The 116,334-nt window shown below is 35.1% G+C and overlaps 1 protein-coding gene, 2 long non-coding RNA genes and 2 pseudogenes across 54 annotated transcripts; 2 read left to right on the top strand and 3 right to left on the bottom strand.

The window, feature by feature from the left end:
- Nucleotides 1-7,817: 7,817 nt before the first annotated feature.
- Nucleotides 7,818-43,272, top strand: LOC105420057 (putative leucine-rich repeat receptor-like protein kinase At2g19210; annotated as a pseudogene). Its single transcript, XR_016055759.1, has 15 exons — nucleotides 7,818-8,030; nucleotides 9,608-9,646; nucleotides 18,975-19,092; nucleotides 22,389-22,947; nucleotides 23,435-23,928; nucleotides 24,494-24,623; nucleotides 26,178-26,249; nucleotides 36,591-36,662; nucleotides 36,749-36,829; nucleotides 36,922-37,109; nucleotides 41,355-41,581; nucleotides 41,665-41,790; nucleotides 41,974-42,039; nucleotides 42,118-42,307; nucleotides 42,564-43,272. The product of XR_016055759.1 is annotated as a putative leucine-rich repeat receptor-like protein kinase At2g19210 (transcript).
- LOC148781905 (uncharacterized) lies at nucleotides 22,488-23,270 on the bottom strand. Its single transcript, XR_016055771.1, has 2 exons — nucleotides 23,083-23,270; nucleotides 22,488-22,915 (listed from the first exon to the last, which is right to left on the bottom strand). It is a non-coding gene; the product is annotated as an uncharacterized LOC148781905 (long non-coding RNA).
- Nucleotides 43,273-53,305: 10,033 nt separating the features above from the next.
- LOC18443514 (LRR receptor-like serine/threonine-protein kinase IOS1) lies at nucleotides 53,306-90,086 on the top strand. Of its 50 annotated transcripts, none has more exons than XM_088867149.1 (16): nucleotides 53,436-53,629; nucleotides 55,207-55,245; nucleotides 61,846-61,914; nucleotides 64,577-64,694; nucleotides 67,991-68,549; nucleotides 69,065-69,558; nucleotides 70,971-71,100; nucleotides 72,608-72,679; nucleotides 82,974-83,045; nucleotides 83,132-83,212; nucleotides 83,305-83,492; nucleotides 88,183-88,397; nucleotides 88,481-88,607; nucleotides 88,788-88,853; nucleotides 88,933-89,122; nucleotides 89,378-90,086. In XM_088867149.1, exons 4-16 carry the CDS (start codon nucleotides 64,607-64,609, stop codon nucleotides 89,811-89,813), a joined length of 2,718 nt encoding a protein of 905 aa, XP_088723275.1. In that variant the 5' UTR covers nucleotides 53,436-53,629; nucleotides 55,207-55,245; nucleotides 61,846-61,914; nucleotides 64,577-64,606; the 3' UTR covers nucleotides 89,814-90,086. The 50 variants fall into 50 exon arrangements, 47 of the variants coding, with proteins under 47 accessions (XP_088723263.1, XP_088723262.1, XP_088723261.1 ...); XM_088867145.1 differs by having other exon boundaries at nucleotides 88,171-88,397; XM_088867142.1 differs by having other exon boundaries at nucleotides 88,156-88,397.
- On the bottom strand, nucleotides 68,090-97,953 carry LOC110008037 (uncharacterized). The gene is made up of 4 exons (XR_016055770.1): nucleotides 97,655-97,953; nucleotides 97,133-97,171; nucleotides 68,685-68,938; nucleotides 68,090-68,517 (listed from the first exon to the last, which is right to left on the bottom strand). It is a non-coding gene; the product is annotated as an uncharacterized LOC110008037 (long non-coding RNA).
- A 3,999-nt stretch (nucleotides 97,954-101,952) lies between these two features.
- On the bottom strand, nucleotides 101,953-114,857 carry LOC18443512 (putative leucine-rich repeat receptor-like protein kinase At2g19210; annotated as a pseudogene). Its single transcript, XR_016055742.1, has 13 exons — nucleotides 114,599-114,857; nucleotides 112,922-113,471; nucleotides 110,105-110,595; nucleotides 108,050-108,179; nucleotides 107,625-107,696; nucleotides 105,758-105,829; nucleotides 105,591-105,671; nucleotides 105,311-105,495; nucleotides 104,023-104,229; nucleotides 103,803-103,929; nucleotides 103,164-103,229; nucleotides 102,898-103,087; nucleotides 101,953-102,610 (listed from the first exon to the last, which is right to left on the bottom strand). The product of XR_016055742.1 is annotated as a putative leucine-rich repeat receptor-like protein kinase At2g19210 (transcript).
- Between the last annotated feature and the right edge of the window lie 1,477 nt (nucleotides 114,858-116,334).

The following is a 116,334-nucleotide window of genomic DNA, read 5'->3' as shown; positions in this document are numbered from 1 at the left end:
TTTTTTCGTATGCGGGCTTGATCGGATAGAAACCGGATCCTGACTTTTTAGCTTATTTATCAATGCTTTTTAAAAAAAGAAAATTGATGAGCAATTGAAGTTCTCCTCATTCTTCAGGTTGAATAAACTAAAAGTTTACGAACATATTGCCAAATAAATAAATAAAAATAGAGCAAAATCTTTGGTTGAAAATAATGGATCTGGTCGAACCATTTTCTTTTTTCTTCTCTCATGTTTATCGAGAAGCAAACTCGCTAGCTGACTCTTTGGTTAAGGGAGGTGTTTCGTTGCCTTCACTTTAGATCTCCTCTGATGTAATCTCTTTTACTTAGTCATCAATAAAAGTTTTGAACATTTGTCAAAAAAAAATAAAAGAGCAAAATCTATCATATTTCTCTCTTTCACAATGATTAGAATATGTACTCTTCTATCTAACTTCTAAAAGAAAAAAATAAAACACATACTCTTCTTAGTGAGAAAGAAAATACTCAAATCCAATTTTACAGCATGTATAAACAAGTTCTAAATCCAATTATGTCCATTCCGAGTGCCAACAAGTCTTATGAAATTTAGAACTTTAATAAGGAGTTTTAAATTTTATTTTCTTAGTAAATTTTCATAGTCGTGCATATTCCTAAATATTTTGTAATTTTATATGATATATAATTATTAATTATTTACATTTAATTATTTTAAAAATGTATCACCCCATATTTTGTTTGGGAACACTATATAACTGGTACCACGCACATATGAAGCAAACTACCATTCTCAATCATCCTATCTAAGTGGACAGCTTGAAAGCTTTAGTGAAAATATCAAACACAATATTATTATTATTATTTGTGTAAGTTATTTTGACATGAAATTTACTACATACCTACTCCTTAAAAGGGGCAACTAAAAGAATAATTTATAATAAAGTAAAATGACCTAAATGTCCTTGAAAGAAAAGGAGCATTTTGGCCTATTTGTTTATCAAAACGATTCCTATATTATGGGAAGGAGCCCAATATGCTTTTATAAGTAGATGCCGCCTCGTGTATCTAACACTTCATATCCCAACTAACTCATTTCAACAAAGGTTTCAAAAATTAAATTAGTTCGGGGACTTGGATCACCCATCTAGATTTTCGAAGGTTTCAAAAATTAGATCGGCGACCTGGATCATCCATCTAGATTTTCGATTTGATTTAATGGAACGGCAATTTGAAAAAATTAAAGCAAAAATAAAAAAATTAAGTCGGGCCAGTTATGTCATGTTATCTAATAAAACCGGCTAAATCTATAAGAGAACCGGCCAAAACTGGTTGGTTCAACAAATCTAATACCAAATTCCTCGTAACTGAGGCAAACAGTTATTCTTTTGCTAAGAGTTCTTCTTTGAATGATGATAGCAATAAAATGTGGTATGGCACTTTACTTATTTATAACAGGCAGAAAGCTGAATGGACAAAATCTACCCCAAATAAAAAACAAAATTACAAAACATGGCATAGGTCTCAAATCCCTTGCACTTTTGCAACTCAATGAGTGTATACTGGACTATCCAATGCATATAGACACGCACATTAGACAGGTGAGAGAGGGAGGGAAGGGGTGTGGGGGGAATTTGCAAGCTCACAAGAAATTAAGAAATGTGGCGTTTTAGCTGTGGGATTGTATTAATATAAGACTATTTACTTTTAATACAAAAAAGTCAAATTAACCGCTACCATCGAAGAAAAACAATAATTTGGGGTCTCAATAAATGCTTTTTAGACTTTGAGCCAGGTGAAGTACATAACTTCCTAATTTCCCATCTAATAGTCTAGAGCAGTGTTTTAAAAATGCCGAGTCCGGTTCGACTCGGAAATCGCAAAAAGGGGATTGTATCGGCTAAAAAATCGGAAATCGTCAGGTTCTAGAGAGAACCGTGCGAAATCGGCGAGTCCGTGAAGAACAGGGGTTGCACAGTGTTCTTCACGGGATTCTTTGAAATTTTTCATTTTTTGATCATTTTTCTTGTTTTTTTGGCATGTGATCTAATTTGCAGGCTGTAAACAGCTTTTTCAAAGATTAAATGGTTGAAAAATTTGGTGTTTTTGGATCACGAAACTTGCTTTTTTAGGGTTTCCGCCTTTTCTGAAAGTTTCATGCCAAATAGGGCATGAATCTTTCAAAATTTGTAGGCATTTTGATCGTAAAGCTGTGAATCAAAACTTTTTGTTACTAATTTGTGATAATCGTTGAGAAAAACAGAGTTTTTTGGAGATTGAAGGCTTCGGTTCACAAAATCAGGTAAGAAGTTTGGGTTTTTTTTTTTTTCTGCCATTTGATTTATTTCACGGCATATTTTGAACATAATGAGTTCAATAATTAGGGTTTTTAATCTTTTTTGTGTCTAGTATGATTTAAAATTTTCAATTTTACGTAATCTGGTTAATTACAGCATAAAATTTGAGATGAACACTGAGATGTCTGCGGAACCAAAATTCCGCTGTTTTTTTTTTTTTTTTTTCCGCCTTTTGATTTTGTTTTCATGATATATAAGAAATAATGTGTTAAAAATTTAGGGTTTTGATTCCTTATATTGTTGTTTATCAGAAAACATACTCAATTGGATGTAATTTATTCACTTAGAGGTGGATTTTTGAGTTAAAATCGCTTATGTAAAATGGCTCTGTGAAGAACGGAATTTTTTTTTTTTTTTTTTTTTTTTTTTATCCGTGATCGAATGTTTTGTAATACTTGATCGAGTTTTTTAAGTATATGGAACCTACATTTTAAGACTTTTAGACTTTGGGTGTTTTTCGTGTTCCTTGCTGGACCGCGTAAGTTGACCGATGTCTCTTTGCATTCCATGCATAAGGCCCATCTCTACCTACATTTTAAGACTTTTAGACTTTGGGTGTTTTTCGTGTTCCTTGCTGGACCGCGTAAGTTGACCGATGTCTCTTTGCATTCCATGCATAAGGCCCACCTCTCTCTCTCTCTCTCTCTCTCTCTCTCTCTCTCTCTCTGCATTCCATGCATAAGGCCCATCACAAGGTGGATGTCAATTTTTTTTGGTGTGATTGCTACTAGGTTGAGGAGGTTACCTCTTTGGATTCTTGAGTTTTAAAACTACAGGATAAAGATTTATCCGGGAGAGTAAAATAGACGAAATTGACCCACAATAGTATATAATCTTGGCACTTTTTAGATAGGACCCGGTTTCTATGCGGCCAAGCCCGCATATGTAGAAATGTGGACATCTTTATAAATTTATTTTGGAGATGGATTTTAAGACTTAATTTTTAAGGACATGTAATCTCTAAAATAGAGATCATGAATTAAAAAAAAAATTAATTGTGACCATCTTGTACCAAAACTAAACAGTCTCTTTATATACTTTCCCAAAAGTTTACATGAGACATCAACCTATGCTATAAAAAAGGATGTGGTTTATATAAGGTCTGAAATATAAATTAATCAAAATAAGGTGCACCTCTAAATCTTGCTAAAAGATGCAGTTCGGGTGCAATAAGTACATACAATGGCCTAAAAATCTATTAAAATATCCAATTATAGAATTTATAGCACCAAGAAAGGTTAAATAGAAAAATCTATAAATGCTCAAAATTTTTGAAAATAGACAATCTAGATAATATGTTACGTGCTGCACTATTTTTATGACTTCTTGTAGCCAAGATGATCAATTGTGAGGTTTTTCAACATCCAATCAACATTTTTGGGTGGATTCTTGAGGTGCACCTTAATTTTATTGTATGAGGCTAGCATCTTATATAAACTTTTTCTTACTATAAAGGCATATAGTACAAAGACATCATATACTATGACACTATTTGTCTTTGTTACAGCGAGGTCGCAATTATTATTAGTCATTATATATCAAATTGGAATTGGAGTTGTCAAGGAGTTCAAGATTTTATTTATATTTGAACTTTGAGTCTAGTCAGTGATACTCTTACAACCATCAAATTTAAAAATATGATAGACATGAAGGATTGTGACATTCTTGTACTAAAAATAAAGTCTCTTTGTATATTTTTTCTATCATAAAAGCAAGTTGCACCTCAAAAACCACCTAAATATGTTGTTTTGACAATAGTAAATCATATAATTGTTCACATACTCTTGAAGATATACGTGTGGATATATAAAAGAAAGAATATCAAGTAAGATAATGGAGCACCGCAATTGTGCTAAACATAATTTGCAAAATCTTTAGGTGTGAGACTTATCTAGTCATTTAGTTGAGCTCTAATCCTTTTTGCCACCCATTGGGTTTGTGCCATTGGCTGATAAGCCTATCCATTAGTTCTTCACAAGTGTGCCTATTCATCGATTTTCTCACCCTAAAGTTTTCGTGGATCTGACCATTGAGCATTGCACATGCCAGCTACAGCTTTCTCCATCACATAATGCAATAACCCGTTTTTTATCATTTTTTAAATACTTCATAACAAAATTTTGATATATAACATAGTCAACTAAGTAATCACATAGTTTTTTGATAGTATCGAAATCTTGTCCCACAAGTAAGTCTACTTGCGAGTGTATTGATTTGTGTGGGCTCTCTAAGGGTGTCGTTATCATCATGTTGGATCTTTAGCTCATGCTCGGATACTGACTCGTACTCTACAAACTTCATTATTAGTAATGGGGATACTCGCTAGTTCATTTGGGCAGCTCTGAGAAGATATATCAAGCAGTCAATATGTATCGAAGCACATGTAATTCAATATATGGGAAACATATGTACATAGTTGAAATAGTACTGGGCATTAAATATAAGTCCATATTTTTCAGAATCGCATTCAATATAAGTCCATATTTTTCAGAATCTTACGCCTTGGTTGTAGTGGTTCAATATGAATTAAGCCAAAAGCAATAAAATCCATCATTAAAGACCTTTTTTCTGCTAAACATATTCTTTGTTGATGGAGCAGCACCTAGCTCAATCTATTGATGCGGTTCTATTAGTGGATTCACGACGCATAAGTAAATATTAAAAGCCACTTGTGGGCTCGTTTGGATCCTAGGTAAACAAAATCATACTTTGGATAATAACATGGTTATGTAAATCCTGATTATGCCAAAACCTAGTTATTGATAAATGACCATTTTGATAGCTTGTAGATATTACCCCGGTTATACAAAATCTCCCATTTGGGTCATCTATTTGCGTAACTTGGGTTTACACTATTTAGGACATATTTGGTAAGCATGATATATTTTCTTGCAAAATATTTTTATGTGAAAATTACGTTACACATATTCAGTATGCAACAATACAAATAAAAACATTTCCCATTATAAAAATTTTATCAAAATTTTATAGAGAGAAACTATGCCAAATTTTAAAGAAAAAAACTACTTAAAATTTTTTAGAGAGATAAACTCAATATTTTAAGAGAGAAAATTGTCTTAAACTTTAACTTTTGATATAGTTCCTCTTTAAATATTTTGAGATAATTTCTCTCTCCAAAAATTTGAGATTTTATATGGTTAAAAAATTTTCTATCTAAAAATTTTGAGATAGTTTCTATCCCAAAATATAAATAAACAAAACTGCGGGCCGGTGAATGGACCTGGGCGTAATATTCGATAAATCGATGTACACGGTGAGGCTTGATACAAGGGTTCTAATCCAAGTCAATAACAGGAGTCAAGTCAAAAGTGAATTTCGTGACGACTCAAGTGAATAATAGGATCAAAATCACGCCAGCTGTTCATATATTGCCCATCTAAGTCAATAATATGGTCAAAGTCAAGCTTCTTTCTTTTTCTTTTTTTTATTTTTATTTATTTTTATTATGTACGTCAACAATATTGGCATCTTGCATGTTTTGTTTTTCATTCCTAGGAAGGCTATTTTATTAAAATAGAGGGAATATAGAGGAAATTTTTTATAAGGTGCCCACCCTCATATTATCTAAGGCCCTATTAATTTTTATGGGAAGAAATAGTCCTAGTATTGGAAGCTTTATGATGATTTATAAATTTATGTTCAATCTTAATTACAAAATTTAAACTTTTGAAAGTGCAAATTAAGTAGGCCTATAAATACTTGGTAATCTTGAAAGTGTACATATAATTTCTTACAAGATGCACTATTTTTAAGATTTACTTTTTTTTTTTTCCTTGTATTGAATCATCTAGATATCAAATGATGGATCATAAGCTTTTACAACTTCATAGCACTCTTTTCTACTAGATTTTTCAGGCGCACCTTACTTCTATAGTAAAAAGTTGCAGCCTTATGTAAACTTTTTTTTTTTTGATAAAAAAAAAAATTTGTATAAGGTGTCAACCTTATACTACTAAAATAAATTGCCGTTTGAGCCAATTTAGACCCGACTAATTCCCACCTAAGAGGGGCAACAATGACAAGATCCTATAGGCAAGAAAGAGAGAGAGAGAGAGAGCAATGTCATTATTGCGATTTTCTTTCTTAAGGTGGGCAGTTCTTGCTCTATAAGACTCGTGGCAATGACTCCAAGTCATGATGCGTACCTCTCCGGAGGATCCAAGATTTGTATCCAAAATTTGGATTTGGATCCAAAACTTATATCTAAATAATAATTCAGATTGGATCTGGGTACAGGTCAATCCAATCTAGTCCGATTTTTAAAAGGATACAGTTTCTATACTGCCAGCCCGCATAATATAGAAATACGGGCTTGGTAATAATTATATTTTTTAAATATAATGCGATTCTAATTTTTAGACAATATATAATCTTTAGCAAGGAGATCATGAATATGAAGAGAAAAAAAAAATCAAAACTAAAAATGATAATTATATTAAGAAATTATTTGGACCGTTAGTTGTACTTATTTTTAGATGGACCACCTATTTGCATCTATCTTTAAAATGGATGATTTATACCTCTTGAACGTATATTGTAGAAATGCGGTCCGGCCCGCATGAAACAATTTTCTTTTTTAAAATATATATATATCTATATATAAGTATATATTTTTTAATTTATATATAATATATATAAATTTTTTAAACTTTTAGAAGACCTGATCTAGATCTCATGTATAGTTTTCTTATTTGAATCATATCCAAATTCCATGTATGATTTTTGGATTTGGATCTAGATCCACATATTTTAGATCCAAGTGGATCAGGATCCAAATTCGGATCCCATGTATATTTTCAAATCCAAATCCCGATTCATAAAATTCTCACCCCTACCTATATGATTTTTTTTTTTTTTTTGACAAGAGTATAATTATTTTATTAATGAAAACGAAAAAATACATATACAATGTGGAAAGAGAAAAAAAGAAACGAATAAAAGGAAGAGAATCAGATAAATAAGTTCATTGAAATCAGAATCTCATCCATCTCTATTCGTCTGTTTGCAAGACCATCAACCATCGAATTTGCCTCTCGGTACGCATGCTGGAAAGTTACCGTGAGTTGGTTGGACATGTCTGCAGTGTCAATCAATTTGCATCTTAAACATCAAGGTGATCTAGACTCTCTCTTATACCAATTGATTATATTCAAAGAATCACCCTCAATAATACATGAGACATTCCTAAAATGTTAAAGTATTCTACGCATACTTTGGAGAGCCATACTTTGGAGAGCCGCTTCAATCTCTGCCGAGTTTGCCAAATCTCTTCCACATGGTCCCCATGCGAGTGTCTAAACACCCCTCCAAAACCAGCTTGTCGAAGTGAACTTCTATCAAAATTTAATTTAATAGGCTCATACGGAGGTGAAAGCTACCCGAACACTCTCTCTCTCCACAAATATGCATTAAAGTCTCTCTCTATGCAAAGACCCTAGACGACATATAAGCTAGCTGTGGCCACCCATCCTTTATCTCTCTGTCCCAATCACTTCTCTCTCTCTCTTCATTGATTCTTGTGGAAAAATGGGTTTTGTTTGAAGAATGAAATACTTTGGTTCGGGAAGAACTAACTTCATGGAATGGCTAACAGTTGATGACCATATGTGTTAATGGTTTTGAATATATATTCTTCAATGGCCAATTTGTGAATCAGAGCTCTAAGAAACTCCTGGTATTTCACTAGAGACCTTTTTCTCTCAACATTAAATTTATTGTATTGTTGATGTTTTTGTAGTCGATCTCAAATAATTGTATAAAGCTGGGATGATGATCATGTATGTTATATAGATTATTCTATTTCATTTTTCTCGCTTATTTGTACATAAATATTGATTTTCATCCCCATCCATCCCTCTTTGTGTGTATATGTAAAGTGTAGCTTTTTTTATTTTTTGATTAAGTTTTTTCTATATTGACTGCCTAACCCCCTTCCCCATTTCCTTCACTTCTTTCTTTTTCTTTTCTCTTTGTCGGTGCTTAAAAAACAAGGGATTTGGTTCGGGACTCGCCCGAGTTACCTAGAATCCATAGATTTGGGACTTTACTGTCAAGTGGCTGGTTCATTGTCATGTGAACCGGCCAGTTTTAATGTTGGATTCAGCTGACCACAAATCTTGAAGAACTTGCTGAGTCCGACGGTTTCCTTCTCATATGCCGAAAAAAACAGTCTATTATCTTTCATTTTCGGAGCTCATTTGAAGGTATTTAAGCCCCAGTTTGTGTCCTAGGTGATTATGCTGGCTCTTCAAGATTCATAAGCCTATTTGAGACTGTCCAACTGAATTTTCAATCGAAACCTTCTCGGCATTCTTCAGATCTCTATGTTTTAAAGCCTGACCAGAAAATTCTAGGGCTTTCCATTTTTTTTTAGTTTTGGGGTCGATCTTAATGATTATTTGCCTTTCACAGGGTTGGAGTTCTGCATATTTTGACTTTTTGTTGCTCCTATTTGATTTTTTTCAATCTAAATATTCAATTTCAACTTTTTTTATATCAAAATAATCCAGTTAAGCATCAATTTCGGTCTTATCTTTAGCTAGATCAAGTTGTTGTCTGCTAATTAATACCTATATCATTCTTCTTTTCTTCCATCATGACTTCTTTTGCCTTTTTCCTCTCCTTTTTTTTTATAACTTTTTAATGCCCTTTAAGCAAGACTCGTTGAGAAGAGTCGGGTTTGCATCGCCTCATTGTTGAGTCCAATGATTTAAAAATCGGCGAGTCGAAACGGACTCGCCCGGTTCAACTAGAGAATCGGCATAGCCAGTGTTTTAAAAAATGCCGAGTCGAAACGGACTCACTCAGTTCGACTTGGGAATCGACACAGTCCATGCCGGTTCTGGTATTTTACACGGAATCGCCCGATTTCATAGAGAACCGGGCGATTCTGTATAGTGAATCGCCAATTCATCATACCGAATCGGCGAGTCTCGTGAAGAACACGGGCTGTACAGTGTTCTTCACGGGTTTCTTCAAATTTTGCCTTATTTTTATCATTTTTCTTCTTTTTTTGCCATGTGATCGAATATTCAGGCATTATGCAGCTTTTTTCAGGTTTTTCATGCATTAAATGGTGGAAAAATTTCAAATATTTGGATCATAAAAGTTGCGGGTCTTAGGGTTTCTGCTTTTCATTTTGTTTCATGTCAAATAGGCCATGAATCTGATAAAAGTTTGAGGCATATTGATTGTAAATGTGTTCACTAGAAATTTCTGTTATGAATTTGTGATTATCTTTGAGAAAAACAGATTAATTTGGAGATTGAAGCCATGGGTTCACGAAACCAGGTAAGAACTCTGCGTTTTTTTTTTTTTTCCGCCATTTGATCAATTTCAATCCATATTTTGAAAATAATCAGTTAAATTTATAGGGTTTTAAATCTTTATCGTGTCTTTTACCATTTACCATATTCAATTTTATTTAATTTACTCAATTACAGCCTGAGGTTTAGAAGAACACAATGATGTCTGTGAAAAAAAAAATTATGTTGTTTTTTCTTTTTTTTCCGCCTTTCGATCTATTGTTCACGATAGATTTCTAGGGTTTTGAATCGTTATAGTCTTGTTTATAACCAAATGTATTCAATTTGATCTGATTTATTCAATTTGAGCTTCATTTTTTAGATTCAATCACTGTTGTCTGTAAAGAACTGAGTTTTTCTTTTTTTTTGCTCAATTTAATCGATTTGATTTGATTTATTGATGATAATATATTCATAATTTAGGGTTTTGATTCCTTATAGTGTTGTTTATCAAAATATGTACTCAATTGGATGTAATTTATTCGTTTGGAGGTGGATTTTTGAGTTGAAATGGCCAATGTAATGTGGCTCTGTGAAAAACAGATTTTTTTTTTTTTGTAATCCATGATAGAATTTTTTGAAAATTTGTGATTTTCTGAAAAGATGTGAAAATTGTGACAAGGTTTTGATTATCATGAGGTATTAAACCATAATTTTAATTTTTATTGTTTGAGTTTGCTGTACCTTTTTTTTTTTTTTTTTTTATCTATGATCGAATTTTTTGAAAAATGATGATTTTCCTAAAAGATGTGAAAATCGTGACAAGGTTTTGATTATCATGAGGTATTAAACCATATTTTTAATTTTTATTGTTAAAGTTTTTGTTGAAAAAATTGTATGTTGATAGATTATTTATGCAAAAAAATGCATGTTGCTATATTTTTAATGCAAAACTGTATTTTTTTAATTTGTTGTTAATGCATTTTTGAGTTGGAATGAATGATGCTAGGTGGCTCTGTGAAGAATTGTTTTTTTTTTTAAGTACATGATCGATTTTTTTTGAAAAATCGTGATTTTCCGAAAAGATGTGAAAATGGTGACCAGGTTTTGATGATCATGAGGTATTAAACCATATTTTTAATTTTTATTGTTAAAATTTTTGTTGAAAAAATTTCATGTTGATAGAATATTTATGCAAAAACATACATGTTATTATATTTCTAATGCAAAACTGTATTATATTTTTAATGTAGTTTTGCATTAAAAATGTATTTTCAATTTTTAAAATTTTGAACGCAAAAAACACATGTTGTTAAATTGTACTATCGTGAAGAATTAAAGTGAATATCATTGTAAAAAAATCGTGGCATGTATGACAATTATATTATCTTGTCAAACGAATTCAATCAATAGTATCAGCGTGACCAAGAAGAAAAACGACGTCGTTTGTTATTTTATTTTTAGATTGTATGTTACTAATTGTATGCTTTATTGTAGTCCATGTATGTTGATATACTTATTCCATGATAATTCTATGTTTATCCTTTTGTGTGATGTAAATTAAATGGTAAATAGTAGTTCATGCAGGGAAAGAACATATCAATATTTGCATATTCATGCAAAGAAATGAAAATTCTTAATGGAGTGCCCTCATTTCTTATTGAATTCTTAAAAAACAATATTTGTAATGAATTTTAATAATTTTTTCGGATTTTTTTGAAGCTTTAATCTGACTGATTCCCGATTCGGATCGTCAATTCGTCGATCCAGATCAGTTTTTGAGGTGCCCGATCGGGGTCACCGATCAGCCTTTTTAAACCATTGGGCACAGCCGGTGCCGATTCCAGCACAAAACCGGGAACTGCCCGGTTCTAGGGGAGAACCATCGGTTCCCACCCGGTTTTGTCTGATTCCCTCCCGGTTCTAACAGTTCCCTCCCCATTCTAGCCGGATCCCTCTCGGTTCTAGCCTCAAAAGAGCCTTCATACGTGTGTACGCGTCACGCGTGCGACACACACTACTCCCACACGTGTGTACGTGTGACCATCCCAGTTCTAGCCTCAAAAGAGCTTTCACACGTATGTACACGTCACACGTATGTACGCGTCACACGTGCCATACGTGCGACACGCACATGCACGCGTGCACGTGTTCTATCCGGTTTCCTCCCAGTTCTAGCAGTTCCCTCCCCATTCTAGCCGGTTCCTTCCCGATTCTAGCCTCAAAAGGGCCTTCACACGTGTGTACGCGTCACGCGCACGCACCAGTCCCATACGTGTGTACGTGTGACACGTGCCACACACACCACTCCCACACATGTGTAGTGACACGTGCCACACAACTCTCAAATGTGCCACACAACTCCCACACGTGCCACATGCACATGCACGCGTGCACCGATTCTAGCCTCAAAAACACCTTTACAAGTGTCATACGTGTGACACGTACACGCACGCGTGCACGTGTGCATCGCGATTCTAGCCTCAAAAACACCTTCACACGTGTGTACGCTTCACCCGTGTGGCACACACCACTCCCACATGTGCCACATGTGCGACACGCATATGCACGCGTGCATGTGCACATATGCCCTAGTGTTTTCACACTTGTGTTTAATAGGCAATTTTAAATACATATACTAAGGAGGTATGATGGTTATCATTAATGTTATTTGTTTTGACATCTCAAGTTCGAATCCTCCCTTGAGCCATATAATAGTTTATCCCTTCTTGAGCAAATTTTTGTTCCCCCTTGGGCATATAATAAATTAAAGTGTTATTTCTAAAATTTGTACGTATTTTATTAATTTTTACATTGATAACCAAATCTTTTATTTTATTTATTAATTTTTACATTATAAATCATGTAATGTATTATTTTTCTTACAGTTGTCAATAATATATTTTAAATTAGATAATATTATAAAATATTTTTAATTTGTTATTATTTATCTAATAAAATAATTATAAAATATAAATTAATAATTATAATTTCAGTATATAATACTATAATTAGTTAAGTTATAATAATTTTGGATTATAGTTAGTTAGGCTGTAATAATTTGGTTTTTTTTAGCATATTAGGGTTTTTTGCCAAAACGAGATTTTAATAGTCATTCTTTCATTGATTTAGTCTACTCTTTATTATAGTCCATGTATAATTATATATTTTATCCATGATAATTCTATGATTTTTCTTTTATGTGATGCAAATTTAATACTTAAGTTTATACAGGGAAAGAGCATCTCAATATTCACAAATTGATGAAAAAAATGAAAGTTAATAATGTAGTACCCTCATTTCTTATTGGATTCCTAAAAAACAATATTTATAATAAATTTTAATAAATTTTTCGGATTTTTTTGAAGCTTTAATCCGACCCATTCAGCCGATTCCCAATCCGGATCGCCAATTCATCGATTCGGATTGGTTTTTGAGATGGCTGATCCGGGTCATCGATCCGCTTTTTAAATCATTGGTTGAGTCTAAAATATGTCCAGCTTCAACACAGTGCTCTCTTTTATGGTCTTGCTAAAATGGCTTTGAACTTGCGTTAGGGGATGCACTTCTATTAAACATCCATTACAATATGGATGTTAGAAAATGTTAGCCCAACCATAATTTAAAATTATTGGTGTTATAATTGTATAAAAATATATTTTTTTTTCTCAGATTCTTGCTTCTTGAGATTTTCCACTTTCACTAAAATTTTGAAGAGAGATTATTGCCAAAAAAAAAAGAGAAAAAAGAAAAAATTTTGAAGAGAGATTATTGCCAAAAAAAAAAAGAGAAAAAAGAAAAATTTGAAGACAAGATCCATCTCTAAAATAGACTTTTTTTAGGGGTAGCAACGGGACGGATCCCGACCCAAAAATTAGAATACATATGAAGTTAACTATATTTAAATAAATTTTATATATTGAGACCCAAAAAATATTATCAGGCCCAGACCTGAATAGTGCTCAGGTCGAAGATTTAGACCCGGACCCGACCTACCAAGTCCAATTTATGAACCCATACCCAGACCTGGATCAGGTCTACCCCATGGGTCCCAGGTCGGGTCCGTGTCCATTGCGACCCCTGGATTCTTTTAAAGAAGATGTATTTAAATAGATGGGTAGGCCGACACATATAAATCTTGTCCATTAAATAGAGGAGTTCTTTAGAGTATAAGGTCCCTTTTCTATTGAAAATCTGATTATGCATAAACGTGTTGGGGGTTGATGCTTCAACTTACCGTCCCACCCTTAATTCCCACTTTAGAATTTCTAATTCTTACTTTAGGAAAAGAGCCCGGGCTTAATTGGTTAGCGCCTGACGATTTCTAATGCTACGTCCTAAGCTCAATTCCTATGAAGAGGAAGGACTCTCTCCCCACTTACTCACCCAAAAAAAATTAGGACACGGGCTAGGGTCGTAGTGATAGCTTCCCCATACCTAATCACCACATTGTGGTTTCCATTCCTACCACTAACAGTAACCCACTTACACTTTCAAAAATCTAACTTCTAATCTATTTAAAAAAACAGGTAAGGGCTTATCTTACCCACTGAATTACCCCAAAAATAAAAAAAAGTGGGCACAAGTTTGTCACGTTGTCTAGAATATTACAATAACATGCTCAAGTTCTCTTAAAGGATGAAATTTCTTTGAGGCCTAGGCTTTATGAAACAAAATAAATCCTCATGCTAAAATCTCGTTTGAAAAACACTTTTGGCAATAGAAATCTCCATGATGGCTCTAAAAATGATTTTTAACGCCAAAATAAAATTTGAAACTAAAAAAAAATGATATAGATCTTGTTGATCATTAAACACTTATTTTTTGAATGAAATAGATAGTCTAAGATTATTTGTTACAAGATACACTATTTTTAGAGCTTCACTTTTTATTTTTATTTTTACAAACATAATGTTCAAGCTAAGATTATCGAAGTAAAAAAAATTTGATGCTTGAATTGCAATTTTTGACCTATCTTACCCACTGAATTACCCAAAAAATAAAAAACAGTGGGCACAGGTTTGTCATCTAGTCTAGAATATTACAATAACATGCTCAAGTTCTCATAAAGGATGAAGTTTCTATGAGGCCTAGACTTTATGAAACAAAATAAATCCTCATGCTAAAATCTCGTTTGAAAAACACTTTCGTTAATAGAAATCTCCATGGTGGCTCTAAAATTGATTTTCTACACCAAAATAAAATTTAAAACTAAAAAAAATGATATAGATCTTGTTGACATTAGACACCTATTTTTTGAGTGAAATAGATAGTCTAAGATTATTTGTTACAAGAGTTACAAGATACACTACTTTTAGAGCTTGAATTTTACTTTTATTTTCACGAACATAATGTTCAAACTGAGATGATTGCTGTAAAAAAAATTTGATGCTTGAATTGCAATTTTTGATGCTTTATGTGGTGAGGCTTTACTTATTTTGATAGGGCTGCAGCCCTATCAAACCATTTTCCATTCATAAAACATATGTATGGTCAATACCATAGTTAGCAAGTCAGGGAATAACAATATATCGACGAACCAAAACATCGGTAACAATCAGTTTTATTTTAGAAAGTCCGAGGACAAAATCAAGTCAAAAGTACTTGTAGAATTGTGAATATTTCGAATTTGGCTTAAAAAAATGGAGTGAAATAATCGGATATGAAAAGATGGCATTACATAGAATAATGATTTGCAGTTCTTTTATAGATACATTAAGTCATTGAACAATAATTTTATGGCCTTACCTAGTGTTGTTAGCATAATACTTGACAATTTATTATCTAAACTTTCAATAAATCCAACAACAATAATTATTCTATTGTTGTAATACAAAACACATCTTATATTTATTAGAAGCATAAAATGAAACAGGAATAATATTAAATATATAGAACTACATTAGTAAATAACAAGAATTGTAAACCATGGTATAGATTATTGTTTGAAAAATAAAAAAAACAAAATAGACCCTCAGTAAAGGATTGCAGTTAACTAAAACTAAAAACAAAGACCCTAATATGTAAAATAGTGGTCCATCCAAAATACTGTATTGTATACACCAAAGAAATGAAAAGACAAAAAATAAAAATATAAAATCATTTTACTATGCATAAAGAAAGCAACAAAATGCTTAAGCAACTTCAAATCTCATGCTGAATTTTCATCCGCCTAAATCTTTAGTATCATCGAATTTCTATCTTGCTCCTTATAAGGATACTCTAGGCTTAAAGAATTATTTTTTTTTGTTCGTTGGTAAACTTTTCTTCTAACTCTACATATTATTTTGATATATATGATTGTTTTGATCAGTGTTTAAATGATCAGCCTATTTTTGCAAAATCGGCCAACTGACTCGGGATCGGTCACTGGCCGATCCCAATCTGGCCCAATTCCAACGGTCATGTATGCAAGAAATTTTTTCAGTGCACTAATCGGCCGACTAAGACTAATCGGTATGAATCGGCACTAATCGGCGATTTGTTCTAAAAATCGACCGATAAGTGTGCTGCCACAATGCAGAGTCTACAAAGCTGTCCTTATTATATTTTTTATATATTTCTCCTGTTTTTTTTCCCCTATCCTTCTATTTCTCTACTTAAAATTTTATATATTATTACAATTTTTTCATGTGCTAACTGCAGGGTTTGCTGCTTTGGGCAAATCGACTCATACGCACCAAAGTTAGTTAGGCACGACAAGGGGCCAAGCCCGTAAGTCCCTCAATTCGGGAGGATATAAAATTTATTCACTGTTCATCTGATTTGATCTTCAATCTAATACCGACATCACCAACCCCCCTAGAGGCACATAGATATACATATAGACACTGATTTGAGAGAGAGAGAGAGAGAGAGAGAGAGATATGGAAATTTATTAAAATTGTCACAAAGAGTCGAACAATTTTCGAATTCACCTATATTTTTAAAGGAAAATGTTTACATAAGGTTGCAACCTTAAAATTTAGAATTAAATATGCACCTCAAAAATCCGCCAAAAAATGTTGTTTTTATGTTGAAAAACCCTCTAATTGATCATCTCGACATCGAGAAGTATTAATATGAAAAAAAAAAACGAGATTTTACGTTCCAGAATGGTGCATCTTGCAGCACACTTCTAGATTGTCTATTTTCAAGATTTTCATGTGCTTATATATCTACTTACATTTTTGGAGTTTAAAATTTTATAATTAGAAATGAAATTAGATTTTCAGATAATCCTGAGAATATTTTACACCAAAATTACAAGTTATGATAAAATTTGGAGGTGCGTCTTGATTGGATTGTTTAAGGTTGCAACCTTATACAGACCACACCCATTTTTTATTAAATTCCAAAATACCAAAAAAAAAAAAAATGTACTTCAGATGAAATATTATCCTATTTTATAATATTATATCATATTATATTTTATATTTTATATTTATTTTATTAATATAATTTATATATTTATTTTAGTAATGTAATTTATTTTATTAATGTAATTTATATTATATAATATATATTGATTACATATTATATATAATATGCAATATTAATATATTTTAATTATATATTGATCACTGAAACAGTATTGCTTCAGGTTCCTAATCATGTTCTCCGAAACCCAATTATGCCTATAATATTTATTTTTTTCCTTTTTTTATGTGATATAAAATAACAATACATGTAAATTTTAAATATTTTTTACAATTTTTTGGGATTTTTTACCAAAATTGTATTTTTCAAAAAATTTGGGGCACTAATTAGCCGATCTAGTCGGAATCGGTCGGACTAATCGGATCGGGCAAAGACCAACTAATCCACCCAATCTGTTGTTTTGAGTACTAGTTCTGATATCTTATTTTTTGGAAAATATATTGCTTGCATTTATTCGTACACTTTTTTAAACGAAACTTATTAATAAAAATTTTCAATTTTTTTTTTTTTAAATTAAGTTTTTTAATTTAGTCCCATTGTTAATACACTTATCTTTCAACTAAAATTTAATAATATTAAGTTAATGGAGAAATAAAGTTATAAGGGAGAAGTTTGTAAAAAGATAAAATACGGATTTATATCAGTCCCATTAAAAAACTGTAAGTTTTAAAAAATCTTTCGAAAAACTAGGAATTCTTAACAAATTTAAAAAACTCGGACATTTTTTGAAAAAATGGTGTTTTAAATGGAGTATCAATACACGCCTAAAGTCACATAATTAACCAAAGGAGCTCAGTGCTTCGTTTTTACCATGGAGATTACCTAGATAAGTTGATCTTTACGAGGAAATTTATTAAGGCACACAAAAAATTTTAACATCTCAAGTGTTTTTTTATACAATTTCAAAATGAGCTTTGTTGTTTTTATAGAATTTCCAATTCTTGTCAAAAGATACGTAATCACAAGTTAGAACATTTGAAATTTTAGGTTTGTTTTGGTAAATATTTAAAATATTAAATAGTTGATGGTTTAGGTATAGTTTGGTAAATTTTGATACGAAATTTCTAAGGAAATGTTTACAATTAAACCGTTTATCTATTATACAAGAAAGTTACAATCATCGTTGACCATTATATTTCAAATCAAGTAGTTGAGGATTTATTACTGTTTGGGCACAAAGTCAATAATAAAATATATATCGAATATTGTGATGCACTTTCATCTATTGGCTAAAAATGATTGTGTGCTCCTTGTATCACATTTGGTTCATGAACAATTTCAAACAAAGATAAAAAGAAGACCAGTTTTAACTCTTAAAATATTGGATTTGATGAACATTCAATGGATCTTTTTGGAGGGTAAATTGAATTGGAGCATTCTTTGAGCTCCAAAATAATTTTTTCGTTTAATTTTTTCTTTAAATTGATCTTAGATAGTAACATGGGACCTAGCGGGAATTGGAATTTAGAACGTCACATTTTGGCACAAACCACCTCTGCCTCAAGCCCATTCCAGACCAATTACATCTTTTTCCCTTAATTTTAAAATGATAAATATCAATTAATTATTTTTTAAAGCTGAATATTATCAGGGATTGTCTATAAAAAGACCATTTATCTGTTGTATATAGAGGTCACAATCATTCTTATCACTTAAATTTCAAAGTGGGTAGTTGCAAGAGTGTCATTAAATAAACATAAAGTTCCAAAAAAATTTCTCAGACTTTGTGACTCACCTTAAGCTATCCAAGTTGATATTTAATAAGTATGACTGATGGTGACCTTTATATATAAAAGATAAAATGTGTCTTTGTAAGCAATTCTATTTTAATATCTAGTGATGACTAGCAAAAATGACTAAATACCATTTATGCCTGAAAGCCACGTCCATATTTTGTAAGATATCATTATTTATGTGCAATCCATTCTTGGCTCATTATATATTGGTAAAACTAGGTTCTTGAAAAGGACGATACCTTTAGAAAAATGGTGGTGAGCAGGGGAGCAACTTTATCTTTACAAATCATGGGAGTACTATGTTTTATAGTCACAGTTCATGGGCAAGGCCAAGGAGGTATGTATGTATTCAAACTACACAGCTATTTGTATATGGGGAAGTTCGTTTTAGGGAAAATATCTCTATACTTTGTATTTTTAAGTTTTATATCTTAATAAATTCAAGGTTTCGAAACATATCTTGGGTCACAGAAATTCTAAGTTTTATATCTTCTATCCCCTTGCGCTAACTTTTATCCCTTTTAAACCTTTTTTCTTTACCTCAAACAAATATAAAAAGACATCATTTCTAAACTCTATCTTTTCTCTCTTTTCACATGATTTTCTCCTAAATCTCTCTCTATGACTTTCCCCAAACCCCTTCTCTCTCTCTATTTCCCCATTTTCTCTTTCTCTCCCTCGTGTCTCTCACTATCTCTCTCCCCCATGTTTCTCCAAATCCCTCTCTCGCTCTCCTTGTGCCCCCACCCCATCTCTCTCTCTTCGTGTTTCCCAACCTCTCTCTCTCTATCCATTACTCAATACCTTGGTGATAGGCTTAACTTATGACAAACCTTTTGAGGACATTGCTGCAACCTTAAACAATGTGCGTTAATAATTGGTAGAGAGAAGGGTCGGGACAATCACATAAAGAGAGGTTGGTTGGGGAAACACAAGGAGAGAGAGGGGTTGGGAAAGAGAGAGAGAGAGAGATAGAGGTTGGTTGGCAAACACATGGAGAGAAAAGGGTTGGGAAACACGGGGGGAGAGAGAGAGAGAGAGAGAGGTTATTTGGGAAACATGGAGAGAGAGCGAGGTTGGTTGGAAAACACAGGGAGAGATAGAGAGGGGTTAGGAAACACACAGAGAGAGAGAGAGAAAGGTTATTTGGGAAACATGGAGAGAGAGAGAGAGAGGTTGGTTGGGAAACACAGGGAGAGATAGAGAGGGGTTAGAAAACAGAGAGAGAGATAGAGATTGGTTGGGAAACACATGGACAAAAAAGGGTTGGGAAACCCGGAGAGAGAGAGAGAGAGAGAGAGAGAGGTTATTTGGAAAACATGGAGAGAGAGAGGTTGGTTGTGAAACACAGAGAGAGATAAAGAGGGGTTGGTGTGAGATAGAGGGATTTGGGGAAACACAGGATAGAAAGAGCAAGAGACCTGGAGAGAGAAAGTGGGAGAAAATGGAGAGAGAGAGAGAGAGAAGGGATTTGGGAGAATCTCAAGGAAGAGAGAGAAAGAGAGAAATTTGAAGAGAATATATCACCTAAAGAAATGAAGGGTTTAAAATAAGTATATCTTTTTTATATTTGTTAGGGCTAAAAAAATAGTTAAAAGTGGATAAAGTTAGTCAGGGGTTAGGAGATATATTTTGAATCTTTTGGTCTATTGAGATATGAAAACCAAAAATAGGGAATACAGGGATATTTTTCGTTTTTTTTTTATTTGGTGTACAGCTCAATGAAACTAATTTTGTATGTAACATAATCACAAATTTATAATTTCATTGGCACAAGCTAGTGCAAAGTTTTAAAATGGGCAAGCCGATTCGGAATTGTCCGAGCAGATTCGGTGTTGCCCTAGTCAGCTCGGAGCCAAAGGATTAGCATTAGCTCTAAAAGCAAGTGCATTCCACAAATATGTATCTATGAAATTTGTTGAGAGAGAGAAAAGAACATAAATATAAAAAAACAGTACAAGAAAACAGCGATTTGAGAGAGAGAGAGGACTGTGGAGGACACTAACATATAGAATTAAGGAACACACTGACCACTCTCTCAAACAAACATGGTCAGGAGGATTTTACTATCTCTCTCTTTCTTTTTTTGGGTAATTCAATGGGGAAAACAGACCCTACCAATTTTTTTTCAGATAGATTAGGGGGTTGGTTTTTAAAAGGTATTATTAGTATGTGGTATCAGTAGACCCGTTTTCTTAAAATAGATTAAAGAGTTGACTTTTTGAAGGTATCAATAGGCGGCATCAGCAGGATTGAAAACCACAACATTGTAACTAGGTATGAGGGTGCTAGCACCACAACCCAACCCCTTTCATTAGGATTTTACTGACTCTTACAACATATTTGCTCATCCCTGAGTTCCCTGAGTTCAATCTAAAAAGAATTATTTAGAAATAAAAAAAATGCTTCAAATAAGTTCGTGCTCTAACAAGAACTCCGGATGGTCTATTTGTTGAAAATTAAGATTTTAATTATCAATCACAAGGTTAACAAATAAACATCAGAAAATGCCCCATAACATAACATTTTGGAGAGTGATACCTCAAAAAGGTTTCTTTGCTTTTCAGTGCAAACTCTTATCGTATTTCCCATTAGATTTGTGAATTACCAATACGAGACTTAGCAAATAGAAGTAAGAAGAAGAATGGGGAGTAAATTTATTGGAAAATTACATAAATCCCCTTGCCTTGAATTTTCTGCACATGTACCCCTCGATATTTTTATATTCACACTATAAACATTGTTTACTTTTTTTTTGTTTTGCATTGACATCCAGTTGAAATTTTTGGGACATTTTGTATAAAAAAAGTGCTCCCAAGTAAAAAATAAATAAATATTTTAAGGCCCGTTCGACCTTGGGGAAATTTCTTGGGGCTGAGTTTAGGCCAGCCCTCCAAGGATTGAACCGGCCTTAAATTTTATTTTTATCTTTTGGTTAAGAAGGGTATCAATGCCCAAAAAAAAAAAAAAAGAAGTTTATAGAGTTAATAAAAAAGTATTAGGTGACCTATGTGTACATAATTCGATAAGGGGCTTTTCCTTTATGAGTAAGCTTTCTATAATTCCTTACTATATCAAACTTATATATTTCTCTTTATCCAACCGTCCATTTAGAATGGACGGCTGAGATGGCACCAATGACGATATATTTTTTTGACCGCCACGGATTCAATAGGAACAATGCATATAAGATTTAGTAGGAACATGTAAAAAATCTATGAACTATTAACTAATTATTAATTCAAAGTGAAGCACCCTTACGGCATGGCTATTGAACATGGTTCTAATATATTAATATAAATTTATATAATCACACCACTCACACCCTCAACTACTTTTTACTTTTTGCCTTAACTACTATTATTTTTCTAAAACACTTGTTTTAAAAACATTATTCTTTTTTATTGTTTTAAAAAAAAAAAGATTATTCATTGAGGAGTGACATTCTAAACAAAGAAATACCAAATTTCAAAAACAAAAAGGGGTCAAAAAATGGGACATGCCATTAGACAGTCGTATGCGTTTCTAGAAGTGTCGACATGCATGTCCGTGACCACCAATTGTCGGCATATAGTGAGACCACCAGACACGTGTCCGTTTTTTTATAGCATGAGGGGGAATCTTCTTTTGCAGGGTTCATAAGCATAGATTGTGGGAGCTTAGAAGATGATTATGAAGATGACCTTACTGGCATCCACTATACTAACGATACAAAATACGTTGAAGCCGGAATGCGTAAAAATGTGGATCCCAATTTCAACAACACATCTCTTCCAAGGCAGTTTCAGACGGTACGGTCGTTCCCAGAAGGAAAAAGGAACTGTTACAATATATTCCCTGTTTCTAAAGACACTTTGTATTTAATCAGAGCCTGGTTCATGTATGGAAACTATGACCATATAAATACAAATCCACAGTTCTATCTTTACTTGGGTATCAACCCCTGGGCCACAATAAGAGTGAATGACCCTACGCAACAACTTAGTGTAGAGATTTTGAGCACAGCGAGGACGGAATCCATAGCAGTATGCCTAGTGAATATTGGCTCCGGCACGCCTTTCATATCTGCTCTCGAGCTTCGGCCACTGGAAACCAGTATGTACTCATCATATTCCTTTGATAGTGGTTCCACTTACTTGACTACTTTCTATCGGTGGGACCTGGGGGTGCCCAATGAAACGGCAACAATCAGGTAATGAATTATGCTAAAAAAATTAGACAAGAAAAAAGCCATAAGGTACATGCAACAGATTACACAATCACGAAACATACAATCTTGTTTCGCGATTGTATAATTTACTTGAAGCATAATGATAGTATGTCATACCATCCTTTCTCATTGAAAGGAGGAGATGAATTGTAATTTTGCTGAAGCTGACAATGGCAGACTTGAGCGGAAGAAGGATTCATTTCTATTGCGTAGGGTACTCAGTTTATATGTGGCATAACATACTTTCCCTTCAGTTGCAAGTGTTTCATTCAAAATGAAGAGAACCATTTTTTCCATCCAAGATTCTGGCACAATCTAGGTTTGAATTCCATGATCATCTACCTGAAATATAAATTAAATATTAAAAATAAAAAGATAAGAAAAAAAATAAAAAATGGAGAAGAAGAAAAGATACTCATTTTATCGATCAAATGCCCCCAGCTTTAACAAAGATAAACTACACATGCAGGTATGAGAAGGACCTGTACGACCGCTGCTGGCAGACCCTGCATCTAAAAGATCAGTTTCCTATTTATAGTTCTAATTCTGTGTCTCCCAATAACTTCCAACCGCCATCCTCAGTAATGCAAACTGCTGTTCGTCCCTCTGATCTGAATGCGAGCATATATTTCCGTTGGACAGCAGAACAGTTGTACAATGGGGCCTTTTACTTCGCCTTCCATTTCTCAGAGTTAGAAGTACTAAATAAGACAGAGTTGAGAGAATTCAACATATTCATCGATGATGGATATTGGAGCAAGGACGACCCATGGAATGCCAAACCTGTGAATCCAGGGTACTTGACAACGATAAGCATTTACACAACCCGTATTCATACAGTGAGGAATGGCCTTAGCGTATCCATCAACAAGACAAGAAGATCCACCCATCCTCCAATTCTCAATGCGTTCGAGCTGTATAGTGTCTTTTCACTCTCCCTGCTGGCAACTTACCAACAAGATGGTACTCTCTCTGTCTCACACATATCATCCCCGTCGTAGTACCCATTAGTGCTTTGAAACCATTGACTCAGGCTCATGCTGACCAAAGTCAGCTGGATCCTGACGAAAAGAAACCATGGTGAGTTTGAGTCCTGGTCCGGTATTTTTTCACCAAGAGTTTTGACCCCACCTCCAACTATGATGAGTCAGTAGGCGACACCAATTACCAATGTTCGATTGCACTAACCGGCCATGGGCCTGGTCCGGAACCGGTCCAGTAGCCAGCCCCAACAAGGCAGGTCCCACTTTCTTTGCACCATGCAACCTGTTCATTTACATGAAAGCATACAAAGGGATGCCTTAGCTAACTTTGAGGAAGTCCCTTTTTCGGCCTTGTTTTCATGAAAAGGACCTGTTATATCTGCATCCCTTAAATTTAAAAGGAAAAAAAAAATGGTTGCTCCAAACTGGCCCTTGCAATATACTGCATCTTCAAATCATGGTGTATACTCTAGGGCCACATGATTTTTGCATGTTTTTCTTATTGAGAAAAAAATTAGTTGATAAATTTTTTTGTCACCATGTAGTTGATGCTCTAATGGATATCAAGAAAGAATATGCATTGAAGGGTTGGTTAGGAGACCCCTGCCTTCCTAAAGGATACAGTTGGGATGTGTTAATTTGCAGCAATGCACCATTTCCAAGAATCATTTCTTTGTAAGTGTACATTCTTTGACCTCAGTGATACAGGAAAAAATTATTCTTATTTTTTATTTTTGTTCAATTTCAAAGGTGGATATTTTAATTTTAGTTTTAAAATTTATTTGTAGGGATTTTAAATCTTTCGGGGATTCTCATATTTCTTTTATATTTTTATATAATATTCGTTGGTTACTAGTCATGGGGTACTATTCATAGGATCCTATTCACCGGTTACTATTCACAAGGATAAAATTGTTATTACAAACTATGTGTTTAAATTATGATTTTTTTGGATCATTTTAATTATTGTATGGACATTTTAAGCTATTTTAATTACTGTATAGACATTTAATGTCTTTGAACATTAGATTATAATATATAAGAGGGGATTATTCTACGGGATTTACAGAAATTGAAAGAGAAATAAAAATTTGGACATCCGGAACCCTAGCTTGGCGTGAGGAGAAAAGCCACGTTTCTCCTGTGTTTGGCATGAAAATCTTGTTTTTGATGTTCTTCAAATTTCCTTACATCACTCAGTATTTAGTATAAGTAATCTCTCTCTCTCTATATTTAGTATAAGTAACCTCTCTCTCTCTCTCTCTCTCTCTCTCTCTCTCTCTCTCTCTCTCTCTCTCTCTCTCTCTCTCCGTGTGTGTGTGCGCATATTAAGTGCCTACAACTCTAAAAATTAGGCCAAGGGATAAACAACTAATTAGGGGGAATTTTTTGTTTTGATCATACTACTGCTCCCTTGAGAGCATAGTTTACTTCTACTCTCTAGATCCGATGACCTATTTGGGAGGAGTTTTTCAATCTGAAATTTTGGTAACTTCCTTAGAATCACTACATGATTATTTTCAAAAAAAAAAAAAAAAAAAAATTGATTTTTCTATCACTTACTTAGATGTCACCCTCTAAAAGTAAGCCAGTTTCTATTCAATCTTGAAACATTACTCTTTTCTTGTGCTTAGAGGGTGCAATTAGGATTTTTTTTTCAGTTTAGATTAATCTATGTTTTAAAGAGGTTATATCCCCAAACATTAGGGTCCTAAAATTAATCCTAGGTGGGGTTTTACATGACGGAATAAATGGAAGTCTACTCCCGAGGGAGTAGAACATTTTTTGGATTTTTTTTTTCACCAAAAAGTTTCAAATCATCTTTATTTAGATGTAAGATCTATCCAAAAAAAAAAGAAAAAAACTTGGAAGAGATTAACAAAATTGACAATCCAGTGAAAAGAAAGGAACATGCCATAAGAGTGGCTCATTGGTCGATCTGAATGGGTAGATGGTCACATCGATCATATGGTTAGCATGATTCCTGTATTACTCTGTCCCCTCCATGTGCTTATATGTGTGGGCATGCTCTCTAGATTTGAATATGAAATTTGACTCAATTCTGTCTATAAAGTAAGGTCCATATCATCTGAGTTTGTAAATTTATATTTTTTAGTATAAATAGATAAGTTTCCATGGATTCTAATCCAAAATCCCAAATTTGGATATAGGCCCCTCAAACAAAGCCAAAACACCAACCAGGGTCTTAACCATTTAATCATTTTGCAGGAACCTTCAAGGCTATGAATTGATGGGGGAAATATTAAGAGCTCTAGGAAACCTCCAAGAAATCCAAATACTGTGAGTAGCACTCTGACATAATAAAATCTCCTGAATCAAATAAGTAAATTGTTTGAATTCATCTTTATGATCAAAGAACTGAATTGTTTCAAGCCATCTCCTTACAAAAGGAACTACAAAATTTATTTTAAGGAAGCACTACAATTGACTCCTATTAAAATTCATCATTATTAAAACTTTCTATTGCTCACTAAATTATATATAGTATGTTTTATAATTAACTAAATTTAGACATTTCAAGCTATCATCATACTACACAATAGCATGCCTTTATTCCCCGTCACTTGGGGCTTTCTAGAGGGGCAATAACCAATTTGCCCCTCTTTCGATTAGAAAAGGCCAAATGGGAAATGATTGCCATTTTTCAGGCGAGGTGAGGTCCGTCTTTTCAAAGGCGAGTGTCCTACAGATTTGCTGAGAAAGGGGAGTTTCATGGGTGGCTCCTCCAAATCTCTCTCTTCCTCTCTTTCTCTCTCTCTTTCTCTCACACACATATATATATATATAAACGTGCATTCTAGGGAGAGAGAGGGGCATCCAACACATAGAGGCAGGGCCGGTAGAGAAAAAGAAGTGTCTCCTATGGAGAAAAGCAGTGTGCTAGTACCTCCTACTTAGAGATATTCGGGGCAGTAACCCTTTATGAGAGAGTAAGCTTCTCATTCTTATCGCATCTCTAACAACTTGTGCTCAATAGCTTAGCAATAGGAAGGAGATGGTGATTTTGATCAAGGTGGAGGTTGTTGGAGGCAGTGATAGACAAAACCACCGCTTCCAAGAACTACCTTATTGAAAGGGATTTGGTTTGATTATTTTTAATAAGCTAGATCCCATCACATTGGGAACCTAGAGATGGCGTGTATCCTCTCTAGTTTCAACGTGCATCCCTTCAGATTGTTTCCATACAAATAAGAGATGAGAGAAGAAATGTGTGCTCTAGTTGAGATCACCAAGTGGGAAAGGGGGGTTTCCAATAGAGAGGTAGGGGTTACTTGCATAAAGGTGGGGCATTCAAAAAAGAGACAAGCGCAGCTTCAGATGGATAGAAACAATGTGATGGTGACTCTAGTTGCGAGACATACTGCTTTCTTGTAGAGAAGAATTTCCCAATGAGGTTTTGGACCGTATCTCCTTTTAAAAAAAGTTAATTTCTCATTGCCCATGCCTCGATGTCTAGTACTCAAAGGTAGCTGTTTAGCAGTACGAAAGAGATGAGTAATCGGTGGTGTGGCTGCTTGGGAGAGTTGTTTAAAATGGATGTTGGACAGGGAAGGAGTAGAAAGTTACTTTTATGCCCCAAGATTAGTGATGTAACTCTCACAATCTTATTTTTCATGCCTTCAGACGCAGTCGCTATGAGCTGAACTAAGTGTCTTGTGTCTTCTTAAGGTTTTTGGGCTTTCTACTTTATTTTTCTGACACTAATTATGATTGGTATTCACTATTTTTGTTCCTAGCTAGTCAAGTATAAATTCATGATCAAATCTCAATATTTGAGGTTCCTAAAGAAGTAGCAATGTGAAACTCAAGGCAATGAAAATAACTTTGAATTCCACTTACAAGTGCCACAATACACTGTTTTAAATGACAATTAAAACCCTAAATGCAACCTAGGACCTTTGCTTTTTTGCCAAATTGAATAGACACAATCTAGGAATGAATACCAAATTTCCATTAACAAATTTGGTACAAATAATGTTCCTGAGAATTCAAGAAAATATGCAAATATGAATGAAAAATAAAAGCTAACCGCTGGGAAGACTTGATCGAATATGCCTAGGGTCACCCCCATAGAATTTAGTACACCACACACCCAATTTTCTTACTGATGGCGCACTCTAATCCTATCGGTCTTGCTGAATTTAGTGAGCTAGGAATCTTCCTTGGGTAATAACTCTCAAACTAGGTTTTAGAGAGCATAAAATACATTTAGGGTTTAATGGCACCCCTTTTAAAACAATTAAGGCATATGCCACAAGACACCACCCTTTTCTAGGACTGGACATGCGTACCGCCCCCTTGTTCTTATGGGTGGCTTGCCACCTAGAGACAGAGCAGAGAGAGAGCAAGAGAGATGAGATGAAAGAGGAGAGTGGGATCTGGGGGAGAGAGAAATCAAGAGAGATAGAGGCTTGGGAATTGTGTAGAGAATGAAGGGGATCCCCTCCTTACATAGGCCTCAACCCCCCCCCCCCCCCCCCCCCCTTCGGTATTACTTCTCCAATTATGACTCGTCAGAACCACTAGGATTTTAGGAAATCTGTGATGCGAGAGAGAATTAAGTTTGACTCATGCATCTCATAAATCAGCTATCATGATTTAAGGAGGAATATTACGAACCTTATCCCTAAGAATTAAATTTGACTCATCCATCACATAAATCAACTATCATTATTTAGGGAGGAATATTAATAACCTTATCCCTTGAATATGTGACCCATATCCACTTCTAGTCAGTCTAGATAAGAACAATCCATAACCTTCTAGAACCTCCTTTTATCTCTTTTCAAATTGTACGAAGTCTAACAATAAAATATTTTGGTCAAACAAGTTATCAAAAACCACCTCCCACAAAATAAGGACACAATAACCTTTCAGAAGTTATTTCATTTAACTACCCAATATTTTTAAACAAAAAATAATATGAAAAAAATACAGAGGGGGGCGTGCCACCTCATGTGTGAGGTGTGGCACCATGCCCCACCCATGGGTTGTTGTACACATGTGGGGCTAGATCCAAGGGCCCCCCATGTTCCCCTCCACATAATTAAAATTTTAGAAACACCCTTTTCAGTATTTAACTGCTGGAATTAATTTCAAAACTTGCGAAAAACTTCTAAAGTTCACGAACATATTTTTAACATTGAAAATAAAATACCTAGAACTGGGTTGGTACTAGTGGGTCAAGATAAGTGACTATCAGGGCATTCCACTTGACCCAAGAACTATGATCCAAGACTGCCTTCTCAAACCAACCCAACGAGACCCATGACCCACAGTCTCATATAGGGGTTCATGATTGGCTCATCAAAGCTGCCCAACAAACAGTAGAACCATAGTTCAGAAATATGGATTACATGTTCCCCCCTTAAGAGCAAATCAAGCATATATTACTATAGTGCAAAAAGGACTCTTCATGAACATGTATATGTATCCCCTTTTTAGGGTTGCTTCGAGGTAGAGTGGCTGACATGTGTACATATCGTGCGGAAGTTTATTGAGGATTTAGCCCTCGCTCTCACAAACCTACATCTACACAATGGAGACCACACAGCTCTCCTGGCCTACAATCCATCCTTGGGTATCTCTCCAACCTCAACAAGGGATGTCCCTCTGTAAACCCTTTTCGGTAGTGCCCCATGCACAAAGGGCTAGGGTTTTAGATATGACCATGGGCATACACCACCAAACCCTTGGTCACTCAACCAATACACACTCTCACAAAAGTGTACAATCCACTTTTTACAAGCTTTCGCAGTCTAAAGGCCACAAAACCCCAACATCTCCGACTTAGCCTTTAAACGCTATGCAATCACTCCCTCTGAATCTCTTTCAAGCCCATCCCATGTACATGCTTGGCAAATACATTTGCCACCAATCCTTTTGTCAAACGATCTTTAACGAAGCCTCTGTCAGGGGATAAACAACCTCGATCTCTCCTGCTAGGATCTCGTAGTGAATGTCGTAGTAGTCTGCCTTAATATGCCTTGATTTCTTAAGAAATTATGGATCTTTGGCCACACAAACCGCCGCCTGGTTGTCACTGATGATTCTTACACATGGGCGCTTTATTAGATCAAATCTAAGGTGATTCTTACAAATGGGCGCTTTATTAGATCACTTCTTCAACCAAACTGCTTCTTTTTCTACTATACAACAAGCTACATACTTTGATTCCATAGTCAAGAGTGCAACAACATCTTGTTTCTTAGATTACTAGCAAACAGCTCCATTGGCATGTATGAAGATACACCCCAGATGTGGACTTCATCTCATCTAGATCGCCCTGATAGTCTTTGTCTGAATATATGAAGAATCATTCCCTTTGAATTTCACAGAACCTTTTAAATTACCTTCTAGTGGTCCATGCCCAAAATACTCTGGAACCTGCTAATCACACTCATTACAACTGATAAGTCTGGTCTTGTCCCTAAGATAGCTTACATTAATGACCCAACTACACTTCTGTACAGAATTCTTTGCATGTCCTCTTTTTCTTATGAACTTATGGGACACAAGTATAGATTTAACTTGGTCTTGCCATCAATGGGGGGTTAATATGGGCCGACAATTATTCATTTCAAATATTTCCAGTATTTTCTGATAGTGGTCTCTTGAGATAACTAAATGTTCTCTCTCTCCTATTTCTAGGGATCTTGATTCCCAAAATATATGATGCCTCTCGAATATCTTTCATATCGAAATCTTATGAGAATAAAGGTTTTGTTTCCAATACGATACTCATCGAATTACTGGCAAATAACATGCCATCCACATACAAGTAGATAAATACAACATCACTTCTACTGACCTTGACATAATTCTCCTGGTTAGGCACAAAGCCAACTTTCAATAAGGTCTTTTAAAAATTAACATATCAATTCCTTGATGCTTCTTTAAGGCCGTAAAGGGATTTCTCAAGTTTACATATTAGGCTTTCTTTTCCCTTTTCTATTAAGCCCTCTAGTTGTTTCATGTAAATTTCTTTTTCTAGCTCCCCATTTTGAAATGCAGCCTTAACATCCATTTGGTGGAGTTCGAAGTCGCAATGGACTGCTAAAGGATCCTACTGGAGGGGAACTTAGCTACAGGGGAGAAGGTCTCATCATAATTTATTCCTTCTTTCAAGGTAAACCCCTTAGCTACTGATCTACCTTAGTATTTTTCTAATTTCCCTTCCGAATTCAATTCCTTTTAATAGATCCACTTAATTCAATTCCTTTTAATAGATCCACGTACATCCGATGGATTTTCTATCAAGAGGTAAGTTCACTACTAAAACATGATTTTGTTTGATTGAGTTTAATTCCATCACTTCTTCCCACTGTGCCTTTTCATGATAGTTTATGGCTTCTTGATAAGAACAAGGTTCATGTAGGGATTCTTTTTCAATCCTTTCCTAATATTGTCCTAGCTAGGTGGAGAATTCAGGTTTTCTCCTAATTTCACTACTTCTCTTAGGACGAGGTTGTTCAAGATCCTAGGACTGACTCGTGCCATTTACTATCACTTAAAAATCAGCTTGTTTACAAGTGTCATAACTCTCAAGGAACTCTTCAAGGAAATGGCCATCCTTACTTTCTAGGACAGCCCCTGTGTCATGATTGTAAAACTAGTACCCCTTACAATGTGATAGGTAAAACTAGTATCCTATGAAGATGGACTTAACAATTTTGAGTTCTAATTTTGTCCTATTTTGATGGGGTATTATGACATGGGCAAAGCATCCACACACTCTCAAGTGGTCAAGGGACGGAGCAAAACCAATGAAAATCTCATGAGGAGTTAGTGGGAAAGCCTTTGTGGGAATCCGGTTAAGAATGTAACCCGCGGTCAAAACTATTCTCCCGATATATCTAGGGACAGAGTAGCATGTTCCATCATGCTCCTCACCATTTCCACCAAGGTCCTATTCTATCTCTCGACTACCCCATTTTCCTAAGTAGAGTAAATCATAGTATATTAGTATATAACACTACGCTCAAAACAAAATTCTTTAAATAATTACAAGGAACACTATCCACCCTTATCGTATCTAAGCACTTTAATTTTCTAGCTTGTTTGGGTCTTTACCCTGCCTTTGTATTCTTTGAGACAGTCAAGGGCTTCTGACTTTTCCCATAACATGAACACATGGCCTAAACGGGAGTGGTCATCAATGAAAGTAATAAAGTACATCTTTTTACCATGGACAACTTCAAAATTCCAGTAGCTCTCTAAGCTTTCAAAATGATTTCTTTACATCTTTCCTTTAGCAGAAAATTCACAAACTCTAATTAAGTCTCCATTTAGATTTTTTAATAATCTTTATTTCTTTAATATCTCCATTCCCTTATGATTTATGTGCCCCAATCTCATATCCCATAATATGCATCGTCATCATTATAACACAAGACATAAGAAATGGAATTCTTTATTGGAATTGAAAAGAAACCGTCTACCAGAAGACCATTCATAACCATTTCATCCCCAAATTTCAACTCTGCCTTATTGCCAGTAAAAATGTTCGAGTATCCAACTGTACCCAATCTCACGACCAAAACCAAACCTTTCCTCATACCAAGAGTATAAAGTGTTTGCTTTAGGACCATGCTCTTTCAAGTTTTCAATTTAAAGACAATCTCCAATACCCAAAATCTCAGTTTTCTGGTTCCCACCCATAAAGATATGCTCATCCCCTTGAGCAACAGGCTTAAAAGTTTCTGAAGTGGACCTGAGTCAAAACACCATGACCCTTCTTCCTTAGGGTCACTAGCAAAGTCTCATGGACTACACAAGCATGCTCCCTATCGCCCTTGGGATTTGCATATTTGGTTGCTTTGCAGTATTTCGCTATGTGCTCCAATTTTTTGCATTATAGCACTGGCTATTCTTTAAGTCCCTCTTTTTCTTAGGCACGTTATCCCCCTTTTGATTCTCATTATTCTTATTCTTATTCTTGCCCTTGCCCTTCTTTTTCTTGAACGAACTAGAGTTGGGTTTTAGATTTACCAAAAGTACACGGATTCATTCACAGCAAGAGTATCACTAGTCATCCTCGTTTATTCTTTAGCTTTGAGCTTGGTGATTTTATCATCCAGCTTTAGTGTGCTTTCTTGTGCAGTAGGTGTGGCAATGGGCCGAGTGGCCCCAAGGCAAGGTTCTGCCGATCCTGGCCCTTATTTTTAATCTTTCTTCTTTAATTTTATTTAATTTTACTTGTCTAGGCCAGGCCCGGCCATGATAGGGCCATGGCTAGACCTAGGCCAGCTCTCAGGGGAGCAAGTTAGGGCTAGGGCCAACCCTATTGTGCAGTGAGGGCTGAAATAAAGGCTTCACATGAGCTTGGCATAGAATTCAGCAAGCGGCACACTTGCATAATTTCATCTGGCTTTATATGTGCAACCTCAAGTTCACGTACTAGAATCTAAGCTGCTGGATGTGTTTGGCTAATTTTCCTCCATTCATTTTTAGATCCGGATACTGCTTCATAGCAAGTGTCTTTCTTGTGCGGAAAGGAGTTATAATCAGCCTCGAGTTTCTCAGGAACTTCTTTTACAGCCTGCAAGAGCTCGAGGGCATGCAAATCATTCATGGCCATGAGGTGAGATCCTTTGCGAGGGTGTTTTTGGCCTCCAATGAGCATAAGAATCCAGTATAGATTGTCTTTCATAAACATTCCCTCTTGGTATAGGTGGGGGGTTTTTAGTAAGCATTTGGCTAAGTCCCTCCTCGAAGAGGACATAGCCAATTTTTCTCTACCCACTAACATAGTTCCTCCTTTCAAATATTTTAGACATAGTAAGATTAGCCATAAAATTTTTGCCTGCCATATTTCTTGACTTAAAAATAAAAGAAAAACTTCCAAACTATGCTAAATATGAAATCTCTGATACCAATAAAAGAAGTGGCTATGTGGAATTCAAGGCAATGAAAATAAATCTGAATTTCACTTACAAGTGTAATAATACATTGCTATAAACGAAAATTAAAACGCTAAATACAACTTAGGACCTTTTCTCCTACTGACAAATTGAATAGACACAAGCTAGAAATGAATACGAAGCTTTCGCTAACAAATTAAATACAAATAATATTCCTAAAAATTGAACATAATATGCAAATATGACTGAAAAACAAAAGCTAATAACTGGGAAGATATACTCAAATGTTCCTAGGGTCAATCCCATATGACTCAGTACACCTCACTCCTGGTTTTCTGACTGATGACGTACTCTAATCGTATTGGTCTTGCTGAATTTTCTGAATTCAGAAGCTTCTTTAAGCAATATCTCTCAAACAAGGGTTATGGAGAGCATAAAACACAATTAAGGTTTATTGGAACAACTTTTAGAACAATTATGGCATGACATAAGGCACCTCCCTTTTTTAGAATTGGGCGTGGCCCTCTCTTTTCAAAACCCTAACTAGCGTTCGGCGTGCCACCCCACACTTTTTTGACAGGTGGTGTGCCGCCTAACGAGAGAGAGAGAGAGAGAGAGAGAGAGAGAGAGAAAGAGAGATGAGAAGAGTGAGAGTGGGGTGTGACGGAGAGAAATCAAGAGAGAAAGAGAGGCTTGGAAATTGTGTATAGAATGAAGGGGGTCCCCCTCCTTATAGAGGCCTCAATCTCGTTTTAGGTAATGCCTATCTAATTATGACTCATCATGACCAATAGGATTTTAGAAAATCTATGAGATGAGAGATGATTAAATCCAACTCATCCATCCCATTAGAAGAATTGGCAATGTAGAATTTCAGGCTCTAAATTCAAATAAAAAAAATCATTTTTTTATTAATTGATGGAAATTCTGCTTACAGGTGTCACAAATGGTATAGAATAGATCTTTCTATGGTCTGGGATCTTAATAACGTACTGCCAAAATGAAATTTATTTAAACTGAATACAAACTTAGCAATTCTATGAAATAAATAAAACAAGAACAACGGTAAAAAAATATTAAATAAATATGGGAAGACTAATTGACATTTGCCAAGGGTTGGCCCCCTTAAGGCATAGCACATCCCACATCCAATCACCTGACCAATGATGCACTTTGATCCTGAAACCTATTGAATCCACTAATATGAAATGAGAAGCACTTCAAGGACTCCCTTTCTTAAACTTATATGGCAAGAGAGTCAAGGTTATAATTAGGGTTTCACAAAAAACCCCGTTTTTAACCTTGCGACATATGCCATGATTAGCACCTCACCTAAAACTAAAGCTAAGGGCAAGTGTGCCCCCTCTTGTTCTCTCTTCTTTATGCTGGTGTACCTCCCTAGGCAATTAGGGAGCATGGCGTGCCCCTTTTAAGAGAGAGAGAGAGAGAGAGAGAGAGAGATAGAGAGAGCATGAGAGACAGAGAATGACATGGAGAGGAAAGAGAGAGGGGAGAGATTTGATGCGTTGAATGACAGGGAGATCCCCCTTATTTATCCTCTAGGGCTTAGGGAGTTCCAGTGAGATTAGGAGTTCAACATTATCTAGGATTTTTAGGAGATATGTGAGGTGAAAGAAGATTTAATCCAGGCCATTCATCTCCAAGATCAGCCATCATGATCGCGAGTGAATCTTTAAGAACTTTATCTCTTGAGATTTGACCTATACCCACTTCTAAATAATCTAGGTTTTGTCTCATCGTAATCTTTATCTTCTAGAAACATTCTATAGAATCTAGAGTAATTAGATTATTCTAGATTTCCTATTATCACATATGGATAATTAAAAAATAAAATAATGATCAAAATCTAGATTCCCTTAAATCTTTCACAAAAATTATTTCGAAATATTTTCAACTAACTAAATCTTTTTATAGAATATTATACCACAAATAAATCCCATCTAAACAGGAAATATTTGGGAATCCCACCAAGAGGGGCGTGTGGCCCACGTGGGCTCCACATGAAACCTAGTGGGCCGCACACGTGAGGGGCCCCGTGGTCCAACCACATAAAACTATGAGTACTTAGTGAACAAATTGTTGATCATATGTGTGGACGCCCAAGTTTGAAGTTTGTGTTTTTTTGTAGGGAAGTTAACTAACCTTAAATAACAAGTGAGTTACATCAATACCGTGAGGTCCATAGAGTATGGACCTCAGTAAAAATGTGGTCCCTGAGAGGAGGACCACAAAGAAACCTGCCCTACGAAAATAAGAAGAAGGATTAGTAGGAGAGGGAAGTGAGTAGGGCTTATGGAAATTCCCAATTACAATGGCGGACTAAAAAGGATTGCATGGTAGGGGCTTATAATTTTGCCCATTTACACACTACTTCCATTTAGTTGTGTTGCCGAGCTGCTTCTTTAGCGAGTGCGTCTGCCATTGCTTCTTTAGCTGCTCAAGTTTGAAGTTCGTTAAAAGCATTGTAAACATATTTTTAATTATTTGGTTGGCGATCAGTCTTAGTTGCATTCTACCTGGAGGGATATTCTTGTCCTTTCTAGACTCGAATGTAGGGTGATTTACCCTTCGTATTTTATTAAGGAGAATCAATTATTCTTTCAGTTCTTTCATTTCAGACACTTAAAAGTAAATTTACAACATAACTACACTAGAATAAGTACAACATACAAAGAAATTAAATTCCTTTACCTAGATATTTAGATTTTTTATTTATTCATGGTTTCTGCTTGTTCAGGAATTTAGCAAACAATAGCCTTAACGGTGCAATACCTGAATTTTTAGCTGATCTACCTAACCTGGTATCACTGTAAGTACGAATACCATATCTCTAGCTAGATTATCAAATGTAACAACAAATAAGAGTTTTTTAAGCCCATCGAGTTCTATTTGCAGCGATTTAAGGGACAACAACTTAAGTGGGCCAGTTCCAAGGGCTTTACTAGATAAGAATAACAGCGGGTCCCTTTTTTTGAGGTTAGCTATGAATCCAACAAATTTTTCCTTTCCCTCATCAAGATGTTTATGGTATTAGCCAACTGATTGATTTGCAAACTTTATATATGTAGTATAGAAGGCAATCCAAGGCTATGTTTATCCAATTCATGTGTTCAGAGTGGAGATAGCAAATTGAGCGTACACAAAAGACATCAAAAGGTTTCTTTGGTTGTAATAATAGCATCATCTCTTGGAGGAGTATTGGTCATAGTTTCTTTATTGGTTATGGTGCTGCTATTGAAGAGAAGGAAACTTCGAGGTAAGCTCATATTTATTGACCCACTTAGTTCTGACCATCTAATTTGAACTTATGGATTTGCAAAGAAGGCATTGACAGACTACTAGTACTAGGACTGCCCTTTCTTACCTATTCTCTTAATGTGACCTCCTTTATTCCTAGGGAGTCACTGCAGATGCTTTTTCTCTCTTATGACCTAAGTTTCTCAAAAGCAGCCTATGTTTTCCAAGAAATGAAAAAATCACTTGTGATTGAATTTGTTCTAACAAATGGCTTTTATCTTGGATATTGTTTATGGTGTCGCATTATGTTTCCTTATCAAACTCTGTACTGTTTGATGAATTCGAACCATTCTCACTTTTTCTTTGTTTATAGTTTTTCTGAGATAACTTAAATTCTTACCTACATACCTATTATATTTCAAACACACCATAGGGATAGTCCACAACTTCCATTTGTATGTTAAACAAGAACCCATTGCCTTCACAGAGGCATACCAAACACCATCCCAAATGACTAAAAAGCTGGAAGATTTTTGACAAAAAGCAATCTTACCTGAAGCTAGTCAAATATTTCCTCAAGCTTTTGGCCGATCAATCTTGTTAGATTCAGAGATGGTTTGCAAAAGTTTCATTAATTAAAATAAAGGATTAATCTTCCACGTGAACACACACACACAAAAAGGTTGAAAATAAGAATCAGCTCAGGACTTGACCTAGTCGCAAGATAATTCGACTCATGGTCAGTCAACTTGACCGATTTTCTTTGTTTAACAATATATAATGGAAGATTCAATTGAGTCTCATGATAAAGCACGAGACTTGTTGAGTTGCGGATTCGAGTTGACTTGGCAAAACCGACTCAACAAGTTTTAAGGACTACACATACACAGAGAACTGACAGGGGTACACAAACTACATAATTACCTTTGAATAAATAGCATAAAAATAAATACACCTGAATAATAATGTTCATGACTATTTCTTCTGTTTTGATGACTTACAGCAGTAGGACAAGTATTTGTACCCTTACTAACACCGATTCTTCTGGATTCTTCTACTTCTTTGCAAACCATTAACTACATCAACTTAGACTCGATCTCCTTAATAATGGAATTGCTACTTTATCATGAGATTTAATAGATTTTCTGAACTTTCTAGAGATGGTGGGACGTGCCTACCTTAGAAAGAACAGCACCTTGTTGTATGACCATTTTGGCTCGAGTGACAAGGGTTGAAATTAATCTAAAAGCCTGGTCTACTACATGTTAAGGGAACAGGATATGTTTCTAGAATGGAAGCACCAACATTTGTGTTGTATTTCCTCATAATGCATTGTAGCCTAATGTGAGGTACATAAATAAAACAACATCCGGTTTTCAACTTTACATGGAAAGAATTGACCTTAAAATTGAGGAAAGGAAAAGATGACTTGCATGGTGCCATGTAAAAGAGGCACAAGGAAAATATATAGAGTCTAACAGGTATAATAATGAAACCATAATCAGATTATAGTCGCAACCAACACTTCAATGCTATGGTCAGCATCATAAGTTTGGTACTATGGTCCGCATCATGATCCACACAGTTGCATATTTCGGAACCAAAATTTGGATGCACCAGTGACCACTTGCCAGGGTTTTATTCAGTCCTTTTACTAAAGTGGAATCATTTCCCATATCCCCTAGTTTCCAGAGGATTTGTACATAATGCATACAGTTAATCCATTCAGTGCCTCTGAAATGTGTGACGAATCATCTAAAAGAGCACCTCAACTTATAGCTTTGAAATGTACAAAATGTCTTCATTATGTCAAGAAAGGCCAGTTAAAGAAATTGACAAATTGCAGTTGGAACCACAATATCAAATGTCCATTGGTGTCAAATGCATTAGCTCACATGGTTCTATTTTCATCCCAAAATTTCAGGTCGAATATTGCAGCCTCAAAACCAAGCTAACACTAGTTTTCCTATGTAATCAACTCCATGAAAGTTCAAGCTGATTAATCAAAATTACTTTTTTTCAATCCTAGGTCGTCCACAAAATAGGTACATTACACCCATCGAACTTACAACAAAGTGCATTTGCAATTCCTGATTCCTTTTTTAAGTGCTTGGAATTTTAATTAATATAAATGAAATACTCATTAACAGAAGGCAGAATCGGCATATACAGGGTTGCCTCCTGGTTTAGTGGCTAGAGTGTGATTTGTCAAAGGCTTCGCCAAGAAAATAGAGCACGTCAATACATCAAGTAGCTAGGACCTAATCAATTGGATGTTAACAATATTTAGCTGATCGGCTCAAGCCAAATTCTCTACATTATTAGTTCTTTTCGGGAAATAAATTAATACAATACCTATTTGCAAAATAACAGAGGTACCTTTACTATATTTTTCCTTTCTATCTTCTTCGCTCCCCATATTAAAGGAAAATATCAAGCTTGTGGGACTCCAACTAGACATCAAGTTCAAACTTAAAACCTAGACCCCACATGTTAAGCAGAGGCATTCCACCATTAAGGAACTTGCCCTAGAAATCCAATGAGGCACAGTGTTCAAGTTAGGAATATGGGGCGCTTTTGCATAATAGGCGTTTGAAAATAGTATAAGAGACCATTTTTTACATATCAATTAGCTATGTGGTATCATCATTTGAGCCTTATCCCAACTATTTGGGGTCGGCTACACGAATCTTGTTCTGTCATTCTACTCTATCAAGGGTCACACTCTCAAGAATACCATAAGTCGCAATATCTTTTCTCACTACTTCCATTCATGCCTTTTTAGGCCTTCCCATTGCCCTTCTAGAGCCTTCTAGTTGAACCAACTTGCACCATCTAATAGGTTCTGTATTAAGCTTACATATCACATGCCTAACCCACCTAAACATACTTTCCCTCATCTTATAGCCTATTGAAGCCACACGTAAATTCCCTCAAATGTATTCATACCGAATTTCTATCCTTTCTTGCCATGCCACTCATCAATCTCAACATCTTCATCTCAACTACACTCATCTTGTAGGTATGTTGTTTCTAGACTGCCCAACATTTCGTCCCATAGAGCATAGCTGGTCTTACCATTGTCCGGTAAAACCTCCACTTCAATTTCACTGGCATACAACGATCATATAAAAACTTCGGATGCACCTCTCCACTACACCCACCTAACTTTAATGCTACGCGCGACATCTTCCTCGATTTCTCCATTCTCCTAGATTATTGACCTCAGATATGGAAAATCTCTTTTCGCTATTTCTTGGCCATTAATCATAACTACTTCGTCATTTTTACTCCTATTATTACTCAACTTGCACTCCTTGCATTCTTAGATTGGCTAACTTTAAAATCTTTAGATTCTAGAGCTTCCCTCAGAAGTTCTAACTTTGCTTTGATGTCGCCTCTAGTCTCATCAATCAAAACTATGCCATTCGTGAGCAGCATACACCATAGTACCTCATTTTGTATACGTCTAGTAACTTATATAACCAAGACAAAAGAGATATGAGTTCATTGCTGATCCCTGATGTAGGCCTATTAGTACTGAGAACTTACTTCTCTATCCACTAGTCCTCACACAAGTTAGTGCCCCATCGTACAAACCTCTCACCATGTCAATATACCCTCTGGAAGCTCCTTTCTTGTCCAGCACCCACCAAATTAAGTTTCCAGGTACCCTATTGTAAACTTTCTCTAAATCAATTAGCTATGTGGCATTATAATTTTGAGAAACTAGGTTTTCAAGAGAGAGGTTTAGGCTAACTTTGCTCAACTTGCCATATACAATGTAAATAGCTCCAGCAAATGAGCTAATGTCGTAATGTTTGAGTCTTTTAGAGGCTCTTACATATAGGTTTGGATCCTTGACACAAGCGTACTTACCTATCAGAATAAGAGCATTAAATTAGTCTTTCTGAATGGTTCATTCATGAGGAATGAAAGGAGTGGCATCATGTTCTTTCTAATATGGAAACATCAAAAGGGCATACCTTATTTCCGAAATGACAAATACTTTGGTCTTTTCATAAAACAAAGCATATTCTTTTAGCAAAATGAAGCTTTTGAAAATAACTGACTGCAAATTTGAGAAAGACTTTAGGTCAAATGCATATCATAATCTTTTCAAAATATCAAATAGAATTTTCAGCTTGACAAGGAGTTTTAAAATGAAGTATCTCACGAAACTGTGAGAACTTATCTATATAGCCCTGTCTCAATATGTAGACTGTTCTCAAAACTACATCTTCCTTAGTACTCATCTTATCAGAAGCAGCAACAGTGGGCAAGGGAAAGCTACGATCTTCATCTACAATGAGCGGTTCCCAAGCGTTCACATACTCAGAGATCGTAAGTATAACAAATAACTTCCAGAATGCCATCGGTAGAGGAGGATATGGGACTGTTTTTCATGGATGCCTCAAAGATGGTCGTCAAGTCGCTGTAAAAATACGGTCTGACAGTTCGCGCCAAGGACTCAAGGAGTTCATGGCAGAGGTTAGTATAGAAGAGATGATTGTCTTCAAATGTTTGGATGTTTGTGAAATCTGAAAATTGAGAAACCTTAAATTGTTTCGCAGATTGAATTGTTGATGAGAGTTCACCATAATACCTAACCACCTTCTTAGGATTTTGTGAGGATGGCAACAACATGATTCTCATCTATGAATACATGAGCAACGGAAATCTGCAAGAGACTCTGTCAAGTATGGTTCCTGAACTTTCATAAAGTTTCAATATCAATTAAGATGTTGAAAAATCAACGATGAATTCCAAGCAAAGCCAATTAATGGATGTTTGAAAAATAATGTTTCAGTAAAAAATGGGTGAACAATATTGAGGGGAAATAAAATTTCCGGCAATATAAAATGTTTTTCTGTTCTTTACAGATGGGAATAGCTCAAGAATCATGAACTGGGAGCAACGTCTTAAAATAGCTCTGGGTGCTGCACAAGGTTATGCATAGAAAGGTTGCAAGTTTTTTTAACAATCTATTTTAGTTCCATGAATTTATCACCGGATTTCTATCATAGGATTGGAGTATCTGCATTGCGGATGCAAACCGCCAATAATTCATAGAGATGTGAAGACATCCAACATCCTCTTAAGTGAAAGAATGGAAGCCAAATTGGCAGACTTTGGGCTATCAAAGGCTTGGCCAAACGAGGTAGATACTCACATATCAACTGCAGTTGTTGGAACACCAGGATATGTAGACCCAGAGTATGTCACTGAACACTCATAAACTTCAAATTTCTAAACGTTGCTGATCCATTAATTTACAGCAGCCCTTTTTTTCTTTTTCCTCTCTTTATATTTTGTCCCTTGTGATGTTGAGTTTCTCCATTCTCTCTCATTGTGTAATGTTTTTCTCAAGCCCATTCTCTTACCAACCCACTGAAGACAACTACCTTTCATAACTTTCCCTGCCATTTATTTTCTTTTCTTTTGTGATTGAAAATATCCACTCATCTGATAGGTACTACATTACCAACAAGCTAAATGAGAAGAGTGATGTTTATAGCTTTGGGATAGTTCTTCTAGAGATTTTATCAGGGCAACCATCAATAATCATAGATGGGCAAACTCGGGAAAGAATCCATATTGTACAATGGATAACTCCCAATCTAGTGAAGGGGGACATCCAAAGTGTTGTTGACCCAAGGATGCAGGGGGGATATGATATGAATTCTGTATGGAAAGTTGCAGAGATAGCCATGGCATGCACCCCACAAATTGGTATAAAGAGACCTACAATGAGTGAGGTTGTGAACGAATTGAAGGGATCCCGGGATCTAGAGTTTGCCCGATTAGGCAAGACAAATTCAAGAAGACAATCAAGGTCACAGCCAATGAATTCAAGTGATGCAATTGAATTTGAGGATGACTCACTGTTCTACCCTTCACCAAGGTAGGGACCAAACCAACAGAGATGTGAACCTTACAAACCATTTTTCAAGTTTTACTTGTTCTTACATGTTACTGCATCGCTATACGTTTATGTATGTATGTCTGCCATGAGCTATTTTGAAGTTTTCATAGCCTTCCAATTTTAGCACAACCCCATTTACTCAGGTTCTATCACCATGATTCTATAAAGTTTTTACATGTAATAATATGCAGAAAGATTATGATTATCGTGCGGACCAAGTTCTATATTTGTTGTTAATAATTATTGCTCGTCTAAATTCGTTTCCTCACAATTATCATTACGTCTCTTCCATCGAATAAACACTTTGTGAATGGTTTTTAACCAACTCTTTGGCTAGATGTCGCATGAGTTAGCTAATTAAAAAAATAACTTAGTGACAATAAGATAGGTGACAACCTGTTTAGCTATTCATGTGTAGCAATCTATGCGTAAATTTGAGGTGTGAGTATAATTTATCTTTGGTTTAAGGTAGTCATAATTAATTTTGACTATTGGACGTAAAATTGGATGGCTACATTTATTCCATTAACCCAATTCAAACTTAAAAAAAAAAAAATTCGAATTTTGGGATAGTTACAAGTAATTGTAGCCTCCATGTATTAAAAGTAAGGGTGCAGTTTCGGATGCATCCATAGCTGTAGAAGTAAGGTGCACCTTCAAATTTTATCATGGTATATAATTTTGATGTAAAATATTTTTAAGATTATCTCAAAATCTATTTTTATATCTAATTACAAAATTTTAAATTTAAAAAATGGTTAAAATCAAGTCCATCTATAAACATATGAAAATCTTGAAAATGGACGGTGTAGATAATATGTTGTAAAATACACTATTTTTGAGACTTAAAATCTTTTTATTTTTCATGGTCATTCATCTCAATGTCAAGATGATCAATCAAAGGGCTTTTCAACATTAAAACTACAGTTTTCGATGGATTTTTGAGGTGCATCCGTAGTTCTACATTATAAGGTTGCATCCTTATATAAACTTTTTCCTATACAATCTCTAATTTAAATAAAACAAATGGAACCAAAAAAGAAGAGGTCAAATAAAATAGAGTGCCATGAAATTATTCATTGGAAAAGACATGATATGTTCGGATTCGAATTTAAAAAACAGGGCTAAATAAACATCTGTCTTTGCGTGGTTTTATATTATGTAGGGAAGGATGATCAATTGTTTTTATTTTCAATATAGAATGGAGAATTTCAGTTCACAATGTTAGTGATCAACTAATAAACAAAGATTATTACCTTGTTATTTTCGTTTCTGTTCAAAAGAAGAAATATTCAATCACAAAATTGACATAAATAACATAATAACGGTAACTTTAAAACTTTTTATGAAAGTCATGCTCCGAAACTCGGGCAAGTCCATTTGGAGCCGACTACTGAGGTAAAACTCGGGTTAATCAAAAACAAAAATTTATAAAATTATATCAAAAGGTAGAATCAAATATAAGTATTTAATATGTAAGTTGGGTGTTTTTGTCGATGATTTGTGAGTTTTTCTCGTCATATGCCCCATTTTTGTATTTTTCTCTTTTTTTTTTGGATTCTTTTAACATGTCTCCAATTGTAAATCAATCTTTGTAATATATATTTTTCACATTTGGAATTTTATTTTTTTTTGTTCATTTTTATTTATTTTTATTTTTTTTATTTTAATGATTCTTTTTTTTAGGGCTTTTTGGCCATATATACTACCTGCATGAGTCAATTAGGACACACCCAAGTAACCACCCTCGGGCCAAAACATTGATGGAAGTTTTTATTAAAAAACAAAAATTACGTAATATAATGATCTTTTGGCGGGATTGTATACAATGCTACCATTTACTTTTGGTACAGGGAGGTCTCAATTACTTACAACCATCGCATGTGAAATCTGCTAGCTTGGGTGTGTCACAAAGTTCGAGAAAAATTCTTTTGAACTTTGAGTTTGGTCAATGAAATAAATATAGCCACTGAATTTCACATCCAAAGGTCAAGAATAATTGTGACCACCTTATACAAAGGGTAAATAGTATCATTATATGGGTTTCCTATTTTGGCTTATTCAGAAAACCTTTGTCTTTAAAGGAGAATTTTGATAACCTAATTGGAGTGTTTTGTGGTGAGACAAACTGTGTCGCCACAATAACTTGATTATTTTTTTCTTTAAACACATCAATTTGATTTGTTTGCCCTTTAAAGTATGAAAGTGATCTGATCTGGATTTGAACATAGTTCATAAAGTGAGTTTAAACCCTCTAAGAAAGTCTACCACGTCGTCCATGCATTTAATTGTTATGTAATTACTTTTTGGAAAATTATTTCATGCTGTCTGTACATATGTGGTCCAAAAAGTTTAAAGCATCCATCTTAAAGATAGATGCAAGTCGGTGTTCCATCTTAAAAATAATGAAAATTAACGGTCCAAATGTTTTCTGGCTAGAACTATTATTTTTAATTATAAAAAATTATTTATTTTTTTATATTCATGATCTCCATGTTAGAGATTATTTGTTCTTAAAAATGAAGTCCTAAAATTCACCTCAAAAATAGATTTATTAAAAGGCTCACATTTTTTCGTATGCGGGCTTGATCGGATAGAAACCGGATCCTGACTTTTTAGCTTATTTATCAATGCTTTTTAAAAAAAGAAAATTGATGAGCAATTGAAGTTCTCCTCATTCTTCAGGTTGAATAAACTAAAAGTTTACGAACATATTGCCAAATAAATAAATAAAAATAGAGCAAAATCTTTGGTTGAAAATAATGGATCTGGTCGAACCATTTTCTTTTTTCTTCTCTCATGTTTATCGAGAAGCAAACTCGCTAGCTGACTCTTTGGTTAAGGGAGGTGTTTCGTTGCCTTCACTTTAGATCTCCTCTGATGTAATCTCTTTTACTTAGTCATCAATAAAAGTTTTGAACATTTGTCAAAAAAAAATAAAAAGAGCAAAATCTATCATATTTCTCTCTTTCACAATGATTAGAATATGTACTCTTCTATCTAACTTCTAAAAGAAAAAAATAAAACACATACTCTTCTTAGTGAGAAAGAAAATACTCAAATCCAATTTTACAGCATGTATAAACAAGTTCTAAATCCAATTATGTCCATTCCGAGTGCCAACAAGTCTTATGAAATTTAGAACTTTAATAAGGAGTTTTAAATTTTATTTTCTTAGTAAATTTTCATAGTCGTGCATATTCCTAAATATTTTGTAATTTTATATGATATATAATTATTAATTATTTACATTTAATTATTTTAAAAATGTATCACCCCATATTTTGTTTGGGAACACTATATAACTGGTACCACGCACATATGAAGCAAACTACCATTCTCAATCATCCTATCTAAGTGGACAGCTTGAAAGCTTTAGTGAAAATATCAAACACAATATTATTATTATTATTTGTGTAAGTTATTTTGACATGAAATTTACTACATACCTACTCCTTAAAAGGGGCAACTAAAAGAATAATTTATAATAAAGTAAAATGACCTAAATGTCCTTGAAAGAAAAGGAGCATTTTGGCCTATTTGTTTATCAAAACGATTCCTATATTATGGGAAGGAGCCCAATATGCTTTTATAAGTAGATGCCGCCTCGTGTATCTAACACTTCATATCCCAACTAACTCATTTCAACAAAGGTTTCAAAAATTAAATTAGTTCGGGGACTTGGATCACCCATCTAGATTTTCGAAGGTTTCAAAAATTAGATCGGCGACCTGGATCATCCATCTAGATTTTCGATTTGATTTAATGGAACGGCAATTTGAAAAAATTAAAGCAAAAATAAAAAAATTAAGTCGGGCCAGTTATGTCATGTTATCTAATAAAACCGGCTAAATCTATAAGAGAACCGGCCAAAACTGGTTGGTTCAACAAATCTAATACCAAATTCCTCGTAACTGAGGCAAACAGTTATTCTTTTGCTAAGAGTTCTTCTTTGAATGATGATAGCAATAAAATGTGGTATGGCACTTTACTTATTTATAACAGGCAGAAAGCTGAATGGACAAAATCTACCCCAAATAAAAAACAAAATTACAAAACATGGCATAGGTCTCAAATCCCTTGCACTTTTGCAACTCAATGAGTGTATACTGGACTATCCAATGCATATAGACACGCACATTAGACAGGTGAGAGAGGGAGGGAAGGGGTGTGGGGGGAATTTGCAAGCTCACAAGAAATTAAGAAATGTGGCGTTTTAGCTGTGGGATTGTATTAATATAAGACTATTTACTTTTAATACAAAAAAGTCAAATTAACCGCTACCATCGAAGAAAAACAATAATTTGGGGTCTCAATAAATGCTTTTTAGACTTTGAGCCAGGTGAAGTACATAACTTCCTAATTTCCCATCTAATAGTCTAGAGCAGTGTTTTAAAAAATGCCGAGTCCGGTTCGACTCGGAAATCGCAAAAAGGGGATTGTATCGGCTAAAAAATCGGAAATCGTCAGGTTCTAGAGAGAACCGTGCGAAATCGGCGAGTCCGTGAAGAACAGGGGTTGCACAGTGTTCTTCACGGGATTCTTTGAAATTTTTCATTTTTTGATCATTTTTCTTGTTTTTTTGGCATGTGATCTAATTTGCAGGCTGTAAACAGCTTTTTCAAAGATTAAATGGTTGAAAAATTTGGTGTTTTTGGATCACGAAACTTGCTTTTTTAGGGTTTCCGCCTTTTCTGAAAGTTTCATGCCAAATAGGGCATGAATCTTTCAAAATTTGTAGGCATTTTGATCGTAAAGCTGTGAATCAAAACTTTTTGTTACTAATTTGTGATAATCGTTGAGAAAAACAGAGTTTTTTGGAGATTGAAGGCTTCGGTTCACAAAATCAGGTAAGAAGTTTGGGTTTTTTTTTTTTCTGCCATTTGATTTATTTCACGGCATATTTTGAACATAATGAGTTCAATAATTAGGGTTTTTAATCTTTTTTGTGTCTAGTATGATTTAAAATTTTCAATTTTACGTAATCTGGTTAATTACAGCATAAAATTTGAGATGAACACTGAGATGTCTGCGGAACCAAAATTCCGCTGTTTTTTTTTTTTTTTTTTCCGCCTTTTGATTTTGTTTTCATGATATATAAGAAATAATGTGTTAAAAATTTAGGGTTTTGATTCCTTATATTGTTGTTTATCAGAAAACATACTCAATTGGATGTAATTTATTCACTTAGAGGTGGATTTTTGAGTTAAAATCGCTTATGTAAAATGGCTCTGTGAAGAACGGAATTTTTTTTTTTTTTTTTTTTTTTTTATCCGTGATCGAATGTTTTGTAATACTTGATCGAGTTTTTTAAGTATATGGAACCTACATTTTAAGACTTTTAGACTTTGGGTGTTTTTCGTGTTCCTTGCTGGACCGCGTAAGTTGACCGATGTCTCTTTGCATTCCATGCATAAGGCCCATCTCTACCTACATTTTAAGACTTTTAGACTTTGGGTGTTTTTCGTGTTCCTTGCTGGACCGCGTAAGTTGACCGATGTCTCTTTGCATTCCATGCATAAGGCCCACCTCTCTCTCTCTCTCTCTCTCTCTCTCTCTCTCTCTCTCTCTCTCTCTCTCTCTCTGCATTCCATGCATAAGGCCCATCACAAGGTGGATGTCAATTTTTTTTGGTGTGATTGCTACTAGGTTGAGGAGGTTACCTCTTTGGATTCTTGAGTTTTAAAACTACAGGATAAAGATTTATCCGGGAGAGTAAAATAGACGAAATTGACCCACAATAGTATATAATCTTGGCACTTTTTAGATAGGACCCGGTTTCTATGCGGCCAAGCCCGCATATGTAGAAATGTGGACATCTTTATAAATTTATTTTGGAGATGGATTTTAAGACTTAATTTTTAAGGACATGTAATCTCTAAAATAGAGATCATGAATTAAAAAAAAAATTAATTGTGACCATCTTGTACCAAAACTAAACAGTCTCTTTATATACTTTCCCAAAAGTTTACATGAGACATCAACCTATGCTATAAAAAAGGATGTGGTTTATATAAGGTCTGAAATATAAATTAATCAAAATAAGGTGCACCTCTAAATCTTGCTAAAAGATGCAGTTCGGGTGCAATAAGTACATACAATGGCCTAAAAATCTATTAAAATATCCAATTATAGAATTTATAGCACCAAGAAAGGTTAAATAGAAAAATCTATAAATGCTCAAAATTTTTGAAAATAGACAATCTAGATAATATGTTACGTGCTGCACTATTTTTATGACTTCTTGTAGCCAAGATGATCAATTGTGAGGTTTTTCAACATCCAATCAACATTTTTGGGTGGATTCTTGAGGTGCACCTTAATTTTATTGTATGAGGCTAGCATCTTATATAAACTTTTTCTTACTATAAAGGCATATAGTACAAAGACATCATATACTATGACACTATTTGTCTTTGTTACAGCGAGGTCGCAATTATTATTAGTCATTATATATCAAATTGGAATTGGAGTTGTCAAGGAGTTCAAGATTTTATTTATATTTGAACTTTGAGTCTAGTCAGTGATACTCTTACAACCATCAAATTTAAAAATATGATAGACATGAAGGATTGTGACATTCTTGTACTAAAAATAAAGTCTCTTTGTATATTTTTTCTATCATAAAAGCAAGTTGCACCTCAAAAACCACCTAAATATGTTGTTTTGACAATAGTAAATCATATAATTGTTCACATACTCTTGAAGATATACGTGTGGATATATAAAAGAAAGAATATCAAGTAAGATAATGGAGCACCGCAATTGTGCTAAACATAATTTGCAAAATCTTTAGGTGTGAGACTTATCTAGTCATTTAGTTGAGCTCTAATCCTTTTTGCCACCCATTGGGTTTGTGCCATTGGCTGATAAGCCTATCCATTAGTTCTTCACAAGTGTGCCTATTCATCGATTTTCTCACCCTAAAGTTTTCGTGGATCTGACCATTGAGCATTGCACATGCCAGCTACAGCTTTCTCCATCACATAATGCAATAACCCGTTTTTTATCATTTTTTAAATACTTCATAACAAAATTTTGATATATAACATAGTCAACTAAGTAATCACATAGTTTTTTGATAGTATCGAAATCTTGTCCCACAAGTAAGTCTACTTGCGAGTGTATTGATTTGTGTGGGCTCTCTAAGGGTGTCGTTATCATCATGTTGGATCTTTAGCTCATGCTCGGATACTGACTCGTACTCTACAAACTTCATTATTAGTAATGGGGATACTCGCTAGTTCATTTGGGCAGCTCTGAGAAGATATATCAAGCAGTCAATATGTATCGAAGCACATGTAATTCAATATATGGGAAACATATGTACATAGTTGAAATAGTACTGGGCATTAAATATAAGTCCATATTTTTCAGAATCGCATTCAATATAAGTCCATATTTTTCAGAATCTTACGCCTTGGTTGTAGTGGTTCAATATGAATTAAGCCAAAAGCAATAAAATCCATCATTAAAGACCTTTTTTCTGCTAAACATATTCTTTGTTGATGGAGCAGCACCTAGCTCAATCTATTGATGCGGTTCTATTAGTGGATTCACGACGCATAAGTAAATATTAAAAGCCACTTGTGGGCTCGTTTGGATCCTAGGTAAACAAAATCATACTTTGGATAATAACATGGTTATGTAAATCCTGATTATGCCAAAACCTAGTTATTGATAAATGACCATTTTGATAGCTTGTAGATATTACCCCGGTTATACAAAATCTCCCATTTGGGTCATCTATTTGCGTAACTTGGGTTTACACTATTTAGGACATATTTGGTAAGCATGATATATTTTCTTGCAAAATATTTTTATGTGAAAATTACGTTACACATATTCAGTATGCAACAATACAAATAAAAACATTTCCCATTATAAAAATTTTATCAAAATTTTATAGAGAGAAACTATGCCAAATTTTAAAGAAAAAAACTACTTAAAATTTTTTAGAGAGATAAACTCAATATTTTAAGAGAGAAAATTGTCTTAAACTTTAACTTTTGATATAGTTCCTCTTTAAATATTTTGAGATAATTTCTCTCTCCAAAAATTTGAGATTTTATATGGTTAAAAAATTTTCTATCTAAAAATTTTGAGATAGTTTCTATCCCAAAATATAAATAAACAAAACTGCGGGCCGGTGAATGGACCTGGGCGTAATATTCGATAAATCGATGTACACGGTGAGGCTTGATACAAGGGTTCTAATCCAAGTCAATAACAGGAGTCAAGTCAAAAGTGAATTTCGTGACGACTCAAGTGAATAATAGGATCAAAATCACGCCAGCTGTTCATATATTGCCCATCTAAGTCAATAATATGGTCAAAGTCAAGCTTCTTTCTTTTTCTTTTTTTTATTTTTATTTATTTTTATTATGTACGTCAACAATATTGGCATCTTGCATGTTTTGTTTTTCATTCCTAGGAAGGCTATTTTATTAAAATAGAGGGAATATAGAGGAAATTTTTTATAAGGTGCCCACCCTCATATTATCTAAGGCCCTATTAATTTTTATGGGAAGAAATAGTCCTAGTATTGGAAGCTTTATGATGATTTATAAATTTATGTTCAATCTTAATTACAAAATTTAAACTTTTGAAAGTGCAAATTAAGTAGGCCTATAAATACTTGGTAATCTTGAAAGTGTACATATAATTTCTTACAAGATGCACTATTTTTAAGATTTACTTTTTTTTTTTTCCTTGTATTGAATCATCTAGATATCAAATGATGGATCATAAGCTTTTACAACTTCATAGCACTCTTTTCTACTAGATTTTTCAGGCGCACCTTACTTCTATAGTAAAAAGTTGCAGCCTTATGTAAACTTTTTTTTTTTTGATAAAAAAAAAAATTTGTATAAGGTGTCAACCTTATACTACTAAAATAAATTGCCGTTTGAGCCAATTTAGACCCGACTAATTCCCACCTAAGAGGGGCAACAATGACAAGATCCTATAGGCAAGAAAGAGAGAGAGAGAGAGAGCAATGTCATTATTGCGATTTTCTTTCTTAAGGTGGGCAGTTCTTGCTCTATAAGACTCGTGGCAATGACTCCAAGTCATGATGCGTACCTCTCCGGAGGATCCAAGATTTGTATCCAAAATTTGGATTTGGATCCAAAACTTATATCTAAATAATAATTCAGATTGGATCTGGGTACAGGTCAATCCAATCTAGTCCGATTTTTAAAAGGATACAGTTTCTATACTGCCAGCCCGCATAATATAGAAATACGGGCTTGGTAATAATTATATTTTTTAAATATAATGTGATTCTAATTTTTAGACAATATATAATCTTTAGCAAGGAGATCATGAATATGAAGAGAAAAAAAAAATCAAAACTAAAAATGATAATTATATTAAGAAATTATTTGGACCGTTAGTTGTACTTATTTTTAGATGGACCACCTATTTGCATCTATCTTTAAAATGGATGATTTATACCTCTTGAACGTATATTGTAGAAATGCGGTCCGGCCCGCATGAAACAATTTTCTTTTTTAAAATATATATATATCTATATATAAGTATATATTTTTTAATTTATATATAATATATATAAATTTTTTAAACTTTTAGAAGACCTGATCTAGATCTCATGTATAGTTTTCTTATTTGAATCATATCCAAATTCCATGTATGATTTTTGGATTTGGATCTAGATCCACATATTTTAGATCCAAGTGGATCAGGATCCAAATTCGGATCCCATGTATATTTTCAAATCCAAATCCCGATTCATAAAATTCTCACCCCTACCTATATGATTTTTTTTTTTTTTTTGACAAGAGTATAATTATTTTATTAATGAAAACGAAAAAATACATATACAATGTGGAAAGAGAAAAAAAGAAACGAATAAAAGGAAGAGAATCAGATAAATAAGTTCATTGAAATCAGAATCTCATCCATCTCTATTCGTCTGTTTGCAAGACCATCAACCATCGAATTTGCCTCTCGGTACGCATGCTGGAAAGTTACCGTGAGTTGGTTGGACATGTCTGCAGTGTCAATCAATTTGCATCTTAAACATCAAGGTGATCTAGACTCTCTCTTATACCAATTGATTATATTCAAAGAATCACCCTCAATAATACATGAGACATTCCTAAAATGTTAAAGTATTCTACGCATACTTTGGAGAGCCATACTTTGGAGAGCCGCTTCAATCTCTGCCGAGTTTGCCAAATCTCTTCCACATGGTCCCCATGCGAGTGTCTAAACACCCCTCCAAAACCAGCTTGTCGAAGTGAACTTCTATCAAAATTTAATTTAATAGGCTCATACGGAGGTGAAAGCTACCCGAACACTCTCTCTCTCCACAAATATGCATTAAAGTCTCTCTCTATGCAAAGACCCTAGACGACATATAAGCTAGCTGTGGCCACCCATCCTTTATCTCTCTGTCCCAATCACTTCTCTCTCTCTCTTCATTGATTCTTGTGGAAAAATGGGTTTTGTTTGAAGAATGAAATACTTTGGTTCGGGAAGAACTAACTTCATGGAATGGCTAAGAGTTGATGACCATATGTGTTAATGGTTTTGAATATATATTCTTCAATGGCCAATTTGTGAATCAGAGCTCTAAGAAACTCCTGGTATTTCACTAGAGACCTTTTTCTCTCAACATTAAATTTATTGTATTGTTGATGTTTTTGTAGTCGATCTCAAATAATTGTATAAAGCTGGGATGATGATCATGTATGTTATATAGATTATTCTATTTCATTTTTCTCGCTTATTTGTACATAAATATTGATTTTCATCCCCATCCATCCCTCTTTGTGTGTATATGTAAAGTGTAGCTTTTTTTATTTTTTGATTAAGTTTTTTCTATATTGACTGCCTAACCCCCTTCCCCATTTCCTTCACTTCTTTCTTTTTCTTTTCTCTTTGTCGGTGCTTAAAAAACAAGGGATTTGGTTCGGGACTCGCCCGAGTTACCTAGAATCCATAGATTTGGGACTTTACTGTCAAGTGGCTGGTTCATTGTCATGTGAACCGGCCAGTTTTAATGTTGGATTCAGCTGACCACAAATCTTGAAGAACTTGCTGAGTCCGACGGTTTCCTTCTCATATGCCGAAAAAAACAGTCTATTATCTTTCATTTTCGGAGCTCATTTGAAGGTATTTAAGCCCCAGTTTGTGTCCTAGGTGATTATGCTGGCTCTTCAAGATTCATAAGCCTATTTGAGACTGTCCAACTGAATTTTCAATCGAAACCTTCTCGGCATTCTTCAGATCTCTATGTTTTAAAGCCTGACCAGAAAATTCTAGGGCTTTCCATTTTTTTTTAGTTTTGGGGTCGATCTTAATGATTATTTGCCTTTCACAGGGTTGGAGTTCTGCATATTTTGACTTTTTGTTGCTCCTATTTGATTTTTTTCAATCTAAATATTCAATTTCAACTTTTTTTATATCAAAATAATCCAGTTAAGCATCAATTTCGGTCTTATCTTTAGCTAGATCAAGTTGTTGTCTGCTAATTAATACCTATATCATTCTTCTTTTCTTCCATCATGACTTCTTTTGCCTTTTTCCTCTCCTTTTTTTTTATAACTTTTTAATGCCCTTTAAGCAAGACTCGTTGAGAAGAGTCGGGTTTGCATCGCCTCATTGTTGAGTCCAATGATTTAAAAATCGGCGAGTCGAAACGGACTCGCCCGGTTCAACTAGAGAATCGGCATAGCCAGTGTTTTAAAAAATGCCGAGTCGAAACGGACTCACTCAGTTCGACTTGGGAATCGACACAGTCCATGCCGGTTCTGGTATTTTACACGGAATCGCCCGATTTCATAGAGAACCGGGCGATTCTGTATAGTGAATCGCCAATTCATCATACCGAATCGGCGAGTCTCGTGAAGAACACGGGCTGTACAGTGTTCTTCACGGGTTTCTTCAAATTTTGCCTTATTTTTATCATTTTTCTTCTTTTTTTGCCATGTGATCGAATATTCAGGCATTATGCAGCTTTTTTCAGGTTTTTCATGCATTAAATGGTGGAAAAATTTCAAATATTTGGATCATAAAAGTTGCGGGTCTTAGGGTTTCTGCTTTTCATTTTGTTTCATGTCAAATAGGCCATGAATCTGATAAAAGTTTGAGGCATATTGATTGTAAATGTGTTCACTAGAAATTTCTGTTATGAATTTGTGATTATCTTTGAGAAAAACAGATTAATTTGGAGATTGAAGCCATGGGTTCACGAAACCAGGTAAGAACTCTGCGTTTTTTTTTTTTTTTCCGCCATTTGATCAATTTCAATCCATATTTTGAAAATAATCAGTTAAATTTATAGGGTTTTAAATCTTTATCGTGTCTTTTACCATTTACCATATTCAATTTTATTTAATTTACTCAATTACAGCCTGAGGTTTAGAAGAACACAATGATGTCTGTGAAAAAAAAAATTATGTTGTTTTTTCTTTTTTTTCCGCCTTTCGATCTATTGTTCACGATAGATTTCTAGGGTTTTGAATCGTTATAGTCTTGTTTATAACCAAATGTATTCAATTTGATCTGATTTATTCAATTTGAGCTTCATTTTTTAGATTCAATCACTGTTGTCTGTAAAGAACTGAGTTTTTCTTTTTTTTTGCTCAATTTAATCGATTTGATTTGATTTATTGATGATAATATATTCATAATTTAGGGTTTTGATTCCTTATAGTGTTGTTTATCAAAATATGTACTCAATTGGATGTAATTTATTCGTTTGGAGGTGGATTTTTGAGTTGAAATGGCCAATGTAATGTGGCTCTGTGAAAAACAGATTTTTTTTTTTTTGTAATCCATGATAGAATTTTTTGAAAATTTGTGATTTTCTGAAAAGATGTGAAAATTGTGACAAGGTTTTGATTATCATGAGGTATTAAACCATAATTTTAATTTTTATTGTTTGAGTTTGCTGTACCTTTTTTTTTTTTTTTTTTTATCTATGATCGAATTTTTTGAAAAATGATGATTTTCCTAAAAGATGTGAAAATCGTGACAAGGTTTTGATTATCATGAGGTATTAAACCATATTTTTAATTTTTATTGTTAAAGTTTTTGTTGAAAAAATTGTATGTTGATAGATTATTTATGCAAAAAAATGCATGTTGCTATATTTTTAATGCAAAACTGTATTTTTTTAATTTGTTGTTAATGCATTTTTGAGTTGGAATGAATGATGCTAGGTGGCTCTGTGAAGAATTGTTTTTTTTTTTAAGTACATGATCGATTTTTTTTGAAAAATCGTGATTTTCCGAAAAGATGTGAAAATGGTGACCAGGTTTTGATGATCATGAGGTATTAAACCATATTTTTAATTTTTATTGTTAAAATTTTTGTTGAAAAAATTTCATGTTGATAGAATATTTATGCAAAAACATACATGTTATTATATTTCTAATGCAAAACTGTATTATATTTTTAATGTAGTTTTGCATTAAAAATGTATTTTCAATTTTTAAAATTTTGAACGCAAAAAACACATGTTGTTAAATTGTACTATCGTGAAGAATTAAAGTGAATATCATTGTAAAAAAATCGTGGCATGTATGACAATTATATTATCTTGTCAAACGAATTCAATCAATAGTATCAGCGTGACCAAGAAGAAAAACGACGTCGTTTGTTATTTTATTTTTAGATTGTATGTTACTAATTGTATGCTTTATTGTAGTCCATGTATGTTGATATACTTATTCCATGATAATTCTATGTTTATCCTTTTGTGTGATGTAAATTAAATGGTAAATAGTAGTTCATGCAGGGAAAGAACATATCAATATTTGCATATTCATGCAAAGAAATGAAAATTCTTAATGGAGTGCCCTCATTTCTTATTGAATTCTTAAAAAACAATATTTGTAATGAATTTTAATAATTTTTTCGGATTTTTTTGAAGCTTTAATCTGACTGATTCCCGATTCGGATCGTCAATTCGTCGATCCAGATCAGTTTTTGAGGTGCCCGATCGGGGTCACCGATCAGCCTTTTTAAACCATTGGGCACAGCCGGTGCCGATTCCAGCACAAAACCGGGAACTGCCCGGTTCTAGGGGAGAACCATCGGTTCCCACCCGGTTTTGTCTGATTCCCTCCCGGTTCTAACAGTTCCCTCCCCATTCTAGCCGGATCCCTCTCGGTTCTAGCCTCAAAAGAGCCTTCATACGTGTGTACGCGTCACGCGTGCGACACACACTACTCCCACACGTGTGTACGTGTGACCATCCCAGTTCTAGCCTCAAAAGAGCTTTCACACGTATGTACACGTCACACGTATGTACGCGTCACACGTGCCATACGTGCGACACGCACATGCACGCGTGCACGTGTTCTATCCGGTTTCCTCCCAGTTCTAGCAGTTCCCTCCCCATTCTAGCCGGTTCCTTCCCGATTCTAGCCTCAAAAGGGCCTTCACACGTGTGTACGCGTCACGCGCACGCACCAGTCCCATACGTGTGTACGTGTGACACGTGCCACACACACCACTCCCACACATGTGTAGTGACACGTGCCACACAACTCTCAAATGTGCCACACAACTCCCACACGTGCCACATGCACATGCACGCGTGCACCGATTCTAGCCTCAAAAACACCTTTACAAGTGTCATACGTGTGACACGTACACGCACGCGTGCACGTGTGCATCGCGATTCTAGCCTCAAAAACACCTTCACACGTGTGTACGCTTCACCCGTGTGGCACACACCACTCCCACATGTGCCACATGTGCGACACGCATATGCACGCGTGCATGTGCACATATGCCCTAGTGTTTTCACACTTGTGTTTAATAGGCAATTTTAAATACATATACTAAGGAGGTATGATGGTTATCATTAATGTTATTTGTTTTGACATCTCAAGTTCGAATCCTCCCTTGAGCCATATAATAGTTTATCCCTTCTTGAGCAAATTTTTGTTCCCCCTTGGGCATATAATAAATTAAAGTGTTATTTCTAAAATTTGTACGTATTTTATTAATTTTTACATTGATAACCAAATCTTTTATTTTATTTATTAATTTTTACATTATAAATCATGTAATGTATTATTTTTCTTACAGTTGTCAATAATATATTTTAAATTAGATAATATTATAAAATATTTTTAATTTGTTATTATTTATCTAATAAAATAATTATAAAATATAAATTAATAATTATAATTTCAGTATATAATACTATAATTAGTTAAGTTATAATAATTTTGGATTATAGTTAGTTAGGCTGTAATAATTTGGTTTTTTTTAGCATATTAGGGTTTTTTGCCAAAACGAGATTTTAATAGTCATTCTTTCATTGATTTAGTCTACTCTTTATTATAGTCCATGTATAATTATATATTTTATCCATGATAATTCTATGATTTTTCTTTTATGTGATGCAAATTTAATACTTAAGTTTATACAGGGAAAGAGCATCTCAATATTCACAAATTGATGAAAAAAATGAAAGTTAATAATGTAGTACCCTCATTTCTTATTGGATTCCTAAAAAACAATATTTATAATAAATTTTAATAAATTTTTCGGATTTTTTTGAAGCTTTAATCCGACCCATTCAGCCGATTCCCAATCCGGATCGCCAATTCATCGATTCGGATTGGTTTTTGAGATGGCTGATCCGGGTCATCGATCCGCTTTTTAAATCATTGGTTGAGTCTAAAATATGTCCAGCTTCAACACAGTGCTCTCTTTTATGGTCTTGCTAAAATGGCTTTGAACTTGCGTTAGGGGATGCACTTCTATTAAACATCCATTACAATATGGATGTTAGAAAATGTTAGCCCAACCATAATTTAAAATTATTGGTGTTATAATTGTATAAAAATATATTTTTTTTTCTCAGATTCTTGCTTCTTGAGATTTTCCACTTTCACTAAAATTTTGAAGAGAGATTATTGCCAAAAAAAAAAGAGAAAAAAGAAAAAATTTTGAAGAGAGATTATTGCCAAAAAAAAAAAGAGAAAAAAGAAAAATTTGAAGACAAGATCCATCTCTAAAATAGACTTTTTTTAGGGGTAGCAACGGGACGGATCCCGACCCAAAAATTAGAATACATATGAAGTTAACTATATTTAAATAAATTTTATATATTGAGACCCAAAAAATATTATCAGGCCCAGACCTGAATAGTGCTCAGGTCGAAGATTTAGACCCGGACCCGACCTACCAAGTCCAATTTATGAACCCATACCCAGACCTGGATCAGGTCTACCCCATGGGTCCCAGGTCGGGTCCGTGTCCATTGCGACCCCTGGATTCTTTTAAAGAAGATGTATTTAAATAGATGGGTAGGCCGACACATATAAATCTTGTCCATTAAATAGAGGAGTTCTTTAGAGTATAAGGTCCCTTTTCTATTGAAAATCTGATTATGCATAAACGTGTTGGGGGTTGATGCTTCAACTTACCGTCCCACCCTTAATTCCCACTTTAGAATTTCTAATTCTTACTTTAGGAAAAGAGCCCGGGCTTAATTGGTTAGCGCCTGACGATTTCTAATGCTACGTCCTAAGCTCAATTCCTATGAAGAGGAAGGACTCTCTCCCCACTTACTCACCCAAAAAAAATTAGGACACGGGCTAGGGTCGTAGTGATAGCTTCCCCATACCTAATCACCACATTGTGGTTTCCATTCCTACCACTAACAGTAACCCACTTACACTTTCAAAAATCTAACTTCTAATCTATTTAAAAAAACAGGTAAGGGCTTATCTTACCCACTGAATTACCCCAAAAATAAAAAAAAGTGGGCACAAGTTTGTCACGTTGTCTAGAATATTACAATAACATGCTCAAGTTCTCTTAAAGGATGAAATTTCTTTGAGGCCTAGGCTTTATGAAACAAAATAAATCCTCATGCTAAAATCTCGTTTGAAAAACACTTTTGGCAATAGAAATCTCCATGATGGCTCTAAAAATGATTTTTAACGCCAAAATAAAATTTGAAACTAAAAAAAAATGATATAGATCTTGTTGATCATTAAACACTTATTTTTTGAATGAAATAGATAGTCTAAGATTATTTGTTACAAGATACACTATTTTTAGAGCTTCACTTTTTATTTTTATTTTTACAAACATAATGTTCAAGCTAAGATTATCGAAGTAAAAAAAATTTGATGCTTGAATTGCAATTTTTGACCTATCTTACCCACTGAATTACCCAAAAAATAAAAAACAGTGGGCACAGGTTTGTCATCTAGTCTAGAATATTACAATAACATGCTCAAGTTCTCATAAAGGATGAAGTTTCTATGAGGCCTAGACTTTATGAAACAAAATAAATCCTCATGCTAAAATCTCGTTTGAAAAACACTTTCGTTAATAGAAATCTCCATGGTGGCTCTAAAATTGATTTTCTACACCAAAATAAAATTTAAAACTAAAAAAAATGATATAGATCTTGTTGACATTAGACACCTATTTTTTGAGTGAAATAGATAGTCTAAGATTATTTGTTACAAGAGTTACAAGATACACTACTTTTAGAGCTTGAATTTTACTTTTATTTTCACGAACATAATGTTCAAACTGAGATGATTGCTGTAAAAAAAATTTGATGCTTGAATTGCAATTTTTGATGCTTTATGTGGTGAGGCTTTACTTATTTTGATAGGGCTGCAGCCCTATCAAACCATTTTCCATTCATAAAACATATGTATGGTCAATACCATAGTTAGCAAGTCAGGGAATAACAATATATCGACGAACCAAAACATCGGTAACAATCAGTTTTATTTTAGAAAGTCCGAGGACAAAATCAAGTCAAAAGTACTTATAGAATTGTGAATATTTCGAATTTGGCTTAAAAAAATGGAGTGAAATAATCGGATATGAAAAGATGGCATTACATAGAATAATGATTTGCAGTTCTTTTATAGATACATTAAGTCATTGAACAATAATTTTATGGCCTTACCTAGTGTTGTTAGCATAATACTTGACAATTTATTATCTAAACTTTCAATAAATCCAACAACAATAATTATTCTATTGTTGTAATACAAAACACATCTTATATTTATTAGAAGCATAAAATGAAACAGGAATAATATTAAATATATAGAACTACATTAGTAAATAACAAGAATTGTAAACCATGGTATAGATTATTGTTTGAAAAATAAAAAAAACAAAATAGACCCTCAGTAAAGGATTGCAGTTAACTAAAACTAAAAACAAAGACCCTAATATGTAAAATAGTGGTCCATCCAAAATACTGTATTGTATACACCAAAGAAATGAAAAGACAAAAAATAAAAATATAAAATCATTTTACTATGCATAAAGAAAGCAACAAAATGCTTAAGCAACTTCAAATCTCATGCTGAATTTTCATCCGCCTAAATCTTTAGTATCATCGAATTTCTATCTTGCTCCTTATAAGGATACTCTAGGCTTAAAGAATTATTTTTTTTTGTTCGTTGGTAAACTTTTCTTCTAACTCTACATATTATTTTGATATATATGATTGTTTTGATCAGTGTTTAAATGATCAGCCTATTTTTGCAAAATCGGCCAACTGACTCGGGATCGGTCACTGGCCGATCCCAATCTGGCCCAATTCCAACGGTCATGTATGCAAGAAATTTTTTCAGTGCACTAATCGGCCGACTAAGACTAATCGGTATGAATCGGCACTAATCGGCGATTTGTTCTAAAAATCGACCGATAAGTGTGCTGCCACAATGCAGAGTCTACAAAGCTGTCCTTATTATATTTTTTATATATTTCTCCTGTTTTTTTTCCCCTATCCTTCTATTTCTCTACTTAAAATTTTATATATTATTACAATTTTTTCATGTGCTAACTGCAGGGTTTGCTGCTTTGGGCAAATCGACTCATACGCACCAAAGTTAGTTAGGCACGACAAGGGGCCAAGCCCGTAAGTCCCTCAATTCGGGAGGATATAAAATTTATTCACTGTTCATCTGATTTGATCTTCAATCTAATACCGACATCACCAACCCCCCTAGAGGCACATAGATATACATATAGACACTGATTTGAGAGAGAGAGAGAGAGAGAGAGAGAGAGATATGGAAATTTATTAAAATTGTCACAAAGAGTCGAACAATTTTCGAATTCACCTATATTTTTAAAGGAAAATGTTTACATAAGGTTGCAACCTTAAAATTTAGAATTAAATATGCACCTCAAAAATCCGCCAAAAAATGTTGTTTTTATGTTGAAAAACCCTCTAATTGATCATCTCGACATCGAGAAGTATTAATATGAAAAAAAAAAACGAGATTTTACGTTCCAGAATGGTGCATCTTGCAGCACACTTCTAGATTGTCTATTTTCAAGATTTTCATGTGCTTATATATCTACTTACATTTTTGGAGTTTAAAATTTTATAATTAGAAATGAAATTAGATTTTCAGATAATCCTGAGAATATTTTACACCAAAATTACAAGTTATGATAAAATTTGGAGGTGCGTCTTGATTGGATTGTTTAAGGTTGCAACCTTATACAGACCACACCCATTTTTTATTAAATTCCAAAATACCAAAAAAAAAAAAAATGTACTTCAGATGAAATATTATCCTATTTTATAATATTATATCATATTATATTTTATATTTTATATTTATTTTATTAATATAATTTATATATTTATTTTAGTAATGTAATTTATTTTATTAATGTAATTTATATTATATAATATATATTGATTACATATTATATATAATATGCAATATTAATATATTTTAATTATATATTGATCACTGAAACAGTATTGCTTCAGGTTCCTAATCATGTTCTCCGAAACCCAATTATGCCTATAATATTTATTTTTTTCCTTTTTTTATGTGATATAAAATAACAATACATGTAAATTTTAAATATTTTTTACAATTTTTTGGGATTTTTTACCAAAATTGTATTTTTCAAAAAATTTGGGGCACTAATTAGCCGATCTAGTCGGAATCGGTCGGACTAATCGGATCGGGCAAAGACCAACTAATCCACCCAATCTGTTGTTTTGAGTACTAGTTCTGATATCTTATTTTTTGGAAAATATATTGCTTGCATTTATTCGTACACTTTTTTAAACGAAACTTATTAATAAAAATTTTCAATTTTTTTTTTTTTAAATTAAGTTTTTTAATTTAGTCCCATTGTTAATACACTTATCTTTCAACTAAAATTTAATAATATTAAGTTAATGGAGAAATAAAGTTATAAGGGAGAAGTTTGTAAAAAGATAAAATACGGATTTATATCAGTCCCATTAAAAAACTGTAAGTTTTAAAAAATCTTTCGAAAAACTAGGAATTCTTAACAAATTTAAAAAACTCGGACATTTTTTGAAAAAATGGTGTTTTAAATGGAGTATCAATACACGCCTAAAGTCACATAATTAACCAAAGGAGCTCAGTGCTTCGTTTTTACCATGGAGATTACCTAGATAAGTTGATCTTTACGAGGAAATTTATTAAGGCACACAAAAAATTTTAACATCTCAAGTGTTTTTTTATACAATTTCAAAATGAGCTTTGTTGTTTTTATAGAATTTCCAATTCTTGTCAAAAGATACGTAATCACAAGTTAGAACATTTGAAATTTTAGGTTTGTTTTGGTAAATATTTAAAATATTAAATAGTTGATGGTTTAGGTATAGTTTGGTAAATTTTGATACGAAATTTCTAAGGAAATGTTTACAATTAAACCGTTTATCTATTATACAAGAAAGTTACAATCATCGTTGACCATTATATTTCAAATCAAGTAGTTGAGGATTTATTACTGTTTGGGCACAAAGTCAATAATAAAATATATATCGAATATTGTGATGCACTTTCATCTATTGGCTAAAAATGATTGTGTGCTCCTTGTATCACATTTGGTTCATGAACAATTTCAAACAAAGATAAAAAGAAGACCAGTTTTAACTCTTAAAATATTGGATTTGATGAACATTCAATGGATCTTTTTGGAGGGTAAATTGAATTGGAGCATTCTTTGAGCTCCAAAATAATTTTTTCGTTTAATTTTTTCTTTAAATTGATCTTAGATAGTAACATGGGACCTAGCGGGAATTGGAATTTAGAACGTCACATTTTGGCACAAACCACCTCTGCCTCAAGCCCATTCCAGACCAATTACATCTTTTTCCCTTAATTTTAAAATGATAAATATCAATTAATTATTTTTTAAAGCTGAATATTATCAGGGATTGTCTATAAAAAGACCATTTATCTGTTGTATATAGAGGTCACAATCATTCTTATCACTTAAATTTCAAAGTGGGTAGTTGCAAGAGTGTCATTAAATAAACATAAAGTTCCAAAAAAATTTCTCAGACTTTGTGACTCACCTTAAGCTATCCAAGTTGATATTTAATAAGTATGACTGATGGTGACCTTTATATATAAAAGATAAAATGTGTCTTTGTAAGCAATTCTATTTTAATATCTAGTGATGACTAGCAAAAATGACTAAATACCATTTATGCCTGAAAGCCACGTCCATATTTTGTAAGATATCATTATTTATGTGCAATCCATTCTTGGCTCATTATATATTGGTAAAACTAGGTTCTTGAAAAGGACGATACCTTTAGAAAAATGGTGGTGAGCAGGGGAGCAACTTTATCTTTACAAATCATGGGAGTACTATGTTTTATAGTCACAGTTCATGGGCAAGGCCAAGGAGGTATGTATGTATTCAAACTACACAGCTATTTGTATATGGGGAAGTTCGTTTTAGGGAAAATATCTCTATACTTTGTATTTTTAAGTTTTATATCTTAATAAATTCAAGGTTTCGAAACATATCTTGGGTCACAGAAATTCTAAGTTTTATATCTTCTATCCCCTTGCGCTAACTTTTATCCCTTTTAAACCTTTTTTCTTTACCTCAAACAAATATAAAAAGACATCATTTCTAAACTCTATCTTTTCTCTCTTTTCACATGATTTTCTCCTAAATCTCTCTCTATGACTTTCCCCAAACCCCTTCTCTCTCTCTATTTCCCCATTTTCTCTTTCTCTCCCTCGTGTCTCTCACTATCTCTCTCCCCCATGTTTCTCCAAATCCCTCTCTCGCTCTCCTTGTGCCCCCACCCCATCTCTCTCTCTTCGTGTTTCCCAACCTCTCTCTCTCTATCCATTACTCAATACCTTGGTGATAGGCTTAACTTATGACAAACCTTTTGAGGACATTGCTGCAACCTTAAACAATGTGCGTTAATAATTGGTAGAGAGAAGGGTCGGGACAATCACATAAAGAGAGGTTGGTTGGGGAAACACAAGGAGAGAGAGGGGTTGGGAAAGAGAGAGAGAGAGAGATAGAGGTTGGTTGGCAAACACATGGAGAGAAAAGGGTTGGGAAACACGGGGGGAGAGAGAGAGAGAGAGAGAGGTTATTTGGGAAACATGGAGAGAGAGCGAGGTTGGTTGGAAAACACAGGGAGAGATAGAGAGGGGTTAGGAAACACACAGAGAGAGAGAGAGAAAGGTTATTTGGGAAACATGGAGAGAGAGAGAGAGAGGTTGGTTGGGAAACACAGGGAGAGATAGAGAGGGGTTAGAAAACAGAGAGAGAGATAGAGATTGGTTGGGAAACACATGGACAAAAAAGGGTTGGGAAACCCGGAGAGAGAGAGAGAGAGAGAGAGAGAGGTTATTTGGAAAACATGGAGAGAGAGAGGTTGGTTGTGAAACACAGAGAGAGATAAAGAGGGGTTGGTGTGAGATAGAGGGATTTGGGGAAACACAGGATAGAAAGAGCAAGAGACCTGGAGAGAGAAAGTGGGAGAAAATGGAGAGAGAGAGAGAGAGAAGGGATTTGGGAGAATCTCAAGGAAGAGAGAGAAAGAGAGAAATTTGAAGAGAATATATCACCTAAAGAAATGAAGGGTTTAAAATAAGTATATCTTTTTTATATTTGTTAGGGCTAAAAAAATAGTTAAAAGTGGATAAAGTTAGTCAGGGGTTAGGAGATATATTTTGAATCTTTTGGTCTATTGAGATATGAAAACCAAAAATAGGGAATACAGGGATATTTTTCGTTTTTTTTTTATTTGGTGTACAGCTCAATGAAACTAATTTTGTATGTAACATAATCACAAATTTATAATTTCATTGGCACAAGCTAGTGCAAAGTTTTAAAATGGGCAAGCCGATTCGGAATTGTCCGAGCAGATTCGGTGTTGCCCTAGTCAGCTCGGAGCCAAAGGATTAGCATTAGCTCTAAAAGCAAGTGCATTCCACAAATATGTATCTATGAAATTTGTTGAGAGAGAGAAAAGAACATAAATATAAAAAAACAGTACAAGAAAACAGCGATTTGAGAGAGAGAGAGGACTGTGGAGGACACTAACATATAGAATTAAGGAACACACTGACCACTCTCTCAAACAAACATGGTCAGGAGGATTTTACTATCTCTCTCTTTCTTTTTTTGGGTAATTCAATGGGGAAAACAGACCCTACCAATTTTTTTTCAGATAGATTAGGGGGTTGGTTTTTAAAAGGTATTATTAGTATGTGGTATCAGTAGACCCGTTTTCTTAAAATAGATTAAAGAGTTGACTTTTTGAAGGTATCAATAGGCGGCATCAGCAGGATTGAAAACCACAACATTGTAACTAGGTATGAGGGTGCTAGCACCACAACCCAACCCCTTTCATTAGGATTTTACTGACTCTTACAACATATTTGCTCATCCCTGAGTTCCCTGAGTTCAATCTAAAAAGAATTATTTAGAAATAAAAAAAATGCTTCAAATAAGTTCGTGCTCTAACAAGAACTCCGGATGGTCTATTTGTTGAAAATTAAGATTTTAATTATCAATCACAAGGTTAACAAATAAACATCAGAAAATGCCCCATAACATAACATTTTGGAGAGTGATACCTCAAAAAGGTTTCTTTGCTTTTCAGTGCAAACTCTTATCGTATTTCCCATTAGATTTGTGAATTACCAATACGAGACTTAGCAAATAGAAGTAAGAAGAAGAATGGGGAGTAAATTTATTGGAAAATTACATAAATCCCCTTGCCTTGAATTTTCTGCACATGTACCCCTCGATATTTTTATATTCACACTATAAACATTGTTTACTTTTTTTTTGTTTTGCATTGACATCCAGTTGAAATTTTTGGGACATTTTGTATAAAAAAAGTGCTCCCAAGTAAAAAATAAATAAATATTTTAAGGCCCGTTCGACCTTGGGGAAATTTCTTGGGGCTGAGTTTAGGCCAGCCCTCCAAGGATTGAACCGGCCTTAAATTTTATTTTTATCTTTTGGTTAAGAAGGGTATCAATGCCCAAAAAAAAAAAAAAAGAAGTTTATAGAGTTAATAAAAAAGTATTAGGTGACCTATGTGTACATAATTCGATAAGGGGCTTTTCCTTTATGAGTAAGCTTTCTATAATTCCTTACTATATCAAACTTATATATTTCTCTTTATCCAACCGTCCATTTAGAATGGACGGCTGAGATGGCACCAATGACGATATATTTTTTTGACCGCCACGGATTCAATAGGAACAATGCATATAAGATTTAGTAGGAACATGTAAAAAATCTATGAACTATTAACTAATTATTAATTCAAAGTGAAGCACCCTTACGGCATGGCTATTGAACATGGTTCTAATATATTAATATAAATTTATATAATCACACCACTCACACCCTCAACTACTTTTTACTTTTTGCCTTAACTACTATTATTTTTCTAAAACACTTGTTTTAAAAACATTATTCTTTTTTATTGTTTTAAAAAAAAAAAGATTATTCATTGAGGAGTGACATTCTAAACAAAGAAATACCAAATTTCAAAAACAAAAAGGGGTCAAAAAATGGGACATGCCATTAGACAGTCGTATGCGTTTCTAGAAGTGTCGACATGCATGTCCGTGACCACCAATTGTCGGCATATAGTGAGACCACCAGACACGTGTCCGTTTTTTTATAGCATGAGGGGGAATCTTCTTTTGCAGGGTTCATAAGCATAGATTGTGGGAGCTTAGAAGATGATTATGAAGATGACCTTACTGGCATCCACTATACTAACGATACAAAATACGTTGAAGCCGGAATGCGTAAAAATGTGGATCCCAATTTCAACAACACATCTCTTCCAAGGCAGTTTCAGACGGTACGGTCGTTCCCAGAAGGAAAAAGGAACTGTTACAATATATTCCCTGTTTCTAAAGACACTTTGTATTTAATCAGAGCCTGGTTCATGTATGGAAACTATGACCATATAAATACAAATCCACAGTTCTATCTTTACTTGGGTATCAACCCCTGGGCCACAATAAGAGTGAATGACCCTACGCAACAACTTAGTGTAGAGATTTTGAGCACAGCGAGGACGGAATCCATAGCAGTATGCCTAGTGAATATTGGCTCCGGCACGCCTTTCATATCTGCTCTCGAGCTTCGGCCACTGGAAACCAGTATGTACTCATCATATTCCTTTGATAGTGGTTCCACTTACTTGACTACTTTCTATCGGTGGGACCTGGGGGTGCCCAATGAAACGGCAACAATCAGGTAATGAATTATGCTAAAAAAATTAGACAAGAAAAAAGCCATAAGGTACATGCAACAGATTACACAATCACGAAACATACAATCTTGTTTCGCGATTGTATAATTTACTTGAAGCATAATGATAGTATGTCATACCATCCTTTCTCATTGAAAGGAGGAGATGAATTGTAATTTTGCTGAAGCTGACAATGGCAGACTTGAGCGGAAGAAGGATTCATTTCTATTGCGTAGGGTACTCAGTATATATGTGGCATAGCATACTTTCCCTTCAGTTGCAAGTGTTTCATTCAAAATGAAGAGAACCATTTTTTCCATCCAAGATTGGGGAACTGGCTTGATTAATTGCAGTGTTAAACCACAATCTAGGTTTGACTTCCATGCTCATCTGCCTGAAAAAGAAATTAAATATTAAAAATAAAAAGATAAGAAAAAAAAAAAAAATGGAGAAGAAGAAAAGATACTCATTTTATCGATCAAATGCCCCCAGCTTTAACAAAGATAAACTACACATGCAGGTATGAGAAGGACCCGTACGACCGCTGCTGGCGGACCCCGCATCTAAAGGATCAGTTTCCTATTTATAGTTCTAACTCTGTGTCTCCCAATTCCTTCCAACCGCCATCCTCAGTAATGCAAACTGCTGTTCGTCCCTCTGATCTGAATGCGAGCATATCTTTCGGTTGGACAGAAGAACAGTTGTACAATTGGAACTTTTACTTCGCCTTCCATTTCTCAGAGTTAGAAGTACTAAATACGACAGAGTTGAGAGAATTCAACATATTCATCGATGATGGACATAGGAGCAAAGACGACCCATGGAATGCCAAACCTGTGAATCCAGGGTACTTGACAACGATAAGCATTTACACAACCGGTATTTATACATCGAGGAATGGCCTTAGCGTATCCATCAACAAGACGAGAAGATCCACCCATCCTCCAATTCTCAATGCGTTTGAGATGTATAGTGTCTCTGCACTCTCCCTGCTGGCAACTTACCAACAAGATGGTACTCTCTCTGTCTCACACATACCATCCCCGTCATAGTTCCCATTAGTGCTTTGAAACTAGTGACTCAGGCGCAGGCTGACCAAGTCAGCTGGATCCTGAAGAAAAGAAACCATGGTGAGTTTGAGTCCTGGTCCGGTATTTTTTCACCAAGAGTTTTGACCCCACCTCCAACTATGATGAGTCAGTAGGCGACACCAATTACCAATTTTCGATTGCACTAACCGGCCATGGGCCTGGTCCGGAACCGGTCCAGTAGCCAGCCCCAACAAGGCAAGTCCCAACCGGGCTAAAAAGGGTTGAAAAAAATCTAAAAAAAATCTCAAAAGATCCCAAAATCTATGAAAAGTATGTTTAAATTATAATTAAACGAAATACATCCAAATGAGATTAAAAAAGTTAGTAAAACAATAGATTTTGAAAAATCAATTCGCGGCCTGGGGCATTTTAGAAATAATCCAAAAAAGATGGAAAAATGTATAAATAAATATTCACGCCCAAAATACTTCCCAATCTTTTTTGAAACAATAGAAAACATTAACAAATCTATTACAAACAAATTTCTTATTTTTTTGAATTTTTTATAATGTTTTTGAATTTAATTTAAAATAAGGGTGGTTAAGCCAGTTGACCACCAAAACCGGCCACGGCCAGTGGCCAGGTCTGGGCTGACAGGACCGGTTTGCAAAATAGTGCCAATTACTTAAAAAGGGGTCATTTCTCTTTCCTGATCTATATTTTTAAGCATTGTTTTGTCTGCTCTCGCTATTCAGCATAAACCCCGTTTCTCGTCCCTGCTTAAAAGGGAAAGTAAATATCTCCTCTACGTTGGAAAATGTCCTTTTGTCCCTCATTCATGAACAATCCCCCCTTTTATCACTCATTCACCAGTAACTCCATTTCTCTAATCTACAATTGTCATACATGACCCTTAATAGTGCTCGGTCCTAAACTTAAATCCACTTGAACGATGATATTCATGATAATGAGGAGGAATGTTCAGGTGCGGCTAGCCACCGTTGCTTCAGTTGAAGCACCTTGCCCATCATTGGATCAATCGGCAGGATGGTGTCGACTTAGTCTGCTGTTTGGAGCCATTGATAAATGGCTACGCACATTGGCAGGTCCCACTTTCTTTGCACCATGCAACCTGTTCATTTACATAAAAGCATACAAACGGATGCCTTAGCTAACTTTGAGGAAGTCCCTTTTTCGGCCTTGTTTTCATGAAAAGGACCTGTTATATCTGCATCCCTTAAATTTAAAAGGAAAAAAAAAATGGTTGCTCCAAACTGGCCCTTGCAATATACTGCATCTTCAAATCATGGTGTATACTCTAGGGCCACATGATTTTTGCATGTTTTTCTTATTGAGAAAAAAATTAGTTGATTAAATTTTTTTGACACCATGTAGTTGATGCTCTAATGGACATCAAGAAAGAATATGCATTGAAGGGTTGGTTAGGAGACCCCTGCCTTCCTAAAGGATACAGTTGGGATGTGTTAATTTGCAGCAATGCACCATTTCCAAGAATCATTTCCTTGTAAGTGTACATTCCTTGACCTCAATGATACAGGAAAAAATTATTCTTATTTTTTATTTTGTTCAATTTCAAAAGTGGATATTTTAATTTTAATTTTAGAGTTTATTTTTAGTGTTTTTAAATCTTTCGGAGACTCTCAGATTTTTTTTATATTTTTATATAATATTCATTGGTTACTAATCATGGGGTACTATTCATAGGTTCCTATTCACTGGTTACTATTCACAAGGATAAAATTGTTATTACAAACTATGTGTTTAAATTATGATTTTTTTGGATCATTTTAATTATTGTATGGACATTTTAGGCCATTTTAATTATTGTATGGATATTTAATATCTTTGAGCACTATATTATAATATATAAGAGGGGGTTATTCTACGGGATTTTCAGAAATTGAAAGAGAAATAAAAATTTGGACATTCGGAACCCTAGCTTGGCGTGAGGAGAAAAGCCCCGTTTCTCCTGTGTTTGGCATGATAATCTTGTTTGATGTTCTTCAAATTACCTTACATCACTCAGTATTTAGTATAAGTAATCTCTCTCTCTCTCTCTCTCTCTCTCTCTCTGTACGCATGCGTGTGCGCATATTAAGTGCCTACAACTCTAGAAATTAGGCCAAGGGATAAACAACTAATTAGGGGGAATTTTTTGTTTTGATCATACTACTGCTCCCTTTGGAAGCATAGTTTACTTCAACTCTCTCGATCCGATGACCTATTTGCGAGGAGTTTTCAATCAACAATTTTGGTAACTTCTTTGGAATCACTACATGATTATTCTAAAAAAAAAAAAAAAAAATGACTTTTCTAACTCTTAGATCTCACCCTCTAAAAGTAAGCCAGTTTCTATTCAATAAAAGTAAGCCAGTTTCTATTCAATCTTGAGACATTACTTTTTTCCTGTGCTTAGAGGGTGCAATTAGGAATTTTGTTTCAGTTTAGATTAATCTATGTTTTAAAGAGGTTATATCCCCAAACATTAGGGTCCTAAAATTAATCCTAGGTGGGGTTTTACATGACGGAATAAATGGAAGTCTACTCCTTAAAGAGTAGAACATGTTTTGGATTTTTTTTCACCAAAAAGTTTCAAATCATCTTTATTTAGATGTAAGATCTATCCAAAAAAAAAAAGGAAAAAAACTTGGAAGAGATTAACAAAATTGACAATCCAGTGAAAAGAAAGGAACATGCCATAAGAGTGGCTCATTGGTAGATCTGAATGGGTAGATGGTCACATCGATCATATGGTTAGCATGATTCCTGTATTACTCTGTCCCCTCCATGTGCTTATATGTGTGGGCATGCTCTCTAGATTTGAATATGAAATTTGACTCAATTCTGTCTATAAAGTAAGGTCCATATCATCTGAGTTTGTAAATTTATATTTTTTATTATAAATAGATAAGTTTCCATGGATTCTAATCCAAAATCCCAAATTTGGATATAGGCCCCTCAAACAAAGCCAAAACACCAACCAGGGTCTTAACCATTTAATCATTTTGCAGGAACCTTCAAGGCTATGAATTGATGGGGGAAATATTAAGAGCTCTAGGAAACCTCCAAGAAATCCAAATATTGTGAGTAGCACTCTGACATAATAAAATCTCCTGAATCAAAGAAGTAAATTGTTTGAATTCATCTTTATGATCAAAGAACATAATTGCTTCAAACCACCTCCTTACTAAAGGAACTATAAAATTCATTTTAAGAAAGCACTACAATTGACTCCTATTAAAATTCATCATTATTAAAACTTTCTATTGCTCACTAAATTATATATAGTATGTTTTATAATTAACTAAATTTAGACATTTCAAGCTATCATCATTCTACACAATAGCATCACCCCATGCCCTTATTCCCCATCACTTGGGGCTTTCTAAAGGGGCAATAACCAATTTGCCCCGCTTTCTATTAGAAAAGGCCAAATGGGAAATGAATGCCACTTTTCAGGCGAGGTGAGGTCCCTCTTGTCAAAGGCAAGCGTCCTAGAGATTTACTGAGAAAGGGGAGTTTCATGGGTGGCTCCTCCAAATCTCTCTCTTCCTCTCTCTCTCTCTCTCTCTCTCTCTCTCTCTCTCATATATAGACAAACGTGCATTCTAGGGAGAGAGAGGGGCATCCAACACATAGAGGCAGGGCCGGTAGAGAAAAAGAAGTGTCTCCTATGGAGAAAAGCAGTGTGCTAGTACCTCCTACTGAGAGATATTCAGGGCAGTAACCCTTTATGAGAGAGAAAGCTTCTCATACTTCTCGCATCTCTAACAACTAGTGCTCAGTAGCTTAGCAATAGGAAGGAGATGGGTGTTAGCACAGCAAGTAAGTGATTTTGATCAAGGTGGAGGTTGTTGGAGGCAGTGATAGACAAAACCACCGCTTCGAAGAACTACCTCATTGAAAGGGATTTGGTTTGATTATTTTAATAAGCTAGATCCCATCACATTGGGAACCTAGAGATGGCGTGTATCCTCTCTAGTTTCAACGTGCATCCCTTCAGATTGTTTCCATACAAGTAAGAGATGAGAGATGAAATGTGTGCCCTAGTTGGGATCACCAAGTGGGAAAGGGGGGTTTCCAATAGAGAGGTAGGGGTTACTTGCATAAAGGTGGGGCATTCAAAAAAGAGACAAGCGAAGCTTCAGATAGATAGAAACAATGTGATGGTGACTCTTGTTGCAAGACATACTGCTTCATCGTAGAGAAGAATTTCCCAATGAGGTTTTGGACAGTATCTCCCTTTAAAAAAAGTTAGTTTCTCATTGCCCATGCCTCGATGTCTAGTACTCAAAGGTAGCTGTTTAACAGTACGAAAGAGATGAGTGATCGGTGGTGTTGCTGCTTGGGAGAGTTGTTTAAAATGGATGTTGGATAGGGAAGGAGTAGAGAGTTACTTTTATGCCCCAAGATTAGTGATGTAACTCTCACAATCCTATTTTCATGCCTACAGACGCAGTCCCTATGAGCTGAACTAAGTGTCTTGTGTCTTCTTAAGGTTTTTGCGCTTTTCTACTTTATTTTCTGACACTAATTATGATTGGTATTCACTATTTTTGTTCCTAGCTAGTCAAGTATACATTCATGATAAAATCTCAATATTTGAGGTTCCTAAAGAAGTAGCAATGTGAAACTCAAGGCTATGAAAATAAATTTGAATTCCACTTACAAGTGCCACAATACATCGTTGTAAATGACAATTAAAACCCTAAATGCAACCTAGGACCTTTGCTTTTACTGCCAAATTGAATAGACACAATCCAGGAATGAATACTAAATTTCCATTAACAAATTTGGTACAAATAATGTTCCTGAGAATTCAAGAAAATATGCAAATATGAATGAAAAATAAAAGTGCAAATAGGAATGAAAAATAAAAGCAAACAGCTGGGAAGACTTGATCGAATATGCCTAGGGTCACCCCCATAGAATTTAGTACACCACACACCCAATTTTCTTACTGATGGCGCACTCTAATCTTATTGGTCTTGCTGAATTTTTTGAGCTAAGAAGCTTCCTTAGGCAATAACTCTCAAACTAGGGTTTTAGAGAGCATAAAATACATTTAGGGTTTAATGGCACCCCTTTTAAAACAATTAAGGCATATGCCACAAGACACCACCCTTTTCTAAGACTGGGCATGCGTACCGCCCCTTGTTCTTATGGGTGGCTTGCCACCTAGAGACAGAGAAGAGAGAGAGCTAGAGAGATGAGATGAAAGGGGAGAGTGGGATCTGGATGAGAGAGAAATCAAGAGAGATAGAGGCTTGGGAATTGTGTAGAGAATGAAGGGGATCCCCTCCTTACATAGGCCTCAAACCCCCCCCCCCCAAGGTATTACTTCTCCAATTATGACTCATCAGAACCACTAGGATTTTAGGAAATCTCTGACGCGAGAGAGAATTAAATTTGACTCATGCATCTCATAAATCAGCTATCATGATTTAAAGAAGAATGCTACGAACCTTATCCCTGAGAATTAAATTTGACTCATCCATCACATAAATCAACTTCATCCATCACATAAATCAACTATCATGATTTAGGGAGGAATATTAATAACCTTATCCCTTAAATATGTGACCCATATCCACTTCTAGTCAGACTAGATAAGACCAATCCATAACCTTCTAGAACCTCCTTTTATCTCTTTTCAAATTGTACGAAGTCTAACAATAAAATATTTTGGTCAAACAAGTTATCAAAAACCACCTCCCACAAAATAAGGACACAATATCCTTTCAAAAGTTATTTCATTTAACTACCCAATATTTTTAAACAAAAAATAATATGAAAAAAATATAAAGGGGGGCGTGCCACCTCATGAGTGAGGTGTGGCACCATGCCCCACCCATGGGTTGTTGCACACATGTGGGGGCTAGATCCAAGGGCCCCATATGTTCCCCTCCACACAATTAAAATTTTAGAAACACCCTTTTTAGTATTTAACTGCTGGAAATAATTTCAAAAATTCCGAAAAACTTCCAAAGTTCACGAACATATTTTTAACATTGAAAATAAAATACCTAGAACTGGGTTAGTACTAGTGGGTCAAGATAAGTGACTATCAAGGCATTCCACTCGACCCAGGAACTATGATCCAAGACTGCCTTCTCAAACCAACCCAACGAGACCCATGACCCACAGTTTCATATAGGGGTTCATGATTGGCTCATCAAAGCTGCCCAATAAACAGTAGAACCATGGTCCAGAAATATGGATTACATGTTCCCCCCCTTAAGAGCAAGTCAAGCATATATTACTACAGTGCAAAAGGGACTCTTCATGAACATGTATATGTAACCCCTTTGCTTCGAGGTAGAGTGGCTGACATATGTACATATCGTGCGGAAGTTTATTGAGGATTTAGCCCTCGCACTCACAAACCTACATCTACACAATGGAGACCACACAGCTCTCTTGGCCTACAATCCATCCCTGGGTATCTCTCCAACCTCAACAAGGGATGTCCCTCTGTAAACCCTTTTCGGTAGTGCCCCATGCACAAGGGGTTAGGGTTTTAGACATGACCATGGACATACACCGCCAAACCCTTGGTCACTCAACCAACACACACTCTCACTGAAGTGTACAATCCACTTTTTACAAGCTTTCACAGTCTAAAGGCCACAAAACCCCAACATCTCCGACTTAGCCTTTAAAGGCTATGCAATCACTCCCTCTGAATCTTTTTCAAGCCCATCCCATGTACATGCTTGGCAAATACATTTGCCAACAATCCTTTTGTCAAAGGATCTGTTAACATAGCCTCTTTCAGGGGATAAACAACCTCGATCTCTCCTGCTAGGATCTCGTAGTGAATGTGGTAGTAGTCTGCCTTAATATGCCTTGATTTCTTATGAAATTATGGATCTTCGGCCACACAAACCGCCGCCTAGTTGTCACAGATGATTCTTACACATGGTGCTTTATTAGATCAAATCTAAGTTGATTCACTTCTTCAACCAAACTGCTTCTTTTTCTACTGTACAACAAGCTACATATCTGATTCCATAGTCAAGAGTGCAACAACATCCTGTTTCTTAGATAACTAGCAAACAGCTCCATTGGCAAGTATGAAGATACATCCCAGATGTGGATTTCATCTCATCTAGATCGCCCTGATAGTCTATGTCTGAATATCCTTGTGTTTGTATGTTTGAGCATCTTCCATAGGTGAATGTATGAAGAACCATTCCCTTTGAATTTCACAGAACTTTTTAAATTGCCTTCTAGTGCTCCATGCCCAAAATACTCTGGAACCTGCTAATCACACTCATAGCAACTGATAAGTCTGCTCTTGTCCCTAAGATAGCTTACATTAATGACCCAACTACACTTCTGTATAGGATTCTTTGCATGTCCCCTTTTTCTTTTGAACTTATGGGACACAAGTATAGATTTAACTTGGTCTTGCTATCAATGGGGGGGCTAATATGGGCCGACAATTATTCATTTCAAATACTTCCAGTATTTTCTTATAGTGCTCTCTTGAGATAACTAAATGTTCCCTCTCTCCTATTTCTAAGGATCTTGATTCCCAAAATATATGATGCCTCTCCAATATCTTTCATATCGAAATCTTATGAGAAGAAAGGTTTTGTTCTCAATACGATACTCATCGAATTACTGGCAAATAACATGCCATCCACATACAAGTAGTTAAATACAACATCACTTCTACTGACCTTGACATAATTCTCCTGGTTAGGCACAAAGCCAACTTTCAATAAGGTCTCTTAAAAATTAATATATCAATTCCTTGATGCTGCTTTAAGGCCGTAAAGGGATTTCTCAAGTTTACATACTAGGTTTTCTTTTCCCTTTTCTATGAAGCCCTCTAGTTGTTTCATGTAAATTTCTTCTTCTAGCTCCCTATTTTGAAATGCAGCCTTAACATCCATTTGGTGGAGTTCGAAGTCGCAATGGACTGCTATAGGATCCTACTGGAGGGGAACTTAGCTACAGGGGCGAAGGTCTCATCATAATTTATTCCTTCTTTCGAGGTAAACCCCTTAGCTACTGATCTACCTTAGTATTTTTCTAATTTCCCTTCCGAATTCAATTCCTTTTAATAGATCCACTTAATTCAATTCCTTTCAATAGATCCATGTACATCTGATGGATTTTCTATCAAGAGGTAAGTTCACTACTAAAACATGATTTTGTTTGATTGAGTTTAATTCATCAATCATCACTTCTTCCCACTTAGCCTTTTCATGATAGTTTATGGCTTCTTCATAGGAACAAGGTTCATGTAGGGATTCTTCTTCAATCCTTTCCTAATATTCTCCTAGCTAGGTGGAGAATTCAAATTTTCTCCAAATTTCGCTACTTCTCTTAGGACGAGGTTGTTCGAGATCCTGGGCCTGACACGTGTCATTTACTATCACATAAAAGTCAACTTGTTTACAAGTGTCATAACTCTCAAGGAACTCTTCAAGGAAATGGGCATCCTTACTTTCTAGGACAGCCCCTGTGTCAAGATTGTAAAACTATTATCCCTTACAATGTGATAGGTAAAACTAGTATCCTATGAAGATAGACTTAACAATTTTGAGTTCTAATTTTGTCCTATTTTGATGGGGTATTATGACATGGGTAGAGCATCCACACACCGCGGTCAAAACTATTTCTCCTGATAAATCTAGGGACAGAGTAGCATGTCCCATCATGCTCCTCACCATTTCCACCAAGGTCCTATTCTATCTCTCGACTACCCCATTTTCCTAAGTAGAGTACATCATAGTTTATTGGTATATAATACTACGCTCAAAATTTAAATAATTACAAGGAACACTATCCACCCTTATCGTATCTAAGCACTTTAATTTTCTAGCTTGTTTGGGTCTTTACCCTAGCTTTGTATTCTTTGAGACAGTCTAGGGCTTCTGACTTTTCCCATAACATGAACACATGGCCTAAACGGGATTGGTCATCAATGAAAGTAATAAAGTACATCTTTTTACCATGGACAACTTCAAAATTCTAGTAGCTCTCTAAGCTTTCAAAATGATTTCTTTACATCTTTCCTTTAGCACAAGATTCACAAACTCTGGTTAAGTCTCCATTTAGATTTTTTAATAATCCCTATTTCTTTAATATCTCCATTCTCTTATGATTTATGTGCCCCAATCTCATATCCCATAATATGCATCATCATCATTATAACACAAGACATAAGAAATGGAATTCTTTATTGCAATTGAAAAGAAACCGTCTACAAGAAGACCATTCATAACCATTTCATCCCCAAATTTCAACTCCGCCTTATTGCCAGTAAAAATGATTGAGTATCCAACTGTACCCAATCTCACGACCGAAACCAAACCTTTCCTCATACCAGGAGTATAAAGTGTTTGCTTTAGGACCATGCTCTTTCAAGTTTTCAATTTAAAGACATAATCTCCAATACCCAAATCTCAGTTTTCTAATTCCCACCCATAAAGATATGCTCATCCCCATGAGCAACAGGCTTGAAAGTTTCTGAAGTGGACTTGAGTCGAAACACCATGACCCTTCTTCCTTAGGGTCACTAGCAAAGTCTCATGGACTACACAAGCATGCTCCCTATCGCCCTTGGGATTTTCATATTTGTTGCTTTGCAGTATTTCGCTATGTGCCCAAATTTTTTGCATTATAGCACTGGCTATTCTTTAAGTCCCTCTTTTTCTTAGGCACGTTGTCCCCCTTTTGATTCTCATTATTCTTATTCTTATTCTTGCCCTTGCCCTTCTTTTTCTTGAACGAACTAGAGTTGGGTTTTAGATTTACCAAAAGTTCACGGATTCATTCACAGCAAGAGTATCACGAGTCATCCGCCTTTGTTCTTTAGCTTTGAGCTTGGTGATTTTATCGTCCAGCTTCAGTGTGCTTTCTTGTGCAGTAGGTGTGGCAATGGGCCGAGTGGCAGTAGGAGTGGCAATGGGCCAAGTGGCCCCAAGGCAAGGTTCGGCCGGTCTTGGCCCTTATTTTTTAATCTTTTCTCCTTTAATTTTATTTAATTTTACTTGTTTAGGCCGGCCCGGCCATGATAGGGCCATGGCTAGACCTAGGCCAGCTCTCAGGGGAGCAAGTTAGGGCTAGGGCCAACCCTATTGTGCAGTGAGGGCTGAAATAAAGGCTTCACATGAGCTTGGCATAGAATTCAGCAAGTGGCACACTTGCATATTTTCATCTGGCTTTATATGTGCAACCTCAAGTTCACGTACTAGAATCTAAGCTACTGGATGTGTTTGGCTAATTTTCCTCCATTCATTTTTAGATCCCGATACTGCTTCATAGCAAGTGTCTTTCTTGTGCGGGAAGGAGTTAAATAATCAGCCTCGAGTTTCTCAGGAACTTCTTTTACAGCCTGCAAGAGCTCGAGGGCATGCAAATTATTCATGGCCATGAGGTGAGATCCATTGCGAGGGTGTTTTTGGCCTCCAATGAGCATAAGATTCCAGTATAGATTGTCTTTCATAAACATTCTCTCTTGGTATAGGTGGGGGGCTCTTAGTAAGCATTTGGCTAAATCCCTCCTCGAAGAGGACATAGCCAATTTTTCTCTAACAACTAACATAGTTCTTCCTGTCAAATATTTTAGACATAATAAGCTTAGCCATAAAATTTTTGCCTGCTATATTTCTTGACTTAAAAATAAAAGAAAAACTTCCAAACTATGCTAAATATGAAATCTCTAATACCAATGAAAGAAGTGGCTATGTGGCAATGAAAATAAATCTGAATTTCACTTACAAGTGTAATAATACATTGCTATAAACGAAAATTAAAACGCTAAATACAACTTAGGACCTTTGCTCCTACTGACAAATTGAATAGACACAAGCTAGAAATGAATACGAAGCTTTCACTAACAAATTAAGTACCAATAATATTCATGAAAATTGAAGATAATATGCAAATATGACTGAAAAACAAAAGCTAATGATTGGGAAGACTTACTCAAATGTGCCTAGGGTCAATCCCATAGGACTCAATACACCTCACTCCCGGTTTTCTGACTGATGACGTACTCTAATCGCACTGGTCTTGCTGAATTTTCTGAATTCGGAAGTTTCTTTAGGCAATATCACTCAAACAAGGGTTTTGGAAAGCATAAAAGACAATTAAGGTTTATTGGAATAACTTTTAGAACAATTAAGGTTATGGCACCTCCCTTTTTTAGAATTGGGCGTGACCCTCTCTTTTCAAAACCCTAACTAGCGTTCGGCGTGCCACCCCATTTTTTTGACGGGTGGTGTGCCGCCTAGCGAGAGAGAGAGAGAGAGATGAGAAGAGAGAGAGTGGGGTGTGACGGAGAGAAATCAAGAAAGAAAGAGAGAGGCTTGGAAATTGTGTATAGAATGAAGGGGGTCCCCCTCCTTATAGAGGCCTCATCCCCTTTTAGGTAATGCCTATCCAATTATGACTCATCATGACCAATAGGATTTTAGAAAATCTGTAAGATGAAAGATGATTAAATCCAACTCATCCATCCCATCAGAAGAATTGGCAATGTAGAATTTCAGGCTCTAAATTCAAATAAAAAAAATCATTTTTTTATTAATTGATGGAAATTCCGCTTACAGGTGACACAAATAGTATAGAATAGATCTTTCTATGATCTAGGATCTTAATAACGTACTGCCAAAATGAAATTTATTTAAACTGAATACAAACTTAACAATTCTATGAAATAAATAAAACAAGAACAACGGTAAAAAAATATTAAATAAATATGGGAAGACTAACTGACATTTGCCAAGGGTTACCCCCCTTAAGGCATAGCACATCCCACATCCAATCACCTGATCAACGAGGCACTTTGATTCTGAAACCTACTGAATCCACCAATATGAACTGAGAAGCACTTCAAGGACTCCCTTTCTTAAACTTATATGGCAAGTGAGTCAAGGTTATAATTAGGGTTTCACAAAAAAACCCCATTTTTAACCTTGCGACATATGCCATGATTAGCACCTCACCTAAAACTAAAACTAAGGGCAAGTGTGCCCCCTCTTGTTCTCACTTCTTATGCCGGTGTACCTCCCTAGGCAATTAGGGAGCATGGTGCGCCCCTTTTAAGAGAGAGAGAGAGAGAGAGAGCATGAGAGACAGAGAATGACGTGGAGAGGAAAGAGAGAGGGGAGAGATTTGATGCATTGAATGACAGGGGAGATCCCCCTTATTTATCCTCTAGGGCTTAGGGAGTTCAAGTGAGACTAGGAGTTCAACATTATCTAGGATTTTTAGGAGATATGTGAGGTGAAAAAGAAGATTTACTCTAGGCAATTCATCTCCAAGATCAGCCATCATGATCGCGAGTGAATCTTTAAAAACCTTATCTCTTGAGATTGACCTATATCCACTTCTAAATAATCTAGGTTTTGTCTCATCGTAATCTTTATCTTCTAGAAACATTCTATAGAATCTAGAGTAATTAGAATATTCTAGATTTCCTATACTCACATATGGATAATTAGAAAATAAAATAATGATCAAAATCTAGATCCGCTTAAATCTTTCAACAAAATTATTTCAAAATATTTTCAACTAACAAAATCTTTTTATAAAATATTATACCACAAATAAATCCCATCTAAATAGGAAATATTTGGGCGTCCCACAAAGAGGGGCGTGTAGCCCATGTGGGCTCCACATAAAACCTAGTGGGCCACACACGTGAGGGGCACGTGGTCCAACCACATAAAACTATGAGTACTTAGTGAACAAATTGTTGATCATATGTGTGGACGCTCAAGTTTGAAGTTTGTGTTTTTTTTTAGGGAAGTTAACTAACCTTAAATAACAAGTGAGTTACATCAATACTGTGAGGTCCACAGAGTATGGACCTTGGTAAAAATGTGGTCCCTGAGTGGAGGACCACAAAGAAACCTGCTCAACGAAAATAAGAAGAAGGATTAGTAGGAGAGAGAAGTGAGTAGGGCTTATGGGAATGCCCAATTACAAAGGCGGACAAAAAAGGATTGCATGGTAGGGGCTTATAATTTTGCCCATTTACACACTTCTTCCATTTAGTTCTGTTGTCGAGCCGCTTCTTTAGCGAGTGCGTCTGCCATTGCTTCTTTAGCTGCTCAAGTTTGAAGTTTGTTAAAAGCACTGTAAACATATTTTTAATTATTTGGTTGGTGACCAGTCTTAGTTGCATTCTACCTGGAGGGATATTCTTGTCTTTTCTAGACTCGAATGTAGGGCGATTTACCCTTCGTATTTTATTAAGGAGAATCAATTATTCTTTCAGTTCTTTCATTTCAGACACTTAAGTAAATTTACAACATAACTACACTAGAATAAGTACAAACTACAAAGAAATTAAATATCTTTAACTAGATATTTAGATTTTTTATTCATTCATGGTTTCTGCTTGTTCAGGAATTTAGCAAACAATCGCCTTAACGGTGCAATACCTGAATTTTTAGCTAATCTACCTAACCTGGTATCACTGTAAGTACGAATACCATATCTCTAGCTAGATTATCAAATGTAACAACAAATAAGAGTTTTTTAAGCCCATCAAGTTCTATTTGCAGCGATTTAAGGGACAACAACTTAAGTGGGCCAGTTCCAAGGACTTTACTATATAAGAATAACAGCGGGTCCCTTTTTTTGAGGTTAGCTATGAATCCAACAAATTTTTCCTTTCCCTCATCAATATGTTTATGGTATTAGCCAACTGATTGATTTGCAAACTTTATATATGTAGTATAGAAGGCAATCCAAGGCTATGTTTATCCAATTCATGTGATCAGAGTGGAGATAGCAAATTGAGGGTACACAAACGACATCAAAAGGTTTCTTTGGTTGTAATAATAGCATCATCTCTTGGAGGAGTATTGGTCATAGTTTCTTTATTGGTTATGGTGCTGCTATTGAAGAGAAGGAAACTTCGAGGTAAGCTCATATTTATTGACCCACTTAGTTCTGACCATCTAATTTGAACTTATGGATTTGCAAAGAAGGCATTGACAGACTACTAGTACTAGGACTGCCCTTTCTTACCTATTCTCTTAATGTGACCTCCTTTATTCCTAGAGAGTCACTGCAGATGCTTTTTCTCTCTTATGCCCAAAATCTCCTAAGTTTCTCAAAAGCAGCCAATGCATGCCAACCTTTTGAAAATTATCAAAAGAGCATATGTTTTCCAAGAAATGAAAAAATCACTTGTGATTGAGTTTGTTCTAACGAATGGCTTTTATCTTGGATATTGTTTATGGTGTCGCATTATGTTTCCTTATCAAACTCTGTACTGTTTGATGAATTCAAACCATTCTCACTTTTTCTTTGTTTATAGTTTTTCTGAGATAACTGAAATTCTTACCTACATACCTATTATATTTCAAACACACCATAAATGAATTTGCGGAGCAAATTTTCCAGTAGAAACATAGTTCCCTTAATTTGGATTGTCAATTCACATTTATCAAAGTGTTAGCTGGTCAATCAAGGAATGCAATTGATTTTATGTAGGGATAGTCCACAACTTCCATTTGTATGTTAAACAAGAACCCATTGCCTTCACAGAGGCATACCAAACACCATCCCAAATGACTAAAAAGCTGGAAGATTTTTGACAAAAAACCAATCTTACCTGAAGCTAGTCAAATATTTCCTCAAGCTTTTGGCCAATCAATCTTGTTAGATTCAGAGATGGTTTGCAAAAGTTTCATTAATTAAACTAAAGGATTAATCTTCCACGTGCACACACACAAAAAGGTCGAAAATAAGACTCAGCTCAGGACTTGACCTAGTCGCAAGATAATTCGACTCATGGTGAGTCAACTTGACTGATTTTCTTTGTTTAACAATATATAATGGAAGATTCAATTGAGTCTCATGATAAAGCACAAGACTTGTTGAGTTGCGGAATCGAGTTGACTTGGCAAAACCGACTCAAAAAGTTTTAAAGACTACACATACACAGAGAACTGACAGGGGTACACAAAGTACATAATTACCTTTGAATAAATAGCAAAAAAATGAAATACACCTGAATTAACAAACAAAATGCACAAACCAACTAAACAAGATTTATACATATCTTAGAAAACCTTACACTCCTAGTCTTGCATTGTTGGTCTCTGCTACTGAACCCCTTGAGTGAACTAAGATATGAAATGAACATATACTCATGCAGCAGCAAAATAGTATAGCTTGTTGGACAACGGCTAAAAACCTTATTTTTGAACCTTAAAGAATCAATTAATCTTTTCTTTATGAGATCTAAATGCAAGAATGCAAAAAGAGCTTTGTGGAGGGATGGTACACAAGAGAATAATGTTCATGACTATTTCTTCTCTTTTGATGACTTACAGCAGTAGGACAAGTATTTGTACCCTTACTAACACCGATTCTTCTGGATTCTTCTACTTCTTTGCAAACCATTAACTACATCAACTTAGACTTGATCTACTTAATAATGGAATTGCTACTTTATCATGAGATTTAATAGATTTTCTGAACTTTCTATGGATGGTGGGAAGTGCCTACCTTAGAAAGAACAGCACCTTGTTGTATGACCTTTTTTGCTCGAGTGACAAGGGTTGAAATTTATCTAAAAGCCCGGTCTACTACATGTTCAGGGAACAGGATATGTTTCTAGAATGGAAGCACCAACATTTGTGTTGTATTTCCTCATAATGCATTGTAGCCTAATGTGAGGTATATAAATAAAACAACATCCAGTTTTAAATTTTACATGGAAAGAATTGACCTTAAAATTGAGGAAAAGGAAAAGATGACTTGCATGGTGCCATGTAAAAGAGGCACAAGGAAAATATATAGAGTCCAACAGGTATAATAATGAAACCATAATCAGATTATAGTCACAACCAACACTTCAATGCTATGGTCAGCATCATAAGTTTCGTACTATGGTACACATCATAATCCACACAGTTCCATATTTCGAAACCAAAATTTGGATGCACCAGTGACCACCTGCCAGGGTTTTATTCAGTCCTTTTACTAAAGTGGAATCATTTCCCATATCCCCTAGTTTCCAGAGGATTTGTACATGATGCATACAGTTAGTCCATTCAGTATCTCTGAAATGTGTGACGAATCATCTAAAAGAGCACCTCAACTTATAGCTTTGAAATGTACAAAATGCCTTCATTATGTCAAGAAAGGCCAGTTAAAGAAATTGACAAATTGCAGTTGGAACCACACTATCAAATGTCCATTGGTGTCAAATGCATAAGCTCACATGGTTCTATTTTCATCGCAAAATTTCAGGTCGAATATTGCAGCCTCAAAACCAAGCTAACACTAGTTTTCCTATGTAATCAACTCCATGGAAGTTCAAGCTGATTAATCAAAATTACTTTTCTTCAATTCTAGGTCGTCCACAAAAAGGGTACATCACACCCATCGAACTTACAACAAAGTGCATTTGCAATTCCTGATTCCTTTTTTAAGTGCTTGGAATTTTAATTAATATAAATGAAATACTCATTAACAGAGGGCAGAATCGGCAGATACAGGGTTGCCTCCTGGTTTAGTGGCTAGAGTGTGATTTGTCAAAGGCTTCGCTAAGAAAATAGAGCACGTCAATACATCAAGTAGCTAGGACCTAATAAATTGATGTTAAGAATATTTAGCCGATCGGCTCAAGCCAAATTCTCAACATTATTAGTTCTTTTCGGGAAATAAATTAATACAATACCTATTTGCACAACAACAGAGGTACCTTTACTATATTTTTCCTTTCTATCTTCTTCGCTCCCCATATTAAAGGAAAATATCAAGCTTGTGGGACTCCAACTACACATCAAGTTCAAACTTAAAACCTAGACCCCACATGTTAAGCAGAGGCATTCCACCATTAAGCAACTTGCCCTAGAAATCCAATGAGGCATAGTGTTCAAGTTAGGAATATGGGGCGCTTTTGCAAAATAGGCGTTTGAAAATAGTATAAGAGACCATTTTTTACATATCAATTAGCTATGTGGTATCATCATCTGAGCCTTATCCTAACTATTTGGAGTCGGCTACACGAATCTTGTACTGTCATTCTACTCTATCAAGGGTCATACTCTCAATAAGACCATAAGTCACCATATCTTTTCTCACTACTTCCATTCATGCCTTTTTAAGCTTTCCCATTGCCCTTTTAGAGCCTTCTAGTTGAACCAAATTGCACGTCCTAATAGGTTCTGTATTAGGCTTACATTACACATGCCTAACCCACCTAAACATACTTTCCCTCATCTTATAGCCTATTGAAGCCACACCTAAATTCCCTCAAATGTATTCATACCGAATTTCTATCCTTTCTTGCCACGCCTCTCATCAATCTCAACATCTTCATCTCAACTACACTCATCTTGTGGGTATGTTGTTCTTGACAGCCCAACATTTCGTCCCATAAAGCATGGCTGGTCTTACAGTTGTCCAGCAAAACCTCCACTTCAGTTTCATTGGCATGCGTCGATCATATAAAAACTTCGGATGCACATCTCCACTACACCCACCCAACTCTAATGCTATGCGCGACATCTTCCTCGATTTCTCCATTCTCCTAGATTATTGACCTCATATAAGGAAAATCTCTTTTAGGTATTTCTTGACCATTAATCTTAACTACTTCGTCATTTTTACCCCTATTATTACTCAACTTGCACTCCTTGCATTCTTAGATTGGCTAACTTTAAAATCTTTAGATTCTAGAGCATCCCTCCGAAGTTCAAACTGTGCGTTGATGTCACCTCTAGTCTCATCAATCAAAACAATGTCATTCGTGAGCAACATACACCACAGTACCTCATTTTATATACGTCTAGTAACTTATCTAACCAAGACAAAGAGATATGAGTTCATTGCTGATCCCTGATGTAGGCCTATTAGTACTGAAAACTTACTTCTCTCTCCACTTGTCCTCACACAAGTTAGTGCTCCATCGTACATACCTCTCACCATGTCAATATAGCCTCTGGAGGCTCCTTTCTTGTTCAGCACCCACCAAATTAAGTCACTAGGTACCCTATTGTATGCTTTCTCTAAATCAATTAGCTATGTGGCATTATAATGTTGAGAAACTAGGTTTGCAAGAGAGAGGTTTAGGCTAACTTTGCTCATCTTGCCATATACAATGTAAATAGCTCCAGCAAATGAGCTAATGTCTCAATGTTTGAGTCTTTTAGAGGCTCTTACATATAGGTTTGGATCCTTGACACAAGCGTACTTACCTATAAGAATAAGAGTATTAAATTAGTCTTTCTGAATGGTTCATTCATGAGGAATGAAAGTAGTGGCATCAGGTTCTTTGTAATATAGAAACATCAAAAGGGTATACCTTATTTCCGAAATGACAAATACTTTGGTCTTTTCATAAAACAAAGCATATTCTTTTAGCAAAATGAAGCTTTTGAAAATAACTGACTGCAATTTGAGACAGACTTTGGGTCAAATGCATATCATAATCTTTTCAAAATATCAAATAGAATTTCAGCTTGACAAGGAGTTTTAAAATGAAGTATCTCACGAAACTGTGAGAACTTATCTATATAGCCCTTTCTCAATATGTAGACCGTTCTCAAAACTACATCTTCCTTAGTACTCATCTTATCAGAAGCAGCAACAGTGGGCAAGGGAAAGCTACGATCTTCATCTACAATGAGTGGTTCCCAAGCGTTCACATACTCGGAGATCGTAAGTATAACAAATAACTTCCAGAATGCCATCGGTAGAGGAGGATATGGGACTGTTTTTCATGGATGCCTCAAAGATGGTCGTCAAGTCGCTGTAAAAATGCGGTCTGACAGTTCACGCCAAGGACTCAAGCAGTTCATGGCAGAGGTTAGTATGGAAGAGATGATTGTCTTCAAATGTTTAGATGTTTGTGAAATCTGAAAATTGAGAAACCTTAAATTGTTTCGCAGATTGAATTGTCGGTGAGAGTTCACCATAAATACCTAAACACCTTCTTAGGATTTTGTGAGGATGGCAACAACATGATTCTCATCTATGAATACATGAGCAACGGAAATCTGCAAGCAACTCTGTCAGGTATGGTTCCTGAACTATCATAAAGTTTCAATATCAATTAAGACGAAAAACCAACGATGAATTCCAAGCAAAGCCAATTAATGGATGTTTGAAAATAATGTTTCAGTAAAAAAATGGGTGAACAATATTGAGGGGAAATAAAATTTCCGGCAATATAAAATGTTTTTCTGTTCTTTACAGATGGGAATAGCTCCAGAATCATGAACTGGGAGCAACGTCTTAAAATAGCTCTGGGTGCTGCACAAGGTATGCATAGAAAGGTGATGCAAGTTTTTTTAACAATCTATTTTAGTTCCATGAATTTATCACTGGATTTCTATCATAGGATTGGAGTATCTGCATTGCGGATGCAAACCGCCAATAATTCATAGAGATGTGAAGACATCCAACATCCTCTTAAATGAAAGAATGGAAGCCAAATTGGCAGACTTTGGGCTATCAAAGGCTTGGCCAAACGAGGTAGATACTCACATATCAACTGCAGTTGTTGGAACACCAGGATATGTAGACCCAGAGTATGTCACTGAACACTTATAAACTTCAAATTTCTAAACGTTGCAGATCCATTAATTTACAACAGCCCTTTTTTTTTTATTCCTCTCTTTGTATTTTGTCCCTTGTGAAGTTGAGTTTCTCCATTCTCTCTAATTGTGTAATGTTTTTCGCAAGCCCATTCTCTTACCAACCCACTGAAGACAACTACCTTCATAACTTTCCCTGCCATTTATTTTCTTTTCTTTTGTGATTGAAACTATCCACTCATCTGATAGGTACTACATTACCAACAAGCTAAATGAGAAGAGTGATGTTTATAGCTTTGGGATAGTTCTTCTAGAGATTTTATCAGGGCAACCATCAATAATCATAGATGGGCAAACTCAGGAAAGAATCCATATTGTACAATGGATAACTCCCAATCTAGAGAAGGGGGACATCCAAAGTGTTGTTGACCGAAGGATGCAGGGGGGATATGATATGAATTCAGTATGGAAAGTTGCAGAGATAGCCATGGCATGCACCCAAAAAATTGGTATAAAGAGACCTACAATGAGTGAGGTTGTGAACGAATTGAAGGGATCCCTGAATCTAGAGTTTGCCCGATCAAGCAAGACAAATTCAAGAAGACAATCAAGGTCACAGCCCATGAATTCAAGTGATCCAATTGAGTTTGAGGATGACTCACTGTTCTACCCTTCACCAAGGTAGGGACCAAACCAACAGAGATGTGAACCTTACAAACCATTTTTCAAGTTTTACTTGTTCTTACATGTTACTGCATCGCTATACGTTTATGTATGTATGTCTGCCATGAGATATTTTGAAGTTTTCATAGCCTTCCAACTTTAACACAACCCCATTTACTCAGGTTCTATCACCATGATTCTATAAAGTTTTTACATGTAATAATATGCAGAAAGATTATGATTATCGTGCGGACCAAGTTCTATATTTGTTGTTAATAATTATTGCTCGTCTAAATTCGTTTCCTCACAATTATCATTATGTCTCTTCTATGTAATAAACTCTTTGTGAATGGTTTCTACACACATCCAAAAATGGTGCATACAGCCACACTTCCCTTCTTGTGATAATTTTCGCAAATCCTTAAATATAATTGAAAAGTTGATTCCAATTTATTTTAGAGTTTGTTTACACTTAGCTTATTTAAGTCTTGTTGCTAATAAAATATTAGCACAAGCATGTAATTGGCATTTCTATTAAGTTGGGATATTTTTTTAACTCACCACGTTACCATGCAACTTTATAACTTCAATCTTCACATAACAAAAACCATTGCTCCTCCATAAGTTTTGATGCGAAAGGGGCCCGAGAAATTGTATCCAGCCTTGTTTCGATCTTGGAATACACACAAATCAACAATTAAAGGAGGAAGGTATGGCTGTAAATCAAACCAAGAGAAGAAACACCTTCCCATCTCTCTCTCTCTCTCTCTCTCTCTCTCTACAATTCAAGTGATCTCCACCTTTTGCTCATGTGACATCCCCCTCTCTTTCTATAACTTCTTTAGAAAATCCTAACTAATCATAGAATGATCTACATGAATCCAAAAAACTATAGAAACTTTTTATCCTACCCAAATTATTAAATTTCCCTTTTAACCCCTTCATGCTTCAAGTCCTAAATTAGTCAACAACAAGTCGATAAATCTACATCCATGCCCCCAAAAAATCAATTTAAAAAAAATAAATTAAATATTTAAACAATATAATTCTTCAACTTCTCATTTGCGATTTGCATCACACTCCCGGGGTTGGAAAAGAACTCGCGTTTGAATTTTTGCTATTGTGTCGCCATCCTCCCTTAGTTGATGGTAAAGGCCTACATCTCCATGCCATTGTTCTTTGTGAACCATGAAGCTAAACACCCTGGGTGCGTCTATGATAGTTATCCACTTGGCATATATGGTGGGGAGCACATTGCTAATCGAAGTATCAAAATTAACCGCCCAAGCTAAAGAACAAGCACCGCCTCCCACCAAAGAAGAAACATCACCTACTACTGAAAGGTAGAACCTGAGCGCCGCACTCTTCTCAATAGCTGAAACAACGTCTTTCTTTATGCCCGAACTTTTGTGGCCAACACTCTCAAATCCCATAACAGTTTCTCCTTCGCTTCACAATAATACATACAACATGGAGAAGACTCATCGAACTCGTGTTGAAGCCGAGCATGAGGCTGAGCACTTGTGTGCAGATGGGCCCTTTAATGCGGTAGTATGTTCTGATTGGAACTTCAAAAAAAGAAAATCATTAAACTCAATCCTATTTTCTTTCATCTCCCTTGAAACTTTGATTACCTCTACCATAAGCTCAACATTAGCATACCATTGAACCGGACTCCACATGATCACACTCCTAGTAAGGCTTTGGCCTAACAAACCCACCAACAACAAAGTAATGAGCACAACAATAGTAGAAGACTTATCATCTCCATTTTCATAGACAAAATATATGAATTTGCTGCATATGATCATTGAGGATGGTCTTCTAGCTGCACATATGAGGTGCATCCCCTTGGCTTGTCAACATTGTTGCAACAATAAAACCAACCTTTACAAGCCTTGGTACTAAAACAAATTGATCAAATACTATGATTATGTGATGTGGTTGAAGATGGACAACAAGGACTTGTTCATGAACGAGAATTTCTTCATCCTTATACTTACCCATGTTTTATGACTGAAGGTCTCTTGAGATGCCATAATTCTTGCATCAGGTTCTGAAGAAGATATGCCACCACTTGATGGTGCCACATGAAAATAAGCAATCTTAGTGTACACATTGTACCTCCAATAACCATCACCATTTTCTACCTGGCTGACATGTGCGTCAACCCAATTGCTTCCTGCCCTTTCACATTAATAAGAGGGGACACATATTCCTTCGATATTGTCGTATTGAAGTTCTATAATTGCAACACCTATATAGTTAGACTCAACTGAAGTCACATATTCCTTCGATATTGTCGTACTGAAGTTCTATAATTGCAACACCTATATAGTTAGACCCAACTGAAGTCTCAAATTGCTTGTCAACGTCGGTGAAGCTGAAGTTAGAGAAAAAAACACCAAAACCAGAAAAGTCTCCATGTTTTAAATGCAGAAGATCCAATTGAAACCAATCACTCAATGTTCCGTCTGCTATTAACACTTTAATAGAGGAGCTTTCCCAATAATAATTATGCTCAAGACGAATCAAAGCATCACCACATTTCATTACAATGACTACAATATGGTCACCCACAATAACATCGCATGTAGGCTCCCCACAAACATGCTCGAGAATGCGAAGAGCTTCATTTAGAACTCCAATAGAAACAACCTTACAATATCCTTCAGCTCTATAGCCAGCATGGTTGAGCATTGAATCTGTAGATAGAAGGTATCAGCTTTGGTACAACTGCCACCACTAAACCCACATTTCAGAGTCGGTGTCTGCTTAATTGCTTCTATACTCTTCTTGCTTTTGTTATGACATTCGGCGATTAGAGGGTGCCCAAATACTGTGCATCTCATAGGCATCCTAACATGACATTCTGTGCATACTGAAAATGTTACATTGGTATGTATGTGCAATGTCATTAGCATCAAGCACATAGGAAAATGAGCCTTCTCTTACAGCGCAAGAACGAACTATTTGACCTACTTGTGAATACTCAGATCTTGCATAATTTTGCATAATTGAGGGGTAGGTATTGGGCTTATTTGGTTTAGGTTTTGGAGTTAGAAGAGAGGGAATAGAGTTAGTTGCTTCATCAAAGCAGAGTACCAACCTATCATTGGCCCATGCACTAGTGAACATAATATGCACTACTTGGTGAGTTTCCCCTTCAGTAAACCCTCTAACTGAGAGCCCAAAGGAAATTATCATCAATTCCTTGGTATGCGTCTCCCATGGCACCTTAGTAAAGGTTGTCAGATTGGGAGTAGAACCACACCTTCTTGTTTAGAAGACTCAAGTGGAATCTCCTCACTCAACGACAACAAAGATAGTTTATGTCTGTCCATCAACACTTTGCTTTGATATTCTCATCCAATCCCAAATCCCCTTTGACTATAATTGTAGGTTGCTCTTCCATGTTCACTATCAACGAATAACATGCAAATTCAACATTGTCTTTAATAGAAGTAAAGTTCAGAGTTAAAATCTCCTTCTATATGACACAATGATGCATTTGTTCATCATTAGATTTAGAATCCTCCATCCTTTCATTGATAAAAATTTCAGACATATTGCCAACTATCTCCTTTTCTAGCATGTTGATCTACAATTACATCTACCTTCTTTCCATTACATTTAGGGCCTTTCATACGTTTCAATCCATCCACCTTCCTGGTGCCAAATCTACGGTTTTCTTTGGTCAAGAAATCAAATACCTTTGTCTTTGTACTTGTGTGATGCTCATGTTGAAATTTTGTTGTAGAAATAGCAACTCCCTAGGTTGGAGGTGTTGGTCTCCTAGCCTAGGAAGCTCGCAATCTGGGGATGGATCTATATGAAGTAAAATTCCTTCAATGCTCTTCTCTACACTCATCTCAGTCTACTCCCCTATGACAATAATATCGGCTTTGGAAAATAGGTTACCCATCTTTTTTCTATATTCATGCTCACGTCAATGTCGTCATGCATCAAACGCATAGTGCATCAACATAATATGAGGATGTTCCCACTCAGACTCACTCTCTAATCTATGTCGATCTCCACAAAAACTCACCCAATATAGATCAAACACCATAGATCTCATCTTGCTCGATATATACTGCTACAATCTTTGTTTATACAACAACTTTTCAACCATCTTGGTCAAGTTGTCCATTTTCTTGTATACTTGTCCCGGATCGGCATTCCCACAGTGGCGACCTCCACAACCAGCCATTGTAGTTGGTAACCATCTTCGGATCCTCTTTGATACCAAATGATGCAAAAAGAGCCCAGGAAATTATATCTGGCCTTCTCCCTCGATCTTGGAATACACACAAATCAACAATGAAAGGAGGAAAGTATGGCGGTAAATCAAGCCAAGAGAAGAAACACCTTTTCTTCCTTCATTAAAAGACCCTCTCTACAAGACTACCACATCCTGTCTAATGGGGATGCCCCACCTCTTAAATAAAAAATAATTAAAAAAATAAAATAAAAATATATCTCCCTCGCCCCACCTCCTCTCTCTCTCTCTCTCTCTCTCTCTCTCTCTCTCTCTCTCTCTCTCGACAATTCATATGATCTCCACCTTTTGCTCATGTGACATCCCCCTCTCCCTTCTGTGCTTAAAGAGAAGTTCCAAACCAGCCAACAACAAGAAGAAAAATACACTCATGCCCCTAAAAATTCAATTTAAAAAAATAAAATAAATATTTTAATCAATCTAATTCTTCAACTTCTCAGATGCAATTTGCATCAAGTTTCCCGGTATTAGTTCCTTCTTAGATGCGATTTGCATCAAGTTTTCTGATATTAGTGCAAGGCATAGGATCCTCTCCAATTTTAAGGTCAAGATAGCACTTAGAGAGAGAGAGATAGGATCCTCTCTCTCTCTCTCTCTCTCTCTCTCTCTCTCTCTCTCACACACACACACACACACACATGCATACATACCACTCGCTTTCTCCCACCCATATTGGAGTCTAAGACCACTTCAGTGTTTGCTTTGTGTCGTGTTCCAACACTTAGACATGGGTCCACCACCTTATCCATATTTATCAGAATCATCTATCAATTGATAGCCATGTTGACACATCTGCCATGCAGTGTGCACCTAACAGTCCACCACCTTATCGATATGTACCGGATTCATCTGTCCTTTGACAGCCATATCGACACATCTGATACATAGTGCGGACCTAACAGACAATGTGTATCATGGTGTAATAACTTAAGGAAATGTACATAAAGAGACCATTTACTTTTGTACAAGGAGGTTACAATTATAATTGACCGTTAGATTTAAAATTGGGTACTTGAGAATGTGTCATTGTTTGGACATAAAGTCCAAAATAAAATTTCTCGAATGTTGTGATACACATTCATCTATTTGATTTCACATCCAATTACCAAAAATGATGGTGACCTCCTTGTATCAAAAATAAATGGTCTCATAATTTACAATCTCATAACTTAATTGTTGTTGTTGGATTTGAACCCACAAGCTCTTAATTTTAAAGCGTGCAATTTACCACTAAGGGCAAATGATAATTACTACATATATTTTGGGAATTTAATGGTTAAGGGCCATTATAAAAGGCAATCATCTATAAATGAAAATAATATTTGTTAATCTTTCAATAATGAAATATTTTTCTTTTAGATCTTATATTTTTTATATTTTTATGGTTTATTATTATAAAACTTTTTCATAGATTTATTATTACGAAACTTTTGAATTTTTATATAATTTGCATGTTAAATTTCATACAAATACTTGTTTGGACATGTCAGGGCCGTAGTGACTTTTTTGGCCCAAAGTATTATACATGTGCTAGACACCAGCACTTGTACCATTGCGTTGGTGTCTTTGTCAAGTGCAGTAAGCAGTGTCAGAAAAAGCCAAGAGAGGCCGTACAGTCAATAACAACCATGGGTAAGCAATGGGAAAGAAAAAGAAACAGCTATGAATAAGATTTGTACAAGCACAAACCTTCAAAAATTGAAAAGCTACAGTCAATTAATATGGGGAATGAAGTGATAAGTGAGGAGCATTCCAATAAGGATTTGGAATCATAAACAATTCAATTAAAAATGTTATGCATCTAGGCCTCCTTAATAGGAGAATACTTGGATTAAAGCATAAAAACAAATTAACTTGATTCGTCATCAGCAGAGTCTTTTTCCAATTATTTGGTGTCGGCTACACGAATCTTAGTCCGTCATTCTGCCTATCAAGGGTCATACCCTTAGTGAAACTATAAGTCCTCACATCTATTCTCACTACTTCCAACCATGTCCTTTTGGGCCTAACCCTATCCCTTTTTTAGCCTTCCAATTGAACCAACTCACAGATCCTAACAGGTGTTGTACTAGGTCCATTATTCATAGTGTTGAAAAATAGTTAAGATAAATCCAATATTCATAGTGTGCTGAGAAAGTTTGTGATTTCTCCTTCTTTGAAGCACATAGCATAATTAGTAGGATATGGCCGGTGTGAGAGTCATATGTCATGAAAGGAAACGAGATAAATTATGATAATTTTATTGTATCAATAGAGCCAAAAGAAATGGTCTCATGATTGCTGATAAGGGTTTACCAGCTTTACTGAGAGGAAAATATCATATTTTATGACAGTTAAATGGACATATTTGACATGTTTTCCAGATATCATACCCCAGATGGAGAGTTTCACTCTAAATTCTCAAGGCACCATCAGTTATGCTTAGATTGTGTACAAGTTAAATCTTCCAATCATCAGCAATTTACCAATAACTCCGGCAACAAATGCTCTTGATGTATCCTTAGATGATCCATTCTGTAGACCTTGATCCTAATACATTATTTGACATGTTTTCCAGATATCATACCCCAGATGGAGAGTTTCACTCTAAATTCTCAAGGCACCATCAGTTATGCTTAGATTGTGTACAAGTTAAATCTTCCAATCATCAGCAATTTACCAATAACTCCGGCAACAAATGCTCTTGATGTATCCTTAGATGATCCATTCTGTAGACCTTGATCCTAATGCATTATTGACAAGCTTAATGGTAGACAGTCTAGCTAACATGGATGTAATTTATCTTCGAGTCGGGGTACTAGGAATTCAGGCCACCATAGATCAGGCACCTTCCCCTCTTTGTTTGATAAGACTTTCTTTAATGGAGAAAAAAAAACAGCTTAACAAAGAAAGTGCACACCTTGCCTTCATTACATCCAATCTGCATGACTGAACATATCTTTACAAAGAAGATATACTACAGTTATATAAAACGAAAAAAAAAAAAAAATACAAATATGAAAGAAACATTTAAAAAAGAAATACAAATAGGAACAACAATTAATAGAAAAGAAACGTACCATGAACAACCGTCCAAACAGTGTCTTAGAGCCCTAAACCTACAAAGCAGTACATCAAGTGAGGAAGAGAGGTACCAAAACCACAAACTATCAAAGACAACTGAATAAAAATTCAGGCAACAGATAATAGATCCACACAACACCATGAATACATAAGAATTTCACCAAATTTCTGACAAAACGGCTCCAAATAAACAATTGAAAATCCCTAAATTTCGCAAAAAAAAATTAGAAAAAAACCCAGCTTTGATTACAACTCCCCGACCAAATTTGTTCCTAAATGAAAAGAATTCGATTCATATTCAACCAAAATCACCCTGAATCTGATGAAATTTTAGTCGAAATCGAGGCGAACTTTATGGCAATTTTGTCATGGAAGTTTGGCGGTGCATTTTAGTCGCAAAACTTGGATTTCAAAATTCAAAAACGAAGGTGAGAATATTAAAACAAGCACCAGGAACATATCTTGTTGTGCCTAGAAACCCTGGAAAGAACCCTTCAGGGTGGACAGATTTTAGTCACCTTTACTTTGGGAGAAAAATAAAGTCCATGTAAATCATTTCGTCCCATAATCAGTCTATTAATCTAAGGGAAGTTATGAAATTGCGCGTAGGATTGATTATGAACTAGGGATTTAAAAAGCGCCGAACTCATTCGCTGAGCCACCTCGGACCCTGAGGATCCTGTCCTGCTCTCGCTCGGACCTGACACGGGTAACGTCCTTTTTAGTTTCTTCATCTGAAAAAAAAATTAAACAATCCAGGGGCACCTCCAACTTTTATCATAATCATATAATTTTGGTTTAAAGAATTATTAAGATTATCTTAAAAATTATTTTCATATCTAACTATAAAATTTTAAATTTCAAAAAAAGGTTAAAATCAAGTAGATCTATAAATATATGAAAATTTTGAGAATGGACGGTCTAGATAGTATGTTACAAGATGCATTGTTTATGGGATTCAAAATCTTTTTTTTTTTCATATTTATATATCGTGATGTCGAGATGATGACAATGATCAATTAGAAAGTTTTTTAATATTAAAATAATCTTTTCTGATGGGTTTTTTAAGTGCATCTTTACTTCTACATTTTAAGGTTGCAACTTCATATAAAATTTTTCATATGGTGTGGTTTCTATTAGGTTTCAACTTTAAACAATCCAATTAAGGCGGACCTCCAAATTTTATCATAACATGTAATTTTAGTGTAAAAAAATTATAGGATTATCTGAAAATCTATTTTCATATCAAATTATAAAATTTTAAACTCTAAAAATGGTTAAAATCGATCTATAAGCATATGTAAATCTTAAAAATTGATGGTTTAGATAATGTGTTGCAAGATGCACTATTTATGAGACTCAAAATCTTTCTTTTCCCATATTCATACATCTCGATGTTGAGATGATCAATATGAGGTTTTTCAATATTAAAACAATATTTTATGATGGATATTTTAGGTGCATCTTTAATTCTACATTTTAAATTGCAACCTTATATAACTTTTTCCTTTTATCTAATTATAAATAGCATCACCAGTCACTCGTAGGGGTGGTAATGGACCCGGACCCGACCCAGGACTCTTGGGGTAGACCCGATCCGTGGTCTGGGTATCGGTCCAAATATTGGACTCCACGAGTCAAGTTCGGGTCCAAATCTTGGACCCCTAACACTATTCGAGTATGGGTCCGGGTGATACTTTTTGAATCCCAATATATTAAATATAATTAAATACATAGATATTTTAATTTTTGAGTCAGGTCCGATCGGGTCCAGGTTCAGGTTCCACACTATATTTTTTGGTCCAGGTCCAGGTCTCATATCATTTTTTAGGATCTAGGTCCGGGCAGACCCGAACCCGACCCGAACCGACCCAACCCAACCCGTTGCACCCCTGGTCACTCGCATTTTGATAGGGAAATATAAGACCATGTAAATCAATTTTCTTGAGGATTCATAATCAGTTTAATCCAGGGAAACTTATCAAATTGCACATAAGATTTGAACTATTTAACATCGCACCATGTTTTTTATCTAATTTCAAATATCATCACTTGTCACTTGTAATTTGGGAGGGAAATAAAAAATCATATCATGAGGTTCCATAATCAATTTAATCTAGGGAAACTTATCATACTGCACATAAGATTAGAACTATTCGAAATAGCATTATCTTGTTTATCTAATTCGAAATTGCATTCCTAGACCCTTGTAATTTAAGAGGCAAGTAAAGGCCACATAAACCATTTTCTAAGGTTTTTTAATCAGTTTAATGCAGGGAAACTTATCAAACTGCATGTAAGAATTGACCTATTCAACATGATGATGACCCCCATCTTCTAATTCCAAATTGCATCGCTCATTTGACCAAATTTGAAATAGGTACACGTGGGTTTTGAAATTTATCAAAGCATATCTATGATAAAATATTAAAAAGTTCAACTGTTTAAGTGTATATAAGTCTAGTGGAGAAAAGTACATAAAATGGAATATGGAAATAATGATTTATTTCTTAAAAATTCAGAAAATTTCAAAAATAATACAATATATATATGTGTGTGCGCGCTCATGCGCACGCGAGTTTCTGTACATTTGAACCAATCACAATCCAAATCATATATAGAGGGATGGAGTTTTGGTTTGTCAACATCTTCATTTTATTCAAGTGCAATCTCCTTTCAAAATCCGTGTTAAAGATGGACTTTGGATATGAACTTAACACATCAATAATCTTGATCACAACAATCATGAATTTTAAAATAAATTTTAATTATAAAAATTTTATTTTTAAATTTTATTTTTGGACTTTTTTAGATAGTTCATTTTACTTCCTTCGGCATAGTCTATTTTAAGATTCAAAATCTGATTTTCTTTTTCCACATCTATGTAGTTAGTAACTCAAAATAAAAGTTTATTATTCACACAGTGATTTTAAAGTGGATCCTCCCACCTAAATAGTTTTTTCTTTTTTCCTTTTGTTTCCTAATTGAGTAAGTATTCAATGTGATCCCACGACAATAAAACCCAAATAGTTTTTTATCATCAAGTCTTATAACCTTCATTTTACATAGTGGACTTGATTCTCTCACTCCCGTGAATGTAACCCATATGGGTGAACCACGTTAATTTTCGTGTATTCGGTGCTTGTTTTCTGGCTTTTATTGAGCTTATTGCTCTTTCTTCATGCAAATGCATACACCTTTGTTGACAAATTCAGTTGGGTCCACACCTAGAGTGATCGCAAAGAATTTTACATGCTCATGTTGTGAAGTAATTGAATGTCTTTGCAGGCAATACTTTAGTTAGTTATATGCAGTGAGGGATTGTGGAAGATGGGAATTTGATTTCTGACCAAATGCAGGAAAGGAATGTTATAAGTTTTAGAGAGAATGGGAGTGTTCCAGAGAGAGAGAGAATGTGTGTGTGATGGAGAATAAAGGGGAGAGGAGAGCATGGGCTCTAGGCAGAGGTGGTCGGGGTGACGGATATCGCAACATGATGTTCGGAGTTCTACTCTCACCAGGTCCCAAGTTAACATCCAAAACAAAGGGAGACAGAGAGGAGGAAGAAGCGCAATTACAGTGGGACTTTTGGCGAGAAAATAATGAGAAAGTGGAACAAGAGGGAGAAGCCCGAAAGTTTAGAGCAAAGGGAGTGTCACTTGAAAGGAAAAAAAATGAGTTTTTTCTTTGGATGCGGTTACCATGCGGCCAAGCCTGTACATGTAGAAATCCGGGCTTAGCAATAAATATACTTTTTAAATATAATTTGATCTTAATTTTTAGAGAATATATAATCTTTAACATGGAGATCATGAATATGAAAAAATAAACATATTTTGAAAACTAAAAATAATAATTATATTAAAAGAATTTAGACCGTTAGTTAGAATTGTTCTTAGATGGACCGTCTATTTGCATCCATCTTTAAGATGGATGTTATATATATCTCTGGATCGCATATTGTAAAAATGTGATCTAGCCTGCATGAAGCAATTGTTCTTTTTCTTTTAACCCTGATTTTTAGCGGTGAAAGACGATATTTACCCATTATTATTGTCCCCTAAAAGCTAAGAGGCTGAAATTTCTAATATTTTTTTGGGGTTGGATTGGCGTGTGTGAATAAAACCCCTTCTATTCATTTTCTCCTTTAATTACTCAGTAACTTACATTAGCACCACTTTCATTATTACCTCGCCACCACCAACCTAAATTTTTGAATAAACAATTGTGATGAAAAGACAAGCATGTGTACGTCCAATAATGTTTTTTAGGACTTTGGAGGGCCATGATCTTACTTCACAAAAGCACCTCTACAAAAAGAAACAAAGTCTCGTACAAACATGCAGAACGTTTTACATTTAGTGAGAAACATTGCATGAATCCATAGGTGTAGGAAAAATTGAACCGAAACGGTCAACGGGGTATAGGGCCGGAAGCGGTTACTCAATACTAACTAGGAAATCGGTTAGTTCAATTGGCCTAACCGGGCAAGTCCCAGGCGGTCAAAAAAAAGTTAAAAAAACAAAATAAATACAAAAAAAAAATATGAAAAATATATTTAAAACATGGTTAAACAAATCAGTGCCCAGGGATATTTTTGAATTTTTTAAAAAAAGATGGAAAAAATGTAAAAATAAGTATTAATGACCAAAACAATTTCCAATCTTTGCCAAAATGATGAAAAATATTAAAAACTACGTTTCAAACAAAATATTTTATTTTTGTGATTTTATATATTTTGTTTCTAATTTTCTTAACATACCCCCTGCCGGTTCACCAAAACCGGCTGAAAGGCAGCTCCGATTTGACAGCCCGATTTTTCCTATGCTGGTCAATACAAACCATGCAAAGATCCTGTTGTATGTTCTTACACTTTTAAAAGATTTATGACATTGCAAAATCAAATAAATGAATGGGCTCCCCTGACAATAATTAAACATCTCACATGGGACACCCAAGAAAAAGATGCATACTCTCTCTCTGTCTCATACACACACAATGGGAACATGGTAAGTGACTGCCATTACTTACCTCACAATTAGCCTTCTTCCTACCTTGGTAAAGGATAGAAAACCGATTGTGAATTAGATTGAATTAGATTACTTGAATTCCTCGACTGTGACCTTGATTTCTTTCCTGAAATCCTTTTAAGACGGGCAACTTCTAGCTCAAGCGATCCCTTCAATTCATGCACAACATCACTCATTGTAGGCCTCTTTATGCCAGTATGTGGCGTACATGCCATTGCTATCTCTGCAACTTTCCACATGGAACTAGTGTCATACTGCCCTTGCATCCTTGGATCAACAATGCTCGCAATGCTCCCTTTCACAAGATTGGGAGTTACCCACTGTATGATATGAATTCTTTGTTCATTCACAATTATAGCCGGCAGTCCCGTTATGAGCTCTAAAAGGACTATTCCAAAGCTATAAACATCACTCTTCTCATTCAACTTGTTGGTAATGTAGTATCTGCAGATATTTAAACATTTTAAAATATCAGGCTTAACTAGAGAATCAACTTTGTACATGCAGATATTGCGGCAGTCTACAAGATTATGCTGGACTAGATAACAAAAGGTAAAAGGACATGAGCAAAGTTTGTAGTGTCTCCCCTCCTCTCTCTCAATCTGGGGGACATAAAATGAAGATTCTAGTACCCTTACAATTAAGGGACTAAGCCTTTAACTTTGAAGTGCATTGGCTTGGTCAGTCAAGAGAACAGGAAGACATATATAAATAAGGAGAACATGACTTACTCAGGGTCAACATATCCTGGTGTTCCAACAACTACAGTTGATATATGCGTATCTCCGTCATTTGCCCAGGCCTTGGATAAACCAAAATCTGCCAATTTGGCTTCAAGTCTTTCATTTAAGAGGATGTTTGATGTCTTCACATCCCTGTGAATGATGGGTGGTTTGCAACCGTAGTGTAGATACTCCAATCCTAAGATAAAACCAAGATTTCAATTTGATGACATTGATAGAAAACTTAAGAATTCGCATCACTTTTCCATGTACACCTTGTGCAGCACACAGTGCTATTTGAAGACGCTGCTCCCAATTGAAGACTCTTGAGCTATGATCATCTGTAAGATACAGTATGCTTATATGAGTTGTTTTCATGCCTTTGTAGGGAATTTGTTTGCAGTATTGTGCTTTTATAATGGCCTAAATAATTATTTATTTTAAGAAACCTCCTACAGCACCAAAGAAGCATAAGTATATTGATGCAGGAAGGAAAGGTTGGAAGTTAAATTCACCCTTTTTTCTGAACCATAAACAAGTAAAATCAGCAATAATGGAGAAAGAACATGGCTGTAAATCAAACCAAGAGAAGAAGAACCTTGTTCTTTCATAATAAAAAAATTCATTCTCATAATATATGCCTCTCAAAAGTATGGCATCCAACCTTTTATAGCCCTATGAAACCCTAATTTAACTTGAAATCATTTAAGACTCTAACTACATATGAATTTTAATATATGTCTTTTCATATGGCTTCCAATACGAGTCAAGACATCTCTACTGTGATCATTATGCACTGATGCCGACATTAGGATATGAGTATCGATTATTGATACAAGCATAGTAGTAAACAAGACACCTAATTTTAAGCAAAGTTAATACCATGTTTATATTCGTAAAAACTTGATACACACCTAACAGAATCCCTTGTAAATTTCCTTTTGCCATATACTCATATATAAGAATCATATTATTTCCCTCCTCACAGAATCCTATAAAAGCTGCTAAGTTCTTGTGATGAACTCGCATCAACAGTTTAACCTGCAGAACATATTCCAAATTTTGATTTATTTCAAAGTCAAAACACCCAAGAAAGAATTGAAATTACATTTAGCTTTGTTTTCAGTAACTAACCTCCGCTGAGAATTCCTTAAATCCTTGCCGAGATGCAGAAGACAACACCTTTACAGCAACATGACGACCATCATTTAGGGATCCCATAACCTCCTCTACCAATTACATTCTTGAAGTTATTGGTAATGCTTACAACCTCTGAGTATGCAAATGCTCTGGAGCCATTCATTTCAGATGGAGATTGCAGCTTTCCTTTGCTCATCTTCACTGCTTCGAATGAAGGAGATTAAGAAAGGCCTATGTGGCTAAGCCCTCATAATTATGATAAGATTATATTTCTTGAATTTTTACCTAATATTATCAAGAATTTGATATCCTAGTTTCTATTGTATTTCAACCAGTTTAATCAAGACATCTAAAATTTATGCATTTTCATAACTGTTAATAAATAAGCTTGATTTTTCAGAAGACTTCCTTTTCTTTTTGTATGGTGCTTCAGGGGGAGGATTTATACTCGGGATTTGGTGTTGCAACCATCAATACCTTAACCAATCAAGTCCGAGACCAATTCCTAAGCATGTGTTCATATTCAAAAGTAATTAACAAGGAACTTTCAAATCCTGAATTCCAATACTTGAAAAGCTCCATTACAAGTATTTGGAAACCTGATCAAGTGCCCTGATTGTTGAATCCCGCAAGCAGTTGGCTTATGGAGGTGAGTTTTATTCTAGAAATTCTGATATCTCGAAATGTAGATTCAATTATAGGATGAACAAAACATACAAGTTGCCAATTGTACATCACACGAAAACTGGGAAAGAATATGGAAAGGTACAATCACAAGAAAATATGGAAAGAAGACCTAGCTTAGAAAAATAATGTGGCAAAGAAAGGATTGGATGCACAAAAATTTATGAGCAACAGTGTGAATTTAGAAAGGATGAACACAATATCTGATATCTTAAAGTGTAGATTCAATTATAGAATGAACACAACATAAAAGTTGCCAATTGTACATCACATGGAAACTGGGAAGGAATATGGAAAAAATACGGTTTAGAAAAACAAAGTGGCAAAGAAGGACTGGAGGCATAAAAAATTCATGATTAACAATCTCTATTTAGAAAGGGAATTGGTCAATTGTGATAAGGTTAAGTATCTTGGTTGTTTTTTTCACAAATTTCAGGAGATAGAGGCAAAGCAGAGATAAATATATGCCATGAACTTGAACTACACAGGAAAACATTATTACTTCTATGTAGAGAGCTCCAGTTCAGTTAGTCTTTAAATATTCTGTATTCTATTTTAAAATATCATTTCAAAATCTTTGACGAGTACATGAAATTACCTTGAAGGTTCCTTATCTTCCATAATAGCAACATAAAGAAGGCAGAGATAATCACTATTCCCCCAACAATAGATACTATTATAACAGCTTGGGGGCACTGGCTATGATTATTACGTCCCATTTGTACACTATCTCTACTCTGACCACAAGAGGGGGTCGAACAAAGACTGGGATTCCCATCAATTCTGCACAAAACAAGTTCGCAAAGTCAAACAAACAGTTAATAGCATAAACATCGAAGTACAGTGGAAAACTTACGTCATAAAAAATCATACTAAACCTTATAGCAAGTGACTGACTATTATTTTTATCCAATAAGGCCCTTGGGACTGACCCACTAAGGTTGTTGTCTCTTAAATCTCTGCAAACGGTAATGGACAAGCATAAAAAAACCTCATTGTGTTCTTTCAATGACAAGATAGCTAGAGATATAGCATTCATACTTACAGTATCACCAGTTTTGGGAGATGGGACAAAACATCAGGTATGGTACCTGTGAGACTGTTGTTGGATAAATTCCTGAATCAAGAGAGGCAAATAATGCAAAGTTGTGAGAAGCTACATATGTCTCAATAGAAAATTGAAGCAAAATATATATATTTTTTTAAAGGTAAATTTCCCTAATGTTTGTGTTGATTGTAACTTAATTATGTTCTATATGGAAACAGGTGCAATAAGAATATGCAGATTTTAGCAGGTGAGGTGTTCATCCTCATGATATCAATCAATAAACCAGCAAACCAAAAAATAGAACATACAAGTACTTCAATTGGATGGGAACTTATGGGAAAAAAAAACGTGTAACTTTTCAGCTAAAGACGGACTTCACAAAGAAACTAAATACATTCTTCATAGAGGGTAGAGGCAGCCAGAGGAGAATTATGAGAATCCAACTAATGCGGAACCACACAAAGGATGGACTTGTTACCCATAAGCAAAGTTGGACATAATTGTCAAACCAATTAATTTGGCAAAGGAAATGTGAGGAGACATAGAATTTCCAGCAAATTTAAATTTTATATTCCATTAATGAAGAGAGGATTTCAAATGATGAAATGTAGAACAACTAACAAAAAGTGGATATGACTACCAATGAAGTCCAAGACTTTATCATAAGGTTCCCAAAATATCTGGCCTAAATTTAAAATACCCATGTGCATTTCAACCAAAACATGAATTTTAAAGTGAAATTCTAAAACTACAGATATAACATTGACGTGATTAACTCGGAAATCGAAAGCGAGACATTTTCGATGAACATCATAAGCAACTAATGGATAAAACAAATAATTGACAACCCTACTCCAGTGCACTACCCAAAAGTCCAAAACTAAGCATACCGAACTCCCAAGTTTGCATAATAACTAATTTTTTTTTAAAAAAGTTGAAACTTGAACTAAGGAGTTCAACCTAACACAGACCCACCCACATAAAGCAAAATTAAAATGCCAAAATTTCCCTTGAGTTTTTCTTTTTAATGTAAAAACTCCCTTGAAATCTCTCTAAATGATGGCAGTCTTCAACTACTGTTAACAAAAGAAAGAAAATTCAAAGCCTTCTCCCTTTATGAAGAGATAGAACAAGTGCAAAGGGAAAGACACCTGCACCGAGCAAGCAAGCAAGTGAATGTTGAATAATATAATGATTCCTTCATTACCAAACACCTCATACCTAAAGTATTGTGGCCTTGTAGAAGAGGCTCAAGGATCTGCAGTAGGAGCCAGCTGGGAGATGAATGCAAATGGCATTTAAAAGCAAAGATTGTTACAAGGCACGAGTGCTCTAGTTCCCAATAGAAAATCGACTTCAACATTAATATGACCAAGCTCATAGTAGAAAGGAGGATCCTAACAAAGCAACATTATCTTCATTAAGAGGCAACGACAGACCAGCTTTACATTTTTGTCATTCCAATTTTATTTTTAAATTTTTGATAGATGAATAACATCTCTTTCAGTCACATTCTATATTGGTCTTTATCGATTTGATAAGTTATTAGGATTCAAAAATATGGTGGAACCCGCTTATCATTATTGCATTAGCAGTATTGTTATCATTAAAGTAATTATTAACAACATGATAACAACCACAAGGACAGCAACAACAAAAGCAACAGCAATAAATGGGAGAAATGGTGTAACTTAAAAGTTCCTTGAGGTATTAAGAAACGAAGTTAACATGTTGAGGCAACCAATTGTCACTATTTATTTCTCGAAAAATATATAATTAAGTGAATTTCAAAAAACTATATCATTGATTGAGAAAATAAAAATTAAACCTCAGAGAATACATGTGGGTTTGTGTTAGTACTTACAAAGATTGAATTTCTTTGAGGCCCTCTAGTGCTGCTGATATTCTACCACTCAATCCACTCCCCCCTAAATTCCTATAAAATAAACATGTGATTAAAACAAACAAGATTAGAATTTTGTAACAAAATCCACATGAAATTGGATCGCAGAAAAAATTCAAGGAAGAGCAGTTTAGTCTATTAAGTGGATAAATTCAACTATTTCACTGATTGCAAACCAAAATACAGTAAAAATCGGCCAAATTCCAATCCAGAAATTCAGTCCCCTTCAAATTTTGGACCAAAATACAGCATTATAACTTCAAACAAAAGTTGCCTAAATTTGGGAATCTAACCTCCATAAAATTCACTGATTAGGGTATTTACTGCAATTTCAGAAATTTGGAACCTAAACGCTACTTTTAGTTTTATTGAAAATGGAGACTTACAAAGAAATGATTTTTGGAGTTGGCGAATCGCTGCAGTTTAGGGCATCCCAACTGTAATTTCTAGGAAGGCAGGGATCGCCATTCCAACCTTTAATTCCATAAACCCTCTTCATAGCCATGAAAGCTTCAACTGTAAAATGAAAAATCAACTTTCTGTATCCGCAACTAATCCAGAATCTAATTATTATTTTCCGTCTCAGATCTCACTTTCTATCCCTCTAGAGAAAGAAAGCATAGAGAGAGACGGAGGCATGGTTTTTTTAGAGAGAGATTTATTTTTCTTTCGCCATGACCAACGGCTCTCTTGCTACGCGGGAAAATTGAACTCAGTTCATACACAACTGCATTAGATCATAATCACCGTTCGTGTCAGAGATAGACGGTACAGGTAAAGGGGGTTGCAATATAGAAGCACAGAATAATTCAGGTCTTGGCTGGAGAGACGTTGACTACCATAGTCCATCTTGAATACGGGCGGTGGAGATTACCTAATGCAGAGCATGGTTTCCTTTAAAAAAATAGGGAGCAGGAACAGTACCATACATTATAGGATTATATTGCTCAAAAACTCTTACCCAATATCAACAGCCCATTCCATGGCCGGTGGAGCTCATTTTTTATTTTATTTTTTTTCTCTCTTTTAGAATGACAAAGACTTCACATTGTAGTACCTGCCACTCTCTTATCAGGTAGAGCGGAGATTTGGCATGAAAATTTGGGAAGATGTATTCTACTCGTAGATGCATATGGTTTGATATTACGATTCGTCATCCGGTTCATGTTTATCAAGCGATAATGGATGAGGAGTGTTGTCTACTTTTATAACCATTCAGTTTTTATAACGAATTGTTTACCATTTTGTTCTTCAAGGAAGATGGACTTTGGGTATGAATATGCAAATGCTATATTTGTATGAAGTATAGTTTCCGGTCCCCTAAAAAAATATAACACGGGCAACAACTCATCACCAACCGTTCTTATAAAAACATAACCAATAGATGTTTAGGTTGAGTACTCCACTGCATAATTAATGGAGGACTATTTACTAAAAAATTGTAAATGGAGATGTCAAATATTTGCTATGTGGGTATACACATGTAGGCCTCCATCATCTGATTTTATGACCCCTGTTTCACCCACACCATTATTTTTCTATTGTAAAACAAGTGTGAGCATTGCGAGATAGATAAGTAGGCTTATGAGCAGCATTTGAGAACAAGGAATCCAGTTCGGGCTAGAACTCATTAGGGCTTGGAGCACAAGTTAGCCAAACTTACTCAGTTGAGTTTCTAGGGCATGTTTGGTATGCATGAACATATTTTTGTGAAAGTATTTTTACACCAAAAAAGTCCCTCATATGATCAAATGTAGGATTTTTCACACCAATTAACAGAAAAATCCTACACTTAGTCATGGTAAGGGAGTACTTTCATCTAAAAATACTTTTACAAATTTTCACGTATACCAAATGTGCCCCAAATAAAATTCAAAGGAGAACCAGGCCTTGAAAGACGTACCCTATTTTTCAGGTTTTCCTATTGGTTCTAAGCAACTTATGTGACTCAATGCTTAGGTCACCCGTTTTTGTATCGATGTTTATGAGTGCCTAGACTTGCTATCCTCCATCCATGTCAACCAACGGATGGTGGAGACGAACTGTTTCCTCACTTTGAAGTCCATAAGAGGAGCAGCAGATGGCACCTACTGTCCATAATGTGTATTCACGGTGGATGGGGAGTATGAATACCCAATTATGTGGAATCCTTGGTTCGCATGAAAATGTCTACTAAAAAATATTTTTATGTGACAAATTTTTTTCATGCAGTCAAGTGTGGGAATATTTCATACCAATTAGTCTTAGTGCATCTTTTCACAACAATTGACAACTAATTGATGTAAAAATACTCTCATACTTGACCACATGAAAGAATTTTTTCATGTGAAAATATTTTCACGCGAACCAAACGTTCTATAAACGTACAATGCATGACTCGAAAGAAAATGATAAAACATCCACACAAACATCTATACGGGCAAGAGATAGAGAGAGATCACCATCTTGATTGTCGGTTGTGAACAAGGAGAGGTCCTTAAGCCTGTAAATCTCAAATGCGTTGAGAATCGGAGGAAGGGTGGACATGTCTGTCTTGTTGATGGAAACCCGAAGACCGTCGCTCAGTGTCCAAGCTTCTTTTGTGGACACAGTTAGAGCTCTCAAAAATGGAGGAATTATAGGCCTTGGATTCCATCTTTGTCCATCATTGATGAAGATGTTAAGTTCTCTGGTCTCTGTTTCATTAAGAACTTTCAGCTCTGCAAAATGGAAGGCAAAATGGAAGGAAGATTTGCTTTCACAGTTGTCTATTGGCCAATAAAATTCCAAGTTGTTTGATGAATGAGAGGGCTGGGAGGCAGTTTGCATGACTATGGATGGTGGGTTGAAGCCATTAGAAGCCACACATTGGATCACAAAGGAAGTGATTAGAAAGCCTTGAGACTGGAGATTCATTGATTTCCAAATGCGATCATAGGGGTCTTGGTCATACCTGCATGTGACATTCTTGAAAGGCCATTAATCACAGAAAGAAATACTGAAAAATGGTTAAAAGAAGGCCTAAATGAATTCTTGACAAGTAATGAATCATAGAAGAAGAATGGGCAAATGGTTAAAAGCTTCACATAATTCTCTCAAAATAGCATTGGGAAATCTATGGGAAAATCCCATCCTAATATCAAGAAACATTTCTATGTATTTTATATTGGGAAAGCTTTCTATGTTCCCCTACAGCATAGAAGGTCTATGTTCCCCTTATCCAATCGTCCATTTTTTAATGGAGCGCTCAGATTGTCCCAATTACAATGTCACGTCTCTACACTGTTTTATTTTTAATTTTTTTTCTATAAACTGTTTTGACACCAAATTTCTTACGTCCGTTCCTATATTAAACTCGATTACTAACTAAAAATACATAAAAAATATTTTCAATAACATAAAATGACCAAAATACCCCTGAAACTTTTAAGGGGTATTTTGGTCATTATTTTTTATAGGTGCGCCCCAATGAGAAGATGGCACATACCAAATTTCATATTCAAAAAAAATTGTATTAAAAAAAACTAAAAATAAAATACTTTAGGACGTCGGATCTAAGATCAAACAGTGAGGGGCTCTCTTGATAAAAATGGACGGCTGGATGGTAGGGGGAATATAGAAAGCTTTCCTTTTTATATTTTATGTTCCACTTTTTTATCAAAGGTATTGCATTTCAATTTTTTTTTTTTTTTTTTCTAATCATAAGATTAAGCTCAAATTTTGGCCATACATACTTCTCACCATCCCTCACTTGTAAAAGAATATAAAATAATTCATTGAAACAAAATGACTAAAATAACCCTTCAGGTGTTTAGGGTTTTGGATATTTTATTTGTTTCAGTTCTATTTGGTACTTTTTACTGGTATGTTTTGAGAGTACGGACACTCCAAAATTCATATTAATCTAATGAATAGCAAAAATAAATAAAAATAAAAATAAAATACAATGTGTGCATTGAAAATGTGGAGCTTAAGCGTACAAAATAAATGGAGGATACTACTTTTTATTTCAAAATTAAAATGTGATTTTTCCTCCCATATCAGTTCCTTTTTGTTGATTTGAAAAAATCTCAAATTTAATAGCCATGTAAATAAAATGCCACTGCCTTTTAGTCAAATTTCTTTTTCAGCGCATATATAATGCTCCCACTGGAGCAATTTACTCTCTCTCTCTCGCATAAGTCTTACTTGGGAAGATTATTTTTTTATTCGAAATTTTGCGAATCACCTCAAAATCACTAGATGATTATATTCAAATGAAAAAAAGATGAATTTTGATATTTATGACGCTTAGATCTCATGCTTCAAAATTTAGATGGTTTATATTCAATCGTGAAGCATTATTTTTTTCAATCCCATAGGAAATGTAATTTAGAAATATTTTTATTGAGTTTGGCATATGTGTTGAGAAGCTTATATTCCCAAAATTTACCGTCCTAATAATACTCCTAGATTGGGTTTTATCCTAGGGAGTATGGACAATTTTCTCCCGAGAAAGCATGACATCTTTTGATTATTTTTATTTATTTTTGAGAATTGCTTTTTTTATCAAATTTGTTTGTTTTAGTGTTCATAAAGATTTAAATTGATATCCCGTAAGGTAAATAGGGAATCCTTGTCTTTTAGTCGTGTAAATACGATCTATGAGTAGGGATGGAAACAGACATGGCAACCCGGCCCGGCTGAGTTGGCCACAAGGTCCGGGCCACATCTTATGGCCCAAGGGCTAGTGCCGGGTTAGGTTTAGGCCGGGTTAGGGCTAGGCCCTCAAGGCTAGTGCCGGGTTAGGGCTAGACCCTCTTCGGTCTGGTCAAAGCTTGGCTAGGCTAGGGTCAGGTAGGCCAAGGTTGGCCTGCCCTCGGGCTCCGCCCCTTGCCAGTCGTATATATGGGTGTCAATTTCGGTTCAAATTGCGATTTACATAAAAAAGCATAAAACGACTGGGAATGAACCTTAATTTTTTTTTACTTGTTTCTTAGGGCTAACCAAATTTATATTCTAACCTACTAAGCTAAAGAGACCAACCTTCAGAACAAATAAGAACTTTCTTTAAAAAGAGAAGGAAAATTATCAAAATGCACTTAAGAGATAAATATTTAACATTTTACATATTTTTTTTAACTTAATTATTCACATTTTAGTTGGAAAAAGGTTTTGATGATGATGATGGTGATGATGAGTAAAATATTAATAGTTGATAAAATTCCTATAAAAACCTTTTTTTCTCTTTTTTTTTATTTTTTTATTTTTTTTTACAAAGACGACCAGAATTTACCAACCTTATTTGAGTGGCTCCGCCGGATGCCCCCATATCCCACCTACCAAAGGTCGTCAAGGAGGTCGACTTAGTGACAGAGGTGTACATTTCATGATCCACCGATCGCAGCTCCAAAACAGAAATGAATGGAGTACTGAACCCGGTATTCACTAGACATACTGCTATAGAATCCGCAGTCGCTAGGCTGATAATCTCCGTCCAAATTTCTTCGGAAGCATTCGTCACCTTCACTGTTTCCCAATGGTTTACACCCAAGTAAAGCTCAAACTCAGGCAATTCATTCAATCCATCGTAGTTCCCGTACATGAACGATGCTCGAATCAGATATCTATGGTTGTCGACCACTGGGTAAAGATTGTAACAGTTCCTCTTTCCCTTTGGAAATGATCGAGTAGACCAGAATTGCCTTGATAGTGAAGATATGTTGTATAGGTTATTTATGGTTGCACTTATTCCGGTATCGATGTATTCGGCATCGTAAGTATAGTGGATCTTTGTAAGGGCATCTTCGTGATGATGCTCTGAGCTTCCACAGTCTATGCTTATGAATCCTGCAAAACATCACCATTTATGCAGTTAGGCATTTGAATTCTCTTTGCCTCTTGGATTTGAGGAGCCCATCTGATACTGTTAACAACTCTAAGAAAGAAAAAGGAAAATAACAGAAAAAATTATATAATCTAATATAAGGGGAACAAAGGAATGTTGCCCTAATTCCTCTTTAGGAGAGCGACCCATTATAACAAGTACTGCCAGAACTGTCACTGGTTTAAAAAATTTGCTAAGGTTAAAGATCAGGTTTTGTTTCAATTTCATTTATTTCAAATTTGCTAAGGTTAAAGACATGGTTTTGTTTCAATTTCATTTATTTTAAAATTAATCAAACTACATGTTTTTTATTTGCTTCACTGTATAACTAAAACAATAGGTTGTTTAAAGTTTTATAATTAGAGATGAAAATAGATTTTTAGGTCATCCTAAGAATTTTTGACACCAAAATTATATCTTATAATAAAATTTGGTGATGCACCTACTTTGATTGTTTAAAGTTGCAACCTTATGCAGACACACCCTTCTATATAATTTGGATATTTATTAGTGAAGATTGGGGCATACCCTATTTTTTGTTTCCTTTCTTTGGAATTCTTTTAAATTACTCGGGGTGTGTCCGAGTGGACGTGAGTAACTCACACTGAGCCTGAGCTGAGTACCTGGCCAGAGGCAAGTTTCAAAACACTTAATCAAATCAATTTAATGATATATTAACAATTGAATCTAATACTGAAGAAAAGGTATCTTAAACAAAAATTTCAGCATAAATAAGCTTAAAAAGTAAAAGCTTTTTAACTAAATGATCAACTATGACAAAGTAACTGAAAATTGAAAATTTAAGTAAAAGTTCTATTATTTCTAACATATTCTTCTCAAAAAGTAAAAGCTTTTTAACTAAATGATCAAATATGACAAAGTAACTGAAAAATTGAAAATTTAAGTAAAAGTTATGTTATTTCTAACATATTCTTCTACAATCTAGCAACATTTTCTTTAACCATAGGCCAACCTCTAATGATCTCACAATAATACCTAAAATATGATGCACGAAAAAAAAAGAAAGAAGAAATACTATCATTATGTAGAAAATAAGCACCAAATTATTAAGGTACGATGATAAACATACCCTCATGAGTGCCAAACACCAGGGCAGAACACAATGAACACATGACGAGAGGGGCAAAGAACCCATGTTTCAGCAACATTTATTCTTAGCAAAGTGAATTGGGAATGCTGCACCGATTCACGTCTTGTACGAGGATAAAATAGAGTGAACCAAATTCTTTTAGGCAGGGCAAAAGCAAGAAAGAGTGGGCATAGCAGAGAGAGAGAGAGAGAGAGAGCTTTAAATGCATGCTTGATTTTTATGCCTGCTAGTCATGTTAGAGAGAGACGTGTTAGAGAGAGGAGGGCTGTCAAATAGGCCCAGTGTAGTTGTTATTTTATAAAAAGTCTAAAAAGTCCATATCTTATTTATGATAAGATTAGGTGTATAATAGATTGGTTTTACTATGTTAGAACACTCTTCGGGCCACGTCTAATGATACTCGAGCTTAAAAATTTGTACAATTATCACCAAAAAAACGATACTCGAGCCTGAAAATTTGTACAATTATCACCAAAAAAAAATGCCCTAATCTCCAAGCGCATCCAATTTTCGAGTTGGTCTGAGTCTCAAGGATAAAATTCAAGCCGGGAAGGGGCTACAAAAAGTAGTTTACTTTGGAGGCCTGGCAGGGGCCATAGTAATGACTCATCTTCGTACCTGACCCAACTAAAAGATTCATGCTGGGCTCGGGCCAAGGCTGACCCGGTATGTTGGCAGCCTATCAAGAAGAGAGCAAGCCCCAAGCTATTTGATGTGCAGCATAAGCTTTCCCATATCACAAAAGGGAAGAGATATATTCTTTCCAAATAAATGGGTGGGTATTTCCTTGAATTTCATTAAAATGCAGTTCAGTTGCTTTCTCTAACTTTCCTCCGTGAAAATATCATGAAATATGTGGGACTGATGAAAATATGTACAATCTACGTTCCGTACACGCAATTGGGTGGCAAGGAAGTTAATGCCTGAATAAATCCTCCATCTACCCTTTTTAATTCTTAACGTGTTTGGTACATGTGAAAATATTTTTGTGAAGTATTTTTACATGAACAAACTTTCTCACATGATTAGGTATGGGATTATTTTCACATCGACTGGCTATCAATTGGTGTGAAAAATAAATTGAAATCAATTGGTGTTAAAAAATGCTCACATCTGATCACATGAAAGAGTTTTTTCACATAAAAATACTTCTCATAAAATATTTCCATGTATACCAAACATACAAATACTAGACAGATTTTGGATCCAAAAATTTGCGTGCATATCATCAACAATACCACACACTTGAATATGAAAGGCAAAAAAGAAACAGAATTTTGAGCTTTAAAAATCATCTATTCTAATTTTTTGGACCGTTCATATTAACCCTTTAAAGATCATGATCATCAAATTTGCATGATTTTCGAAGCTCTAAATTTATAGATACGAGGGGAAAAGTAGATCAACAGTGATGTGGAGGGAATGCATAACTGCATTAGGTCCTACATCGGGTAAAACCTAATTTAGGAATAATTTTAGAATCCTAAATTTTAGGGATGTAATTTTTTTAACCCATAGAGTAACTTCAGAATTTTTTCTTTTTTTTAAAATCCACATTGCATTCTACATACTTGGGAAAATAATATCTCAATATTCGATAGAGATTGTCTAATTTTTAGAGGGTGAGATTCAAGTATTAGAAAATTCAAAACTTTTTATTTATTTTTTAAATAATCATGTAGTGATTCTTGGTTCCCAAAACTTTTTATCAAAAA

The sequence above is a fragment of the Amborella trichopoda genome, chromosome 5 (genome assembly GCF_054954075.1).
Source record: "Amborella trichopoda isolate Santa Cruz 75 chromosome 5, AtrichopodaSantaCruz75HAP2 v2.0, whole genome shotgun sequence".
In the NCBI taxonomy this organism is placed as follows: domain Eukaryota; kingdom Viridiplantae; phylum Streptophyta; class Magnoliopsida; order Amborellales; family Amborellaceae; genus Amborella; species Amborella trichopoda.
The sequence above is the reverse complement of the archived record's forward strand: the minus strand, read 5'-3'. Positions and strand labels throughout refer to the sequence as shown.

Excerpts from the sequence above, each read along its gene's own strand:
- LOC18443514 (XM_088867132.1), top strand. The coding sequence starts at position 53,552 with ATGACCATATGTGTTAATGGTTTTGAATATATATTCTTCAATGGCCAA. Across the intron at positions 71,101-72,607 it reads TTTCCAAGAATCATTTCCTT|GAACCTTCAAGGCTATGAAT; the intron begins GTAAGTGTACAT and ends ATCATTTTGCAG. Across the intron at positions 83,046-83,131 it reads CTACCTAACCTGGTATCACT|CGATTTAAGGGACAACAACT; the intron begins GTAAGTACGAAT and ends TTCTATTTGCAG.